A 144,179-nucleotide genomic window follows, 5' to 3' on the forward strand; every position below is an offset into this window, starting at 1 on the left:
TTTAAGTGAAGCTTCTCAAAACAATATGAGAACAAGATGTGGCAGTCTGCTCAGTAAAGACTTAGAGCCTTGGAAACCCTATGGGGGCAGTTCTACTATGTCCTGAAGGGTTACTATGAGTCAGAATTGACTTGACAACAATGTTTTTTTTTGTTTGTTTTCTCAAAAAGAAAAATAAAACATCTTCTAGAAGAGGGAATATCCACATATATTATCTGGAATTCTTTTATGAAGATTTGTCTCTTCTCCATTTATTTATTTATTCAACCATTTATTTGTAGTATGGACTCATGTATACTTATTTTATGCTTTGGGTTATACTCCAATACTATGCTATTTATTTTGTTGCTCAGATTGTTCCACCTTTGGCCATTGGGAGCTGTGTGAGGCTGGCACTTGTGTTCCTTTAACACGCCCACATCCTTTTACTTTTTGAGCACTTTCTAACTTTCTGGCAGTACAAATGCTACAGGCTCATCTTGTATATTTCCTGCCCCAGATTTGAATCAGTAATTTCTCCAAGGACATTGATCTATTAAGTTCACCGGTTCTTTCCTTTATCATTATCAGCATAACAAACTATCCTATAACTTAGCTGCTTAAATTAACAGTAAACATTTGTCATCTCGCAGTTTCTGTGAGCCAGGAATTTTTAAGTAGCTTAGTCAGTTTTGGTTCAAGGGTTTTAGTCAATTCTGGTTCGAGGCCTGTTATGAAGCTATAGGCAAGATGTCGACTGGAACTGCAGTCATCTGAAGGCTTGACGGGGTAGAGGATCTACTTCCCAGGTGGCTAGATTACATGCTTGGCAAGTTGATGTTGCTTGTTGATAGGGACCTTAGTTTATTGCCACATGTGCTTTTTTATAAGACTGCATGAGTGTCATCATGACATGGCAGCTGACTTCCCTCAGAGCCAGTGATCCAAGAGACAGCAAAGTGGAAGTCATAATGTTTTTATTTAACCTAGCCACACGTTGGCATTTCCTCAATATCCTGCTGGTAGCACAGATTGGCTCTATTCAGTGTGAAAGAGGAGTACACAAGGTCATGATTACCAGGAAGTGGGGTCGTTTGGGTCCATCTTAGAAGCTGTCTACCACAATCTCTATTCTAATTTCAGATATTGTACTTTACAGTTATTAAAATTTCCACTTGGTCCTTTTTTTTGTTGTTGTTTCTGTTTGTCCACTGAGATTTCCTATGTCTTCATTAAGTTCATTCTTCATGGAGCATAGCTCTATTAACTGCTTTAAAACTTATCTGATATCCCCAACATTTGAGTTATCTTGAGGTTGCCACCTGTTGATTTTCTCTTCTCTTGATATTTTGTCACACTTTTTAGGTTTTTGATAAATTGAGTAATTTTGGATTATATCCTGGACTTTCTGAATATTATGTTGTGTAGACTCTGAGTCTTGTTGTATTCTTCCTCATTTGGTATTGGCACTATTTTTTAAATTTATCTGTTCTAATAAGTGTGTAGTAATATCTCAATGTGGTCTTAATTTTCTTTTTTTTTTTAATGGCTAGTGATATTTAGCATCTTTTCATGAGATTATTTGCTATCTATGTATCCTCTTCAGTGAAATGTCTCTTCACATCTTTTGCTCATTTTGTATTTGGATTGTTTGTTTATTTACTGTTGAGTTTTGAGAGCTCTTTATATATTATGGAGCCCTGGTGGCACAGTGGTTAAGAGCTTGGCTGCTAACCAAAAGATTGGCAGTGTCAATCCACCATCTGCTCCTTGGAAACTCTATGGGGCAGTTCTTCCCTGTCCTAGAGGTTCACTATGAGTCGGAATCTACTCGACAGCAACAGGTTACAGGTTGTATATTCTAGCCATGAATCCTTTGTCAGATATATGATTTGTAAATATTGTTTCCAAGTTTGTAGCTTGTCTTTTTATCCTCTTAAAAGAGCCTTTTGCAGAACAAAAGCTTTTAATTTTGATTAAGTCCAATTTATTGCTTTTTCATTTATGGGTCATGCTTGTGATGTTGTGTCTAAAAACTGTTCACCAAGCTCTGGGTCCCAAAGAGTTGCTGCTATGTTATCTTATAAAACTTTCATAGCTTTACATTTTACATTTAAATCTGTGACCCATTTTGAACTATTTTTTTGTATAAGGTATGAGATTTAGTTGTTCTTTTTTTTGGCTTGTGGATATCTTATTGCTCCAGCACCATTTGTTGCAAAGATTATGCTTCCTCTATTGAATTTCTTTTGTCAACAGTCAGTTGGCTATACTTGTGTGGTGCTATTTATAGGCCTTCTATTCTGTTCTGTTGAGATATATGTTTTTCAAGACCTGCTCTCAGAATTCTTTGTTTTTTGGTTTCGGAAAGCTAGATTATGATATGTCTTGGTGAGTTTCTTTTGGGGTATGTCCTTTATGGGCTTCATTGAGCTTCTTGGTTGGAAACCTTCTCACCTTTCATGATACTTGGGAAGTTTTCTGCCAATATATCATCAACGATTCTCTCTGGATTTTTTTTCTCTTCCTCTTCTGGAATTCCTATTATGCATAAATTATTCTTCTTGATGATGTCCCACATAACTCTTAGGCTTTCTTCATTCTTTTTTCTGATTGTTCCTCAAACAGATTAGTAGCCAGTGATTTGTCCTCTATTTCACTGGTTCTTTCTTCCATTGTTTCAATTCTACTTCTATACCCTTCCATTGAGTTATCCATTTCTGATATTTTATGGTTAATCTTCTGGATTTCTAGTCTGTTGTCATTGCTGTTGAGCTGACTGCAACTCGTAGTGACTCTATACAACAGAGTAGAACTGCCTTATAGAGTTTCCAAGAAGCACCTGGTGGGTTCGAGCTGCTAACCTTTTTGGTTAGCACATGTAGCTCTTAACCAGTATGCCACCAGGGTTTTCTTTGGATTTTTAGTTGTTGTTTTTTTATGGTTCCTAATTGTCTATTTTTCCTTGTACTGTATATCCGAATTCTAGGATTTTTTTTTTTCTTTATCTCTTTGCGGAACCTGAATATAACCCAGCATGAACCTGAATATATGTTTTTTAAATTCCTTATAAGGTAGTTCTATGAGCATTTCTTCCTCAGGAAGGTTTTCTATCCCTTCCTTTTGTTCATTTGTTGAGCCATCTTCTCCTGTTTCTTCACATCATTTGTTATTGTCTGTGGCCTCTGAGCCATTAAGGTGTTGATTAGTTAAATTTTTTGATTACATTTATTTTGTCCTGATTTTTTTGTTTTGGTTTGTTTTGATATGTCAGGAGCTTTTTTTCTCCCCTTTCTGTTTAGAATGTCTTTCTTCCCTTGTATGATTTTAACTGTTGTTTTGTGGTACTGGTCTATGTGTGACTTTGGTGGTGTCAGTTGACTGGGTGTGATTTCTTCACACTAGTGGGTATAGTGGTCACACCCATGTGTCTTCTGTGATTAGGCTCATATGTCTTCCCTTACAGGATTGAGTGGATGTGGGAGAGCAGGTCCTTTCCCTGATATTAGGTGGCAAGTGTTGAGAGGTCAGGATCCCTCCACAGCCCTTGTGGAGTCCTTCCAAGTTGGTACTAGAAGTTAGTGCATCCTCTGGAGGTCAGAGCAGGATGTCTCCATAGCTGCAATGAGGGAGTGCTACCCAAATGGATGAGATAGGCCCCCTGCACATGCACAAATTGGTGTCTTCATAGATGGTGGGGTTTCACTTCATGTGCAGTCAGCCTGCCAGAATTGTCTGGGTGTGGGATGTGTGATGTGACAGGTTTGCAAATGTTGGATGAAGGCTCCAGAATCTCCTTTTCATCATTTGGCAGAGGTGCAGATGGTGCCTGTCAGGAAGTGACAGGTGTTGCTGATGAGGTGATGTGCCTGTCTGGCTAGTCATCAGGCATAGGTGCAGGAAATAGTCTCACCAGTTGCTTCACTTCAGATTTGTCTACAGTGTTTCTCTGTTTCATACTGGGAATTCAGTGAATTTGCCTGCCTGTGTTTCTCACCTGGAAATGATGTTTGCCTTGTCTTAAGATGGCCACGCTGTGCTGGGCCAACTGGCAGGGTGGCTAAGATCCATAAATCTCCTCTTTTGTTGTTTTCATTCAGTTTCTCCTTTTCCATTCAGTGTTTGGTCTAATTCTTCATCCTTCCATTTGCTGCTTAGTGTTCCAGGATTGTCATCTATATCAGTTTCACATGGTTTCTCGAGTGTTAGCTGGTGTGTCCAACTAAGCTGCCATCTTGGTCCATCTCCTCTCCATTTATTGTATATGTATCTACTCCTCTGCCACTACCACGCTATCTTGATTACCACAGCCATGTATTAAGTCGTGAAATTGGGAGTGTGATTTCTCCCACTTTATTCTTTTTTGCAATTGTTTTGGCTATTCTAGTTCTTTTGCTTTTCAATATAAATTTTTGAATAATTCTATAAAAATCTTTGCAGGAGTTTTGATAGGGATTGAGTTAAACCTGTATATCATTTTGGGGAGAATTGTCATCTTCACTATGTTGAGTCTGATCCTTGAGCATGATATATCTATTCACTGAGTTTTTCTTTCATCAGCATTTGGTAGTTTTCTGCATACATGTCTTGTACTTTTTATTAGATTTGCACCTAATTATTTCATTTTCTGAGCATTTGTAAAAGGTATTGTATTTTTAATTTTTTCCACATATTCATTGCTAATATATAGAAATAAAAATTTTTAAAGCATATTGACTGCATCCTGAGACCTTGCTGAACAGACTTATTAGTTCCAGGAGTTTTTTGGTAGATTTCTTGGGATTTCTACATAGACTGTCATCTCTTCTGATGCCCTGTGACATTTGGTTCATACACATTTAGTGTTGTTATAGCAAATTTCTTCCTTTCCAGTTGGCATGTCTTTTATTTCCTTTTTCTTCTTATTTCAATTATTAGAACTTACAGTACTATTTTGAATAGCAGTGGTGACAATGAACATCCTTGTCTTGGTCCTGTTCGTTGATGGTATTATTCTATATCCCTGCTGATTTACTGTCTAGTTGTTCTATCAGTTGTTTAGAGATGACTTTTGAAGTGTTCAGCTGTAATTTTGGATTTGTCTATTTGTCCCTTTAGGTCTATTGGCTTTGGTGTTTTGTTGCTTGAGCCATACACGTTTAGGATTGCTTTGTCTTCTTGGTGGATTTACCCTTTTTATACTATGTAATGTCACTCTCTGTCCCTGTTAACTTTCTTTTTTTTTTTTTTGGCTTTGCTTTGATGTTTACCTCAAATGATATTAACATAGTCACCCGTGTTTTCTTTTCATTAATATTTCCATGGCATATTTTTCCATCATTTTACTTTTAGTCTACCTATATCATTATTTTAGGAGTGAGTTTCTCTTGGAGACAGCAGAGAGTTGGATCTTTTTTTTTTTTTAAATCTACTCCACCAATCTCTTTTAATTGTTGTATTTAGATCATGTATACTTAATATGATTATTGATATGTTAGGGCTTGCCCTGGTGGCTCAGTGGTTAAGCTCTTGGCTGCTAACCAAAAGATGAGAAGTTCTAACCCACCAGCTGCTCCTTGGAATCGCTACGGAGCAGGCCTACTCCGTTCCATATGGTCATTGATGACAATGAGCTTTTTTTTTTTTTTTTAAGTATGCCGATATATATATATTCTGTTTCCTTTTCCCTGCATTCCTGTGGGTCACTTAAAACATTTTTTAGAATTCTATTTTGATTTTTCTATACTTGATTGCAATGGTTTCTTTCTTTTTATACTGTTTTTGAGTGTAGCCCTTTGTATACATTTTTTTCAGTGTCTCAAAATACTATGGAGAATAGAGAAATATTTTAGAAAGAAAATCTAGCAGTGGTAAAGAGCAAAAGAAAAGATAGAGTTGAAAATATCATAAGTTTATTTACATACAAATATTAATGTATTTTTTAATTCTCTTCCCTTCTTTCTTCTACTCTCCCCTCTCCTGATAAGTCTTTATTCTTCATTTCTGGAGTTCGTCTGATGAGGTACATAACTTTTCATTTCTCAAGCATTTCCCTGTTGAGATTCTAAACGTTATAAGAAAAGGTATAAATATTAGGGAAATTCTGTGATCTACTGAAGGAATATTTTTCCATTTTTCAATTATAAGTATTTTCACTTAATAGAATTTTATTTTTCATGATGAAGATCTTTTGACATTTTACAAATTTTAGAATGAAGAATCACAGTTCTCACAGTAAATACTGTATTGTCAAAAATAAATCGTTTCAGCCAGCCTAGAAGAAGATCTTGCGTATCACATATCTCATGCTGTACTATATAAATAAAGTGACAAGTTACCTGGTCTTAACTAACAGGTTTAGAAATAGCCTCTAAAAGCTGTGAGTGGCAAATATAAGACATTATCACTGAGTATAAAATGTAAACTAAATCTTAGATGATTTAATTTTTATATATGATAAGTTTCTGGATTCATTCTCAAATAAGCCACCAAGACACCAGTAATTATACTTTACTTTTTTTCCCACTGGGAAATTCTACAATACATTTGAAATAGTTCAATTCATAAATGATACATCAGTAGGGTTTATAATATGGTAAATTCATCTTTTATAATATATATTATAATATAGGATATACTCGTCTTAAGAAGCAGTCTTACGTCAAGAACTGAAATGATTATTGTTTTTCTTCTTTCCTTTCTTCCTCCCTCCCTCCCTCCCTCTTCTTCTTCCTTCTTTTTTTTTTTTTTTTTTTACTGTTTATACTTTACCAGCACTGCACGGGGCACTGTACTGTTCAATGGTGAGTTCATCTGAAGCACAAAAAGGATGGATATGATGAAGAAGGAGTGAAGACATTCAGCAATAGGCACCTGAGCGTTAATTATCAATCGTGTAAATTAAGTAAGAAAGTAGTGCTCTGACATACAAAGCAGAGCTATGGAGCCAATAGAAATGACTTACTTCTTCTATACTAAGCCATTTAAGATTGGGGGAAGGGGACCAAGGGGGAAAATTGGGCCTAGGTATAGAATTGAGGGACAGGTTACACAGATGATGTGCATATATGTCTAGCTATAGGACTCCATGTAGCCTTGTTTCTCAGTTTCATTTTTATCTCATTGCAGTTGTACCTTCCTCTCTAAACTGTTCTTTGATGCTAGAAGAAAATCAGTTTTAACACTACCAACATGCTATACTGTACTGGCATATAAGATCATAAGTTTCTAGTTCAAAGTCATGAGTAAAAGGAAGAATTTCCTGATATACTACAAAGTTTTTCAAGTTTTATGAGATTATCCAAAACAAACAGTGGCTGCAACAATGGGCTCAGACATGGCAATGATTGTGCGGATGGTGCAGGACCAGGCAATGTTTCATTCTGTTATACATAGGGTGGCTATGAGTCAGAATTGACTTGATGGCATCTAACAACAATAACAATCCAAAAGCACTAAGTCAAAAGTAAATAACATTCTAGGTTTCATATCACGCATCAGTGCCAAGATGTCTTTTAGTTATTGTTACTCTTCATATCTTTTCGGAATCATTCAACCCATACCAAACAATTTTATAGGGGAATTTATATAGAACATTGCCTATTGCTTTATTATCAATTTGTAACAATGGTTTTAGGAACCATTTAGGAGATAGATGACAGCCTAATATATAAGAATATGATTATTTGGTGACCATAAACTAACATTTTCTAAGAATATGATTATTCGGTGACCATAAACTAACATTTTCTTCCAATGAAATGTTGTGGAGTTTTTTGAGAAGGTGGCCCTTTAACTCAGTTGGTCGTTTGTTCCCTTATAAAACTCAGCATGGGTGAATCTCACTCACCTGTCTCATAATAATCATAGGCCTTGATTTTAGCTGGTTTTAAATTCTTTACTTTGATATTTTGTTCTACTGAGAAGGAGAAACTCAGGTTTTGACTGGTTAGCTGAAGAGACAGGAAAATTGAATTAGAATAAAAGGTTAACTTAGTTCTAGTTACCATCCTCTCACATTAAAATATTACAAAGCCCTGCCATTTTGAGACTTACATAACACACTCACTGACAGGTAAAATAAAGACAAAAGAACTAAGGACAAAAGGGACAACTGTATGAACAGTCCAATGTGGTAAACTGAGCCTTGTTGACCAGTGCAGGCCTAATTTCCCTCTGTGGCCATTTTCTCCACCCTTAATTATACATATGAAAAGTCCTGTTTCTTATCTGGATTGAAATTTAGTCTCTAGTAGTTCTTCCTGATTTAGCACAGGTCACAGAGACTCTTACCTCTTCAAAGTAAATCAGGACATGGTTGGTGCTCACTTCAGTCCTTTGAATCTCAGGCCTTTCTTGGAGCTGTTGACCAAGAACATAAGCCAGAAATATGGGATGAGGAAATTTTAGGCTGAGAACAGTTTTCAAGTATTTATAATCTAAATGTGCTCAGAAGCATCCAAACTGCTAATACTAACTTCTTTAGGAATAATAGTAATATGATAAGGATGATGATGATATTTATTGAATGCTTACTATGTCCTAGTTGCAATTTTAATTGATTTTACATGTATTAAATCATATAATCTTCATAACAACACTAGGAGGTAGGAACTGTAATTATCTCCTTTTTCAGATGAGAAAATGAGTGCAAAGAGATTAATTCATCCATTGTTAAAATTTTTTTTTTTTTTTAATAAATGGCAAAGCTGATTTGTCTCATATAAGTCTGACTTCAGAGCCTGCTTAACCGCTAAGATTTCAAATTTGATTAACCACTAGAAATTTGAAATTTCACTAACATTCTTTTAAATACCACAAAGTAGACAATTTTTAGCTTTCCCAATATATATATAGTTGTTATATTTGATCACTGGGTGGAAAAAAGTGCTTTTTCATTTAACTGCTCAAAGGGACTTAGAGTGTAAATAAATCGTACCATTTGTGTTGGCCTTGGCTGGAACAATTATTTGTGTGGTAATGTGTGAGGGCCTGTCTAAAAAAGAGGTTCAAAAGACTGAATTCCAAAAAGAAAAAGGGATTTAGAATTATATTTTAAGGAGGAATCTGAACTAGGAAAAATAATTATTATATGTACTCGTCATTTGTCATGGGCTACAAATGTAATTCACATTTCATTTTTAAGCTCATTTTACATCACATTTCACTTTTAAGCTCAATTTACCTTTGTTTAAATAGGTTAGTAGTTGAACATTTAATTGTGTCACCCAGGGACTCCAAATAACCACGATAAACCAATAAAAACCAAACCTGTTGCCGTCAAGTCAATGCCGACTCATAGTGACCCTATAGGACAGAGTAGAACTGCCCAATAGATGGGTTTCCAAGGAGCGACTGGTGGATTTGAACTGCCAACCTTTTGGTTAGCAGCTGTAGCTCTTAACCACTATGCCACCAGGGTTTCCATAACTGTGATACCCACTATTAAAATGATGGAAACACACTATTTAAAGATACATGTTTGGGGAAGTAAATCTCTTGAAAACCACATCAATAAAATAAAATTGACAGCCATAAATGTGAGCATTAGTCATGACTTATCTGTAAGGGATTCAGAGTTTACCTTTTTCACTGATGGTTTCACAGGTATGAAGCCTGATAACATCTTCACATCAACAATAGCCATGTTGGAACTGGATCTTTCCCCAGTGTAACTAGGAAGTCAAGGCATAGGTATTAGGCACTCAAACAAAATCCACTGGAATTTGTTCAAGACAGCAATCTCCCCTTTTCCTTTACTTCTAGTGTTCCCTGTCCCTAACTACCACTCCGTTCTTATATATATGCTATTTGCTTCCATTATGGTTGTTTGGAAAAACCATTATTTTTTACTCATTCTCTGGATGTATGGCAACATCCTTTTCTCATTGTTAAGTTTTTTCAATAAGAGTGAAGAAAAGTTTCTTTTAATAAATACTTCAGGTGTTCCACATTCATTATGTGTGACTTTGGACAGTGGAGTTTCCCCACACAAAAAAATCAATTTCCCAGCTTTATACAAATGGCCTGGTAGTGATGAAGGATTTACCTAATGTTGACGTGAATCTGGAATTTCTTGTGAGCAGCTACTCCATCACAGTTCTTGGGGAGAGTATCAACCTTCAGGGTGAAGGGAGCTTTCTGTTCTTTCTTGGGCAGGATGTTATATCTCAGGGATGTCTAAAATGAATTGAAAAAGAAATCGTTTATCTTTGCATTCAAATAGTCTCACAGTCTCTTCCAGGTGATTCATACTTCCTCTTAGCACCCATTTCTCTTTCTATTTTGAAATTCACATTTCACTCTGAGACTTTCTCTTCCATTTTCAAAATTCCTCAAGCCCTGGCAGTCTCACCTGGAGGTACACACATCCTGTCCCTGTCACATTTGTGAGGTACTCCCCTGGAATCTCTGGAAGCTGGACCTCCTGCAGCAATAGGCGGTTGGCATCATCTACTTGGAATTCTTTAGAGAAGGCCCCTGAAGACTTGACTGTGACTGTAGTTGCTTTCTCACTTTTAGTAAAAGTTTCTGCTCCATATTTGGAGAGAGCTTGGAGAGCTACCACTGTATCCTGAAAAAAGATGGGTGCGGAAATCACAGAAGAGTAAGCTATCAATATTAAACTGGATGCAAACTATGTTAATACTATTCTCTCTCAGACATATTCAGTCAAAATCATAGCCCTTAAACTGAATTTCAGTTCAGTTCAGATCACGGTTATTAACCATGAACTATTCTAGGTACTTTGTGGGGTCGAAGCAAAAGTTTCCTCATTCAAACATCTTAGAATATGCATAGAGAGATTAGGCTCAAATATTTGACACAAGCAGAGGCTATTTTAATAATTTATACATTTATGCAACAATGTCTTTTGTAAAAATTCAGAGAAGGGAGAAGAAAATATGTCATAGAATAGTTAAGAGAGGACTGTGAAGAAGGTGAGAAATAAGATTATCTCTGAATGATGGGAAAGATTTATATGAACAGAAAAGAGGTATATGGGAGACCAGGGTGAGGGATGTTTTAAAAGAAGACATGAAAATGGCAGCGAGACAATTCCAGGAAAAAATGAAAGAATCAGCCTAACTAGATAAGAGTGTTCATGTTTACTGGAGAAAGGAAATATTTTGGTCAAAATATTAGCTAATTCTAGACCTTGGAGGCAAAAAGATGTATTCTATCAGGGAAGTTATCTTTATGAAAACACTGCTTTAGGAAAATTACTCTACCTGTACTATTGGGGGTCTACTAAGAAGAGAAGATATGAGAGTGTAAAGGGAACAAGGCAGTGATCCATATATGAAATTTATAAGACTGGGACTTGGCTGGTGAGGGAGGAATGGAGAAAGTGTGTATTAGAAACACCAACTACTCAACTATTCAGCTGCTAAAATATGTTGTCTCTGCCTATGTGCTAGTATATTTATTTTCCTCCTAGAGTCACTGCACAGACCTGGGTGGATGAGAAGCCTCCCTGGGGATTTTGTTGCTTGGTGATCCATTTCACAATGCGTGATGCCACAGACAGGTCTGCTGAAGATGGGGCAGGCTGGACAGTAAGATAGGTAAGGAGTATGTAGGACGTCATCTCCACTTCAATGGAAGGAGCCCGGGGTTGATAATAGACAGCATTAGCTTCTTGAAGCTTCCCAGGTCGTTTCCAGTGGATTGAATCCTCTTTGAAATGGAAAAGAGTAGCATCTTTAGCTTAGAGAATGGTATACAGACCAAAGTTTATTAGTGGTTACCAGGAGTGAGTGGGAGGGAAGAGTAAAGGAGGACTCAATGCTTTGGGGACATTGAGATTTGGTTAAAGGTGATGGTAAAATTTGGGAACAGAAAAAGGTAATGACTGAACAACATAATGAATGTAATGCCACAGAACTGTGTATGTGAAGATTTTTGAAATGTCAAATGTTTTGTTACATATAAAAAAAAAGTAACTCATGAATGATCATTATAATTGGAGTTCAATGGATTGACATAAATCAAATGAAAGCATTAAATAATCACCAATCAAGCAAATAGTTGCCAAGAAGGTAAATTAAGGTTCCAGTTAGTCACACAATGTCTTTGTGTCTGCTACATACCTGTGTGAAAAGTTGATCAGTATAGGGTCTATAATGTGTGAATTAATAAAATGGTCCATGTTACTTAAGAGAATTTAAGTACTAGATAAAAAATTATTCTTACTATCGTTATGATTAAGGTAGCATGATAGCTACTCAATAGGTCTTCTTTCCTTTTTTGATCACTGGTGATTGTTGAAGGTAAATTTTTCTATGGCAGCTCTTACCTTCTTTTACAGCCTCTCTGTCTAGTGATTTAAGCAGCTCATGTCTCATGGCCTGGTTTCCTGCTAGTGCAAAGGCATAGGCCAATAAAGCCTTTGTGTAGACAAAACTCCCTTGGGCCTCTGAGATGGATCTCCAGGCTGTTTCCAGACAGAATAGAGCATTTCGGACAACTAAGTGCTATGAGGAAGATGAAAGGAGATCCTAAGACAACAGAACCGGGCTAATGAACAGTCCCCAGGCAAATCTTAGATTAAAAGCCACAGTGTGCCTGTGTAATATCACAGTTCTGACCAGATAATAGTTTCCCCTGGAGTTTCTGAAAGAACCTAGTTCTTTAAGTTCCAGTGAAGTATACCTTGTCGTGGATTGACTTGTGTCCCCCTAAAGTATCTGTCAACTTGCTTAGGCCATAATTCCCAGTGTTGTGTGGTTGTCCTCCATTTTGTGATTGTAATCTTACGTTAAAGAGGATTAAGGTGGGACTGCAACACCCTTACTAAGGTCACATCCCTGATCCAATGTAAAGGGAGTCTCCCTGGGGTGTGGCCTACACCACCTTTTATGCCTGAGCACATTGTTGCAGATGGCTAAAACAATACCAAAATTAAACATCATGAAACCTGGAACCCATTTTCCTCAGAGATTCATAGTTTCATACTTTTTATTTCATTTGCCAGGAAGGTACAGGGAATGTGCTAGTACATACACTGACGGGCAGTGGCATCTCCAGTAGAGCGATGGTGATGTAGGCAGAGAGTGTCAGTTCATCATCTACTCCACCCTGTAAGGATCAGAGGTAGAGACACTCAGACACATCACTAATTTTTAACCAAAGTTCGTCAACTTTGCTTTTCCTCTTGGACAGCTTCTATTGTTGTTACTTGCTGTAGAGTTGGCTCCATCTCATGGAGACCTTCTGTACAACAGAATGAAGCATTCACTAGACAATTTCTTTTCTTGCGTTGTATTGTTGATTTTCTTCTTCACCCTAAAATTCTTGAATCTGTCTCAAATCACCTTCTCTCACTTGTAATGGTATATTGGTATTTTTTTCACACCACTTCACCCAATAAAAAACTATTAGTTTATTGCTAGGTTTTGGAGCTTTAGAGTGCACCATTTGCCCTCAAATATATGCTACCAGGATCTGAGGACCTACAGGAACATCATTCCCTCCTGTATATCCCTATCTTTAGCGACCAGAAAAATATTGCAGAAGGCATCACCTTAATAGCATTGTTTAGCAGTGATCCAGAGCGTTGGAAACAACCATTTTCCTTTTGTCTCTGTGAGAGCCACGTGAGGGCATTCATGATGTGTGAGGTCTCCACAAAGATGTACGACTGGGCTTGAGCAAAGGACTTGAGCACAAATGCAGTGAGCCTGTCCAGCAAAGAAGAGACAGAGGCATGAGGACTACCTCCCTTGTAAACTCACTTTGTACACTGCCTAGAGACATTGATCTTCACATTTCAGTAGGAGGGATATCAGTGAGGGGGATTAGAAGGGAAAAAGATACTTGAAAGCTGAATATTCTCTAGTCCAGCAAACATTTTAATCTCTGTGTTTTTATTTCAACTCTATTGGTTTCTGCAGAGTAGATGCTTTTTTACTTTTTTCCTATGAAACCCCTGTAAAAGTCTCCAAGCTTCCCTACCACCAACACTGCCATTTCCTGAATGTTTTTTCCCAAATATTACATCACTGTCTCTTCCTCCCCTTTCCCTCCTCTTCTCCCTTAATGCAGAGTATAGAAGCTTCTTCCTCTATTATTTCACATAAGAACACATTCTGCCTTCTATTTCCATTTTGGAGGTACCTATTTCACCCTATGAGCTATGCTATCAGGGCAGGTGAGCTTTCAGAGATGAAATGGTGAGATCATCCAGTTGGGATGATACACATGTGGGTTATTAAAGGCTAACTTTTTTCCATAATGGAACTCCAGGTATTCGAGAGTAGCCATATTTACAGAATGCTGAAATATCATGGGTCTACAGATAAAAAAAAAAAAAAAATGGAAATAATTATCTTACCATGTGTTTCCCTGAGTTCGACCATCATGATCCCCAAAGGTGCTGTATGAACCATCATTGTGCTTATAATTCAACTGTCTTTGATACCCTGTAGAGGAATTTTTCATACACTTATGAAGTAGCAGAAGCATTGGAGGATTAATCAGTCTTTTCTTCAATGCTTGTTGAGCGACCATAGGGCAACTACTGTTTTACTGAAATGTTTTCAAGCCTTGATGATACCATTGAATTTTATGGTTGTATGTTGTTGTTGTGTGCTGTTGAGTCAATTCTGACTCATAGTGACCTCATAGGACAGAGTATAACTGCCCTCATAGGGTTCCCTAGGCTGAAATCTTTGCGGCAGCAGATTGCCAGGTCTTTTCTCCCTTGGAGCAGCAGGTGGGTTCAAACCTCCAACCTTTCGGTTAGCAGCCAAGCACTCAACCATTGTGCTACCAGGACTCCTTTATGGCTGTATAGTGGGACATTTTATTGGGTACTACAGCAACTGTGACTAACAAATCTTAACCAAAGGGATGTTGCTTGAGTTTACTGATGAATATATTTAGGGAAATCAATTAAGAGTTTTCCATATGGGTTAATCTCTCACCACTGACGAGATGGCTGATGGCTTTGGACTTGATTTTCTCTGTTAGCTGTCGTGTCTCGCGCAGATAGTTCAGGACATAGATGTTAGGGACAAAAAGGACCATATTCTGTTCTCCACAACCATAGGGCATCTGGACAAGATTCTGAAGGTTTTGCATTGCAGAGCCCAGTATATCTCCTGGGGATTAAAAGATGTTAAAACAAACAAACAAACAAACAAACAGAGGAACTCAGAGATCATTTGTATTGGGATAGGAAAATAGATTATTTACCTGAGAGGCTAAACCTTTTATGGATGGAGAAGACCAGAAAGCACAGGAGGTAAAGAAACAAGAAAGAGAAAGGAAAGTGAAAGGCAGAAAAATAAAGTAGATTGTTCAAGGACGGAGAAAGTAGGGAAGAAACTGCAAGACAGAAAATACACCTTTTCTGATGGGTCACCTGTCTGGTAAAACTGAACTACCAATTATTTTCAAGTCTACTAGGTATCATCATCACCTAGTCAATCTCTTGAAGATGAGGGCACAGAGAGGTGACCCTGCTTATTTTTAAAGAGTCTGTCAAGTCATAATAGAGGCCCCGTACCCATTGCCATCAAGTTGATCCATAACAACCAGCCCCATAGGGTTTCCAAGGAGCACGCAGTAGATTTGAGCTGCCGACCTTTTGGCTAGCCGCCGTAGCTCTTAACCAGGGTTTCCATAATAGGGGTAGCATGACATTTATTGGATCTTGTTTCTGAGTAATAAACTGTGTTATCCTAGGCTAAGTGCTCTTTCTCTCATATTAATGACTAGTGTCAGGGACTTCTTTAACCATAGATGGTGAGACCCTATGCACTAGAATTATAGAGATGGACAGCAGCTTCCTTTGGAGCTAGGAGACTTACCCACAACTGTGTATGTCGCCCTAGTAGATCCTTCAACCACATCTGAAGGAACTTTTAGAGACAACTTTTCAGGAACTCCAGTATCTAATGAAAAAAAAAAATGTATACAAGGGAGTTAAGATGTAAATTTAGTGATCTCCAGTGCATAGTTGTTTATAAAGCTACATGACTAGATAAGATCACCAAGCGGTACTTAAGGAGAGAAGAGGTCTGCAGACTGAGCACTGTCCTCAAGATGATTCTAGATGGTACAGAGTTGAATTTTCTTAATACTAATTTTTTATATTATTATATTAGTGGACGTTGGTAAAATATTGGTTTTCTATATATGTTGGTGACCTGGAGTTTCTTTTCAAAATAATAGTAAGAGACAAAACAAAACAAAACAAAAAACCATTGCTGTCAAGTTGATTTTGACACATAGCAACCATATAGGACAGAGTAGAACTGCCCCATAGGGTTTCCAAAGAGCAGCGGTGGATTCAAACTGCTGACCCTTTGCTAGCAGCTGAGCTCTTGACCACTGTGCTACCAAGGCTCCAGAAAGTGGCTTAACATGAGAATTTTATCTATTTTTGACACCTACCTGATGCACAGAGCAGTGTGTTGAAAGTTTCCTCCTTTTCTATTCCTTCAGGCTTTGTAGCGGAAAAAGAAAAAAAGTAAGGTGATACTGAGGGTTCAGGAGGAAAAGCAATTACTTTGAAGTAGAGGAGAAAGTGATAGTAAAAAAAATTTCCTTGTAGATACATCCATATTCTTAGAATGAGATGTCACTGTCACATAAATATTTTTAGTTGCCGTGAGGTCAATTCCGACTCATGGTGACCCCATGTGTGCAGAGTAGAACTGTGCTCCCTAAGGTTTTCAAGACTGTGAACTTTTGGAAGCAGATTGCCAGAACTCTCTTCTGAGGTGTCTCTGGGTGGGTTTGAACCATGAACCTTTCAGCTAATAGTTGAACTCTTAGTTATTTGCATCACCCAGAGCTCCCACATAAATATGAGGTAATATTGTATTACAAAATAAGGCCCCCAAGACTCAGGGAAAGTATACTGATCACATACCTCAACTAACAAGGGCTTCACTATGGTATCCTTCTGTCCTGATATCTGGATTTTAGGTTTCTCTTTGTCGCACAATTCCTGAGACTGTAGGGCTTCTGCAGATGCTGTGAAATTCACCTTTCCTATGAGAAGGAAACGGTTAAATAGTGATTTTTTTAATATCAAATAGTTTCTCCTTTTAAAGTTTCCTCAATATGTCTAGTGGTTTTCGAACAATAAACTCATTCTTAAAGGAGGAGAAAAAGCATGAATCCGGGTCAGAGTGAAAAGCAAATCGTCAGAATGTACGAGGTGAAACATGTCAACAACTTTATCACTCACCCAGTGACTTTGGTGTCACAGTCCAGTGCATGGTTTTCCTTCCATTTTCACAGATGCAGTGGGATTCTGCATTCTTCTCTACTGGGATGGCCAGGAAGGCAGAAGAGTCTTCGAGCTGCATTCTGACCTGTCCCCCACACCCATGAGCATGTTTGAGAACACAGGCAGGTAATAGGGTCAATCCTAGGAAAAGAAGCTTAGGGAGGCAATGCATACTAGTCTAGAAGCCTGTTGCCACCGCCTCATTGACTCACGATGACCCCATGTGTGACAGATTAGAACTGCTCCACAGGGTTTTCTTAGCTGTGATCTTTACAGAGGCAGCTCACCAGGTCTTTCTTCTGTGGCTCTGCTGGGTAGGTTTGAAATGCCAGCCTTTAGGTTAGTAGCCGATTGCAAATGGCTTGTGCCACCCAGGGACCTATAAGGCTTTAAGAAATTATGCAAACAAGCTAAATCCTATCAACTACTTTGTAGTTTAGGTTTTTGCAATAAAGGAATTGAAAAGCTGACAATTAGAATACGGAATGTGCACAATTCAAGGCTTGCGTTAACGCAAGGAAGACACATTCCTTTAGTAGGTGTGAAAAAGTGAAATAATCCGGTGGAAATAATGTCTGAATTTAGGACTACGCAGATATTTAAAAATATAACCTTACCACCTTGAATCAGGTAGCTTTGCTCTTACTACCTATTTCATCCCAATATTAGGATACATTGTATTTGGTTATGATTTACCCTTGAGACTAGAGACATAGGTAATGAGTGGTGATCATATTCCTTCCTTCTACTTTCACTCGCTTTTAGAGAAGTGCCCTTACCCAAATGCAATGGGACAAATAGTTGAGCACAGTGGCTTTGAGTGTGAAGGCTTCTCCTCGCACCACAGAGTAGGGGAGGGTGAGTTCTAGGAAGAAAGGCTGGAAGACTTGAAGAGAGACGATGGGGGAGAGGCCAAGTCCTCTTGTTCCAGACAAGCAGAATGCACTGGCCTTCCATTCCGTGATGGTGTCCGGGACTTTCATGGTCACCTCACTTCCACCCGATGAACTAGTGAAGGGAAAAATAAGAGCGAATGAATCCCTTGTTTAGTGAGAACCATAGTTGACCCTAAGAGCATAATGATTAAGTAGTCTAGAATGGTAAAAGGAGCCCTGGTGGTGCAGTGGTTAAACACGTGACTGCTAACCGAAAGGTTGGTGGTTTGAACACACCAGCCACTCTCTGGGAGAAAGATCTGGCGATCTGCTCCCATAAAGATTACACCCTTGGAAACTCTGTGGGGCAGTTCTACTCTGTCCTACATGGTTACTATGAGTTGGAATCAACTCAACAGCAACAGGTTTGGTTTTTAAGTACAGTAAATGTTAAATTTGACTTTGACATAAGGTTTGGCACCCCTAGTGAGGTCTCTGAGGGTTTGGTTTCTTTTTTTGGGGGGGGTGGGGTGGGAAATGCAAGGCTTCCTGCTTTCTATTACTTTAGGTATCTCAGGAACCGAGGTCCAACAAATTTACATTATTTAGCTATGAAATAGATGAACTGTGAACCTAAATATTTACTAGAAAAGAATGGAGAAGAACTGAAAGGAACTGGAACCAAGGATAACACCAGAATATAGGGAAGTATGCAAATCCTCTCCTAAACCTAATTCGAGGCAATACACAACTTACTTGAGTGCCACCAAGTCCCAGATCCAGGTCTCCGGGAAATACTTCCGGACTATCTCATTTACTTGAACATTCTGTACATTTTCTCTCATTATCATTGGATAAGCAATTCTGGAAGGAGCAGGTGACCCAGGTACACCTAGACCTGCCCCCATTGCTATGAGGAAAAAGACACAGTGCTCAGCATGAGCCTCATTTTTATTGTTAATTTCTAATAATTGCCTATTTATCAGGTAATTTATCAGGTAGGCTAAGATCATTAGCTCAGGGAATGTTTATTGCTGGAACAATTTAACCTACCAACTTATTATTTTGCTTACTTATCTATTTGTCCAAATAGAGTCTAGAGGTAATTGTATGTTCTCTGGGGATAAAATTAAAGGCTGATCTCCCTAAACTGAAATAAAAAGGATTATTCATCTGGTGAAGGGGAGGATAAAGCGTAATTGAATATGCCAAATACTGTCTTTACACTGAGATGGGATCACATGTCCTCCAGGTCAGTGAGAATCAAACAAGAGGAACAGATAACAGCTGAAGCAAGAGGAATTCAGGAATGACTTTTTAAACCAGTGAATGAGATACAGAGACATGAACAATAAACAATAAGAGACAGTATAGCATGTGTTATAGGTTGTGGGGACTCAGGAAAGAAAAGAGAATGAATTTTAGTTTGACCAAAAAGGACTTTTACCTAGATCAAAAAACAAAACAACACAAAACCCATTGCTGTTGAGTCAATTCCAACTCATGGTACCCCATGTGTTACAGAATACGGTTTTTTGGCTGCAATCTTTAAGGAAGCAGATCACCAGGTCTTTCTTCCATGCTTAGTATAGTCATACTACCAACCTTTAGGTTAGTAGTCAAGTGCAAAGTATTCATTTGCACCACCCAGGGACCTACTTTTACCAAAGTGGAACTTAAGATGATCATTAAAGGATGGGAAGCAGAGGAGAATGGGGAGGGCATTCCAGGGAAAGGGATATGCAAAGGATACGAAAGACTCAGAGGTGGGAAAGGATGCTTCACAGGGGCAGTGAAAATCTTACCTCTCTGGAGTAGAATGTTTATAAGAGATGTGTGTTTTACATGGTACAGTAAGTAGTGGATGTAATTATATAAAAAACACAAAGAAGATTGTCATTGTTATTAGGTGCCATCTAGTTGGTTCCAACTCATAGTGACCCATGTATAACAGAACGAAACGCTATTGAGCCCGTTGTTGCAGCCACTGTGTCACTCCATCTCATTTAAGATCTTCCTCTTTTTCACTGACCCTCTACTTTACCAAGCACGATGTCCTTCTCCAGGAACTGATCCCTCCTAATAACATGTCCAAAGTATGTAAGACCAAGTCTTGCCATCCTTGCCTCTAAGGACCATTCCGGCTGTACTTCTTCCAAGACAGTCCATAGTATATTCAATGCTCCTCACCAACACCATGATTCAAAGGCATCAATTCTTCTTCAGTCTTCCTTATTCATTGCCCAGCTTTTGCATGCATACAAGGCAATTGAAAGCACCATGGCTTGGGTCAGGCACACCTCAGTCCTTAAAGTGGCATCTTTGCTTTTTAATACTTTAAAGATTTCTTTTGCAGCAGATTTGCCCAATGCAACGCATTGTTTGATTTCTTGACTGCTGCTTTGATGGGTGTCAATTGTGGATCCAAGTAAAATGAAATTCTTGACAACTTCAATCTTTTCTCTGTTTATCACGATGTTGCTTGTTGGTCTAGTTGTTAGGATTTTTTTTTTTTTTTTTTTAATGTGGAGGTGTAATCCATATTGAAGGCTGTGGCCTTTGATCTTCATCAGTAAGTGTTTCAAGTCCTCTTCACTTTCGCAAACAGGGTTGTGTCATCTGCATATCGCAAGTTGTTAACGGACCTTCCTCCAACTGATGCCTCGTTCTTCTTTATATAGTCCATCTTCTCAAATTATTTGCTCAGCATACAAATTGAATAGGTATGGGGAAAGAATACAACCCTGACTCACACCTTTCCTGATTTTAAACCACGCAGTATCCCCTTGTTCTGTTTGAATGACTGCTTCCTGGTCTAACTACAGGTTCCTCAAGTGCACACTTAAGTGTTCTGAAATTCCCATTCTTTACAATGTTATACATAATTTGTTATGATCCACACAGTTGAATGCCTTTGCATAGTCAATAACACACAGGTAACATCTTTCTGGCATTCTCTGCTTTCAGCCAGGATCCATCTGACATCAGCAATGATATCCTTTGCTCCATGTCCTCTTCTGAATCCAGTTTGAATTTCTGGCAGTTCCCTGTTGATGGGCTGCTGCAACTGCTTTTGAATGATCTTCAGCAAAATGTTTCTTTACCATACCCATTGCTGTCTAGTTGATTCCAAATCATAGCGACTCTATAGGACAGAGTAGAATGTCCCATAGCATTTCCAAGGAGTGTCTGGTGGATTCGAACTGCTGGCCTTTTTGTTAGCCACTGAAGCTCTTAACCACTATACCAGCAGGTTTCAAATTTTACTTTAGTGTCATATTAACGATATTGTTTGATAATTTCCACACTCTGTTGGATCAGCTTTCTTTGGAATAGGTGCAAATAAGGATCTCTTCCAGTCAGTTGGGCAGGTAGCTGTCTTCCAGATTTCTTGTCATAGACCAGTGAGCCCTTCCAGCACCGCATCCATTTACTGAAACATCTCAATTGGTATCCATCAATTCCCGAAGTCTTGTTTTTTGCCAGTGTCATCGGGGCAGCTTGGACCTCTTCCTTCAGTGTCATTGATTCTTGATCATATCCCGAAATGGTTGAAAGTCAACCAATTCTTTTTGGTACAGTGTCTCTGTATTCCTTCCATCTTCTTCTGATGCTTTCTGCGTCATTTAATATTTTTTCGTAGAATCCTTCAATATTGCAAATGGAGGCTTGAATTTTTCTTCAGTTCTTTCAAATTGAGAAAGGCCAAGTATGTTCTTCCCTTTTGTTTTTCTATCTCCAGGTCTTTGCACATTTCATTATAATATTTTACTTTGTTTTCTTGAGACAAAGTTTAGGGCAAATAAATTAGATCTGTTAAAGTAAGGGTAAGCTTGATTAAAAAAAAAAATAGAGTGATAGTCCAGAAATCAGAAGATATAGATCCCATATTTGTGCCTTAGGTGTAAAATAGAGTTAGATACGCTTTTTTAAAACCTTAACTACAATAGTTCTGTGAATTCTGGAGGCAATAAGTGTACATGAGAAATAAGTGACATGATAAAATCAATGTTAAAGGGCAATTAGTAATTCACAGTACGCAAGATTGAAGTGGAGAGTCAAGAAGGTATATTGAGAGGTTTTTCAGTAATTTGGTTATGAGATAATGAAGGACAGGATTAAGGTGGTGTAACTGAAAATGAAGAGGGAAGAATGGATGAAAAATTAATACAGAATATTATAGAATATTGGGGATAAAATCTTAACAATGGTATCCCGAGTTTTCAGGTCTTCTAGATCATTGTATTGACATTTCTTTCTCCTTAGATTTAGAAAGAAAATGCATACTTCCGAGTGACATGAAAATAAGGCAATAGTGGTTTTCAGATTTTTTTTTGACAAAATACATGCTTTCACATGGACTCATTGTTTAGATTTTTTTAAAGAATTTTATTCTCAAAACAACACCTTGGTGAATTTGGTGTTGCCATTTTTGACTTCAGACATGAAGAAATTGAGCCTCCAAAAGGTTAAGTGAGTCTGTGAATATTTAAAATTGCATAAGTCATAGCAGATACAGGTGTAATGGGAACTCTCCTCTCTGTTCTTATCACAGTGCTCTTTTTCCACTATACTAGGTTGTCTTTCTGTTTAAGAAAGTGTTTTCAACTAGAAGTTTACTCACTGTCTTCCCAGGCAAATGGTTTCAACTGTATTAAAATATGTGTTCATGCTTATTAAAAAAGAAAGAAAGGACTTTGTCCCACTACCCTAATTTTTACCGGGAAGCAGGACTAGTAGACATTCCATCAGGTAGATAGAAAATTATCTAGATCTGATAGCAGTAGAAAAGAATATTCGAAGTTAGAATCTTTTAAACTTTTCCCCTTTCCCGGTGTACTTGAAAGGCACAAAGAGATTAGCAGTATATCTGATTAGTTGAATCATTCAATTTTGTCCAGTACTTCGAAATTATTTTGATTTCCATAAGAGGATTGTGACAGAGACATTTAATATCTATGTTATCCTTCACATTTCTCAGCTTTCCTTGATCTGTGGTTAGGAATTATGTGAGAATTTCTGGCCAGTGGGATATGGGCAGAAATGATGTATGCTACTTCCATTCTTGACCCTAAAAGTCATGTGCAACCTTCCTCCTCCTCCCCCATAGCAGTGATCTTGAACTAACAATTGAAGATAGGGGAGTCACAAGATGGAAGCAGACTGGAAGCAGGCTGGATATCCCTGACTCTCTTCTGGAAAGCTGCAGGGCTCACAAGGAGGTTTGGTGTGAGCAAAAAATAAACTACTATATGCTAATTCACTGAGATGTGGGAGCTTGTTTGTTACTGCAGTATAATCTCTCTTGTTGTTGTTGTTAGGTGCCATTGAGTTGGTACCTACTCATAGTGACCCTAAGTACAACAGAATGAAACACTGCCCAGTCCTGCGCCATCCTCACAATCATTATGCTTCAGCCTATTGTTGCAGCCATTGTGTCAATCCATCTCATTGAGGGTCTTTCTCTTTTTCGTTTACCCTCTATTTTACCAAGCATGATGTCCTTCTTCAGGGGCTGATCCATCCTGATAACATGTTCAAAATATGTGAGATGTAGTCTCAGCATTCTTGCTTCTAAGGAGCATTCTGGTTCTACTTCTTCCAAGACAGATTTGTTTGTTCTTCTGGTCTGGCAGTCCATTGCATATTTGATATTCTTCACCAACACCACAATTCAAAGGCGTCAATTCTTCTTCAGTCTGCCTCACTTATTGTCCAGCTTTCGCATGCATATGAGGTAATTGAAAACACCATGGCTTGGGTCAGGCGTACTTTAGTCTTCAAGGTGACATCTTTGCTTTTTAATACTATAAAGAGGTCTTTTGAAGCAGATTTGCCAATGCAATGCATTGTTTGATTTCTTGACTGCTGCTTCCATGAACATTGGTTGTGGATCCAAGTAAAATGAAATCCTTGACAACTTCAGTCTTTTCTCATTTGTCATGATGTTGCTTATTGGTCCAGTTGTGAGGATTTTTATTTTCTTTATGTTGAGGTGCAATCCATACTGAAGGCTGTGGTCTTTGATCCTCCTATCCTGTTGCCCCATTCTTCTTCATATAGTCCAGCTTCTCGGATTACTTGCTCAGCATACAGACTGAATAGGTGTGGTGAAACGATACAACCCTGACATACACCTTTCCTGACTTTAAACCATGCATTATCCTCGTGTTCTGTTCTGACTAAAGACAATTGAGGTAGGCTAAGAATATTTTTTGGAGGCAGTGGTGGTTCAGTGGTAGAATTCTTGCCTTCCATGGGGAAGACTCAGGTTCAATTCTCGGCCAATGCACCTTGTGAGCAGCCACCACCATCTGTTAGTGGAGACTTGTGTGTTGCTATGATGTTGAACAGGTTTCAGTGGAGTTTCTAGATCAAGTCAGACTAGGAAAAAAGACCTACCGATTTGCTTCCAAAAATCAGCCAATGAAGACCCTATGAATCATAATGGTTCCAACCCATTGTGTGTGGGGTTGCCATGAGTCAGGGGCCAATTCAACGGCAGCCGGCAGCAACACCCTGACACATTAATGTATTGAATTCATAGGAAACAGGGAAGATCTGAAGTAGCAAGATTGCTGAAGGCTATGTGATTTTGATGTCAGACAGAGAGAATAACAATGATTGGTTAAAAATATTTTTGTTGGGAAAAATGTTATTTGATAATAATTTACCAAGAGTCATCTGGCCCAATGCTTAGAAAAATAGCTTTCTACTCCAACCCAACCCAGTAAGACATCCTATTTTCTTCTATTATTCTAGAAAACAAACAGATCACACCCTTACCTCCTCCGTAGCCTATAGGAACTGGGTACACTTGAGGCAGCAGACAAAAATGTGGCTTACGGGTTTTTGAGTTGGTAAAAATATTTAATCCTACAGACTGGAAAAATATTCATGGTTAAAGCATATTTTTGAGACTGGAATTAACTTCTTAAACTTGTATTACACTTGCACTAATAACATACACATAGCTTGTAGGATCAGATGATAATTCCATGCAATAGTGAGGTGAGCAATTTTATAAATGTGAAAACCGAGGCACAGAAAATCAAGTTCATTCAGTTAGCGAATGTTAGAATTGGAATCAGAACACACTTTCTGATTCTTATTTTGGAATTCTGTCTCCTGTATCCTGATGGGAGCCCTGGTGGCAGAGTGGCTAAGCACACAGCTGCTAACCAAAAGGTCAGCAGTTCAAATCCACCTGCCACTCCTTGGAAACCCTATGGGGGCAGTTCTACTCCGTCCTATAGGGTCACTATGAGTTGGAATTGGCTCAGTGGCAATGAGTATATTCTGATGGGAGCCCTAGTGGTGCAGTGGTTAAAATACTTGGCTGCCAACCAAAAGGTTTTGAACCTACCAGCTGCTTTGTGGGAGAGAAATGTGGCAGTCTGCTTCGGTAAAGCTCTATAGCTTTGGAAATATTCTGATGCCACTTTAATTATATTTTGCACCCAGGAAACTAAGTATTTAGTCCTGGGTGCTTTTTTCCTTTCTTCCCCCCCAAACAAAAATCTGTATCTCTATATATCTATCCATATTCATATCTATACATATAATCGATGACTTTATCATAGAGTAACTTTTTTAATTGTAATGTTGGATATAGTTTTTATGCAACATGTCGCATATTTTTCTCCACAGTCTTATCAAAGTTTGCTTTATTTATGTTTCATTGGAAGATATGCCTTTTCCTGAGTACCTACGCTCAAATCATCATTTGTCTTTCCCCTTTTCTTTCTCACAGTTTCTTTTAACTGTCTTTGACCTCTTTATTCAAAACACACACACAGATACCCACAGCAGCCTAGTTCCTAGAAGTTCTATGTTCCCAAATTTATGTTCCTTCAATGGTAGCCATAGGTAAATACTACTAGCTGTCTTATCTCAGAGTACATGGGGCACTCTGGACTCTGGGTCACAGTTGTCAGCAGCGGTAGTGGTGTGGGATGGCGAGAAAAAGGTCAGAATATAAAAGTTTAAAGATTAAATAGCTAATTAATAAAGCTAAAGGGTCCTCATTCCATTTATCCCCCCTCCCCCCCAGCAACTGATTTATGACTCTCTCTAGAGATACAAGAAGAGAGAGTTAACCTGCTCTCAGCTAAGCCACCAATGTGTGTTAGAAGAATGAAATATGTTTTCCTCAAGGTATTGTAAGAATTTTTAGTCTTTTTTGGTAGGTATAAGATTAATCTCACAATGTGGATAAATTACCCTTTCATAATCCTGCCTAGTTATAGTTAATCCTGAAAATACACATTATCAAACCTTTTTCAATGAAGAGCTACTTCCTGGTTTACTGAAATTTTACCGAACTAAAAGTGAGGACTAAAGTACTGTACTTTGTGTATTAAATCATTCAACAACTATTTATTGTGCAAGTGACTAATATAACGGCTGCCAACAAGTACTTACCCTTGTAAAGATGCCAGAAAGGCTGTGGAACGTTTTTTGTTTTTCTCACATGTTATGTGTGATATGAGAGAGGTAACTAGCTTTGGGGTCAATTTGATTAAGGTTTTGAACCTTAAAAGTAAACATTTACTATTTAAGGCATCAGAGAAATTTATTATGTTTGAATATCTGTATGTATACAAAATTCTCTATGCTTCTGAGGTTCCAGTATTTTTCTGTTAATCCTCGCTTGACTGGGGGAGGGGAGCAGATCCTAGATCTTAGGAGCCCATTTCTTCTCCAGCTTAACAAGGTCTGAGGAATGAACTTTGGTTACGTTTTTAGGAAAAAGAACTACCTTGAAGATACTATAGACATCATCTTCATCCAGGACCAGCTTTGGTGTGTAAACGATTCCATCCATAGTTATGTCTTCTGCATTAGTGCAGCTTTCACCATCTTCATTCATAACCCCTCCATGCATAACACTTGGGACCTCCTTTACTGGTAGCAAATTATAGACCTGCAAAATCGAGAGAAGGAATCCCTGAGTGGTGCAATAGTTAAGCGCTGGACTAGTGAACAAAAGGTTGGCCGTTCAAACCCACCCAGAGGGGCCTTGAAAGATAGGCTTAGTGACCTGCTTCCAAAAAGTCACAGCCTTGAAAACCCTATGGAGCAGTTTTACCCTGAACGTATGGAGGAGCCATAAGTTGGAATGAACTTGGAGGCACCTAACATCAACAAAAGCAAGAGAACAAAGGAAAAACTGCTTCTTGTGCTTTTTTAAAAAATTTTATTTTACATTGAATAATATTCAATACAGAATTTAAGAGATCAAGATGTTTATTTTACATCCCCAAGCTTACGTTATGGAAAACAACACTGAAACTCATGGAGAGATATTAAAGGTCGTGGATCTTAAGCCTCTTGCACAAAAGAAGTAATATACATAGAAATTGAATGAATCTATCAAAGTCTCAGAGTCTCTTCTGGCTGCCAAAAAACCCGAACCAAACCCATTGCTGTGGGGTCCATTCTGACTCACAGGGACCCTTTAGGACAAAGTAGAACTGCCCCATACGGTTTCTAAGGCTGTAAATCTTTAGGAAGCAGACTGCCATATCTTTCTGCCCGAAGTGGCTGGTGAGTTCTAACTGCTGATCTTTCAGTAAGCAGCTGAACACTTAACCACTGTGCCATCAGGGCTAGAATAAAACACAAGTCTCCCATCTCCCAGCCCAAATAGTTATCGCTAAAAGGAAGCACAGCATGTAAACAGTGCAGAAAAGTGTAATGAGAATAAAATAATTCCACCCCACTCATAACCCCATCACCTAGAAATAGCCTCTGTGAACACTTGATTCATTTCCTTTTCTCCTTTTATATGATTATACTTTTACCCAGTTTCTTTTTAGTTTGCTATTCTTAGGATCAAAGGAGCTCTGGTGGCTCAATAGTTAAGCACTTGGCTGCTAATTGGAAAGATGGCAGTTTGAACTTACCCAGCTGCTCCATGGGAGAAAGACCTGGTGAACTGCTGCCGTACAGACTACAGCCAAGAAAACCCTATGGGGCAGTTCTACTCCATTACATGGGGCTGCTATGAGTTGAAATTGATTTGATAGCACCTAGCACCACAACGGAAACCCTGGTTGCGTAGTGGTTAAGTGCTATGGCTGCTAACCAAAGGGCCGGCAGTTCAAATCTGCCAGGCGCTCCTCGGAAACTCTATGGAGCGGTTCTACTCTGTCCTATAGGGTTGCTATGAGTCGGAATCGACTCTGCAGCACTGGGTTTTTTTTTGGTTTAGCACAGCAACATTTTAGGATCAAGTTTAGCTTGAGCGAAAACTAGGTGCAGGGATAAGCTAGAAGTAAATCAATCCCAGTTCATTTTTTTACTCAGAGCCTAGTAGCGTAAGGGCATTTTCTCAGCTACGTAGCGTTCAGGCCTTGAAACACTCACTGGACTCCATGCAGACCTCCCACTTTGGCCACTTTCATCTGTAACCTGAACTACTACAGTAATCTCCTAACTGGTTCCATGTTTTCACTTCATTCTTGCCTCCCTACTTTTATCAGCAAACATGACCTTCTTAATAGAGGAATTTAAATGGTACTCTCTTAAAAAAAAAAAAAAAGAAAATTTTTTTTTTTCTCTTAAAATGTTGAGTGATTTACTATTGCATTTACAGTCAACTCCAAACTCCACATTAGGCATACAAGACTGTGTATGATTCTCCTTGCTTACTGTTCCACCTGCAGCCTTTACAACCCTTCCCTCTCACCACCAAGGATTAGGTCATTCCCTTCTGCTTCCTAGAATGCTCCAAACTTGTCCTGACCTCAACACCTTTGGGTATGCAGCTTCCATTCTTTGTAATGCCCACCCCTTGCCCCTCTACTCAGCTTTAGGCATCACTAGCTGTACCCTCCATCATAAAACTCCCATAATCACTATATTAAAATGATTCAAACTCGCTTTAGTATTCTTTATTTCGCCACCTTGTATATTCCTTTCATGGTACTTACCAAAATCAGGAATTATTGCATGTTTATATGTTTTTGTTGCTTGTTTGTGTTAATACCTCACAATAGCATATATCTAAAAAGTCAGAGACCACATCTGGATGGCTTACTATTAAAACCTGTGTTCCCAGCACAGTAGCCATCCTGTAGTCAAGATGCAGTGGATACTTGTTAAACAAGTAAATGAACCATGAGGGCTATAATCTATAGGCCTTTTTTGAAAGTGCTTCATTATAGGAGACATCTTTAAAACAGAAATTTGAATGGAAACTCTTTTGTTTTGTTCATAGTTAAAACCAGCGAGTAAGTGCCTGGATTTCAGTGAAAGCTAAAAATCTGGCATTTCACATAATACCTTGAAATGTGGTGAGTTAAGAAGTGGTCCTGAAAGAAATTCAGTTCAAATTCCACCTCTAAAATATATTTTTGGTGTGCTCTTTCTACACTTATTCAATCTAGCCTAGCTGTGTTTTCTTCATTCATAAAATTAGGGTAATAATGCCCCCTCGAAGAATTATTATCTATTTATTCATTCACTAAAATGTAATGAGTACCTGTTACACACAAGATACTGTGGTAGGGCTGGGAAACATAGTGGTGAGCACGATTGCTCCCTCACTGAGCATATATTATAATGAAATGAGACAATACGTGTAAAGAAGCTTGTGCAATCGCTGTGATCGAACTGAACTGAATTCCAACTCGTAAATAACTTACTACATTATGCCTGACATTTTGAAGAGCTTGTCCTTTGTAGTCACAATTTACAACTTCCAAAAATGGTCTTATCAGGTGTGCATTTTCTGATAGCCAAGACTGAAATGGGACTCACTGATTGAGGTGAGAGCTCAGCTTCAGGTTTCATTAGCAGCACACTCTGGTCCACGGCACGGAGGGCACAGAGGGAGAGGGGTGTGGCTGTGATCTTCAGGTGGGTGTCTGAAGCTGGCAAGCTCTGGGCCGAGGAGAAGCTCAAATCTACCTGCAAAGAGAAAATGATTATAGCAGCAGCTTTTATAATTATTGCAATTTCAAAACTCTCTTCTACCCCAGGATAGCACTAGTCCTTTCTACACTTCCTTTCTATTCGTCCATCTAAAAGTAAGCTTAATAAGCATTTCTGGAATAAATCGGAAATGTGGCTGCAGCTAACTCAGGTTTCCCACATGTAACTCCTTACCTAAGCAGTAAAATATAGATTGGCTTTTTATCACATTGAAATAGATGGAAATCCTTGAATGGAAATGAAAACACATATACTAACAAAAACACAGAACTTGGTATAGCTGACCTATTTCCGTGCGGTGTTGTTGTGATGAAAGTGTGTGGTCTGCATGATGCTATGAAAAAGTCACATTCTATCCTTAAGTCTTGAAATTCTAAACACCTGAAATTCTAAAACAGTGTTTATCAGTATCAGAGATTTATTGCGTTGCATTTTTATTAAGCTCTTTAATATGCATCCCAGGAGTTGATTGGTTCAAAAAATTGACAAAGAGCTGTGAATAAAGAACAAGATCTACAAATTAATGGAAAACATTTTTGCAGAGTCTTTTCAGAGATTTGATTCTGCTTTGGCCAGTAGAAATTCATTGGTTAGTGAATCTATTGATTTATGAAAACATTTTTTTAGTAGATTTATGAAAACATTTTTTGAGTAGATAATTCTCAAGCATGTTAAAGATTTGCAACAAAATAAAACAGAGTTTAGTTTCTGTAATAACAGCAGGTAAGTTTCTAGATTCTTGAACTGGAAGCTGAATTGGATTGAAATAAAAAATCAGTATGTTCAGCTAAATAATATTTGACTTGTGTTGCTTAACCAATATAGCAGTTTGGAATCATGTATCTAAAGATATATATGAGAAATGAATCAATTTATTTATCTCATGAGGAGTATGCTTCTTAGTTCAATTAGATACATGAGACTAAATGGGCAACTCCTGTCCAGAGGCAGAATGAGAAGGCAGGAAGGGACAGAAACTGGCTAAATGGACACCAGAAACCTGGGGTGGAAAGGGAGAGTGTGCTGCTACATTGAAGGGATCGCAGCTAATGTCACATAACAATATGTGTATAAATTTTTGTGTGAGAAATTAACCGAAGTGGTAAACTTTCACCTAAAGCACAATTAAAAAAAAAATTGACATGTTAGAAAATGCAAAATATTCTACTGCTATGAAAAACAAAACAAAACAAAACAAAAACCCCTTTAAGACATTTTTAAAGAGTCTGAATCTATCTGGATCAATGTTATCCTTAATGACCAATTACATCCAGTTAAGAATGACAAACACATAATATTAAGTGTTAATGATATAAAATGCTTAGTGTGTACACTAAATCTGTTATGTTCAAACTAAGAAAGAAGTGCATAAATTTTGAATACAAAACAGTTTTTCTCTGTCCCAACAAAATTAAGATTGAATTATTTAAGTTTTATCATTTTGAAGGGACCTATGTCTGAATCTGAGCTGCGTCTCCTCACATTCTCAGTCCACACTTTACTTTGTTTATTCAACATCTTGTAGGATGTCTAACTTCTATGGTTCCTAAATTCTCACTTTAATAGACTTTCTAACTTTTTGTGGTAAATCTAAAATAATCAGCTCTCTTCTAAGTACTGCATGAATTATCTTCCATACTACTTATTTTTTTCATAGCTTATCTCCACCTGTGATCTATAATAAATAAGTTAAAAAGTATTTGATGTGACGTGATTGAATATGATGTCCTTTGGCCTTTGCTTCTATGGGGAAGTTTTGTGATGTTACACAGGTATTGTATGGGGAAGTTTTACGGTGTTACACAGGTATTGTAATATATGTTTTTATAATCAGATGCATTTTTCACATTGGGCTCCAAGAAGAAAATACTATTCTAGCAAATATGTTCTAAAATACTTCTCTCATTTTTACAGTGTGAAGAGAAAACTGACCCACCAGAGAGAGATCATTGCTGGAAAGAGTAACGTTAGAGAGAAAGGGAGCTATGGCATAATATGGCCATTCCAAGCAGAAATCTCTTCTCAGGTGTTGTAAAACACAGAAGATCCAAGAGATTAGAAACAATGCTCTTGGCTACATTCGTCCAGGTTTAATAGTGTTCTTTAGTAAAATGGAGTTGAAAATTTATGTAAGTCCACTGTGTGCTTTTCTTAGATCATTGTATATAAAAATAAAAGATAATCTGAATATAGCTCTCATTACAGAAATTTTCACTTGCTATAATAAACATACGTATTTTTAAATTTCCATAAATTTCCTGTTAAAAAGCGCTGCTAGTTAAAAAAGGTATATGAACTAGGCTTTTTCTACCTGATTGCTAATGTTAAGATCGTGCTGCCAGAGTAGTAAAAAATCAGATAAGTAGAAAAAATTCTGTTGGGATAAAGCATATTTCTATCTCATTGGACTTCACATTGCAGCTATATATTCTTTGAGAATAAAAAAGATCTAATTTTCATTCAGCTATGCTGGATTTTTATGCTATAATCATTATTGGATTGTTGGAGTTATCTCAAATGGGGTTCAGACGTACTCCTCTTCTATAGTATCTGTATTACCAAACTGAATTTAATCTCATAATAACATATTGGTTTCTGCAGTGGTACATGGAAGTGTGTCAGGAGGCATGATGGGATAAAATTGACACATGTGTATAAGCATCATTTTCAATGGAAAATTTGAGAAACAAAACATTTTAAGATTAAAATTATTAATTAAAATTAAAGTTTTATAATAGAATAGATTTTGGAATTCACACAAATCTTAAGCTAAAACAAGAGGCTTTAAGAAAATTGTGCTCATGACCACCTGCCTTGGACTATCTGCTAGACCCCTTGGGGTATGGCATGTTTCTCCTTGTTTTTAGAGGGACTTAGGAGAAAAGTTTTAGGAAGACTGTACGACAATCTTTTAATGTACACAATTTCCTTATTTCTACACTTAACAAAGATGACAAGAATGAAAGGACTGGGCTGGACCAAAACACCCACCTTGTTGGCAAAACAATTTTCAATCTCAAGTTTCTCCACATCTGCAACAACTTCTCCATTGGGTAAAATAATATAGACGAGCAACTGAGCAGTGGGAGCAATGTCTGATTCCACTTGAAAGGAGAAGGAAAATACCCCTTTTGCTGGAGAATAAAAAGAGTGCAAGATAATAGGTAAGGAACATAAGGAACAAGGCTCTCAACCCTATAAAGAGATTCTCAGATTCTTAACTTCTCACATTTAGTACATAGGGAAACAAGAAAAGACTTGCATTCATATCACTGTGCATGTAGCAGTGTTCAATAAGCATAGATTGAACTAACGGCATTTTCCCTTAAAGATATAGGTTTCATTGTTCATTTCCTCTGCCTAAGTAGGGAAAAGAAAATCAAACATTTAGTGCATGTCTCTGTAAATTAAAAAAAAAAAAAAATTAGAAAAGGAGTTGAGAGAGAAACAAGGAGAAAATTTCTGGACATTTTTAGTTATCTCAAAGATTTGAATCAGCACAATTCTTGTCATGCATGTGAGGGCAATACAAAGAATGCAAGATAGTTTCTATCTTCAGGAAGTTTACCATACAGCAGAGAGGATGAGATACAGGTAAAAATAATCACATACAAAGCATTGTGCTTCCGTGATTTTTATAAAAGAATTTCATGTATTTACCTTAGTGGTTGCCTTCTGTGTGAATTACATAAATTTTATAGAATGTAACCTGCTTAATTTTCTCTAAAATGTTCTAGGCTTGATATTTGTAGTATAAAATTCTTCTTTTCTGTAACATTGGAAGTGGGGCCAAGATGGCAAAGTAGCCAGATGCTTCTGGTGATCCCTCTTACAACAAAGACCCAACAGAACAAGTGAAACAATTATGTTTATGACAAGCTAGGAGCCCTGAACATCAAAAAAACAGACGGAGCAGCAGGGGGAGGGAGAGATGGTTCAGAAGCAGAGAGGAGTTGCCGGACCTGAATTGCCAGGATCTCCCAGGCGCCATTCCTGGAGTGGCTGTGGCAGGCTGGTAGTAGCATTTGGCTGCAGTTTCCTCAGGGAGAAACAGCCAGCTGCACAGCCTACTCACACCTCTGGAACCAGAGAAGAACAGCATTCTTGCCAAAAGCTAAGTACTTGCATATATTTTACCATGCCCCTCCTACCCGCTCCTAAGCCAGCTTCAGTGGCTGTCTATTTCCTCGGGCCAGAGATACGTTCTGCAGAGCGCTCTGAGCCATTCTCCTCACCTTAGAGAAGGAATAAATTCACAATTGGGGGAAAAGATAACTTGCCAGCTCCACTAACCTGGGGAGCTCAGGACAGAAGTGTATGACTGATAGATCCTCTCAGCCACTTAAGCTATGCTTAAAAAAAAAAAAAAAGGAAACGATTATTCAGGAAAGGTCCATGGAGAAGTTACTTGTTTAATGGAGTGAATCCTTGTGATACACAGGAGATCCAAAAGGTTCTTGAGAATTTTATTCCAACAGAAACACTGTCGACTTGGGCCAAAAGGAACAAAGAGAGTATAAAATGAAAGAAATTCTACAGTCAGGAAACAAGCTGATAAAACTACTCAGCTTCAATCATATGCTGTTCTTATTGTTGTGTGCCACCTAGCTGGTTTTGACTCATAGCAACCCTCTAGGACACAGTAGAGCTGCCTCACCACTTATCTATCACTTTGTCCTATTGTGGTGGTTTGTGCATTGCTGTGATGCTGGAAGCTATGGTGCCAGTATTTCAAATACCAGCAGGGTCACCTATGGTGGACAGGTTTCAGTGGAGCTTCTGGACTAAAAGACTAAGAAGAAAGAACTGATGGACTACCTTGAAAAAATTGGCCAGTGAAAACCCTATGAATAGCAGTGGAATTTAGTGCCTGAAGATGAGCCCCTCAGGTTGGAAGGCACTCAAAATACAACTGGGGAAGAGCTGTCAAACTTAGTGGATGGAATGAAGCTTTCAGGACCTTCCTTTGCTGATGTAGCATGACTCAAAGTGAGAAGAAACAGCTGCAAATATCCGTTAGTACCTGGAACATGGAATATACGATGTATGAATCTAGGAAAATTGGAAGTCATCAAAAATGAAATGGAACGCATAAAGATTGAAAACCTAGGCATTGTTGTTAGGTGCTGTTGAGTTGGTTCTGACTTATAGTGACCCTATGTACAACAGAATGAAACACTGCTGGAGTTCTGCGCCATCCTCACAATCGCTGTTATGCTTGAGCCCATTGTTGCAACCACTGTATCAAGCCATCTTGTTGAGAGTCTTCCTCTCTTTCACTGACCCTCTACTTTACCAAGCATGACATCTCTCCCCCGGGGCTGGTCCCCCCTGATAACATGTCCAAAGTATGTGAGACAAAGTCTTGCCATCCTTGCCTCTGAGAAGCATTCTGGCTGTACTTCTTCCAAGACAGGTTTGTTCGTTCTTTTGGCCATCCATGGTATATTCAGTATTCTTTTCCAATGCCATAATTCAAAGGAGTCAATTCTTCTTCAGTCTTCCTTATTCATTGTCAAGCTTTTGCGTGCACATGAGGTGATTAAAAACACCATGACTTGGGTCAGGTGCACCGTAGTCCTTAAAGTGACATCTCTGCTTTTTAACAGTTTGAAGAGGTCTTTTGCACCAGATTTTCCAATGCAATACGTAATTTGATTTCTTGACTACTGCATCCATGGGCATTGATAGTAGATCCAAGAAAAACAAAATTCTTTACAATTTCAATATTTTTCTCTGTAAGTCAGATTTGACAGTGGGAACTGCACTAAGTGAATTAAGACATCTAACTACAATGGAGCTGATCAGACCCTATGATACCCACTAACCCACTGCCATCAAGTCGATTAAGGGCAAAATGGTGGCACTCAATTGACAAAGACAAGGTGGGTGTGGTTACTGTAATGGACAATAGAGCGAAAGCAGTAATCAGAATAATTTGACTTGTATGAGTTTTTCGGTGTTGGCTACTTAGTCATGGTGTCCCTAGAAGTAAAATAGATAGGAAATCTACGAGTGGAAGAATTCTAGGGCAAGTGAATAGTAGTCTAACTCAAATTACCAGAATAGAGTCACAGCCCTTCAAACAATCCCCAGACTTGAGTGAGTTTAAAGACCCACACCCGCTTGAATGAAAAGGAGGCTGAGTTCCCTTGAGGAAGGACTCCAATACACTGCCCAAAACTTATACTATTAATTTTTCTGCTAGTCTTCCCCAAAGGGAACTATAGCATTTTACGAGATTGACTGTTTATTGGGGAAAAGGAAATAATCAGACTTTTTGGGGATTACTGGATACTGGCTCTGAACTGATGCTAATTCCAGAAGACCCAAAATGTTACTGTGGCCCACCAGTCAGAGTGGGGGCATACAGAGGTCAGGTTATTAATGGAGTCTTAGCTCATGTCCACCTCACAATAGGTCCAGTGGACCCCTTAACCCATCCTGTAGTGATTTCCCCAATTCCAGGATGTATAATTGGAATAGATATACTTAGCAACTGGCAGAACCAATACATTGGATCCTTGACAAATGGAGTAAGGGCTACTATGGTAGGAAAAGCCAAGTGGAAGCCACCAGAACTGCCCCTACCTAGGAAAATAGTAAACTAAAAGTAATACTGCATTCCTGGAAGAATTGTGGAGATTACTGCCACCGTTAAGGACTTGAAGGGTGAAGGAGTGGTGATTCCTATCATATCCCCATTCAACTCACCTATTTGACCTGTGCAAAAACGTTGATCTTGGAGAATGACAGTGGATTACTAAAAACTTAACCAGGTGGTGATTCCAATTGTTGCTGCTGTTTCGGGTGTAGTTTCATTGCTTGAGCAAATTAATACATCTCCTGGCACCTGGCATGCAGCTATTGATCTGGCTAATGACTTTTTCTCCATACCTGTTGTGAAGAACCACAAGAAGCAGTTTGCCTTTAGCTGGCAAGGCCAGCAATACACCTTCAGTTGCCTACCTCAGAGCTACATCGACTTTGCAGCCCTATGTCATAATTTAATCTACAAGGACCTTACTCACATTTCCCTTCAACAAGGTATCACACTGTTCCATTATATTGATGCCATTATGCCGAGTGGACTAGTAAGGAAGAGGTGACAATGATTCTGGACTTATTGGTAAAACATTTGTGTGCTGAAAAAAAAAATTGCTGCCGAGTCAATTCCAACTCATAGTGACCCTATAGGACAGAGTAGAACTTCTCCATAGAGTTTCCAAGGAGCACCTGGTGTACTCAAACTGCCAACCTTTTGGTTAGCAGCTGTAGCACTTAACCACTACACCGCCAGGGTTAAATCAATTCCACAAAAATTCAGGTGCCTTCCACTTAGTGACATTTTTAAAGGTCCAGTGGTATGGGGTGTTTTGAGATATCCCTTCTAAAGTGAGGAATAAGTTATAGCATCTGGGCCCTCTCACAATTGAAAAGGAGGCACGATGCCTAATGGGCCTCTTTGGATTTTGGAGGCAGCATCTTCCTCGTTTGGATGTGCTACTCTGGCCTATTTATCAAGCAACTTGAAAAGCTGCTCGTTTAGAATGTGGCCTAGAACAAGAGAAGACTCTGCAGCAGGTTCAGGCTGTCTTGCAGCTTCTCTGCCATTTGGGCCATGTGATCTGGCTGATCCAATAGTGCTTGAAGTGTCCATGGCAGATAGAGATGTTGTTTGGAGTCTTTGGCAGGCTCCTATTGGTGAATCACAGCACAGACCCTTAGAATATTGGAGCAATACCCTGCCATCCTCTGCAGATAACTACTCTCCTTTAGAGAAATAGCTTTTGGCTTGTTATTGAGCCTTAGTAGAGACTGAATGCTTAACCATGGGACACCAAGTCACCATGCAGTTGGAGCTGTCCATCATGAACTGGGTGTTGTGTGACCCACAGAGCCATAAAGTTGGATGTGCACAGCAGCACTGCATCATTAAATGGAAGTGGTATATATGAGATTGGGCCCGAGCAGGACCTGAAGGCACAAGTTGCATGAGGAAGTGGCCCAAATGCTCATAGTGTCCACTTTTGTGACATTACCGTCCATCTATGGCCTCATGGGGACTTCATATGACCAAGAAAATAGAGCCAGGAGCATGCCTCCTTTGGATCTGGGGTCCTTGCACTGAGAAGCTCCTAGAGCAGGGGAAGATTTATGACAAGGACCTTCTCCCAGAGCCAACAGAGACAGAAAGGCTTCCCCTAGAGTTGGCATCCTGAATTCTGACTAGACTGTGAGAGAATAACTTCTCTTTGTTAAAGCCATCCACTTGTGGTATTTCTGTTATAGCAGCACTAGATAACGAAGCTAAAATGAACTGGAATAAGTCATTTTGAATCACACAATCATGGTCTACTATGCTGGGAATGACAAATTGAAGAGGAACAGTGTCACATTCCTCATCAAAAAGAACATTTCAGGATCTATCCTGAAGTACAACACTATCCATGAAAGGATAATATCCATATGCCTACGAGGAAGACCAGTTAATATGCTATTATTCAAATTAACACACCAACCACTAATGCCAAAGTTGAAGAAGTTAAGATTTTTACCAATTTCTGAAGACTGAAATTGGTCAAACATGCAATCAAGATGCATTGATAATCACCAGTGATTGGAATGCAAATGTTGGAAACACAGAAGAAGGATCAGGAGTTGGAAAATATGGCGTTGGTGATAGAAGTGACCCTGGAGATTGCATGATAGAATTTTGCAAGGCCAACAATTTATTCATTGAAAATACTTCTTTTCAGCAACATATATGGGCACTACATACATGGACCTTGATGAATGGAATATACAGGGATCAAATTGACTACATCTGTGGAAAAAGACAATGGAAAAACTCAATATCATCAGTCAGAACAAAGCCAGGGGCCAGCTGGTGAAGAGACCATCAGTTTCTCACAGAGAAGTTCAAGGTGGTGAAAATTAAAACAAGTTCACGAGAGCCAAAGTACAACCTTGAGTATATCCCAGATGAACTGTGAGATCATCTGAAGAATACGACACATTGAACACTAATGAGAGATGACCAGATGAGTTATGGGATGACATCATACATAAAGAAAGCAAACAGTCATGAAAAAGACAGGAAAGAAAGTTAAGACCAAAGTGGATGTCAGAGGAGATTTTGAAACTTGCTGTTGAATATAGAATAGCTAAAGCAAATGGAAGAAATGATGAAGCAAAAGAGCCAAACAGATTTCAAAGGGTGGCTCAAGGAGACAAAGTAAAGTATTATAATGAAATGTGCAGAGACCTGGAGTTAGAAAACCAAAAGGGAAGAACATACTCAGTATTTCTCAAGCTGAAAGAACTGAAGAGCACTGAAGGCACTGGTGAAAACAAAGCTCCAGGAATTGACAAAATACCAACTGAGATGTTTTAACAAATGGATGCAATGCTGGAAGCACTTACTCATTGATGTCAAGAAATTTGGAAGGCAGCAACCTGTCCAACCGACTGGAAGAGATCCATATTTGTGCCCATTCCAAAGAAAGGTGATCCAACAGAATGTGGAAGTTATCAAACAACATCATTACTATCACACACAAGTAAAATTTTACTGAAGATAATTAAAAAATGGTTGCTGCAATACACCAACAGGGAACTGCCAAAAATTCAAGCCAAATTCAGAAGAGAACGTGCAACGAGGGATATCATTACTGATGTCAGATGAATCTTGGCTGAAAGCAGAGAATACCAGAAAGATGTTTACCTGTGTTTTATTGACTATGCAAAGGCATTCAACTGTGTGGATCACAACAAATTAAGGATAATATTTCAAAGAGTGGGAATTCTGGAGCACTTAATTGTGCTCATAAAGAACCTGTACGTAGGCCAAGAGGCAGTCATTCAAACAGAACAAGGGTGTTGTGTGTTTTAAAATCAGGAAAGGTGTTTGTCATGGTTGTATTCTCTCACCATACTTATTCAATCTGTATGCTGAGCAAATAATCCAAGAAGCTGGACTATACGTAGCATCAGAATTGGAGGAAGATTCATTAACAGACCTGCAATATGCAGATAACAAAACGTTCCTTGCTGAAAGTGAAGAGGACCTGATGCATGTACTGAGGAAGATCAAAGACTATATCCCTCAGTATGAATTACACCTCAATATAAAGTAAACAAAAATCCTCACAACTGGACCAACAAGCAACATCATGATAAACAGAGAAAAGATTGAAGTTGTCAAGGATTTCATTTTACCTGGATACACAATCAATAGCTATGGAAGCAGCAGTCAAGAAATCAAATGACGTAGTTCATTGGGCAAACCTGCTGCAAAAGACCTCTTTAAAGTATTAAAAAGCAAAGATCCCACCTTGAGGACTAAGGTGCACCTGACCCAAGCCATGGCGTTTTCAATTGCCTCATATGCATGTGAAACCTGGGCAATGAATAAGGAAGAATATTGAATATACCAAAGACTGCCAAAAGGACGAACGAATTGGTCTTGGAAGAAGTACAGCCAGAATGCCCCTTGGAGGCAAGGATGGCAAGACTTTGTTTCACATACTTTGCACATGCTATCAGGAGGGACCAGTCCCTGGGTAAGCACAATGCATGGATTGAATTGTGTCCCCTAAAAATATGTGTCAATTTGGCTAGGCTATGATTTCCAGTATTGTTTGATTGTCCACCATTGTTCATCTGATGTGATTTTCCTATGTGTTGTAAATCCTACCTCTATGATGCTAATGAGGCAGGATTAGAGGCAGTAATGTTAACAAGCCAAGATTCAATCTACAAGATTAGGTTGTGTCTTAAGCCAATCCCTTCTGAGACCTAAAAGAGAGAAGCAAGCGGAGAGACAGGGGGGCCTCATACCACCAAGAAACAAGAGCCAGAAGAATATCGGGTCCTTTGAATTCAGGGCCCCTGCACTGAGAATCTCCTCAACCGGGGAAGCTTGAGGTCAAGGACCTTCCTCTAGAGCCGACACAGAGAGAAAATCTTCCCCTGGAGCTGATGCCCTGAATTTGGATTTCTAGCCTACTAGCCTGTGAGAGAATAAATTTCTCTTTGTTAAAGCTATCCGTTTGTGGTATTTCTGTTATGGCAGCACTAGGTAACTAAGACAGACATCATACTTGGTAACGTAGAGAGTCACTGAAAAAGAGGAAGACCTTCAATGCCATGTATTGACACAGTGGCTGCAACAATGGGCTTAAACATAGCAACAATTGTGAGGATGACACAGAACTGGGTAGTGTTTTGTTCTGTTGGACATAAGGTCACTAGTAGTTGGAAACAACTCAGTGACACCTAATAACAACAACCGACATGCACCATAGGGTTTGCTAGGCTGCTGTCTTTATGGAGTACATTGCCAGGTATTTTATTCTGTGGAACTGCTGGTGGGTTTGAATCTCCAACCTTACAGCTAGCAGATGAGCATTTAACTATTGGGCCATCAGACCCCCTTAATCAATTAATAAGTTGTTGATCTTGTAAAATTCTATGATTTGATGTCCAGTGTCATTTCTTTCACCAAGGCTGTGTTCTCTAAGTACTGATCCTTCTTCTGTGTTTCCAACTTTCACCTCCAATCAGCAGTAATTCTCAATGCATCTAGATTGCATATTTGATCAATTTCAGACTACAGAAGTTGGTAAAATTCTTCAATTTCTTCATCTTTGGCATTAGAGGATAGTGGATAAATTTTAATAATATTTGGATTGTATGCATATTTCCTATCACTGAGAGGGCTGTATGAGAGGATAGATCTTGAAATGTTTTTTTTGAAAATGAATGTCATATTGTTCCTCTTCAATTTGTTATTCCTAGCAGTGTAGACAATATGATTGATTCAAAATGGCCAATACCAGCCCCTCTCAGCTTATTAATGCTTAGCATATTGATTTTAAGTGTTCCATTTCCTTTCTTTTTTTAATTTTTATTGTGCTTTAAGTGAAAGTTTACAAATCAAGTTGGACTAGCATACAAAAATTTATAAACACCTTACTATATACTCCTAATTGCTCTCCCCCTAATGAGACAGCACACTCCTTCTCTCCACTATCTCTTTTCGTGTCCATTCAGCCAGCTTCTGACCCCCTCTCCCCTCTCATCTCTCCTTCAGACAGGAGATGCCAACATGGTCTCATGTGTCTACATGATCCAAGAAGCTCAAATTTCCCCAGTATCATTTTCTATCCCATAGTCCAGTCCAATCCCTGCCTGAAGAGTTTGCTTTGGGAATGGTTCTTATCTTGGGCTAACAGAAGGTCTGGGGACCATGACCTTCGGGGTCCTCCTAGTCTCAGTCAGACCATTAAGTCTGGTCTTCATATTAGAATTTGGGGTCTGCATCCCACTGCTCTCCGCCTGCCTCAGGGTTTCTCTGTTGTGTTCCCTGTCGGGGCAGTCATCGGTTGCGGCCAGGCACCATCTAGTTCTTCTAGTCTCAGACTAATGTAGACTCTGTTTTATGTGGCCCTTTCTGCCTCTTGGGCTCATAATTACCTTGTGCCTTTGGTGTTCTTCATTCTCCTTTGCTCCAGGTCAGTTGAGACCAATTGATGCATTTTAGATGGCCACTTGCTAGTGGTTAAGACCCCAACACCACTCTCCAAAGTGGGATGTCCCTGCTATGCTGGCCTTCGAAGTGTTCAGTTTATTCCAGAAACTTCTTTGTTTTTGGTTTAGTCTAGTTGTGCTGGCCTCTCCTGTATTGTCTGTTGTTTTCCCTTCACCTAAAATAGTTCTTGTCTACTCTCTAATTAGTGAAAACCCTCTCCCTCCATCCTTCCCTTCCTCCTTCCTTTCATAACTATAAAAGAATATCTCTTCTCTGTTTAAACTATTTCTTGCGTTCTTATAATAGTGGTCTTATACAATATTTGTCTTTTTGCATCTGACTAATTTCACTCAGCACAATGCCTTCCAGATTTCTCCACGTTATGAAATGTTTCACGGATTCATCATTGTTCTTTATCGATGTGTAGCATTCCATTGTGTGAAGATACCATAATTTATTTATCCATTCATGCACTGATGGGCAACTTGGTTGCTTCTGTCTTTTTGCTATTTTAGACAGTGCTGCAGCAAACATGGGTGTGCATTTATCAGTTCTTGTAAAGTCTCTTATTTCTCTAGGATATATTCCCAGGAATGAGATTGCTGGATTGTATGGTAGTTTTATTTCTAGCTTTTTAAAGAAGCGCCATATCGATTTCCAAAGTGGTTGTACCATTTTACATTCCCACCAGCAGTGTATAAGTGTTCCAGTCTCTCCACAAGGTCTCTAACATTTATTATTTTGTGTTTTTTGGATTAAATGCCAGCCTTATTGGAGTGAGATGGAATCTCATTGTAGTTTCGATTTGCATTTCTCTAATGGCTAATGATTGTGCGCATTTTCTCAAGTATCCGTTAGCTACCTCAATGTCTTCTTTAGTGGTCTGTTCATATTCTTTACCCATTTTTAATTGGGTTATTTGTCTTTTTGTAGTTGAGTTTTTACAGTATCATGTAGATTTTAGAGATCAGATGCTGATCGGAAATGTCATAGCTAAAAACTTTTTTGCCAGTCTGTAGGTAATCTTTTTACTCTTTTGGTGAAGTCTTTGGATAAGCATAGGTGTTTGATTTTTAGGAGCTCCCAGTTATCTAATTTCTTTTCTACACTGTTAGTAATGTTTTATGTACTGTTTATGCAGTGTATTAGGGTTCCTAGCATTGTCCCTATTTTTTCTTCCATGATCTTTATCATTTTGAGTTTTATATTTAAGCCTTTGATCCATTTTGAGTTAGTTTTTGTGCATGCTGTGAGGTATGGGTCTTGTTTCATTTTTTTGCAGATGGATATCCAGTTATGCCAGCACCATTTGTTCAAAAGACTGTCTTTTCCCCATTTAAATGACTTTGGCCCTTTGTCAAATATCAACTGCTCTCCTAGGAAGAAGGACCCAACAGTCTAATTATGAAAATCATTAGCCAGTGAAAACCTTATGAATAGCAGCAGAACATTGTCTGATATAGTGCTGGAAGATGAGCCCCCCAGGTTGGAAGAAACCCAAAAGATGACTGGGGAAGAGCTGACTCCTCAAAGTAGAGCCGACCTTAATGATGTGGCTTCAGTAAAGCTTTTGGGACCTTCATTTGCTGATGTGGCACAACTCAAAATGAGAAGCAACGGCTACAAACATCCTTTAATAATCAGAACCTGGAATGTACAAAATATGAATCTAGGAACATTGGAAATCATAAAAAATGAAATGGAACACATAAACATTGATATCCTAGGCATTAGTGAGCTGAAATGGACTGGTATTGGCCATTGTGAATCAGACAATCATATAGTCTACTACGCTAGGAATGACGACTCGAAGAGGAATGGTGTTGCATTCATTGTCAAAAAGAACATTTTAAGATCTATCCTGAAGTACAACGCTGTCAGTGATAGGATAACATCCATATGCCTACAAGGAAGACCAGTTAATATGACTATTATTCAAATTTACACTCCAAACACTAGGGCCAAAGATGAAGAAATAGAAGATTTTTATCAGCTGCTGCAGTCTGAAATTGATCGAACATACAATCAAGGTGCATTGATAATTACTGGCGATTGGAATGCAAAAGTTGGAAACAAAGAAGAAGGATCGGTAGTTGGAAAATATGGCCTTGGTGATAGAAACAATGCTGGAAATCGAATGATAGGATTTTCCAAGACCAGCGACTTCTTCACTGCCAATACCTTCTTTCATCAACATAAATGGTGACTATACACATGGATCTCGCCAGATGGAACACACAGAAATCAAATTGACTACATCTGTGGAAAGAGATGATGGAAAAACTCAATATCATCAGTCAGAACAAGGCCAGGGGATGACTGTGGAACAGATCATCAATTGCTCATATGCAAGTTCAAGCTGAAACTGAAGAAAATCAGAGCAAGTCCACGAGAGCTAAAATATGACCTTGAGTACATCCCACCTGAATTTAGAGACCATCTCAAGAATAGATTTGACACATTGAACACTAGTGACTGAAGACCAGACAAGTTGTGGAATGACATCAAGGACATCATCCATGAAGAAAGCAAGAGGTCACTGAAAAGACAGGAAAGAAAGAAAAGACCAAGATGGATGTCAGAGGAGACTCTGAAACTTGCTCTTGAGTGTCGAGCAGCTAAAGCAAAAGGAAGAATTGATGAAGTAAAAGAACTGAACAGAAGATTTCAAAGGGCCTCTCGAGAAGACAAAGTAAAGTATTATAATGACGTGTGCAAAGAGCTGGAGATGGAAAACCAAAAGGGAAGAACACACTCAGGTTTCTGAAGCTGAAAGAACTGAAGAAAAAATTCAAGCCTCGAGTTGCAATACTGAAGGATTCTACGGGGAAAATCTTAAATGACGCAGGAAGCGTCAAAAGAAGATGGAAGGAATACACAGAGTCATTATACCAAAAAGAATTAGTTGATGTTCAACCATTTCAAGAGGTGGCATATGATCAGGAACCGATGGTACTGAAGGGAGAAGTCCAAGCTGCTCTGAAGGCATTGGCGAAAAACAAGGCTTCAGGAATTGACGGAATATCAATTGAGATGTTCCAACAAATGGATGCAGCACTGGAGGTGCTCACTCGTTTATGCCAAGAAATATGGAAGACAGCTTCCTGGCCAACTGACCGGAAGAGATCCATATTTATGCCTATTCCCATGAAAGGTGATCCAACCGAATGTGGAAATTATAGAACAATATCATTAATATCACACGCAAGCAAAATTCTGCTAAAGATCATTCAAAAATGGCTGCAGCAGTATATTGACAGGGAACTGCTAGAAACTCAAACTGGTTTCAGAAGAGGATGTGGAACCAGGGATATCATTGCTGATGTCAGATGGATCCTGGCTGAAAGCAGAGAATACCGGAAGGATGCTTCCCTGTGTTTTATTGACTATGCAAAGGCATTCGACTGTGTGGATAACAAACTATGGATAACATTGCAAAGAATGGGAATTCCAGAACACTTAATTGTGCTCATGAGGAACCTGTACATAGATCAAGAGGCAGTCGTTTGAACAGAACAAGGGGATACTGTGCGGTTTAAAGTCAGGAAAGATGTGCATCAGGGTTGTATTCTTTCACCATACCTATTTAATCTGTATGCTGAACAAATAATCCGAGAAGCTGGACTATATGAAGAAGAATGGGGCATCAGGATTGGAGGAAGACTCATTAACAACCTGCGTTATGCAGATGTTATAACCTTGCTTGCTGAAAGTGAAGAGGACTTGAAGCACTTACTAATGAAGATCAAGGACCACAGCCTTCAGTATGGACTACACCTCAACATAAAGAAAACAAAAATCCTCACAACTGGACCAAAGAGCAGCATCATGATAAATGGAGAAAAGATTGACGTTGTCAAGGATTTCATTTTACTTGGATCCACAATCAACACCCATGGAAGCAGGAGTCAAGAAATCAAAAGGCATTGCATTGGGTAAATGTGCTGCAAAGAATCTCTTTAGAGTGTTGAAGAGCAAAGATGTCACCCTGAAGACTAAGGTGCACCTGACCCAAGCCATGGTATTTTCAATTGCATCATATGCATATGAAAGCTGGACAATGAATAAGGAAAACTGAAAAGAGTTGACGTCTTTGAATTGTGGTGTTGGGGAAGAGTATTGAATATACCATGGACTGCCAAAAAAACAAACAAATCTGTCTTGGAAGAAGTGCGGCCAGAATGCTCATTAGAGGCAAGGATGGCGAGACTGGGTCTTACATACTTTGGACATGTTGTGAGAACGGATCAATCCGTGGAGAAGGACATCATGCTTGGCAGAGTACAGGGTCAGCGGAAAAGAGGAAGACCCTCAATGAGGTGGATTGACACAGTGGCTGCAACAATGAGGTGAAGCATAACAAGGATTTTAAGGATGGGGCAGGGCCACGCACTGTATCGTTCTGTTGTGCATAGGGTCGCTATGAGTTGGAACCAACTCGACGGGACCTAACGACAACATATGTGGATGAATTTATGTCTGGATTCTCAATTCTGTTCCATTGGTCTATGTATCTGTTGTTGTACCAATACCAGGCTGTTTTAACTACTGTTGTGGTATTGAAAAAAAAAAAACTGTTGTAGTATAATAGTTTGTAAAATCAAGTAGAGTAAGGCCTCCCACTTTGTTCTTCTTTTTCAGTAATGCTTTACTTTTCTGGGGCCTCTTTCCCTTCCATATGAAGTTGGTGGTTTGTTTCTCCATCTCATTAAAAAATGTCAGTGGAATTTGGATCAGAATTGCATAGTATCTGTAGATGGCTTTTAGTAGAATAGACATTTTTACAATGTTAAGTCTTCCTATCCCTGAGCAATGTATGATTTTTCACTTATGTAGGTCTCTTTTGGTTTCTTGCAGTAGTGTCTTGTAGTTTTCTAGGTATAGGTCTTTTACATCTCTGGTAAGATTTATTCCTAAGTATTTTATCTTCTTGGGCACTGCTGTAAAGGGTATTGATTTGGTGATTTCCTCCATGATGTTTTTTTTGTGGGTGTAGAGGAATCCAACGGATTTTTGTATGTTTATCTTGTTTCCTGATACTCTGCTGAACTCTTCTATTAGTTTCAGCAGTTTTGTTGAGGATTCCTTAGGTTTTTCTGTGTATAAGATCATGTCTTCTGCAAATAGAGATACTTTTACTTCTTCCTTACCACTCTGAATGTCCTTTATTTCTTTATCTAGCCTAGTTGCTCTGGCTAGGACCTCCAGCACAATGTTGAATAAGAGTGGTGATAAAGGGCATCCTTGTCTGGTTCCCAGTCTCAGGGGGAATGCTTTCGGACTCTCTCCACCTAGGATGATGTTGGCTGTTGGCTTTGTATAAATGCCCTTTATTATGTTGAGGGATTTTCCTTCTATTTTGCTGAGAGTTTTTTTCATGAAGAGGTGTTGAACTTTGTCAAATACCTTTTCTGCATCAATTGATAAAATCATGTGTTTCTTGTCTTTGTTTTATTTATATGATGGATTACATTGTTTTTCTAATGTTGAACTATCCCTGCATATCAGGTATGAATCCCACTTGGTCATGTTGAATTATTTTTTTGATATGTTGTTGAATTCTATTGGCTAGAATTTTGTTGAGGATTTTTTCCATCTAAGTTCATGAATGATATAGGTCTGTAATTTTCCTCTTTTTTTTTTTTTTTGTGATGTCTTTATCTGCTTTTGGTATCAGGGATATTTCAGCTTCATAGAATGAGTTTGGTAGTATTCCTTCCTTTTCTATGCTCTGAAATACCTTTAGTAGTAGTGGTGTTAACTCTTCTCTGAAAGTTTGGTAGAACTCTGCAGTGAAGCGATCCAGGCCAGGGATTTTTTTGTTGTTGTTGTTGGGAGGTTTTTGTTTACCTTTTTCAATATCTTCTTTTGTTATGGGTCTATTTAGTTGTTCTACCTCTGTTTGTGTTAGTTTAGGAAGGTAGTGTGTTTCTAGGAATTCATCCATTTCTTTTAGGTTTTCAATTTTGTTAGAGTACAATTTTTCACAGTAATCTGATATGATTCTTTTAATTTCAGTTGGGCCTATTGTAATATCACCCATCTCATTTCTTATTCAGGTTATTTGCTTCCTCTCCTGCTTTTCTTTTGTGAATTTGGCCAATGGTTTATCAATTTCATTAATTTTTTCAAAGAACCAGCTTTTGGTGCCGTTAATTCTTTCAATTGTTTTTCTGTTTTCCATTTCTTTTAGTTCTGTTCTAATTTTTATTATTTCCTTTCTTCTGGTGCCTCAGGGTTTCTTTTGTTGCTCTCTCTCTATTTGTTCAAGTTGCAGAGATAATTCTTGGATTTTGGCCCTTTTTTGTTTTTGTATATGTGCATTTATTGGTATAAATTGACCTCTGAGCACTGCTTTCACTGTGTCCCAAAGGTTATGATAGGAATTGTTTTCATTCTCATTGTATTCTATGAATTTCTTTATTCCATCCTTAATGTTTTCTATAACCCGGTCTTTTTTTTTTTTTTTTGAGCAGAGTATTGTTCAGTTTCCAAGTATTTGATTTCTTTTCCCTGCTTTTTCTATTATTGATTTCTACTTTTTTGTCCTTATGTTCAGAGAACATGCTTTGTAATATTTCAATGTTTTGGATTCTGCTAAGGCTTGCTTTATGACCTAATATGTGGTCTATTCTAGAGAATGTTCCATGTGCACTAGAAAGGAAAATATACTTGACTTCTGTTCGGTGGTGTGTTTTGTATACGTCTATATAGGGTCGCTATGAGTCGGAATTGACTCGACGGCAGTGGGTTTTTGGGTATAAGGTCAAGTTGGTTGATTGTGGCATTTAGATCTTCCATGTCTTTTTTGAGCTTCTTTCTGGATGCCCTGTCCTTCACCAAAAGTGGTGTGTTAAAGCCTCCTACTGTAATTGTGGAGCTGTCTATCTCACTTTTCAATGCTGTTAGAGTTTGTTTTATGTATCTTGCAGCCCTGCCATTGGGTGCATAAATATTACTATGGTTATATCCACCTGGTATATTTTCCCTTTAATCATTGGATAGTGTCCTTTCTTATCGTTTGTGGTGGGTTTAACTTTAAAGCCTATTTTATCAGAAATTAATATTGCCACTCCTGCTCTTTTTTGATTGTTGTTTGCTTGATATATTTTTTTCCATCCTTTGAGTTTTAGTTTGTTTGTGTCTCTAAGTCTAAGATGTGTCTCTTGTGGACAGCATATAGACGGATTGTGTTTTTTAAAATCCATTTAGCCACTCTCTGTCTCTTTATCGGTGCATTTAGTCCATTTACATTCAGTGTAATTATGGATAGGTATGAGTTTTTTTTTTTTTTATGAGTTTAGTGTTGTCATTTCAATGTCTTTTTTTTGTGTCTTGTTGACAGCTTCTTTTTCCCACTTAATTTTTTGTGCTGAGTAGTTTATCTTCTTATATTGTCTTTTCCTCTTATTCATTGTTGTTGATTTTGTTTCTTAGTCTCTATTTTTTTCTTGTATTTTATTTTGATGAGTAGGATGGTTAGTCTCCTTTGTGGTTGCTTTAATATTTACCCCTATATTTCTAAGTTTAAACCTAAATTTTATTTCTTTATATCGCCTTGTTTTCCTCTCCATATGAAAGATCTATGACTACATTTCTTAATTCCTCTTTATTGTTTTAATGTTGTCTTCTTTTACATAATGACATCATTGTTTCCCTGTTTTGAGTGTTTTTTAATCTTGAATTATTTTTGTGGTTTTCCTGTCTGGGTTAACATCTGATTGCTCTTTCCGGTGTTCTAGTCTTGGGTTGATACCTGGTATTATTGATTTTCTAACCAAAGAACTCCCTTTAGTATTTGTTGTAGTTTTGGTTTGGTTTTTACAAATTCCCTAAACTTCTGTTTATCTGGAAATGTCCCAATTTCACCTTCATATTTGAGAGACAGTTTTGTTGGATGTCTGATTCTTGGCTGGCAATTTTTTTCCTTCAGTGCTTTATATAAGTCAGAAACCCTGGTGGCATAGTGGTTAAGTGCTACGGCTGCTAACCAAAAGGTACGCAGTTCGAATCCACCAGGCGCTCCTTGGAAACTCTATGGGGCAGTTCTACTCTGTCCCATAGGGTCACTGTGAGTCAGAATCAACTCCGTGGCAGTGGGCTTTTGGGTTTTATATAAGTCATCCCATTGGCTTCTTGCCTGCATTGTTTCTACCAAGTAGTCTGAGCTTATTCGTATTGACTCTCCTTTGTAGGTGACTTTTTGTTTATCCCTAGCTGCTCTTAAAATTCTCTCTTTATCTTTGGTTTTGGCAAGTTTGATCATAATATGTCTTGGTGACTTTGTTTCAAAATCTACCTTATGTGGAGCTCAACGAGCATCTTAGATAGATATCTTCTTATCTTTCATGATATCAGGGAAGTTTTGTGCCAACAAATCTTCACCAATTCTCTCAGTGTTTTCTGTTACCCCTCCCTGCTCTGGTACTCCGATTGCTCATAGTTTATTTCTCTTGATAGGATCCCACGTGATTCTTAAGGTTTTTTCATTTTTTTAAAAATTCTTTTATCTGATTTTTCTTCAAATATATTGGTGCCAAGTGTTTTATCTTCAGAGTCACTAATTCGGCCTTCCACTTGCTTGATTCTGCTCCTCTGACTTTCTATTGGGTTGTCTACTTCTGTAATTTTATTGTTAACCTTCTGAATTTCTGATTTCTGTCTCTCTATGGATTCTTGCAGCTTATTAAATTTTTCCTTATGTTCTTGAATAACCTTTTTAGCTTCTTCAACTGTTTTATCTGTGTGTTCCTTGGCTCGTTCTGCATATTGCCTGATCTCCTTTCTGATGTCCTGAAGAGTTTTGTATATTAACCTTTTGTATTCTGCATCCAGTAATTCAAGAAGGCACCTTCATCCAGAAGATCCTTTTGTTCTCTGTGTTGAGAGCTTTTTGAAGTGATCATGGTCTGTTTCTTTATGTGGTTTGATATTGACTGTTGTCTCTGAGTATTAGTTTATTTTATGTTTCCTTACTGTATCTGAGCTTCTTGTTTTGTTTTGTTTTGATATGCCCAGGTGGGTTGCTTGAATGAGCTAGCTTGATTATTTTCACCTTTGGAGCTCTGACATCCTGTCACCAGATGGCTACAGCTGTTATGAGGTATATAAGCTTATGAGTTCATTCACTTTCCTTGAGTGGGTTCAGCTCAGGTGTCCAGGTATTTGGTCATCAAGTGTGTGATATAGTCTCTGTCTTATAGAAGCCTTAGAGGGTCAGGGGTGTTGGTGTAGGTACCGGAATCTGATTGCGGCAGGGGTTCATACTTTTAACAAGGCAGGGGGCTGAGAATTTTCCCCCGAGTGTCTCTGAGGAAATTGTGCTCCTGTTCCCTAGAGTGTACAGGTGGGTGGGTTCTGCAGATGGAACATGGGCACCCAATGCTTGTAGTTCAAAGGGATGGGAGGTACTAGTTATCCTTGGACCCCTGTCTCTGGTGGCTGGGTGACCTGAGTGGAGCCACCAGTCCTTAGGCCCCTGATGTGGGTAGGTGAGGATCCTGTTTAATAGGCAAAGTGGTGTCAAACATCAAACGCCCAACCCTCCACCACACAACTTAAACTGTTGCAGTCTGCCAACAAGGGTCTATTCTCCTGAAATAGGCCCTCACAGGCCTATGCAGGGTAAAAGGTAGTCAAAGTCCACGGACTGTTTATGCCTGGACAGAAGCCACTTCTGTCTTGAGCTCCCCTGGTTAGTGGAGCTGGCAAATTATCTTTTCCCCCTGATGGAAATTTATTCCTTTTCCAAGTTCTGGAGCATGGCTCAGGGTGCTCAAATGGGCCTATTTCAGGCCCAGGGAAATCAACAGCCACTGAAGCCAGCTTAGGGATGGGGGGTGTGGTAAAATATACTCACGTACTTAGGTTTTTCCGAGAGTACTGTTCTTCTCTGGTTCCGGAGGTGTGAGTAGGCTGTGCAGCTGGCTGCTTCTCCCTGAGGAAACTGTGGCTGAATGGTATTACCGGCCCACTGCAGCTGCTCCCGGGAATGCTGCCTGAGGGATCCCAGCGAGTCAGGTCTGGCAACTCCTCTCTGGTTCTGAACTGCCTCTCTCTCCTCCTGCTGCTCAGTCCATTTTTCTAACTTTGCCTTTGATGCTCAGGGCTCCTAGCTTGTCATAAATATCATTGTTTCACTTGATTTTTTTTTGGTCTTTGTTGTAAGAGGGATCGCTGGAAGTATCTGGCTGTTCTGTCATCTTGGGGCTGCCTCTCCATTTCATTTTTGACAACTTCCAGTTTTTCTTGATTCTTACTTCATACTTTCCACTTTCCAATTACTAATGGATGTTTGCAGCTGTTTCTTCTCATTTTGAGTAGTGCCACATCAGCAAATGAAGACCCCGAAAGCTTTACTCCATCCACACCATTAAGGTTGACTCTACTTTGAGGAGACAACTCTTCCTCAGTGGTATTTTTAGCGCCTTCTATCCCAAACCCAAGGAATGCAGGCAGTTGCTAGAAGCTGGGAAAGGCAATGAAACAGATTCTCCCTTAGCACTCCACAAGGAATGCAGTCCTGCTAACACCTGTATTTTATCCCAGTGAGACTTCTGACTTACAGAGCTGTAAGCTAATATATATTATATATATATATAATATATACGTTTATATTTAACCAGCAACCAGTAACATGATATATTTTATATATGTATATATTTAACCAGTTTTGGATATTTAACCAGTAAGTTTGTGGTAATCTTTTATAGCTATGATAAAAAAACTAATACAAAAAGATAAAAAGTAAAATTTTTCTTTGGTAATTTTCTACATTTTAAAATTATTTTCTTCATTTTAAATTACTTAATTTTAAGATGACTATGTTTTGTTTAGGAATTAAATTTAAAATGTAGAAATGCTACAAAAATAAGAAATTTGAAGTAGACTGAAATGAATTCAGTATGCCATTCGATTTTATCAGCTTCTCCATCTTTGCTGGTGGAAGTTTGGTGACCGCTTTCTCTAATTTGAAAATAGCTCTATCATGCTAAATTGTTCAGGATTCAAAGGAGTGAGAGAAGTAATAGGAAATCCTGAAAATACTTACTCTGTCCTTGTTCAGTGGACAATGTACCAATTCCTGAGTGGAAGATAGTTCCTCTTGCTTTGATCTTAAGACAGAAATACACTCATTATTGTTTTAAAGTAAACATAGTAAACCTACTGAAACGCATTCAAAATATGAAAATAAATGGTAATCTCTATTCCAACTGACAAGTTATTTTCATCACATAAATTTTCAGCATTTTTCTGTATGTATATTTATATACGTAAAGTAACATAATTTTTCAATTTGTTTTACTATTTCACTTAATATTTATTTCTCTTGAATATTAATATTTCAACTTTACATATTACTCTTTCAACAAATATTTTAAGCATCCACTATAAGCAAAACAAAATACAGTGTAGACAGATATAAAATATGCATAAGTATCCTTGATTGTTGCCCCTATTAAAAATAAGTAGCTACAGCTGTAAACCAAAAGGTTGGCAGTTTGAGTTTACCAGCTACTCCTTGGAAATCCTATGGGCCAGTAGGGTCACTAAATTATTGAGTGCTCTGTATGTACCAAGCACTGAACTAAATTCTGTAGTTTTAAGGTTGTACTTAATTTGCACAGTAACTCCATGAAGTAGGTATTAATATTATGTCCAGTATTCAGGTAACTGATATTTTTCTTTATAGATGAGATCAGATAAATTGTTCAAGTAATTACTTTTTCATAGAATGTTTTAAAAAATGTTGTTTATAGTTAATGTTCCTATACAGAATTTCCTTCATAATACTTTTTCTTCCTAAAATGATTTACTTGGGTAACTAGTAGCTTTGGATGTTTCATTTTGAGGAGGAATTATTAGTCTTGAAATTTTCGTGCTGTGGTGAAATGAGTTCCTTTATGTGGCATTTTGCCTCAGTTCTTTGGAAAAAACAGTTTGAGAGATTATTCCCCTAAGCCCTGTGCAGTTTCCTTTGACCTAGTTTTCTACCTCAGAGGGTTTGTCAGTTTTGTCTAGGTTGTTTGACATTTCCTGGGTAAGCTGTAAACAACTTGTGGTTTGATACTTTTTGTCTGGGTCTGTGCTGCAGCCTGCCCTATGATTAGTATGCACCTTTCAGGGATTGGTCAATAGACTAGGCAAATAAAGTGTTTGTGGCCTACCAAGAGGGTATTGGTCAGTTAATGGCCCTGGTGGGAGTGCCATGTATTGAATTTAATAAGGAGCAGTATATATAGGCAGCCAACCCCAGAGAGATTTTTCAGACAGAAAGAAGCAAGAAGAGAAGCAGCAAGAAGAAGAAGAAGGAAGAAAGAAGAGAGAAGAGAGAAGCAGCAGAGAGAGGGAAAAGGCAAGGAATCTCCTAAAAAAGCAGTAACACAGGTCAAAGGCTGTAACACTGAAGTCAGTGAGAGGCCCAGAAGGAGTCCAGTGGCAGAGTTGGTGGTGACAGATGGCAGGGCCAAGAGGAGCCTGTTCAGGGGGTGCCAAGAGGACCTTGCCCTGAGGGGGCTGAGAGAAGCTATGCTCAGGGGGCTGAGAGGAGCCCTGCATAGTAGAGAGGAGCTGAGAGAGCTGTACTGCACTGAAGAAGGGAGACCTTGCTTACATGCTTCCTGATTCTGATCCTGAGTTGTAGCCTGTTCCTTAATAAATCACTTAACTGTGAGTATGCTCTATGAGTTTCGTGTGGCCATTGCAAAGGATTATCAAACCCAGAAGTGAAGTAGAGAGTGCTGTGGGAGGGAAGGCTGATGTCAGAATTGGTAAAAAGGTTGAAGAGTGGTGGCGTGTTTGACCTCCATTTCATATGAATCAGCCTTGGGCTGGCCGTGATTCGCATTATCCCCCTGAAGTTAGTCAGGTTCTGACACTGATCCTACCACTACCACCGTTTTACGTGTGCCCATTTGTAATATGCCTATCAGTGTACTTTTCTCCTGTAATTACACCACTCATGAGGTTTATAAATTATTTAGAAGCTTTATAGCTGTAAAAGAAGCCCTCGTGGGGCAGTGGATAAGTGCTGCACTGCTAACTGAAAGGTAGGTGGTGGTTCAAATTTACTACCTGCTCCTCATGAGAAAGATGTGGCAATCTGCTTCTGTAAAGATTATACCTTTGGGGCAGTTCTACTCTGTCCTATAGGGTCTCTATGAATCAAAATTGACTAGACAACAATAAAGTTTTTGTTTTTGGTTTTACAGGTGTAAAATGTCTTATTGTTTTAGTTTTCATTTCTTCAATTAATGTCAGAGTTGAATATTTTTCCAGAGAGTTGTTTATCATTTTTATTTCCTTTTAAGTAAATTCTTGGTCCCTGTCCTTTGATTATTTACCTTCTGAGTTCTAAGAAAATCATTCTTTTTGACTAATAAAGCTTTTGCTTTAGACTCTGTCATAGATTGAATTGTGTGCCCCCAAAATATGTGTATCAGTTTGGCTGGGTCATGATTCCCAGTATTGTGTGATTATCCACCATTTTGTCTTTTGGTATGATTTTCCTGCATGTTGTAAATCCTGTCTCTATGATGTTGATGAGATGGGGTTAGCAGCAGTTATGTTAACGAGGGAGGATTCAATCTACAAGAGTGGATTGTGTCTTCAGCCAATCTCTTTTTAAGATACAAAAAAGAAGTGAGCAGAGAGACAGGGAGACCTCATGATACCAAGAAAGCAGTGTGGGAGAAGGGCACAGCCTTTGGACCTGGGGTTCCTGGTCGGAGAATCTCCTAGAGAAGGAAGACTGATGACAAGGACCTTCCCCTAGAATCAACAGAGAAAAAAAGCCTTCTCATAGAGCTGGCACTCTGAATTTGGACTTCTAGCCCCTTTAACTATGAAAGAATAAATTTCTCTTTGTTAAAGCCACCCACTTGTGGTATTTCTGTTATAGCAGCATTAGATGACTGAGACAGGCTCTTTCCTCTTCCACTCATAATTTGCCATTTGAACTCAGCAAGAAAAATACCTATAAGTTTACTGGACATCAGAATACAAATGAGAAAGCAAAGCATTAGTAATTTTGTTAGGAAATAACTCCTCTTTGAGCATAAAAACACAGAAATATCAATATTGACATGATTTCTCACAAGGGGCATTACTTAGGAATTCCACGTCTTTGGAGTCTACACAACTAGAAAGAGCTATAGTGGCTTTTATTCTTACCAAAAAATAGAAAGTTAACTCTTTTTGGTTCTTCAGGATCTGTTCATTCAGGATATAGTGTGTCCTAATCTCCTGGGTTTGTCCACAGGTCAAAGTACCAGCAGCAGGTTCAATGTGAATGTAACTCTTACTTGGTGAGAAAATATGCCTTGCAGTGTGATGTGCTTCTATATGAGATTCTTCAAGCCACCAGTTATCAAAACAGTAGTTAGTTGGTTTAAAAGTGACCTAGCAGAAGAAATGACGGTCTTAAATAGGCAATTTGTTATTAATACTTATAAAATATATAGGAACCATGTAATAAGTCTTCTTTCCCAAATAAAACAATCTATAAACACCTTCTCCTTAAAGTCATATAAGTTTGTGCTATACCAATCAGTAGATATTATTCACTTGCATCAAGATCAACATTTTTATTAACACTCTTATGGCTGTAAATTCCATAAGAACATTTGAATATTCAACACAGAACAAAAATAGTGATATACCAAAGAAATCGAGCAAAACCTAACATGTCTTAAAATTATAAAGATGTTGGCATTTTCAAGGAATACCAAGATGATCTATTCAATGTCTCCTTATACTAGCTCATGTTGTAAACAGAGTTTACCTAAACTAAAAGTTTTCTGACAGAGAATGTTTTGTTTCTTATAATTTAGGTCTCCGAATTGCTCAATTCCTATTTCACTCTTTATCCTCTTTTGTTTTATCCCTAGAGTTCAAATGACTCCCATATATCCTTGAATGACATGGCCCCAATGATCTTTACTTTTTCATTTCCAATGCTCCTTTCTACTTACTTGAACTGTAATGAAAGAAGATGTAAAGTTGGTGGTATCAATAAAAATCTTCGCCAAACCATTCTCATTAGTAGTAAAGCTGTATTGGTATTTACCTCCATCCACGTTGGCAATTATGGTTTTATTGGGGATTGGTTGATCCTTCTCATCAACTAGAAGAACCTAGAAATATGAAAGTGATAGCTGGTTCCAAGTGTCATATAGCAATAACATATCCCACTCTGTAGTATTCATTTCTTGACCAACTGGTCACTTCCTGTCATTTCCTGAAGATCTTAGCATTTGGCAACAAAACATGTTTTCTCAATTTTAAATTATTATTTTTTCTATCTGACATTTTTTGCATGTGAAAGCTGGACAATGTATAAGGAAGTGCGAAGAAGAATTGACGCCTTTGAATTGTGGTGTTGGCGAAGAATATTGAATATACCATAGACTGCCAAAAGAACAAACAAACCTGTCTTGGAGAAAGTACAGCCAGAATGCTCCTTAGAAGACATTTCTATTTCTATTTGGATAACCCACAGGCAAAAGTGGACTCATGATGCTACATTCCCAAATCTTCTTCCCTGGTGTTCTCTACTCAGTAAATGGTCTTTCTATCATTAGTTGATACATGAATACTGGGACCATTCTTGGTTGTTTTTCACTGTCTGTATCCACCCATTGCCAAGTGCTGTCTCTTCCGTTTTTTAAACATATTTGTCAAACATCCTGTCTACTTCTCCTCAAATAATCCACTGCTAGCATCCTAGTCCAAATCATAATATTTTTTTCCCATTTGGTTTCCAGTGGCCCTCTACTTACTTTTTTGCAATCCTCCCTCTTGCAGCATTATCCTTACTCCAAACTATTTTCTATACAGTTTCAGCACATCTGATCATGTTTCTCTACTTATTAAAACCTTCAGTCATTTCTCAATTCCCTAGGATAAGGTTCAAAATTTTAAACATATTCTAGAATGCTATGTCTTCTATGCCAGCTACAGAAATACTTTTGTTGTCGTTGTTCTGACTCACAGCAACTCTATGTGCAACAGCATGAAACAAACACTGCCCACTCACAATCTTTGCTGCCTTTGAGCCCATTGTTGCAGACACTGTGTCAATATATCTCTCCGAGGGTCTTCCTCTTTTTTGCTGACCCTCTACCTTTACAAGCATGGTGTCCTTCTCCAGGGACTTGTTCCTCCTGGTAACAAGTCCAAAGTGTGTGAGATAAAGTCTCACCAACCTCATTTCCAAGGAGCACTCTGGCTGTACTTCTTCCAAGACAGATTTGTTTGTTCTTCTGGCACTCCACGGCATATTCAGTATTCTTCGCCAGCACCACAATTCAAAGACATTCTTTTTCAGCATATGTAGTGATTGAAAATATCATGACTTGGGTAAGGTGCACCTTAGTCCTTAAACTGACATCTTTGGTTTTTAACACTTTAAAGAGGTCTTTTGTAGCAGTTTTGCCCAAAGCAATATGTCATTTTACTTATTTATTATAATTTTTATTATGCTTTAAGTGAAAGTTTACAAATCAAGTCAGTCTCTCTCACAAAAACTTATATACACCTTGCTACACACTCCCAGTTACTCTCCCCCTAATGAGACAGCCTGCTCTCTCCCTCCACTCTCTCTTTTTGTGTCTATTTCACCAGCTTCTAACCCCCTCTACCCTCTCATCTCCCCTCCAGGCAGGAGATACCAACATAGTCTCAAGTGTCCACCTGATCCAAGAAGCTCACTCCTCACTAGCATCCCTCTCCAACCCATTGTCCAGTCCAATCCATGTCTGAAGAGTTGGCTTTGGGAATGGTTCCTGTCCTTGGCCAAGAGAAGGTCTGGGGGCCATGACCACCAGGGCCCTTCTAGTCCCAGTCAGACCATTAAGTCTGGTCTTTTTATGAGAATTTGGGGCCTGCATCCCACTGCCCTCCTGCTCCCTCAGGGGTTCTCTGTTGTGTTCCCTGTCAGGGCAGTTATCGGTTGTAGCCAGGCACCATCTAGTTCTTCTGGTCTCAGGATGATGTAGTCTCTCGTTCATGTCGCCCTTCCTGTCTCTTGGGCTCCTAATTACCTTGTGTCCTTGGTGTTCTTCATTCTCCTTTGATCCAGGTGGGTTGACACCAATTGATGTATCTTAGACGGCTGCTTGCTAACGTTTAAGACCTCAGACACCACTCTTCAAAGTGGGATGCAGAATGTTTTCTTAATAGATTTTATTATGCCAATTGACTTAGATGTCCCCTGAAATCATGGTCCCCAAACCCCTGCCCCTGCTACACTGGCCTTTGAAGCATTCAGTTTATTCAGGAAACTTCTTTGCTTTTGGTTTAGTCCAGTTGTCCTGACCTCCCCTGTATTGTGTGTTGTCTTTCCCTTCATCTAAAGTAGTTCTTATCTACCGTCTAATTAGTGAATGCCCCCTCCCCCTCCTTTCGTAACCACAAAAGAATGTTTTCTTCTCAGTTTAAATTATTTCTCAAGTTCTCATAATAGTGGTCTTGTACAATATTTGTCCTTTTGCAACTGACAATTTCACTCAGCAATAATGCCTTCCAGGTTCCTCCATGTTATGAAATGTTTCACAGATTCCTCACTCTTCTTTATCGATGTGTAGTATTCCATTGTGTGAATATACCATAATTTATTTATCCATTCATCCATTGATGGTCACCTTGGTTGCTTCCATCTTTTTGCTACTGTAAACAGTGCTGCAATAAACATAGGTGTGCATATATCTTTTCTCGTGAATGCTCTTATTTCTCTAGGATATATTCTGAGGAGTGGGATTGCTGGATCATATGGTAGTTCTATTTCTAACTTTTTAAAAAAGTGCCAAATCAATTTCCAAAGTGGTTGTACCATTTGACATTCCCGCCAGCAGGTATAAGTGTTCCAATCTCTCTACAGCCTCTCCAACATTTATTAATTTGTGTTTTTTGGGTTAATGCCAGCCTTGTTGGAGTGAGGTGAAACCTCATTGTAGTTTTGATCTGCATTTCTCTAATGGCTAATGATCATGAACATTTCCTCATGTATCTGTTAGCTACCTGAATGTCTTCTTTAGTGAAGTGTCTGTTCATATCTTTTGCCCATTTTTAAATAGGGTTATTTGTCTTTTTGTAGTTGAGTTTTTGCAGTTTCATGTAGATTTTAGAGATCAGAGCCTGACCAGAAATGTCATAGCTAAAAACTTTTTCCCAGTCTGTAGGTAGTATTTTTACTCTTTTGATGAAGTCTTTGGATGAGCATAGGTGTTTGATTTTTAGGAGCTCCCAGTTGTTTAGTTTTTCTTCTGCATTCTTAATAATGTTTTGTATACTGTTTATGCCATGTATTAGGGCTCCTAATGTCATCCCTATTTTTTCTTCCATGATCTTTATCGTTTTAGATTTTATATTTAGGTCTTTGATCCATTTTGAGCTCGTTTTTGTGCATGGAGTGAGGTATGGGTCTTGTTTCATTTTTTTTGCAGGTGGATATCCAGTTATGCCAGCACCAGTTATTAAAAAGACTGTCTTTTCCCCATTTAACTGTTTTGGGGCCTTTGTCAAATATCAACTGCTCATATGTGGATGGATTTATGTCTGGATTCTCAATTCTGTTCCATTGGTCCATGTATCTGTTGTTGTACCAGTACCAGGCTGTTTTGACTACTGTGGCGGTATAATCGGTTCTAAAATCAGGTAAAGTAAGGCCTCCCACTTGTTCTTCTTTTTCAGGAATGCCTTATTTATCTGGGGCCTCTTTCCCTTCCATATGAAGTTGGCGACTTGTTTCTCCATCTCATTAAAGAATGTCGTTGGGATTTGGATCAGAATTGCATTAAATATATAGATCGCTTTTGGTAGAATAGACATTTTTATAATGTTAAGCCTTCCTATCCACGAACAAGGTACGTTTTTCCACTTATGTAAGTCTCTTTTGGTTTCTTGCAGAAGTGTACTGTAGTTTTCTTTGTAGAAGTCTTTTACATCTCTGGTAAGATTTATTTCTAAGTATTTTATCTTCTTGGGGGCTAATATAAATGGCATTGATTTGGTGATTTCCTCTTCGATGTTCTTTTTGTTGGTGTAGAGGAATCCAAAAAGAACAAAGGAATCCAGGAAACCCTGGTGGCATAGTGGTTAAGTGTTACAGTTGCTAACCAAAGAGTCAGCAGTTCGAATCCGCCGGGTGCTCCTTGGAAACTCTATGGGGCAGTTCTATTCTGTCCCACAGGGTCTCTACGAGGACTCAATGGCACTGGGTTTGGTTTTTTGGTTAGAGGAATCCAACTGATTTTTGTATGTTTATCTTGTATCCCAGTACTCTGCTGAACTCTTCTATTAGTTTCAGTAGTTTTCTGGAGGATTCCTTAGGGTTTTCTGTGTATAAGATCATGTTATCTGCAAACAGAGATACTTTTACTTCTTCCTTGCCAATCTGAATGCCTTTATTTCTTTATCTAGCCTAACTGCTCTGCTAAGACCTCCAACACAATGTTGAATAAGAGCGGTGATAAAGGGCATCCTTGACTGGTTCTGGATCTCAAGGGGGATGCTTTCAGGCTATCTCCATTTAGGATTATGTTGGCTGTCGGCTTTGTATAAGTTCCCTTTATTATGTTGAGGAATTTTCCTTCTATTTCTATTTTGCTGAGAGTTTTTTTTTTTTTTTATCATGAATGGGTGTTGAACTTTGTCAAATGCCTTTTATACATCAATTGATAAAATCATGTGATTCTTGTCTTTTGTTTTATTTATGTGGTGGATTACATTAATTGTTTTTCTAATGTTGAACCATCCCTGTATACCTGATATGAATCCCACTTGGTCGTGGAGAATTATTTTTTTGATATGTTGTTGAATTCTATTGGCTAGAATTTTGTTGAGGATTTTTGCATCTACGTTCATGAGGGATATAGGTCTATAATTTTCTTTTCTTGTGGTGTCTTTACCTGGTTTTGGTATCAGGGATATGGTGGCTTCAAAGAATGAGCTTGATAGTATTTTATCCTTTTCTTGGGTAAATTATCTTCTCATCTTTCGTGATATCAGGGAAGTTTTCTGCCAACAAATCTTTAACAATTTTCTCTGTATTTTCTGTTATCCCTCCCTGTTCTGGTACTCCAATCACTCATAGGTTATTTCTCTTGATGGAGTCCCACATGAGTCTTAAGTTTTCTTTATTTTTTAAAATTCTTTTATCTGATTTTTCTTCAGATATATTAGTGCCAAGTGATTTATCTTTGAGTTCCAAAATTCTAGCTTCTACTTGCTCAATTCTGCTCCTCTGACTTTCTATTGGGTTGTCTACTTCTGTAATTGTATTGTTAATCTTCTGAATTTCTGATTGCTGCCTGTCTATGGATTTTTCCAGTTTATGAAACTTTTCATTATGTTCCTGAATAATCTTTCTAATTTCTTCAATTGCTTTATCTGTGTGTTCCTTGGCTTGTTCTGCATATTGTCCCATTTCCTTCCTGATGTCTTGAAGGATTCTGTATATTAAAGTTTTGTATTCTGCCTCTGGTAATTCAGGAATGCACTTTCATCTAGAAGATCTCTGGATTCTTTGTTTTGAGAGCCTGTTGGGGTGATCATGGTCTGTTTCTTTATGTGACTTCATATTGACTGTTGTCTCCAAGCCAAATAAGTTATTGTATTAATTTATGCTTGCTTACTGTGTCGTAGCTTCTTGCTTTGTTTTATTTTGGTATACCCGTAAGGATTGCTTGAGTGAGCTAGCTTGATTATTTTCGCCTTTGAAGCTCTGACGTCCTGTCCCCAGATGGCAAGAGCTGTTATCAGGTATATGAGTCTAGGAGTCCATTCAGTTTTCTTGTATGAATTCAGCTCATGTTTCCAGGTAGCTGACCATGAAGTGTGTGGTACAGGCTCTGTCCTATAGTCTTAGGGGGGCAGTGGTGATTGGCATATATACCGGTATCTGATTGCAGTAGGGGGTCATGCTCTGAACAAGGCAGGGGGCTGAGAACTGGCCCTCGAGTGTCTCTGAGGAAAGCATGTCCCTGTTCCCTAGAGCATGCAGGTGGGTTGGTTCTGCAAAGGGACCATGGGCACCCAAAGATTTTGGTTGTAAGGACTGGGAGGTACCAGTTATCTTTGGACCCCTGTCAGTGGTGGCTGGATGACCTGAGTGGAGCTACCAGTCCTTAGGTCCCTGATGTGGGTAGGTGGGGACCTTGTTTAATAGGCAAAACAATGTCAAATATCAATCACCCACCTCTCCACCACATAGCTGAAATGGTTGGAGTCTGCCAACAAGTGCCTATTCTCCTGAAATAGGCCCACACAAGTCCATGCAGAAGGGAAAGGTGCTCAAAGTCCACGGAGGGTTTATGCCTGGACAGGAGCCAATTCTGTCCTGAACTCCCCCGGTTAGTGGAGCTAGCAAGTTATCTTTTCCCCCAAATGCAAATTTTTTCCTTCCCCAAGGCCGGGAGGATGGCTCTAGGTGCTCAACGGTGCCTATCTTGGGCCCAGGGGTTTCAGCCACTGAAGCCGGTTTGCGGGTGGTGGGGGGGGGGGGCGCGTAAAAATATATGCAAGTGCTTAGCTTTTGCCAAGAGCGCCGTTCTCCTCAGGTTCTGGAGGTGTGAGTGGGCTGTGTGGCTGGCTGCTTCTCCCTGAGGAAACTGTGGCCGAACTCTAGTAGCAGCCCACCACCACCACTGCCGCTGCTGCTCCAGGCATGATGCCTGAGGGCTCCCAACGATTCAGGTCCAGTAACTCCTCCACTTCTGAATAGTCTCTTCCTCCCCCTGCCCCTCAGTTTGTTCTCTAAGCTTGCCTTTGATGCTCAGGGCTCCCAGCTTGTCACAAACATACTCATTTCACTTGTTTTTTCGGGTCTTTGTTGTAAAGAGGGCTCACCAGAAGAGTCTGTCTACTCCGCCATCTTGGCTCCACCTCCTCGTTTTATTTCTTGACTCCTGCATCCATGGGTGTTGATTGTGGATCCACGTAAAATGAAATCCTTGAGAATTTCAGTCAGTTCTCTGTTTATCATGACATTGTTTATTGGTCCAGTTGTGAGGATTTTTGTTTTCTTTATGTTGTGGAGAAATTCATACTGAAGGCTGTAGTCTTTGATCTTCATCAGTAAGTGTTTCAAGTCCTCTTTACTTTCAGCAAGGAAGATTGTTTCACCTGCATATCACAGATTGTTGATGAGTCTTCCTCCAATCCTGATGCCATGTTCTTCTTCACATAGTTCAGCTTCCGGATTATTTGCTCGGCATACAGATTGGATAAGTACGGCCAAAATATACAGCCCTGACGCACACCTTCCCTGACTTTAAACTACTCAGTATTGCCTTGTCCTGTTTCAATACCTGCCTTTGTGTATGTACAGGTTCCTCATGAGCACATTTAAGTGATTAAGTGTTCTGGAATTCCCATTCTTTGCAATGTTGTCCATGATTTGTTTGATCCACACAGTTGAATGACTTTGCATAGTCAATACACACAGGTAAACATGTAGAAACAGTCACCACCATTTAGTTCTTTGTTCTTGAAAAGTTGTTTCACACCTAGGGCCTTGGCCATTCTCTCACCTAGCTTAAATTTCTGGTTAATTCATACTCATATTTCAAGTCCTCAGTTTTCTTATGATCTCCTCTTAGCCTAAAATGGTCTTGCCCAATCATATCTATACATTTATTAATTTCTTGCTGATATGATATGAAATAATAGAATCATGAAGAAAGTATAAAATTCATCACATGCTGCTGAAATGAGGCAATTGCACATAAACTGTCAATTCAAAGATTAAAAACCCATTGCTGTTGAGTCAATTTTGACTCATAGCAATCCTATAGAGCAGAGTAGAACTACTGATAGGGGTTTCAAGGTTGTAATCTTTTAAGGAAGCAGATTGCCATGGGAGAGGCTAGTGAGCCGGCCTTTGGGTTAGCAGTCAAACCCTTAACCACTGTGCCACCAGAGCTCCATTCAAAGATTATCTATTACAAAAGAAAATTAGAAGTGCGTAGAAATCTTGCATTTCTTATATGAAATAAAATTGATATTTTCCTAAAAGTCCTAAAACTTACCAATATTGAGATTTGCATCTGAAAGGAACTTTTCTAAACCATTAGTAATTTTAAAAAATCAACCATTTTTTATTGTTTCTATGAAAAATGATGTTACAAAATAATTATCTATAAACAATCACAGAGTATGCAGACAAACTATATAGAAAGATGTGTTATAGAGATGCGATGTGTTAAGAAGTTAATAAATAAAAATGTTTTTTTCTGATATCTTATTTTTGAATTTGTAATTTGCTATGATTTCTTTTCTTATTCTAAATAAATATTGATTTTTGCAATAAATTTTGATTTTGAGATTTTCCAAAAATTCATTTCATTACAAAGCCTCACACTTTAAATTACGATTAGGTTGAAAAGATATTTTACCTGCCCAAAGAAAGGGAGCCCACGTCTGTAATGTGAATCCACTTTTATAAAACTCAGCTTGCTCAAGGTATTTGTGATTTCACATGATTCATGCCCAGTTATTTCCAACCCTGAGAAAGAAATAAGGAAAGTGGAATTGTTCTATGTATCCAAGACACACCTGGTACCTGTACTCCAGTTTCACTTCATCATGACAAAGTACCATCCATATTCTTTTATGTTATTCTTTCAGGAATTTTTTCACATTTAGAAGACAGAAGGTATTTGACAACAACTCCGTCAGCTTCAGCTTCAGCTTCATATCAAAATGTACTGATATCTATAATTTCCCAATCTCTGTGGTTTCACAAGTATCTCTCCTTGTCCCACATATGTTCTTGATGAGTTTCTTCTCATCTCTTCCATGATTTTATTCCATCTTTGTTTCTACCTCTCTCACTTCCCTGCTCCCCACCTATAACTTTCTGCATAGGAGATTCCTAAAATTTGCTTAAATTTGTCACAAAACACCTTCTCAGCAAGATCTTTCTTTTCATTTATAATCTAGCCAAAGTATAGTCAACACCTGGTGATTTTCTCTTCAATGAAGTGTGATCTGTATCCTCGTCATCTAAAATACCACTCTATCGAATTCTAAATGATCCCTTAACTGCCCCCAATAAAGTATTCTTGTTTAAGACTTCATCATATATGAACTCTTAGCAGAGCTTCATACATATAAGCACTATCAAAACTATTCCTTCCAGTGACTTCTAAGAAATTGTTCCATCTTATTTTCCACCTATCTCTAGGATTTCTATTTTATTATGCTGACTTATTTGATACTGGCTGCCCCCTACACATAGTTGTTTCTGTTCTTGTACCCCTTTTTGTCTTGTTTCTATCTTAAATTTAGCAGTGTGAAATGAACTTTCTTTCTATTGCATTATAGGAAGATGTGATCACAGTGGGAATGACTCCCAGATATAAATCTTGGGTTGGGATTTTTCTCCCTCTCTTTTTAAACTATCAGCTCCATAAATCCCCTTCCATTTTGATATTCCAAATTATTTCTAACTACTTTTGACTTATTTTTGTCACAATAGTTATATCTCAACCATTCCTTATTTTCGTTAATGGTATTTCCATTTCCCATACCCCAAATTTGGAATCTTTGAATTCACTGTATCTTTTTCTTTCATATCAGATCTTTCAACAAGATCAATTGATTTTACCTTCAAAATACCAATAAATTTTATTCCTTATTTTTATATATTTGTAATTCTCCTAGTGCAGGGTGATATCATCTTTCACCTGGGTTGTTGCAGTAATCTCCTGATGTTTCACAGCAGAACATATTTTTCATCTAGCCTGTCCTCATGGCTGCTAGAATTGTTTTTTACAAATATATCAACTCAGGTTTTTTCTCCTCCTCAAATATATCTGAAGTTATGCAAAGGTCTTCAGAATAAATTCTAAACTCCTCATCATATGATTGACTTTCCTCCGCAATCTAGTACCAGCGTACCTCTTCAGACTCTTTCCAGACTAAATATATTTGTTCTCAGCTTATCGTCCTTTCCCCAGCCATCACTATTTATCAAAATATTACCCTTTCTATAAGAATCAGCTCAAATGGTACTTTATCTATAACACTTTTTTTTTCTGGCTCTCCTTCTATTAATTATCTCTTTCTTCATATTCGTTTGATCCTTAGTTTTCTCTTTTCATGTGGAAATTTTATGATGGTTATATGTGCATAAAGATAATTCCATATAACCATCAACAACTTGCTCATGTGCAAGTTCAAGTTGAAGTTGAAGAAAATTAGAACAAGCCCGCCAGAGCCAAAGTAGGATCTTGAGTGTACCCCACCTGAATTTAGAGACTGTCTCAAGAATAGATTTGACATATTGAACACTAATGATGAAAGACCAGATGAGCTTTCAAATGACATCAAAGATATCATACATAAAGCAAGATGTCAAAAAAAGTGAAAGAAAGAAAAGACCAAACGGATGTCAGAAGAGATTTTGAAACTTGCTCTTGAACATCGAATGGCTGACACAAATGGAAGAAATGATGAAGTTAAAGAGCTGAATGGAGATTTCAAAAAGCAGCTGGAAAGACAGTAAAGTATTACAGTGACATGCGCAGAGACCTGGAATTGAAAAACTGAAAGTAAAGAACTCACTCAGCGTTTGTTAACCTGAAAAGACTGAAGAAAAAACTTAAGCCTTAAGTTGCAATAGTGAAGGATTCTATGGACAAAATACTGAATGACAGAGGAAGCATCAAAAGAAGATGGAAAGAATATGCAGAGTCACTCTACCAAAAATAATTGGTTGATGTTCATTCGTTTCAGGAGGTAGCATATAGCAAAGAACTAATAGTACTGAAGGAAGAGGGCCAAGCTGCACTGAAGACCTTGACAGAAGACAAGGCTCCAGGAATTAATGAAATACCAACTGAGATGATTCAACAAAGGGATACAACGCTGAAAGTGCTCACTCGTCTATGCCAAGAAATTTGGAAGACAGCTACCTGGTCAACAGACTGGAAGAGATTCACATTTATGCCTATTGCAAAGAAAGGATATCCAACAGAATGCAGAAATTATCGAACACTATTATTAATATCACACGCAAGTAAAATTTTGTTGAAGATCATTCAAAACAGGTTGCAGCATTAGATCAACAGGGAACTTCCAGAAATTCAAGCCGGAATCAGAAGAGGATGTGGAATGAGGGATATCATTGCTGATCTCAGATGGACCTGGCTGAAAGCAGAGAATATCGGAAAGATGTTTACTTGCGCTTTATCGACTATGCAAAGGCATTTGCCTGTGTGGATCATAACAAATTATGAATAACATTGTGAAAAATGAGAATTCCAGAAAACTTAATTCTGCTCATGAGAAACCTGTACCTAGATCAAGAGGCAGTCATTTGAACAGAACAAGGGGATACTGTGTTGTTTAAAGCCAAGAAAAGTGTGAGTCAGGGTTGTATCCTTTCACCATACTTTTTCAATCTGTGTGCTGAGCAAATTGTCCGAGAAGCTGGACTATATGAAATAAAACAGGGCAGCAGGATTGGAGGAAGACTTGTTAACAACCTGTGTTATTCAGATGACACAACATTGCTTGCTGAAAGTGAAGAGGACTTGAAGCACTTATTGATGGAGATCAAAGACTGTAACCTTCATTATGGATTACACCTCAACATAAAGAAAACAAAAATCCTCACAACTGGACCAATAAACAACATCATGATAAATGGGGAAGAGATTGAAGTTGTCAAGGATTTCATTTTACCTGGATCTACAATCAACACCCCAGGAAGCAGCAGTGAAGAAATCAAATGACTCATTGTGTCGGGCAAATCTGCTGCAAAAGATCTCTTTAAAGTGTTGAAAAGCAAAGATGTCACTTTGTGGACTAAGGTGGGCCTGACCCAAGCCATGGTGTTTTCAATTGCTTCATATGTATGCAGAAGGTGGGCAATGAAAAAGGAAGGTTGAAGAAGAATTGATGCCTTTGAATTATGGTGTTAGTGTCCATCTTGGAAGACATACAGTCAGAATGTTCTTTAGAAGTGAAGATAGTGAGATGTTGTCTCACATACTTTGGGATGTTATCAGGAAGGACTAATCCCTGGAGAAGGACATCGTGCTTGGCAAAGTAGAGGGTCAGCAAAAAAGAGGAAAACTTCAACTAGATGGATTGACACAGTGGCTGCCAACAATGGCTTCAAGCATAGCAACGGTTGTGAGGATAGTGCAGAACTGGACTGTGTTTCCTTCTGTTGCACTCAGGATTGCTCTGAGTCAAAACCAACTGGATGGCACCTAACAACAACATAAACCTGAAAAAACCCGTTGCCGTCGAAGTCGATTCCGACTCATAGTGATCCTATAGGACAGAGTAGAACTGCCCTGTAGAGTTTCCAAGGAGTGCCTGGCAGATTTGAACTGCTGGCCCTTTGGTTTGCAGCTGTAGCACTTAACCACTACACCACCAGGGTTTCCAACAACAAAACAATATATAATTCCATTTTTAGATTTTTAATTCCTTTAAAGCAGCTACTATGTCATTTTCATAATCTCCAGCAGATATAAAATTTTACATAGAATGGAAGTTTTATAAAGGTGTATCAAATTAATACATATTTTTAAATAATACAAACCTGTTCCCTCCTCTTTGATCTTGCCTTCCACTTCTAGTGACATGTCATATCCTCTTTGTCTCAGCTGAAACATTTTAGTGTTTACAAGTTGTGTGAAACAGCCTTTACTGTCTGCCTGAAGGGAAAAGAAAAAAAACCCTCTGATTTGCTATCCTCAGATTTATCAGAAAGTCAGTAGTCAATCTAAGAAACATTGTTAATGGTCATAGAAAGAGATTTTACATTCTAATCTTCCTTTTGGCGCTTATCCTTCCCAAATCCAATAATTACATGAAGTTTCTTCTTTACTAATTGAGGTATTCACGGCCAATCTTTGCCTTTCTCTCCTCTCTTCTGAAAACCTACTCCAAGTTTCCACCTTATTAAACTTCCTAGAGTTCCCAAATGTGCCACAGCATTTTGTAATTCCATCTCTTTGTATATGTTGTTCCTCAGACAAGAACTTTCTCCCATTCTTACCTTGGCCAACACTTAAATCAAAAAAATTAATAAAATCAAATAAAACTAGTTGTTGTGAAATTGAGTTTAACTTATAGAGACCACATGTGCATCAGATCATAACTGCACAGATTTTTTGGAAGTAGATTGCCAGGCCTTTTTTCCAAGGTGCCTCTGGGTGAACACAAATTTCCAACCTTTCGGTTAGCAGCTGAGGAATTAACTATTTGCACCGCCCAGGGACTTGGCCATCACTTACTGCTTTTCAAAACTCAACTCAGACTAACATCTTCTAAGAGGCCTTTTGTAATTATCTACATCTAAATATTGGTTAGGGGTGGTATTTTGTTAACTGTATTTTTCCAATGCCTAGGACATTAATAAGAACTTATATTTCCAAACTAAATACTAGGTTCCATGTTTTAATTTATTTGGTTTATTAATGTTTATCTTGGTAGCCCATTCAGCACCCTGGCCTCTTATTTATTTGCTGTCTGCAGCTTTGATAACTCTTTTTTACCCCCATATTCCTACAGTACTTGGTCACAGTGCCACACCCTGGACTTTTAAGTACTCTTCTTCTGAAATCACTAATTTATGCATTCCATTTTTTACTATAACATATTCTACTTTTGGTTGTTTCCCTTAATTATTCTTATTACACCTCTTCTTTGGTATAACTGTGGCCTCCAGGCCATTGTCCCTCCCTCCATGTCTCCCTCCTCCTCAACTCACTGCTGGTTTAATATTGTTCCTTACGCGGTTTAGATTTTCCAACTAACCAGGTTCTTAACACCTGCCGTGTTCCTTCTGTCATCTGTCTGACAGAAGTCAACTTGAGACACACCCTTTTATCCCCCTACGCCTATAGTGTTGACTGCTGCTGAATGGAAGTTACAAAATTGGCCAAATTAAAGCCAGTATAATTCAAACTCCCTACCCTGAAGCACACCCCTAACACTGCCAGCCAATCTTACAATGTTTCCCTTACTCCACAATTTTCTACACTGACAATTTCAAACACTCTTCACTGTTGTATTCACTATTGTAATCCAAAAGAAAACAAGATTTGGTATTAGCGCCTTGGAGAGAGTGGTTTCTATATACCTGTTGGCTGAACTCATCACAGATACTTTGTGGATATTTGCCAAGGCAGGAGGAACGGTGTCGTGAATATTTTCTGCATACAGTAATTGTCACCAGACCAGGGACAGGTTTTCCATATGTGTAACTATAACAATAACAATAGAGCAGTCTTACAAAAACAGATATTTAATATAAATAACACAGACATTCCTTTGCCTTATTTGATCCATTCATATGTCCATCTTATTCAGCTAAAGAATTGTAGTAAAGACTATCTAGAGAGTGCATATCTAAGTCCTCCTTAGCTCATGTATTTTAAGAGAATAAATGAGAAGTCAGATAGAAAAGCAGCAGCTACAAAGAAAAACGCTATATATGAACAACATGAGTCGGTTTGATTTGCCACACAGGATGGAAGAATATGATGCAAAGTTGAACTTGACGTATTGATGTCTGTTTTATGGATCACCTACACTGAAAAAGTTGAAGACCCTCAACAAGATGGAGTCACATGGTGGCTGCAACTATGGGCTTAAGCATAACAGTGATCATGAGGATGGCACAGGACGGGATGATGCTTCCTTCTGTTGTACATAGGGTTGCTATGAATCAGAATGGACTCAATGGCACCTAACAACAACACTGAAATTACCTGGGGTACATGTTGTGACGCAGGTTCTTGAGTCTTTCCTCAGATTTTATGTTTAGAATCTTTGGAGGCGGGACCAGAGACCTACATTTTAACTGAGCACTCCCTGAGAATCTTATGCCCATTCCAGTTTGAAACCTATTGCTTTAGTCCAAACTGTAAAGTAGATGAGGTTTGTTTCCAGCTCCCCAAGCTTCCTGTTTTTATAGTTTCCCCCCTCAAATTCCTGTAATCCTGGTAAGTAATAAATCATTAAGTAAACTTAAATCTGAATCAAAAGGCTTTCCCTCTGGTGAAAAAATTTAAAACATCCAGGGGGGTAGAGGATGAAAACATGTTTTTCATGCTGTTTTCAAAAGCATGAGGGAAAGTTTCTCTTCTCTGTGGGTATGGAAGATGCTCTATAACACACTGAAAGGTATCCAGGAAAGAAATCACCATGATATTTATTTTTTAATTCTACCATATATATATGAAGGCAATGGCGGTCCAGTGGTAGAGTTCTCGCCTTTGGAGTGGGAGACCATGGTTAGAACTCCAGCCTCAGATACAGCCACCGTCATCTGTCAGTGGATGTTGGTGTGTTGCTGTAGTGCTGAACAGGTTACAGAGGAGCTTTCAGACTAAGATGGACTAGGAAGAAAGCCCTGGCAATCTACTTCCAAAACATCTGCCAGTGAAAACCCTGTGAATCATAAGGGTCTGACCCCGTAGTGCATGGAGTTGCCATGGGTTGGGGGCAGACTCATTGGCAGCTAACGACAACAATAGCCACGCATATCTAGCATCTAAAGTAAAGTATATGCTTAACTTCTCCCCCACTACTTTTCATGTTTCTCCTTAGTTTAAGAAATTGGGAGCCATAAAGAAAATGGTGACAGTAGGGTGCAGCATAGCATAGCAGTTATGATCATGAGCTTCAGAGCTAGAAGGCCTGTGTTCAGTTTTCCTTTTCATAAATCAGACAATAATAGTGTTGTCAGGAATGAGAAAAAATTCTATGGAGAGCACTTAGCACAGTGTCCAGGATATATAAATGTGTTTCATATGATTAGATTTATTAATTAATTTTTTTAGTTATGGAGACTATCTAGAAAAGTGATGAAGAGTTCAAGGTCTGCAGCCAGACTGCTAAATTCCAGTTCTACCATTTATTACTGATAGGAACTTAAGCTTTTTTTTTTTTTAATTCTCTATGTGTTAGAGCTTCCTTATTTGTAAAGTGAGGATAATAATTATCCTCATACATCAGGGTTACTGTGGGAATAAAATATGTTAATAAGTGCAAGGCACTTATAACATTATCTGACAGTGTTTAAAAATGATTTTTTATTAGTAGTAGAAGCATCAGAGTTCCTGGGTGGTGCAACCTGTTGAGCACTCGGCTGCTAACTGAAAAGTAGGAGGTTCAAATCCACCCAGAGGTACCTCTGAAGAAAGGCATGGCATTCTACTTCAGAAAAATCAGCCACTAAAAACCCAATGGAGCACAGTTCCACCCTGCCACACATGGGGTCCCTATGAGTCATAGTCAACTTGACAGCAACTGAAAAAAAGTAGAAGTGTCATATGCTACCATCCCTGCTTCCTAGTGTGGGCTGAGGCAAGCTGGAGAGAGAGCTATTCCTTCTTTAATTAACACACTTCAAGGTCCAGTCACTATTACTTGTAATAAATTTACTGGGGAAATAGAAATGAGATGAAAAAAAATGCAACTTACAGGCCGCAGACAGATACTGCAAATCCTTCATCCAGGAAACCAATTGTCTTAGGAATTTTCACTTGGATCTCAAATTTGGGCAAAACTGTTTTCAATTGAAGAGAAAAAGAGGTGAGAGTGGCAGGAGATCTTGTAAGTATTAGTAACGGGGTCTATCGCAGAATCTGTTAGCATGTAATCACATGAAATGATTTCAACTGCAATAAGGAGCATTTAAGGCCACTACTGACAAAACAGGTGCCACCCATTACCACGGCAGTTTGTATTATGTCAGCTTGGTTTAGGTGGTCTTACGTTTTCCAGAATTTCCTTCTGTGAATTGGTGCAAGGTTTGGAAGGTGGAAGAGAAGCAGCACCAGTAGTCTCTTAAGATCGTCATCGATGAGGTAACAGATATAGGGGAACCAGGAGGCTCCAGTTTATCCTTAATCTTTACCTCTTTATGTCCAGTTTTTTTTCCCACAACAGCCAGTCCTGCTGACTAACAGAGGTTACATGCCCACCACCAGACACTGGGCTCTGGAGCCACTGAAGCAGTAGCTATGCAGGAGTAACAGGGTTTCATGTATTCTTCCATCAGCTCCCCTTTGTGGTCCACACTGGCAGCTAAATGTGCTCTATTTCTTTCTCATATCCCTTGAAAACTTTGATTTATCCATCTGCATCAATGGCTGAGAATCCCTGGGTGGTGCAAATGGTTAACATGCTTGGCTGCTAACCCAGAGGCACCTCGGAAAAAAGGTCTGGAGATCTACTTCTGAAAAACCAGCCATTAAAAACCCCTTGCAGAACAGTTCTAGTTTGACACACATGAGATGGCCATGAGTTGGAATCAACTCGATAGCAACTAGCTTGGTTTTGGTTTACCAGTGGTTCGGATTTGTCAACTCCCTCTGCTGGACGCTTACTTTTCCAGCTTCTCCCACAGTTGTGTTACTCCTATTGTAAATTCTTATTTCATAGTTCTCATGACAGTTCTGGTGAGTCTGAGGAATCACACTTTTGTGATAAGATTCCGCAGCCATAGCACAAAAGATTTATTTTACGTTGTCAACTCCACATGACTGATAACTAATAAGATGACTTTAATGTGTCTGATTATTGTGATTGGAGTAGTGTCAGTGTATGTCACAGGCACTTATGACTATAATCTTGGGAATACCTTCAGCTACAAAATATAGACCAACAAACAGTGTGTGTAGATCACACAATTAACAGCTTATGTTTGAATAGCATTAAATGGACATATTCAATGTCTCTTCCCTTTTATTGGCTCTGTGATTTTGGTAAGAAACTAACTTTTCTAGTATTGATTTGCTCACTAATAAAATGGGGATAACTACGGTATTTGCCTCAGAGGACTGTTGTAAGGATTAAATGAGATAATGCATGAAAAGTACTTAGCAAATATGGAGGTGAATAAAAAAGCTTGTTAACATTATATATTAGGCTTTTTCTAGCCACCTATATGTAAAAAGGAGCCCTGGTGGTGAAGTCGTTAAGAGCTCAGGCTGCTGGTGGACACTTGAGACTATGTTGGCATCTCCTCCCTGGAGGGGAGATGAGAGAGTAGAGGGGGTTAGAAGCTGGCGAAATGGACACGAAAAGAGAGAGTGGAGGGAGAGAGTGGGCTGCCTCATTAGGAGGAGAGCGATTGGGAGTATGTAGCAAGGTGTATATAAGTTTTTGTGTGAGAGAGTTTGACTTGATTTGTAAACTTGCACTTAAAGCACAATAATAAAAAAAAAAAGAGCTCAGGCTGCTAACCAAAAGGTTGGCAGTTCAAATCCACTGGCCAGTCCTTGGAAACCCCATGGGGCAGTTCTATTCCATCCTATAGAGTTGCTATGAGTCGGAATTGATTCGAAGCAATCAGTTTTTGGTTTTATATGTAAAAGCCATTAAGTCTTAATTACTGTAATGTCACACATTCCTTGCACATGTAGAATTCTTACCATATTCTTTCACCTCGAAGGGGTGCTCTATTTTTTTCCCTGAATCCTTCTGCAGGATGACCTTGTAGGAACCCAGACTGGGCTCCACTGAGAGTGGGAAAGAGAGCTGGGTGAGCCCTCCTTGCAGTTTGAGGCTTTGCCATTGGAAAATTCTGTTCTTCTTGGGATTCTATAGGTGAAAATATTATGAGTTCTTATAAAAATTGAAATACAGTTGAAATATATGTATTTATTCTGAGTGGCAGGGCAACTTTTTAGGTAAGAATGACATTGGGTGTTACAAAATAGATGGTTGGTAAATTGCACCAAAAAGATATTAGCAAAGTTTCCTAAGAATTCTAGACTGAGAATAAGGCAATAAGTTTACCAGATGTGAGATATTACAGATAATATTTCACACTGGGCCCATTTTTTTGAAATTATGCTTATCCATTTTGGTCAGAAATACTTGAAGAGTCACTAAACTGTGTCATCTTAGGGGATTTTGCTTCTTCATTAACATCTTATTGATTTCATCACAGGATTTAAGACAGACAAGGAGAATAGTTTTTGTTTAGTTTCGGTGAAATGGTATGGCAGGGAAGGAAGGGGAAAGAGGCAATTTAAAGTAACCTGTAAATTGTCATTCCAACTGAGACACACCTACCTTAGTATATACTACCTACCTCAATATAAACCACTGGGAACTGAAAAGAAAGAACAAAATGGCATGTGTGAGATACAATTTAGAAAGAGAAAACCAGACAGCCGCAGTGACAAAGTATCTGGACCAGAGGAAGTGATGTCTTCATTTCTTGTTTAGACAAGGAAATGTCCACTTGTTTGGTTCACAGCATTTCATATGTTTAGTTTGGTAGGTACATGTCAAGAAGTCATGACTTCCTTTTCATGATGTAATGTATGATTGAGGAAACATAACTAGATTAAGAGGTTCAATATTTTGCAGACAATTATTTGAGAGAAATCCAATGTATTTTTCTTTTGTTCAATAAAATTAACTGGGATCTTTAAGTGGACTAGTCATATTTTAAGCAACTTCAACTGAATATTTAATTTATTTTAAGAATGAGTTGATGAACTGTTTTGATCCTGACCTCCCTTAGCCCTCCAGCATAACTGTGGTAGATTTAAGTATCTCTTTTTTTTTTTTATATCAGTCTCAAGTTCTCATTATTGACCATTTCCCCCACTCATCCACTGTTATGAGACTCACCATTTCATTCAAAGGTTTCATCCAAATATTCACAGAGACAATGCGGAATCTCACTGAAATACAGAGATTTTTCTTATGAGACCTTCCATTGGGAACCCAGGGTAATAACACAGGTAACAACACACCAGGATTTCAGTGACTATAGCATAAAGCCATAAAAGGCCCACTCCCCTTAAAGTTGCTCTAGCTCATTAGGTTTTCTATACCTGTTTGTCCTGGTTTGTAGATGGGTTTGTCTGTTTGAACAAAGACTAGGCTCTCTGCTTTTGTTATGTGCACTGAGCTCCTCTTTGTGAAGTGCTGGGTTGGCCCCTTCACCTGCACAGTAATATATGCCAAGGAGGATGGAAACTCTGGAAGCTGTAAAACAGAATGAGCTGAAGAATCTGCCCAGACCCACTTCAGAATGATGTCTCAGTCTTTACGATTTTCTCAGTTAACCTGGTTAGTTCCATGAGAATTAGTAAGGAACAAGGCCAAGGACATGTCCTCTGTTTTTTAAATAGATTATTATGATTGTGTAACACAACAGCAACAATTAGATGATTTAATTAAAGAGAAAAAACATCATTTCGATCAAATGAATTTATTTTTCAATCCAGCCTTGTCAGTGAAGGAAATACCATGCTTGCAATTTCATAGCAGTGATGATGGTATTATAATAAATATTAAACTTTATTTTCCATTGGCCAACAACAAAATAATATGTTGTTATTGGTAGTAAACCCATGTGATTAAACATTTAATACTCTAAGTAATGAAAGGTTACAAGGACAGTGCATCCACCTTCAAGCATCTGTGAGGTCTTAGATAAGTTATTAACTTAATGTATCTCAGAGTTTTTATCTGTAAAATGGGAATAATTGCACAAACATTACTTAAGTCAGAAGTTTAAGATCAGGCAAAACCCTTCCTATAACTTCTACTTTCATCTATTGCACAAGATTGGTTTGTAAATATTATAGGAACATATTCAGTAGAACTTTTATAGGGTTGTTATTAATTGGAATCATCTTGACAGTGATGGGTTTGGTTTTTTTATTGTTAGAATCTAATTTGAAATTGACTCTATAATCCTCATTTTCTCTTCATTGTGCTTTTTTATTGTGATGGTTAGAAAATAAAGCATCAACTCTACCTATCTCCACCATACCAAAAAATGATACTCACGGTGAAGGAATGGCAGAAGGAGATGCCCTTCTCTGCCACCTTGTTGGTGAGGAGGTTCCAGTTTTGCACTCCAAAATCCAGAGTTATGCTCACTGTCACCGTCTCATTCAGGTAACTCAGTATGACGCATGCCTTCTCAGGGACTCCAGTATAGAGCTCTGATGGGACCAGCACCACGTACTGTCTGTGGAGGGAAGAGGAGTCTCAATCAGCCATGGAGGGTGACAAAAGATATTATTGTTAGGGCTGTTTCCTAGACAATCCTCACTATTGCCGCTGTTATGGATTGAATTGTGTGTCATCTTGTCTAGGTCATGATTCCCAGTATTGTGTGGTTGTCCTCCATTTTGTGATCTGGTATAATTACCTATGTGTTGTAAATTCTAATCTCTATGATGTTAATGAGGCAGGATTAGAGGCAGTTATACTAATGAGACAGGACACAACCTATGGATTAGGTTGTATTTTGAGTCAATCTCTTTTGAGATATAAAAGAGAGAAGCAAGCAGAGAGGAGAGGGAATTAATTACCATCGAGCAAGAAGAGCCAGGAGTGGGGTGTGTCCTTTGGACCCAGGGTCCTAGTGCTGAGAAGCTCCTGGACTAGGGAAAGATTGATGATAAGGGCCTTCCCCCAGAGCAGACAGAGAGAGAAGGACTTCCTTTGGAACTGGCACCCTGAATTTGGACTTCTAGTCTCCTAAACTGTGAGAGAATAAACTTCTGTTTGTTAAAGCCATCCACTTGTGGTATTTCTGATATATAGCAGCACTAGATAACTAAGACAGAATTTCATACCAAGAGTGGGGTGCTGCTCTAATAGATACCTAAAATGTGCAAGTGGTTTTGGAATTGGGTAATGGCAAGAGGCTAGAGGAGTTTTAAAGTGCCTAACAGTAAAAGTCTAGATTGCCTTGAAAAGACTTTTGGTGGAATTATGGACATCAAAGGCAATTATGGCGAGGGCTCAGAAGGAGAGCTGTAACATTGGAGACAGCCCAAACAGTGTGAAGTAGCAACAGAGAAATGGCAGCAGCAAAACCTAGGAGATTGGCTCAAGACAGTGTGGGAACCAACCTACGGAGTGAGAGAGCTGAGTGCCCTCAGGCAGGAGGCTTCCTAGCAGTGTGGGGTGCCTCTGGGCACTTATCGGTAGGGCTAAAAAGGTCTGTTATACTTGCCCAAGGAGGGCAGAAGCTGTGCTGGCCCAAGGGGCCTGAAAGACTGAGAGGCTAAGGAACCAAGAAACAGAAACTGAAGAGACAAGAAGCACAGGAAGTAGAACTGCCTTGGTCTCAAAGGGTATGGCCACCATCTCTCAGGTCTCAAAGGGTTGGGCCATGGCCTCTGGGGTTTCAAAGGGTGTGGCACAGACTCCTAGGTTTCAAAAAGTCAGATGTTCACCAGATCGGTTCTGGAGTGTGAAGCTGCCATTCACAAGTGGTGGGAGATGGGGTTGGATCTGCCGCCCAAAGGAGAGGGGCAGGGCTGACTTGCCCAAGGGACAGAAGAAGGGGACCTGCCAAGACCAAGAAGGTGAGGTCACCACTCATTTGAATTCAGAGGATGAGTCCACCCAAAGCTGAAGGAACAGAGTTGCCATTCCAGTGGGCCTGGAAAGTAGAGCTGAAGTCCAAGGCCTAGGGGACCTCCTACCACCAAGAAAGAAGAGCTGGGAGTGGAGTACATTCTTTGGACCCGGGATCCCTGTGCTAAGAAAATCCTCAATCCAGGGGAAGATTGATGCTGAGACTCGTGGAGATCTCCAAGGAATGTTAGGCCCACAGACGTTGAAAGGAGACAAGGAACTTCCCCCAGAACTGACACAGAGAGGAAGCTTTCCCTTAGAGTTGGTGCCCTGAATTTGGACTTCTAGTCTCCTAAACTGAGAAAGAATAAACTGTTTGTTAAAGCCATCCATTTGTGGTGTTTCTATTATAGCAGCACTAGATAACTAAGATAGTTACCAAACATAAGGAGATATTAACAAGTAGATCCAAGCTTCAGCAGGAGTGTAGAGGGGTATATTCTTCAAAGCCCAACCTCGAAGACCTCAGGAACTGCAAAATCCCCAAGAAATTAAACATCGATATGCATTTTTTATGTTGTGGGAATAGTCATTTCGTAATATTAGAAAGCCTATTTATAGCCATGGGCAATCTGTGAGTTATTACATATTTTGGATGGAAATAATTTTCAAATTCCAAGTAGCAACAACAAAATGTGAATTAATGAATTAATCACCATGGAAAGCAGTAAGAACCAGTCTGTATGTGGTCTCTGGTTTCACATGGGTGATAACATGAATGCTTTGGTCCAGAAAGTGCTAGAGAGATAATATTTAATACATGGGAAGGAGTTCAATTGCTTTTCACTACTGTTTCAGAAGCAACCTTAACTTTTTTCTTTCTTTCACTATTTGGTGATGGAGGTCCAGCCAAGGGAAGCTAGGCTAATCACCAGGCATTTTACCATATAAGCCCAGAATAAAATGCAGCTCTGCTGTGTCTCCGCGTGGTGGAAACAGTTTGGGATCAACTACTAACCTAAAGATTGACAGTTCAAATCTACTCAGCAATGCCACTGAAAAAAAGGCCTGTCAATCTGTTTCTGCAAAGATTACAGCCAAGGCAGCCCTATGGAGTAGTTCTACTCCGTAACGCAAGAGGTCTTATGAGTCAGAAATGACTTGACAACAATGGGTGTGGTTTTTTCATTCTCTTCGGTAAATATTTGCCCTTAACTTTACCTGTTGCCATCAAAATTCCAACATGTAGCGACCCTATAGGACAGAATAGAACTGCCCCATAGGGTTCCCAAGGATGTAAATCTTTATGGAAGTAGACTGCCACATCTTTCTCCTGTGGAGTGGCTGGTGAGTTCGAACAGCCAGGCTTTTGGTTAGCAGTCAAGTGCTTTAACCACTGTGCCACCAAGGCTCCTGCCCTTAACTTACAATCCCCAAATACGCTGCATTTTGAGATGCTGTATTTTCTTATGTGATTTTGCTCTCTTTCTGAAGTGGCTTCGTCCATCTAGAAAATGTCTATGTATTTACTCCTTAAGACAGCTCAAAACCAACTTTCTCTGTGTGGACTTTGTTGACCCCTTCCTTTATATCGGAAGCCCTGGTGGCATAGTGGGTAAGAGCTACAGCTGCTAACCAAAAGTGACAGTTCGAGTCCACTAGGCGGTCCTTGGAAACTCTTTGGGGCAGTTCTACTCTGTCCTGTGGTGTTGCTATGAGTTGGAATTGACTTGATGACAACGGGTTTGTTTTTTTTTTTTTCCTCTTTATATCAAGTTCCAGGAAGAGTTAGTTTCTGTTTTGTGAGTATTCTTGCAGAGTCCTGCAAATGCCTGCTTCTGTTTTCAGGTTGTGTCTCATTCCCCACGCACTAGCTCTCTAATTTACTATACTGGCAAGTATTGAGAGGAGAGTCTGCATTTTCTTAATCTGCATATTCTCAAAATTAAATGCTTTAAAGGGTTGCTGAAGCAAGGAGTAAATTAGCACATGAAACCTGGCTTGTCTGTAGGGCATGTGTTCATATCAGCAATCTCTGCTTTGAGGAAAATGGAGACACTAAGTCACTTTACAATGGCCAAAGACACTGCAGCCCATTTTATGAGCCAATAGAAAATTTATCTTTTATGTAGCCGTTCCATATTCTTATTTGGTGAATGTTCACAAATGTTATTGTCCTATGTCTGAATTTTCTAGAACTTGAGTGCTCTGAAAAACAAAGTCCTGGTGATCTACTTCGTAAAAGCCAGCCATTGAAAACTCTTTGGAGCACAGCTCTACTCTGACACACATGGAGTCACCATGAGTCAGAATCAGCAACCGATTTTCGTTTTCTTTCAACATGGGCATTAACAAGTTACTGATTATCTTAAGCCCTTTAGATGACAGGTAATTTCATAGGAAATCAGAAAATAAATACAAGGGCAGGGATCAAGAAGCAGATAATACAATAGGAAAGAAGGAGGACAATAGAACTTTCTGGAACTGTCGCTTACGGTTTTGCTGTATCTGCAGCATTTCTGGGAAGGAGCACAAAAAGTAGAATCAAGACTACTCCAGGCAGTTGATTTTCCCTCATGGTGTGGAGAGGAATAGGAAAGAATGAGAATCTATGCCGTTTATTCCTTGAACTCTGTTCTTGCTCCAGACTCACTGGTTTTTATTTTGCCTGATCCACAGTGAAAGTAAACTGCCAACCATTAATTTTTGTAACATATTAACTACTTCCAGTATTAAAAAATCAATTCCAGGTCATTTCCACAACAGTCAGATTCTTTCATCCACTTTATCAACTTGTTCAAATGCTTGAAGAATTGTACTTGGAAGCTACTGTTGGCTAGGATTATTAATCAGAATTTTAAATGTTTTTAAGTAAAAACAAAATAAATGATATGGTTTGGTGAAGTCAATCAGTATTCTTGACTTTATTTTTAAGGATTAGTAAAGTAAAGACAATATACCCCAAATCTTTTCTTGGCCATCCCAGGAATATCACCTATATTCAACAGGCTTCATCCTAAATGGCTCTTTAATGAAACAAGGCTATGAAATTTATCACAGAATTTAAAACAAAATAAGTTCAAGGGCAATTTTCCCATTGCTTAAAAGCTTAATTTTGGTTGCTTATAGCTATCTTTTTATTTGTTTATTAAAAAGAAAATGATAGTTTATTCGGATATAATAACCCATGTAATATATATTTATTGTTCCTTCTTTCAGCTTCTGGTACACAAAACTAATGAATTTATTTTTATTCTGTAAGTAAGTGACTGCTATATGATGAACATTTTTATTTAGTTTTGCCTTCAGCAATATAAAAAAATATTTTATCCATAGTCATTCATCACCCTATTTGCCTTCCAAAGCAGATCGTTAGAATCTATTTTGTGCATATTTGAAAATATGAAACAGTCACACTTATAAGTGGGTTCCCACATAGTTGAAGTATGTATGTTTTGACTAGAAAATCGGTTTAAAATATGAAATAAGTTATAAACAGAAACTGGCACTTCTGTAGATGGGAATGTTTTATTGGGATCACCTGTGAACTGAGGCAGGGTAGGTCTTGCTTACTGAAAATGTAGGGATCTTGAACCACTTACTGATGTAGATCAAAGACTACAGCTTTCAGTATGGACTGCACCTTAACATAAAGAAAACAAAAAGCCTCACAACTGGACCAATAAGCAACATCATGGTAAACAGAGAAAAGATTGAACTTGTCAAGGATTTCATTTTACTTGAATCCACAATCAATGCCTATGGAAGCAGCAGTCAAGAAATTGAGCAAACCTGCTGCAAAAGAGCTCTTTAAAGCGTTAAAAAGCAAAGATGTCACGTTGAGGACAAAAGTGCGCCTGACCCAAGGGATAGTATTTTTAATAGCCTCATAGTTACCTATGCATGTGAAAGCTGGACAATGAATAAGGATGATGAAAGAAGAATTGGTGCCTTTGAATTATGGTGTTGGTGAAGAATATTGATTATACCATGGACTACCAGAAGAATGAACAAATCTGTCTTGGAAGAAGTACAGCCAGAATGTTCCTTAGGATGGCGAAACTTCATCTCACGTACTTTCAACATGTTGCCTGGAGGGACCAGTCCCTGGAGAAGGACACCATGCTTGGTAAAGTAGAGGGTCAGAAAAAGACGAAGACCCTCAACCAGATGTATTGACACAGTGGCTGCAACAATAGGCTCAAATATAGCAATGATTTTGAGGATGGCTCAGGACTGTGCAGTGTTTCGTTCTGTTGTACATAGGGCCACTATGAGTTGGAACCGATTGAATGGCACCAAACAACAATAAAAGGTTTTGACATGTATTTTTTAAAATGATCTAAGTGACTGAGAAGCAGAAATAATGTACATGACAACCTTGGTGGACTGTAAAACTACAGATATGTAAGATATTAAAATTACGATGATGACAATAAACTATGGGTGATAAATGCCAAGTCAAATGGGATAAACTGTAATAATTCATTGTGCTAGCCCTTAAAAAAAAAAGCCCTTAGTAGTTGAAAAATGCTTGCTCGATGAATGTAAACTCTTCTATTTCCTTTTCTTTTTGTGTGAGAATATACACAGCATGAGACACACCATTGCAGCAAATTTTACATGTACAATTCAGTGACATTGTTTACATCCTTCAAGTTGTGTAACCGTTCTCACTGTCCTTTTCCAAGTTATTCCCCCACGATTAGCATAAATTCACTGCCCCCTAAGCTTCTTATCTAACCTTCTGTGATGCTGTTGTGAATTTGATCCCGCATCAATAATTCTTTAAAAGAATACAATTCTCAAGGTGGACATATTTACTAATTAACCGTTTGGTTCAAAGCAGACTTCAGGGGATAGTTTTGGTTTGAGGTTTAAGGTTTAAAGACTATCTCAGGGCAATAGTTTCAGGGGTTCATCTAACCTCAGTGGCTCTAGAAGACCAGGATTCCATTAAGAATTTAAAGTTATCTTCTGCTTTTTTGGCCTTTTGATCAGGATTTTTCTATAGAATCTTAATTTCAGTTGGGTCTCTTGTGATGTGGCCCATCTCGTTTCTTATTCGGGTTATTTGTTTCCTTTCCTACATTTCTTTAGTCAGTCTGGCCAACGGTTTATCAATTTTGTTAATTTTTTCAAAGAACCAGCTTTTGGCTTTGTTAATTCTTTCAATTGTTTTTCTGTTCTCTAATTCATTTAATTCATTTAGTTCAGCTCTAATTTTTATTATTTGTTTTCTTCTGGTGCCTGATGGATTCTTTTGTTGCTCACTTTCTATTTGTTCAAGTTGTAGGGACAGTTCTCTGATTTTGGCTCTTTCTTCTTTTAGTATGTGTGCATTTATCGATATAAATTGACCTCTGAGCACTGCTTTTGCTGTGTCCCAGAGGTTTTGATAGGAAGTGTTTTCATTCTCGTTGCATTCTATGAATTTCTTTATTCCCTCCTTAATGTCTTCTATAACCCAGTCTTTTTTCAGCAGGGTATTGTTGAGTTTCCAAGTATTTGATTTCTTTTCCCTAATTTTTCTGTTATTGATTTCCACTTTTATGGCCTTGCGGTCTGAGAAGATGCTTTGTTATATTTTGATGTTTTAGATTCTACAAAGGTTTGTTTTATGACCTAATATGTGGTCTATTCTGGAGAATGTTCCATGTGCACTAGAAAAAAAAGTATACTTTGCAGCAGTTGGGTGGAATGTTCTGTATAAGTCAATGAGGTCAAGTTGGTTGATTGTAGCAATTAGGTCTTCCGTGTCTCTATTGAGCTTCTTACTAGATGTCCTGTCCTTCTCCGAAAGTCGTGTGTTGAAGTCTCCTACTATAATCGTGGAGGTGTCTATCTCACTTTTCAGTTCTGTTAAAGTTTGTTTTATGTATCTTGCAGCCCCGTCATTGGGTGCATAAATATTTAATATGGTTATATCTTCCTGGTCAATTGTCCCTTTTATCATTATGTAGTGTCCTTCTTTATCCTTTGTGGTGGATTTAACTTTAAAGTCTATTTTGTCAGAAATTAATATTGCTACTCCTGCTCTTTTTTGCTTATTGTTTGCTTGATATATTTTTTTCCATCCTTTGAGTTTTAGTTTGTTTGTTTCTCTAAGTCTAAGGTGTGTCTCTTGTAGGCAGCATATAGACAGATCGTGTTTCTTTATCCAGTCTGAGACTCTCTGTCTCTTTATTGGTGCGTTTAGTCCATTTACATTCAGCGTAATTAAAGATAAGTATGTGTTTAGTGCTGTCATTTTGATGCCTTTTTATGTGTGTTGTTGACAATTTCATTTTTCCACTTATTTTTTTGTGCTGAGACGTTTTTCTTTGTAAATCGTGTGTTCCTCATTTTCATAGTATTTGACTTTATGTTTGCTGAGTCGTTATGTTTTTCTTGGTTTTTATTTTGAGTTGTTATACCTCTTTGTGGTTACCTTAATATTTACCCCTATTTTTCTAAGTAAAAACCTAACTTGTAATGTCCTATATCGCCTTGTATCCCTCTCCATATAGCAGTTCTATGCCACCTGTATTTAGTCCCTCTTTTTGATTATTGTGATCTTTTACATATTGACTTCAATGATTCCCTGTTTTGAGTGGGTTTTTTTTTTTAATTAATCAATTTGTTTTTGTGATTTCCCTATTTGAGTTGATATCAGGATGTTCTGTTTTGTGACCTTGTGTTGTGCTGGTATCTGATATTATTGGTTTTCTGACCAAACAATATCCTTTAGTATTTCTTGTAGCTTTGGTTTGGTTTTTGCAAATTCTCTAAACTTGTGTTTATCTGTAAATACCTTAATTTCACCTTCATATTTCAGAGAGAGTTTTGCTGGGTATATGATCCTTGGCTGGCAGTTTTTCTCCTTCAGTGCTCTATATATGTCATCCTATTGCCTTCTTGGCTGCATGGTTTCTGCTGAGTATTCTGAACTTATTGTTATTGATTCTCCTTTGTAGGAGACCTTTCTTTTATCCCTGGCTGCTTTTAAAATTTTCTCTTTATCTTTGGTTTTGGCAAGTTTGATGATAATATGTCTTAGTGATTTTCTTTTTGGATCAATCTTAAATGGGGTTCGATGAGCATCTTGGATAGATATCCTTTTGTCTTTCATGATGTCAGGGAAGTTTTCTGCCCACAGATCTTCAAGTATTCTCTCTGTGTTTTCTGTTATCCCTCCCTGTTCTGGGACTCCAATCACACCCAAGTTATTCTTTTTGATAGAGTCCCACATGATTCTTAGGGTTTCTTCATTTTTTAAAATTCTTTTATCTGATTTTTTTTCCAGCTATATTGGTGTCTATTCCCTGGTCCTCCAGATTTCCCACTCTGCATTCTAATTGCTTGAGTCTGCTCCTCTGACTTCCTATTGCATTGTCTAATTCTGTAATTTTATTGTTAATCTTTTGGATTTCTGAATGCTGTCTCTCTATGGATTCTTGCAACCTATTAATTTTCCCACTATGTTCTTGAATAATCTTTTTGAGTTCTTCAACTGCTTTTTCAGTGTGTTCCTTGGCTTTTTCTGTAGATTGCCTTATTTCATTTCTGAGGTCATCCCTGATGTCTTGAAGCATTCTGTAAATTAATTTTTTATATTCTGTATCTGGCAATTCCAGGATTGTATCTTCATTTGGGAAAGATTTTGATTCTTTAGTTTGGGGAGTTGTAGAAGCAATCATGGTCTGCTTCTTTATGTGGTTTAATATCGACTGCTGTCTCCAAGCCGTCACTAAGATATTGTAGAGATTTATTCTATATTTGCTCACTGAGTCTTATCTTGTTTTGTTTTCTTTCAATATACGTAGATGGGCTACTAGATTGTGCTGTCTTGATTGTTGTAGCCCTTGACTCACTTATGTCCTATTACCAGCTGGTTTGGGCTGTTACCAGATATATAAGCCTGAGTCCATTCACTATTCTTGAGTAGAATCTGATTTTGGGTCATCAAGTGTGTGGTGCAGACTGTCACCTATCCACCTAGAGAAGTAGCGGTGATAGTTGTGTGCACCAGATTCTAGTAGCAGCAGGGGAGCACACTCCAGGGGGGGCAGGATGCTGACAGGCTTCCCCCAAGTGCCAGTGAGGTAGGTGTGTCTCTATTCCTAAAGCACTTTGGTGGGTGGGCTCTGCAGCTGTACCTTAGGCCCCCAATGCAAGTACCTCTACAGATTGGTAGGTGTCACCCTCCTTAGACCCCTAAAGCAGGAGGCTAGGTGGTCTTGGGGGAGCTTCAGCCCTCAGTTCCCTGTTGTGGGTCAGTGAGGGCTCTGTTGAATACGCAGAGATATCAGACCTGGGAAACTTGTCTTTCCAGTGATCTGCTAAAACAATTACAGTCAGATCCCTATCAGGAATGCCTTTGCATTATGATAGCCCCCTTGTTCCCTGTAGGGATGAAAGCCCAAGACTGTGGATCACATATGCTTGGCTGGAGCTGGTTCTGTGTTTTTAGTACAATTAGGGAAGGACTTTTGGTCTCTGAGTTTTTTGTAGCTGCTTCTCTCCGGCCAGGAGAATGGGTTAGGAAAAGACCAAAAAAAAAAAAAAGGAAAAGAAAGAAAAACTGCAGAGCAGTTCACTCTCTGGCTCAGGAAATTCCAATGTTAATGAAGCCGCCTGGGAAGGGGAGGGGAGGGTTCAGCTAAATAGGAGAGAGTAGCACCCCAGAATATAGACAAAATTACTTATCTTGCTTGGGATGACTGTTTTATCTGAGATTCCTGAGGGGGCGCGTCGACTGTGTGCGCTGGCTGGGTAGAGAATGCCCCCGAGGGTCAGGCCCACGTCCCGTGCTTGCGCTTAGCAGTTAGTTCCTCCGCTCCCAGTCCAAAGACCAGTGCCAAGGTTCCCCGACTGGGACGCTGCATTCCCAGCTCCAAAACCAGTTGCCACCTCCCGGTGACTCCTCCTCCTGTCAGCTGCATCGCTGCACTGCCTGCGTGCACTGGCTGGGCTTCCCCCGAGGTCAGTTCAGGGGGCTGGGGCTGCGCCCCATGTTTGTGCCATCTCAGGATGCCATGCTCAGCTCCCCTGCGCCCAGTCCAAAGCCCGGTGCCAAGGTTTCCTGACTGGGACGCTGGCTCCAGGCTCCAAAAACAGTCACTGCTTCACCGTGGTTGTTCGTTCTCAGTCTCTGTCACTCAGGTCAACTCTTTCGATCTGTGTTTGATGGTCAGGGTTCGTAGATTGTCATGTATGTGATCGATTCACTTGTTTTTCCGAGTCTTTGTTGCAAGAGGGATCCAAGGTAGCCTCTACCTAGTCAGCCATCTTGGCCCCGCCTCTCTCTTTGTGACAGGAGACTTTTGCTATATAAAACTGGACTAAATCAATCCTTGGTTTTGAGCACTAAGCATAGCTGACTCAGTCAAGAATTCCCTCACAAAGAGTAAGATTGCACAGTGTAAACTGTTCACTAAAGCAAAAATTAGTATTAGTAAAGCTTTGAAATAAGTAGGATGTCTAATAATTAAGAAACATGTTGCACATTCCCTTGGTAGGAAATTATGTTGTGCCATCTGGTCGATTCTGACTCATCAAAAATGATAAACATAAAGACTTCATCACAATATCAGAAGCTTAAAAAAATTGCTGTTAAGTGAAAAAAACAGCAGAAAAGCTAAGTTATGACTATATTTATAGCATTAGGTATTTACATAAACAAGTGGAGAAAACAAGAAGAATTGACTTTGTAACTGCTAATAATGTTGACGTAATGCTGATTTTGTAATATAAGCCTTTTAAACTCTCCAGCTTTTTAAAAATCCTATGAAAAACATCATCACCTTTGGACATATTTCTAAGCCAACTTTATTTCCAAAGAGAAGTTTGTTTACAGAACATTGAGCAACTGTGAGTGGGTTGAGAATGAAAGTGTCCTTGCCACCGCAGTGTACATTGGGGGAAGTGGAGCAGAATCACTAGCATATGTAGAATGAAAATTGAAGCTCATATTAACATGTAGGAGATATGCAATACCTGTAATGAGTGATAGAAGCAGGAATCTTAATTGTGGTGATGTATCTACTGTGATAATTTACTGATTAATCCTGTATGTTTTCTCTCCTTGTGAATACTTAGCCTGGCAGAGAGCAGGCTGGAAAACTCAGAATTACAGAATATGTTTCCATCCTTCAATTTATTTCCCTGCACGGATTCTGAGAGTTAGGACTAGCAATAGAAAGAATATAAGGAAAGCACTGTTTTTTGTCAGCGATACCATTACTTTTCCTTATTAGAAAGACTTAGGTTTAACATTGTCATGTTATTCAGAGACCAGGCTGGTAGCACAGACAACTGAGCTGTAATCCTCCCTGACACCTGCTTTATTCAGGACGGAAGTAGAATTTTCTTCAATACACATTACAAGCTGCCACAGTGACCAAATACTGTTCCACCCAGCCCAGTCTTCTTCCTCCAACTGAGTCATTAGTGGAAATTTTGCCCGGGAGAATGGCATTTTCCATGACTGCACACAGCCACTTCCTACCCCCAGGCCCACTGCCTGCCTGACTTCTCTCCACCCTCTGCTCTGCTATACTGAACTACTTGCTTTCCTCCAGCACTTGGGAACCTTTCTACCTTAAAGTCCTCGTGCTGGTTGCTCCCGTCTCTTGTAACGCTCTTCTCACAGTTGTCCATATAACTAACTCCCTCACCTCCTTAAGCTTTTGCTCACCTATCACCTTCTGAATGAAATCTACCTTAACTTCAATATTTACAATTGCAAGGTCTACCTCCTCATCTGTGGCACCCCTAACGTCCCTTGCTCTGCCTTTTTTCTTTTTCGTAAAACTTGTCAATTTCTCACGTAATGTATAAGTACTTCTTATGTTTATTGTTTAGTCCCCTCTTCCCCCACCCCTTGGAATATAAGGCAGAGATTTTGTCTTGTTGTTCACTGTTTCTTGTTATTGAGAACTATGTCCAGTGATAACAACCATTCAATAATTATTTGTTGAGTGTACAAATGAACGAATCATGTACCCATGAAATGTGACACTTGCTTTTTCTTCCTTAAAAATGTTTATAGAAAAGACAGATGAAGAAATTGGCTTGTATGCAGATATTTGATATTCAACAATAACATTTCGGGGAAAATGTGTTATAATTTACCTAAGGTAGCCCCGGTGACACAGTGGTTAAGCGCTTGGTTGGCAGTTCAAAACCGCCAGCCACTCTGTGGAAGAAAAGACCTGGCGATCCACTCCAGTAAAGATTACAGTCTAGGAAACCCTATGGGACAGTTCCATTCTGTCTTATAGGGTTGCCATCAGTTGGAATTGCCTTGATGGTAATGGGTTTTTTCTTCTTTTTTGGTTAACGTTTTGCCAGTTTTTCTGCAGGTAGTCATATACCAGATTTAATTCCATGGTTTTAGCAGCAGATCAAAGGATTTTCTTCCCGTTTACTAATGTCTTGAGTGAAGATATGTATCCTGTGTATCTAAATATATTTTCAAATCATTGAACTATTAGCTAAGTGTAAACAAGACAGAAATCCAGTTCTGTTTTACACTTTCCCAGTTGATTATTTCTAGTGGGAGAATATCTCTACATTGACTTATTTTTGAGGTAGTATTAAAAAGAAAGATGTTGTAAGATCATCAAAATCTATTTTGAATCCATGCAGCTTATTTCATAGCCAGCTTATGACCAGAGAGCCACAGGCCAATGAAAGGTCAATCAGAGTTACAAACAACTTCATGTTTTCATGGCGGATCTTGCAATAAAATGACAGTGTATAGCAATGCTTAATAGTAACAGTGAATTTTGAGGCATGCCTGTTCATCAAATAAAAATATGGGTTTGAGAGATATTAATGTGCAATTTCCTAAGGAGAAAATAAGCATTCATTTTTAAGGAGCCACTTAGAAAAACGAGAAGTCTATAATTATGAGGGAAGCCCTGGTGGTGTAGTGGCTAAGTGCTATGCCTGCTAATCAAAAGACTGGCAGTTCGAATCCACCAGGTGCTCCTTGGAAACTTTATGGGGGCAGTTCTATTCTGTCCTATAGGGCCACTATGAGTCAGAAGTGACTCAAGGTCAGCGGGTTTGGGTCTTTTTTTGTTTTGTTTTTAAATAATTTTGAGAGAATCGCAACCTTTCTTGAAAATCTATAAGGGACCCTTCAGTTCCTCAGATGATATTAAAGAGTGCCAAGCTAGAGGACAGAGTGAGGGGGAAAAAAAAAGATTTTGGGACAAAAAGAAATTAGACATCATCATATGTGCTTTTCTCAATCAATGGAGTAGAGCCAAATGGTAAAAGTTACTCTACGGTAAGTGCCCATCCAAAAGAAATTGTTACCTAACTTATTGTCTAAGATTTTGAGAGTGGCAATCCTGACAAAGCTCTTTATGGAGGAGGCAAGGACAAGACAAGAGAGACAGTAGCTCCAATACGGGACTGAAGACCACCCCAGCACATCCCCCTTCCCCTATGCTTATGTATTAGGCTTCTTTTCAGCTCCCAAGTTGTGTAAAGGGTCTCCAGATTTCTCACAGGTTCTTGTGAAATTTTGCTATAATCAAGATTTTGATGCAACAAAAATGTTGCAACGTTTTAAGTATTTAAATACTTAAGGTAAATATCAGAAGAGCCTCTTATGTACTTCATTTCATACCTTTCCCTGAGTTCTCAGTTCAGCACTTATTAGACATCTGATAAATCAGAAGCAGAAAGAATGAGTTTTACATTGGCCAAAAACACAGACTAATGGAAATAGGTTCATTCTCCTAATTATCTGTAAGCAAATCAATTGGCCAATTTATTACAAGAATCATGGGAGAGCAATTCTCCAGAGGCTGTTGGATGTGAGCTGGTCACCACTCACGAATTACATTTAAGGTTTCTCTGTAAATTGTAACTTCTCTCTCTTATTGTGTAGCAATATCTCTTTAGGATGTAATCAATACTAAGTGATTATATATACTATGTTTTTTATTGCTTATTTGTTCTCTTAGATGAAGGGACTATATATGTGGTTAGAAAAATAGCACTATAGTTGCAGCCAATGTGAGATTATTGATGGTGGTGGTGAGGGGAGTTGGGCTGTATTGACGGTGGTAAGATTGGGCTGTAAATCTTTAGAATTGCACGTTTACAACCCTTAACATTGGGATTTGGAACTGGGAGTCTACAGGTGAAATAACAGGGAGGCTAGTAAGAGAATTAGTAGAAATTTTTCGAGGATAACTCTGAGAAAATTTGAGGAGCTGAAACAATTGTATCTCTTAGAATAATGCTTTCTAAAGCAAAATATAGATGGCTCCATAGAAAGATAAAAGTAAAAAAATATGGTTAAAATAGTGTAATAAGGTAATAAAACAATAGGCGAGGTAAAAATTAAACCTTAACAAAAATAACTCAATAAATTTAAGCTAAGGGGAAAAAGTCAAATATGAAAAATGAGATAAAGTAGCGAAAAGCTGAAAAAAGCAAAACAAACCAATAGAATACAAAAGGAAAAAAGGGAGATAAGAGATAAAATGGCTACAATGATACAAAAGATGGATAAATACTAACTAAAATAAAATAGATACTTCCAAATGTCAACAGACTATAAATATTACAGTAGTTTTTGCCAGTTTCCTACTAAAATACCTAAGATGAAACAAAGTTGAAGAAAAATAGTTAAATGCAAAGAGCGATGGTTAAGTCAGTGTGTCCTGTTACAATGGAGGCAGGGCTGTTGGTGGTGTTTTGCAAACAAATGCAGCAGCTCCATCTACATGCAAGAAGGCTGAAAGACACTTCATTCTTGCCCTGTTTTCTGCTCCAGTGTTCAGAGACACAGGATCATAGTGAACCATGAAACTGAGCAGTCATCCCTGCACTGTCTCTGCTGGCCCTTTGGAGAAAGAACGAGATTCTTCGAACCATCTTTCAACTTTATTATTCCATTTAAAAGCAGTCTTCATAAAGGCCAGGGCTGGAAGGAGTTGGGGAGAGATGTTTTAAGATATCAAAGAAAGCTTTTTGTTGTTGTTGTTTGCGTCTTGGTGTGTAACAAAATAACTGCATTTGAAGGTGAGTTTGGGTTTTGTTATGATCCAGTATTTCACAGGATTTCAGAAAAAGACAATGGGCTAGGAGTTGAGCCAAATTTAGCACAGCAGTATCAATCAAGATCAGGGCTCTTCAAGCATTTTTGAGGATGACCACAGTAAGAAATACATTTTACATACACATACAGTATATGCATAGACAACTGGAAAAAAACCATAGCCAAACAATTGTTGCTATTGTTAGCTGCCATCAAGTGTGCCTCCAACTCAGGGGACCCCATGCATTCAGTCTGTCTTAGTCTGGAAGCTTTGCTGAAACCTGTTCAGCATTATAGCAATACACAAGCCACATGATGGCTCTGCATGAGGTGTGTGGGTTGGGAACCCACTGAGAATCAAACTCAGGTCTCCAACATGGAAAGTGAGAATTCTGTCACTGAACCACCACTGCCATATATTTCTATGTAATATTTCTTATGAACCAATTCAGTGTTTTTAACATTAAATATTATCTTGTATGTAGTTGATAGCATAGGTCCTAATTTCTTTCAGTACATTTTCCAAGTTCCTTTTTGCTTCGACCATTCCTTCACTTTTGACCTTTTATTAACATTTTATTTTAAATATGTTTATTATAAATTGCATAAAGTTGAGTGTTTATTTTTAACCCAATCTGGTAGTCTGAGTTTCAGTGAGAAAATTCAGTCGTCTTAAGTTTGATGTAATAACTGATGTATTTGATATCATTTCCAGTTTGTTATTGTTGTTAGTGACCACTGAGTTGATTCCAACTTGACACAAACAGTTAAGAACTTAGCAACTAACCAAAAGATTGGTGGTTCAAACTCACCCAGAGCCATCTCAGAAGATAGCCCTGGTGATGTGCTTTTGAAAGGTCATAGCCTTGAAAACCCTATGGAGCAGTTCTACTCTACACAAGTGGGTCACCATGACTTCTGGTTTATTTCATGTAAGTTATTTTCTTTGATGCAGAAGCATTATAGTGTAGTAAAAACACCCAAGTACCTTGGCTCAAATTTCAGCTCTACCGCTTGCAAAGTGGGCTCTTTATTTTACATCTCTTCCTTCACTTTTCTCATCTGTAAAATGTGTAGTATCTACCTCTTGGCAATAGGGAATGTATATCCGCTTAATTTATTTGTTTTCTCCCCTTGAGTATTTCCAGAACTGAAAGAAGTCCACGTGATCAGAGAGGGGAAGTGAAAAAAAAAAAAAAAAAAGGAACTGGAGAGGTAGGCAGGGGCTGCTTCATGAGATATCTTGTACATCAGAGTAAAACATGGATTTGCTATATGAAGTGTAACGGGAAGCACTGAAGAAGTCGAAGCAAATGAGAAATTTAAAAAATATATACTCTCTGTTCACAATATATATTTCGGAGATTGAAATGACATCTTACTGATGGATGTAAGAAGTATGAGTAAGGGAGAAATAAAGAATATTACACAGGTCTCAGGCCCACATCAAAGCACCTGGTGGGTGTTGGTACCATTACTTAGATCTGGGCTCCTGGGTGAGGACTGAGATTGATTTTGTGAATGTTGCAGGGGAGGTTAGGAATCATGAGTGACACCTGAAAGTGTTCGTGAGCTATTACGTTAGTTTTCTATTGCTGCTGTAACAATTTACCCTAAACTCAAAAAACCAAAAAACCCAAACTCACTGCTGTCTAGTTGATTTTGACTCATAGCAACCCTATAGGGCAGAGTAGGACTGCCCCATAGGGTTTCCAAGGAGCACCTGGTGGATTTGAACTGCTGACCTTTTGGTTAACAGCCAAAGTCTTAACTACTACGTCACCAGGGTTTATCTTAAGTTACATTCAAGTAAACACCTTAGGAATATATTTGAAAATAGTTTTCTAATGTTTCCAAGGAAAATAAACATGTTTACATTTAAATATTGTAAAAGTTCTATTTTTCCATGGTTTCCTCCAAAGAAATTATTTAAAAAAAAATACCACAACTAAATTATCAACACATTAAAATAATCCGTATCTAATAAAACATATTCTGTAGTTAGTCAGTGATTGACGTAATAGGTTGTCTTTGCTTGGATTGCCCTGAAAGCAGAATCTAAGGCAAGGACTTGTGTGCAGATAATTTATTTCTGAGATGATCCCGGGACACAGGAGTGAGGGAGAAGGGAGATTGTGACAGGGAAGGAAAAAAGTTAATTCAAGGGTTTGTTATTGAAGCTGCCTCCATGGGCAACAGGGAGCTTAATTTCAAGGAGCTTCATGAGAAGTATTTGGAATGCCTCCCAGAGTTCTCCGTTGAAAGGCAGAAGGCAGGTTTCTGTTCCCCATTTTGGTTGACTTTTACTCCTGGAGGCATCAAACCTGCATTTCCCTGCTGCATTTGCACACAGGACAAGCCAGCTGCCTGGGCTCCAGGGAAAGCCCTAGGGCAGAAAGCAAGAAGTCCTTGGCTGTGCACCTGATGGGAGATGATGCCTGTGGGAGATGAACTTGAATATCTACTACATAGGAAGATTCTGGATGCTTTTCTTTGGTTGAAACAGTGGACATGTTCACTCAATGTACAGCTCTGTTCCCAGGTGTCTTCTTTTCCATCTCATTACCCTTATCCTTGAACTAGGAGCTTTCGAAAACTATCTGATCGCATGGTGTGTTGTATTCTGTGAGTGCATATTCATCTGGAAGAAAGTAATTGTTATTAGAAACAATCTCACAACATTGTTCAAGGGAAATCATCTTTACCTCTTCTGTTCAGAAACAAAAACCCCTAGGTCTATGCTACTACAACAGTGTCTTTGCTCAACATCTTTCACATATATTTTTATTCCTCTGAATTATATCGCATTTCATACATACATACATGATCATTCTTATAGGTTTCAGGTATGACATTTTGTATATAATACCTATTAAAACCTGGCAGAGGTTAACACTTCAGCATCTAGGGTAGAGAGTCCATATTATCACAAGAGCTGGACGGACAGTAAAAACTGTTTCATCATCTAGGTCTTTGGAAACAGGTAAAGATGTACTTACTGAATGCTTGAGCACCCAAAGTTTGTAAATCACTATTTAGTGGATAAACACCTACTCATCTGGCTGAGGTACTTACAATCTAATGCATATAAAATAGACTGCTTTTTTTTTTTTAACCTAAAACTCTAAGTCATTTATTGGCTTAGATAATCTGACTCGAAATAATTAATTTGCCACTTTCATATTTTGATAGTTGTTAGATCTATATCTCAATTTCTTAATATACATAATATTTTTATATAAGAAAAGCAGAGTGTTATACTCCAGGTAATTCTTGAGGTCAAGTAAAAACACCCAATTTATAGCCCTGGCTCTGTTACTTATTGGCTTTGAGATATCAGTAAGAACTTAACTTTCCTGACCGTTGGTTAAAACAACAACACCAACGACACAATAAAAATGTGGTTAAACAAAAACAAAACAGAAACCCCAAACTACCTGACAAAATAGCTCTGATTCTAAACATAAGTTTTATTTAAAAATTTCACTGTATCAGACAAGATGTGGATCGATAGATGATGGATGTAGATAGATAGATAAATAGATAGATGCCTGAACTTGTCTGTTGAAGGATGAGAGGCCAGAAAAAGTCAACTCAGCTAACACCAAGCTAGCTTCCAACCAAGAGCCTGCCAACCATCAGGTATTTGAATGTGGTGGCCCTAGAGCATCCAGCCAGTCAGCTACCAGTTGACTGCAGACACAGGAGCAATCTGAGCAGAAATTAGCCAAGCCAGCCCAGATCAGCCAGCGTGGCTGATCCATAGAATTGTGAGGAATAATAAATGGTTGTGGCTTAAAAAAAATACTTTTGTGAAAATATTTTTACCAAGATATCGCTATCATCACTAACAGCATATTTTTTTTTTCTCTATTCAAATAAACACATGGTTTCTGCACCCTCTACTCCACACCATTGTTGTTTTTAGCTCCCATACAGTCAGCCCCAGACTCACCGGTACCTCAGGCACAAGGGGATTGTTGTGAATCTATGTTTTCGTTGGCTGATTTTTTAAAAAATAGATTGCCAAGCCTTTCTCCCTAGTCTGTCTTAGTCTGGAAGCTCCACTGAAACATGTTCAGCATCATAGCAACACATAAGCCTCTTCTGACACATGGGTGATGGCTGCACCTGAGATGCCTTGCTCGGAAATAGAACTGGGTCTCCCCAAGAAATGCAAGAATTCTACCACTGGACCACCACCCCCCCCCAATCCTTACTAATGCATAAATAAACTGCATGTCAACATTCACAGCCACTATCTTTGGTTTGCCTGAATCTACAATTTCTGCAGTAATTTAAGTGAATATTTTAGTGAAAAGACTGTTTAAGAAAAATCATGCCACAAAGTGTGTTTGCTACTGAAACTTTGAAACAGTTTGTATTAGGTGGCACTAAAAGTTACAAGACACCAAGTGAGGGAAAGTAATTCCAAAAATGGCAACTGTAACACCAGCAGAGAAAAACAAGAATTGGTTTATGTTATTTAACATAGGAAATAAATGGAACATTAAAACACAAAATCCCTACCAGTTTCGTAGTAATCATAGAGCTGAATGGATGCTGGCTTGATGTTTGATACAAGTGCATCTTGTTCAACGGAGAATGAAAATTGAATTCCCTCTTGAGTTACCTGGGAATAAATCAATAATGTTAGGCATACCGGAATTTATTTCCCCAATTTCTCATTTCAAATATTCAGAATTATTTTAACAATGCTAGTTTTGTACTTGAGTACTTAAGAAAATTAAAAAAAATCAAAAAGCACAATGCTGATTTTTAAATCTTAGAGAAATGCATTGTGCAGGTGGCTGTGTAAAAACACCAACACACAGACTGAATAGCGACAGTAAACTTACACTCTCCAGATAGAAAAAGACATGGGAGGTTTTGGTTTCTACGCGTTGTATTTTGCCATCTCTCTGAAGCTAAAAGGAGGAGAAAAAAATGTGCTGAAAATTCAGAGAAGAGTAACAAATGTCTGGTTATTCAAAAAGACAAAAATATTCATTTTCAATTTGGTGGTTTTCCTGCACCTTTATAAATATCTGCAATATTCCCCTATAACCTCAGCAACAAATATTAACCTTTGAGATTCATTCATTCGTTCAACATTTTTTGAGAAATCTGTCTGTACGATATTAGTTTCTAAATTTTCAATAAGTAGAATATTGAATAAATTGAATAGACTAGAATAATAACTCAGTATCAACTCATCTATCTGCTTTGTTTTTTCACCATTTCTTCTCTTGACAATATAAAATATAAATAAATTTGAGAATCTCAAGCAATATTGTACTACTAGAGACAAAAGAGATTTAAATTTCATTTGTTGAGAATAGAAAATGCGTTCTTTTTTTCTTTTTTTGTCGACGTGTAGCCCAGATAGAGCAAAGACTAGCTGAGCCAGCCCACGTATTATTCACAAGGCTTAACACATTATAGATGCCTCCAAAGTTATTTTAATTAAAAACATTTAATTCTTTACCTTCTCAAGAGACGATTTATCAGGTACAAAGCCTGAAAGCATCTTCACATCGATGATTGCCATGTTGGAAGAGTTCCGCTTTCCATAATAACTATTTTTAGAAAAAGCACACAATTTAAAATATGGATAAATTTTGGTCATTATTTACAGAAAAAAAAATTACCAATAGAAATGTATTCACAGGCAAAGCTGTTTAGTTAGAGGACAAACTTGAACAGCGTTTTGCATTCAGCCATATTCCTGAAGCTAAAATTGAACAAACGGGTTCAGTATAATTAAATATTGTTTGAAAATATAACATGCAGAAAATCCAAGATGTGCTTTAACTTTTATTTCTCTCTCAAGTTTTCATGTGAAAAGTGAAGCTCTCATTCAGTAATTCTGTTTATAGGATTTTTAAGAAAAGATTATTTTTACTGAACTGGACAATTTGGTGGCATTTTTTTTTTATAGGTAAATGTGGGTAAGCATATAATTCTTGGACTGAAGCACAGAGAAAACTCAATTGTGTTAGTTATTTATGAATGTCCATTTTATCATAACCTTTGTGTTGTTTATTGTTCTGAGATTGGAATAGCCTTGTAATAAACTGAATTAATGATGTTACAATATGAAGCGACATAAAATTCAACCTATTCCTAAGTGGACCCAAAGAGTTGAACCTGACTGAGATTCCTGTGTTGGAACTTTGGGTTGCAGAATGAAGGGACTGCACTATGTTGATTCACAAATAGGAAATGCAGGAAAATATATTTCTTATGAAGGAATTTGTAAAACTTTTTTTTTTCCTACAACTTCCTTCTTTCCTTTCTATTCCATAATTCTCAAGTCACTTTTTTTTGTTTGTTTGTTTTTTTCTCCCCACCTAGTATCCAGCCAGAGGTACCCTGAAAGAAAGAACTGGTGATTTATTTCCAAAAAACCAGCCATTGAAATCTCTATGGAGCACAGCTCTACTCTGATGCACACGGGGTTGCCATGGGCTGGAGTGGACTCAATGGCTAGTGGTGAAGGTGTTGGATCATTTTATACAGTTTAGGCAATTTAAACAAGATAAAATATATTCCCTCAGGGAATCAAGACAGGTCAACCTCTTACACAAAACGATTGGGATATGATTTCATATGGAGGCAGAGACATTACGTTACCTGCATTAGAGGTAGGGACATGACTAAATTTACCAAAAAAAAAAAAAAAAAACAGAAAGAAAGAAAAGGCAGAAAAGTTATTACCTGGCTGAAACAATTAGGTCAAACTTTTTATCAAATGATCCTCTGCAGACAGCATTGGCTGTTGTCACAGAAAGAAAAAACCCGGATGACTTCTTGGGGAGCAGAATGTTATATTTCAGGGTTGTCTAGAATAAATATAGAATATACTGCTTATTAACCAAAAGATTACTTTTAAATTTATTACCTTAACATTTTCACTTAAATTAAGTCCATTTTTACCTCAGTGCTTCCTATTTTCTATACCAATAGTAACAATAGAGACAATAGGTAATGTTTATTGAAAACATACTTTTAAGTGCTTTTTAAGTTATAACTTATTTTATCTTTCCAACAACCCTGTGAAGTGATACGTTTAGACCCCATTTTACAGATGAGGGAATCTAGATAAAGAAAGGTAGGTCACTCATCAGAGTAACGTAACTTATTGAAAGTTATACAGCTAATAAGTAGCAGAGTTGGAACACATCGATATTGTCTCTTGGATAATAGGAAAAATGATATGATTTCTACCTTAAGGAACTGATAAAATTATAGCAAATAATGTCAGAACTGCAGGAATCAAGGTGAGTACCAGGATTACAATGAATGAAAAAGAGGGAAATTTAAATCCAGAACAGTATGACTTGGAAATAGGCTTACTTAAAGACTTGACCTAATACTTCCATTTTGAAGATACACCAGTCCAAGTATAAAATAATATGTGCACAGCATTATTCATTACAGCACTACATGTAATAGCCAAAGAAGGGAAATAACTCAAGTGCCCATCAATATTTGACTTATTATATATACTTTGGTATATCCATACGGTGTGCAAATAGTGTATGTTAAATACTTACAGAGAATGCTACCGTAAGTCTATAAATGTATGAAAATAAGAATATAGCACACATACTAGCTTACATTAAAAAAAACAAAAAACAGTGGAAGGACAAACTAGAAACTCATAAATATGGTTATCTAGAAGAAGTGGAAGAGAGTAGGAGGTGACTTTAGGCTATAGCAATGGAAGTAAGATTTGTCTGAATATAACTTTTTATGTAGTTTTAACTTTAAACTATGTGTATATTTTACATATTCAACAAAATTAAATTAAACCTAAATAAAAAAAACAAAGCTAAAATGGGAGAAAAAATGAACTTGAAGCTAACTATCAAATTGGTAGCCTAATCACACAGAAAAAAACTAGAACACAGTTCTTTGACTATATATATTTAGTGGTAAATATTCTAAAAGCAAATACAGTATTTAGAAGAGGCTGAAACTTCATTCAGTAATTCAATTTACAAGTACTATTCCTTTGTTATTTTAAAACTATTTTCTCTATATTTTTAGGACTAATATATGTGTAAATGTTATTAAAGTGTGTCAATGATATTAAAATGAAGAAAAACAGTGTTTGAGAAAATAGATTCAAGTGCATAATCAAATACGTGAACACATATTAATAAAAAAAAATTTAATAGATAGTATTAAATGTGAGTAGGAATATTAATAGGGACTCATGGTTTTTAAAACTATGTTCTCTAGCTCTCTCCATTGCAACAGGCTGAATGCGAAAGCATCTCAGTAGTGTTAAGGACCACCAGTATAAAGGCTTAAATTAAAAATACCATATTCCACTGAAAAGATTAATACTTCTTGGTGAAATCACTGGGGTAGGTAAAGTGCAAAATAAAATTAGCCTCCTCCCCTCCTCTTTTTTTTTTTTTTTAAAGAAACCAAGAAAACATCCAAAGACTAATGCAGTGATGATGAAAGATCACAGGAGACAGCCTGAAGGGGGTTGAAACAGTTCAACTATGAGAATAAGCAATGTCTGTCATTGATTTAATATAACACATTCACAATTCTTCAAAAGGAAAAAGTCATAAACAAGCACAAAATTCATTTGTTATCACTGGATGTGATTATCATACTGACTATTTTTCGTAGACTGGCAGTTAAGGGAAAGGATGGAGCAGGGATTCTACCCTTTCAGAAGGGCAATTCAACACCCCCAGCTCCTGGATAGGAGCTCTTCTTTGTAGAAGAATCAAACCAAAAAACCAAACCCGTGCCATCAAGTCGATTCTGACTCATAGCAACTCTATGGGACAGAGTAGAACTGCTCAAAGGATTTCCAAGGAGTGGCTGGTAGATTTGAACTGCTGACCTTTTGGTTAGCAACCAAATGCTTAACCACAGCACTACCAGGGCTCCTGTAGAAGAATGCCAGCTAATAAAAGGAGAAGGTATGATAGATTTAGAAAATGATTACTACGCAGTTCTTAATGAAATAGTTGACTCAGGCAAAGATCATCAACGTACGTTCTAAATTTTAGGTGAAAACTGATGTGGAAGTAGATATTTACACAGTTCCAATGCATCACTTTATATATTGTTAGTTGTAAAGGAGAAAGAACAGCAGCTCTGATTGAGAAATATGGCTGTTACCACCTCAATCCAATGATCACACTTAACATCCCTAACAGTGGTGGGCCTCCTGATCCAGAATGAAAAACATTCAAGACGATGGGCCTGATCGCTTCAGAAGTTAATGGCACGACAAATAGAAAATATTGATAGAACTGTTAAGTTAAAAGAGACCTAAAAAACATAATAGCCAATTGCCATACATGGTCTTGATTGAATTCTGGTTTGAAAAACAAAACAAAACAAAACAAAAAACTATAAAGTGTATTTTGGGACAGAGGTTTGATAATTACATTGTATTATAAAACTACTGTTAATTTTGTTAGTTGTGATAATGGCATTGCACTTGTAAGATAGGGAATACCCTTATTTTTTTGGAGACCCACTATGACATACGTAGGAGTGTCATGATGTCTCTCATTTACCTTAAAATTAAAAAAAAAATAATAATAAAGCAAATGCAGCAAAATGTGAAAATGGTTGAATCTAGGTATTCATTATACTCTTGTAATTTTACGTATGTTTGAAAATTTTCATAAGTTAGAAAATAAAAGTCCTAATTTACCTGTACATATACACAACCGTTGCCACTCACTTCTACCGTGTAGTTCCTGTTAGTGGCTGGCAGTGGAATTTGTTGAAGCAGCAAACGGTTCTTATCATTCACTTGGAAGCCCTTGTGGAAATCTTGGTCAGAATAAATCACCACTGAATTTCGTCTATTTTTAGAGAAAGTGAGCCTTTGGAATAGGGTCAGAGCCTGAAGAGCCACAACGGTATCCTAAAATAATAACATTGTACATTGTATTAGAGCATAGTATGAGATTTAGAAATCTTAAAGCTAAGCTAAATAGAGCTGTGAATCATTTAAAAACAATTTACAACGCAATAGTCATTTTTCTGCAAACTGTGTTTTAGCCACTGTATAATGAAATGAAAATAAATGAAATTAACGGCAACATTTCTGTCTTTAAGTTCAACCTCTAAACTAATACAGACAAAAATACCATTTAATAGAATAAAAATGTGAGAAGAGCCAAGGAAATTTTAGAAGTGCCTAATGGGTTAGGATCTGTCCTATCAGATATTAAAACATATAACAAAGCCAAAAAACCACTGGAAAATAATAGAAAGCCTAAGAAAACCCCACCAACATATACAGAACTTTATTATACAGTAAGTCAGCATTTCAAATCATTGGAGGAAATTAATTATTAAGTAAATGACATTGGGAAAACTGGCTGGACATTAAAAAAGGAAGTTATATCTCTATTACACACTATAAATCAAAATATATCCTAGAGAGTTTAATAATTAAAATTTAATAAATTAATCTATAACAGTACAAGAAAGCATGGATATATATTTTTTCAGTAGTCTTTGTGTTGAGAGCATCTTGCAGCACAGCATTAACACAGAAACTTAGAGTGATTATACTAAGTAAAAGTGAAAAGAAAATAATCTGTGTATTTAAAGCATGACAAAAGTGAAAATGAAAGCTTTGCAAGAGTACATTGTATGTATAATATCTTTACTGTTATTTTAAAGTCTTATAATTAATCAAGAGAAAGATTAATACTCCTATCGGTAAATGTCCAAATGACATGACCAGGCAATTGAAAATACATAACATAAAACAGGACTTTTTAAAATGAAAGCACATTCTACCTAAACAGTGGAGATTTATTTTTACATACAGTGAGTAACAATTTTTATTGCATCAGATCAAAAAGATTTTTACAAATGAAGTTATATAGTGAAAGGTACTCACACATCACTGATGACAATGCAAACTGGTCAACTGCCTGATAAAAAGCTTACCAATATGTATCTTAACTTTTAATTTTGAGTGTCCTTTCAATTTTTTTTTCATATACCAACTTTAAGATGGTTTTTAAACTCCCATTTTAAAAATTAAAAGAAAATTAGCTTTTGAATAAACACTTAGAGATAGTTACTATATAAAATATTATATTCTTCAGAAAACTTAAAAGCAAATTTTTAAAAAGACAGCAAGTACAACAAACCCATTTAATTGGATAAATATAATATATAAATTCAAAAATCAATACCACCAATACAAAGCAGTTGCTCAATTTTCTCGTCATTAGAGATTTGAAAAAGGTAGTTACCTTTGTGGAGGAGAAACCTCCATAGGCATTTTGTTGCTTTGCCACCCACTGTACAATCTGAGAAGCATAGGAGAGCTCTTCTGAGGTCAGCTGTGGCTTGGAGAGAATGGCCAACAGCCCATAAGAGGTCATCTCTATCTCAGCAGAGGAAGCCCAAGGGTAGGTGAAGGAGGATGATCCTGCTGTAGAGTGCTGCTTTTCTAGTTCCCAGTACACTAAGCCACCTGACAAAAAAAGTGCAAGGAATTCAGTAGTGTCCGTGTCATAGCGTGGGATATGTATATGGCCAGATGAGGCATATTTGAGGAGTATAAATCTGATGATGGAAAATAAAAATGAGGGTAATATTACTTAGTCATAAAGAGAAATGAAGACCTGACACATGCTACCACATGGATAAACCTTGAAAATATTATGCTGAGCAAAATAAGCCAGTCTCCAAAGGACAAATATTATATGATCTCCCTTATATGAAATATCTAGAATAGGCAAGTACACAGAGACCTAAGTTCATTTTTGGTTACCAGGGGCTGGCAGGAGGAAGTGGGGAAAGAGGGAGTCATTGTTCATGGGTGATGGAAAAATTTGGAAATATATAGTGGGGATGGTTGAACGACACGATGAACACAATGAATGTCGCTGAATTGTACATGTAAAAAATGTTGAAATGCCAATGTTTTGGTATAAATATATTGGCGGTAAGAAATAAATGAAACACAACAGTATGATAAGTACACCACTGCTAAACATTCCACTAACTCAAGATGTGACTTGTTACTAGGAAATGTCCAGTGCACTCACCGACTTTCTTTGCTTTTTCTTTCAGCTTGTTGATAAAGAATTCCCTTTTGCTTTCAGAGCCCACTAAAGTGAAAGTGTAGGCCAGGAGAGCCTCCTCATAGGTAGTAGTGGCACGCTCCCTAGATGCAGCTTCTAGGCACTGGAGACCATTTTGAATTGCCACAAACTGCAAAGGAAAGAAAAGAAAAAATCATTTGTGCACACAAACACGTACGTGCAAAGACAGATGTAGGTGTGTTCATCACTGGAAGCAAATCAGGAACGAATCTTGCCTGTGTTGAAATGTTCAAAGGGCAAATGCCACACACACATTTTAATTTCTACGTAGTTTCACAGGCAAGGTGTGATTTGATTATTAAGAAGGATATTAATTCAGCAGTACTTTGTGGTAGCTACAAACATAGTCCTTGTTCCTACTAATGCACTGTTGGCATGAAAGGTTTTGGGTGCTTAAGAAGCAAGCTACGTACCGAGGTTGGGTGACCGGCTTCAATCAGTGCGTTAACAACATACGCTGTGACAGAAATCCTGTCATCTTCTTCTCCCTGAATAAAACGTAGGGGCAACACATCAGTCTCATGGAATTCAGCGGGAGGGATGCATTTCTTTGTTTATGTATTATATTTTGAAAACCTCAGATTGGTTGCTTTCTCTCTGCATTTTTGGTAGGGGGGACAGGTAAGTTTTTTTTTTTTTTACTTCTTCAAAAGTAGCTGCTTATAAAATCGGAAAATAGTGAGTAAATACCCAGAGAATTCATAGGAAGAGGAATATCACTTTTAAAAATAACTTAGGGACCTAAGGAGGTATTTGGAATCAAAGGAGGCATAGAGTACTCTGCAAGCTTCTATCTCAACACTTGCCCTCCTCCTTACCCTAGAAATAATACAGAAAATTGCATGGAAAATGCATGCTATTTTAAAGTATATATGGAAACCCTGGTGGCGTAGTGATTAAGTGCTCCGGCTGCTAACCAAAGGGTTGGCAGTTCGAATCCGCCAGGCACTCCTTGGAAACTCTATGGGGCAGCTCTACTCTGCCCTATAGGGTCGCTATGAGTTGGAGTTGACTCGATGGCACTGGTTTTTTTTTTTTTTTTATGGTATACACACACAAAAAAAAAATTTGGGGGGGGTTATACAAGAAGGAAACCCTGGTAGTGTAGTGGTTAAGAGCTACAACTGCTAACCAGAAGGCTGGCAGTTCGAATCCCCCAGGCTCTCCCTGGAAACTCTATGGGGCAGTTCTACTCTGCCCTGTAGGGTTGCTATGAGCTGGAATTGACTCGACGGCAATGCATTTTATATACAAGAATAAAGGGTGTAGTGTAAAAGAAAAAGGTAGGCCAATGGAACAGAACAGGCAGACCCGAAAGAAATCCTAGAAAGTGTGGAAAACAGCATAACAAAGTTGATTGAAAAATCAGTTGGGGTGTTCATTGACAAAGATATGTTAAGTGGCGACCTATTTAGAATATAGGGATAGAGCATATAGAGATTATACAATACACTGAAATAACTTCAAGCAGGTTAATAATATTAGTTATGAAGAAAATAAAACTAACCCAAACAGATTAATGGGTAATTACTAAGCACACGGGAAGTACTTGTCATCAGAACCAATTGACCTGTAAACAAAAATAGACATGAAGCACCCAATATTTTTTGCTCCTACACTTGTGAAGATTTTTGTTTTTAATACTTATATTCTTCAATGCTAGCAATAGTGCTATAAATCAGGTAGACACACTGTTTGTGACAGGAGTGTAAATTGGCATAACTACTAGAAAATAATTTGGTGACATTACTTCAGAACCTTTAAAAAATTCCATTTCCAGGTATATATCCTAAGTTAATTATCACTAGGGACAAATATTTATATGTAAGACTGTTTATACAACATTATTGAACAAGAGTAATAAGTTATGGTTTGTCCATATGTTAAGAGTTTTATAAAGCTACTAAATTTATGTTCCTAAATCATTTTAATGACTTGGCAAAGTCATTACATAGAATGTTAGGTTTCAAAAAAAGAAGACTAAAAAGTAAGAGATGATAATCCCAATTATGGAAAAACATATTTATACATCATTGAAAAAAAAGACTGAAGGAAAGAAAATATGCCAAAATATTCATGGTGGTTATTGCTGAATTGTTGACATATGAATGATATTTTTATACATTCCTTAAATTAAACTCTCTAAGCTACTTTCAGTAAATATTATCAGAATAATTAGGAAGAAAATATAAGTTTAGGAAAAACTCAAAAATAAAAGGCAAATTCATTCATCAACACCTTGGGGATATTAATGAGTAAAAGCTAAACAAATTGCGTTCAAATAATTAAAGTATTTTAACAAAGAATTCCTTAAATGATAAAGCATTAAAATACTAGTGATTATCCTGGTTCTGTTAATATTCTTAATTCCACCCATACTTTTACCAATAATCCTGCCACTGCCACTATCCCACTCCCTCCACCATCACCACAATTACTGTTAGAAAAACCTAAATTTTTAGAGCTTTTAGTCTGACAAAACCAAAACAAACCAAACCCAGTGCCGTCGAGTCCATTCCGACTCATAGTGACCCTGTAGGACAGAGAGGAACTGCCCCATAGAGTTTTCAAGGAGCGCCTAGGTGGATTTGAACTGCCGCCCCTTTGGTTAGCAGCCATAGCCCTTAACCACTGCGCCACCAAGGTTTCCTTAGTCTGAAAGGAGGAAAGAAAATGTTGGATTTGTTAGGAAGAAATGCTTTATAGGTTTTTCAAGGTAATTAATTTATGCTGGTAGAAATCCTAGGTCAATGATTCCTACCAAATTTTGCAGTGATGTTTTGGGATTCACTGAATGATCATGATGAAAGAACAGAAACTTGTAAGACAGAAGAATTTCACCAGTACCTTCAAAGCATTGTTGAAGACTTTGCCATAATTTGAGAAACAGCCATCTGATTTCTGATTAGTTGCAAGCCAAATAAGGGTCTGGGACTGAACTTTGTCATCAATATAAATGTAGCGTTTAGCTTGTGCAAATGACTTGTAAACAAATGCAGTGAGCCTGGAAAAAACAATACACAGTGAATTATGTACAGCAAATGTGGACAGACAGAGGGGAGGTTCCTTTAGGTGTGTGGCTTGCTACAATCGGATTTTTGAGTCTCACATTCTGAAAATCCCTTCCCCAAATCCTGGCATCGTGTGTCAATTCACTCGTTCCTTTTAAAACCCCTCCATCCATTTGGATTATGTGCTTCCTTTTCCACCTTCTGTCTATTCCACCTTCTGTCATTCACGTCCTAGGTGAAGTGTTACCTTGCCTGTAATGTCTTCTCAGTTTCTTTTCTCTTCACCTCAAGCACAATTCCTGCATTTATCCTTTCCTAACATCTAAGAGTTTATCAGGAGGGACTAGTCCCTGGAGGAGGACATCATGCTTGCTAAGATAGAAAAAATAGGGTCAGTGAAAAAGAGGAAGACCCTTCCTTGACCAGATGGATTGACATGGTAGCTGCAACAATGGGCTCAAACATAGCAACAATTGTGAGGATAGGACAGGAGCAGACAGTGTTTTCGTTCTTTTGTAAATAGGGTCACTATGTCGGGACCAACTTGATGGCACCTAACAACAACAAGAGTTTATTGAGGAATTACAGTATGGTGTAAATAGAAAAATATCCCTGGGTAGTGTAAACAGTTTGTACTCGACTACTAACCTAAAGGTTGACCGTTCAAACCCACTCAGCAGTACTGTGAGTAAAACAAACAAACAAACAAAAAAAAAAAAACAAGAAAAACTCACTGCCATTAAGTTGATTCTGACTCAATATTCTTCCATTAAGATTATAGCCAGGAGAATCCTATGGACCAGTTCTACTATGTAACACATGGGGTTGCCATGAGTCAGAATTGACTTGAGAGCCATCGGTTACAGTAACTAGAAAAATATCTTATAGGTCAAGATGAGGCATTTATGCCTCATTTTCACAAATACTCTGAGGTCCAGAGGGTTTAAATGGCTCCGTCAATCATGATAAACCAGGGTTACTTTTATGCATGTACTTTTTTTCCCTGTAGATTGGCATTATTTGCAGGGAAGCACCAAGTTATATTTATCAACACATGTAAGCTGCCTTGCATTTAATTCAAACATCTCATCATACAGTTTCAGGGAAAGTTATCCTTCCTACAAGCTTCTATAGAATCACGTGCATATGTTTACTACATCTTTTATCATATTGCATTTAACATTTTTTCTTACTCTAAACTTCCTGATGTCAAGGTCCTTGTATTATTGAGAGGCAAAATCTTGTAGCGGGGGAAACCCCAGGTTTTTGGGAGAGACATTCCCGCTCCGTCACGTAACTAGCAGTGTGATCTTGGACAGATTACTCAACCTTCCTGTGTCTATTTCTCCATCTTAAAATTGGTGTTGTAGTGCTACCTACCTCATGGGGCTGTTATGGGGATTAATTATACTCAATTATCAAAGTAATGATAATGATTATTATAATTAGTATTTGTCTTTTTGTATCTCAAGAACTTTTTACTGTTCCCAGGACATAGTAGTCAGGTGTATAAATAAATGTTAGGAATATAAGGGATAATTTTTAAAGCCTGTATTTCACTAATCATCCTATCTTTTCGACTTACAATCATAACACAATCTATGCTTCATTTAATTTGTTTTTAGTACTTACTTCACTATTTGCAGCAAATACCATTGTGCTCAACTATGGGTTTTTAATATGTCATCAAGAAAGTGCAGATCTGTACAGCACTATTTCTGAGTAGCACTGCCAGTGAGCCTAAGTGATGTTGAAGTTACCTTTGCAGCTGATTTGGGATACTATTAATGCTTTTGTTGGAATAATATTCTTGTATCTTAAACTAGGTTTCACATTCCTTATCCTTACCTATTGAGTTACTTTCTTTTTGCCTAATGATTTGTTTCTTTAGCTTGTATTTGTCATAAGTAAAAGATAGAGATAAACCCATCTATCATGAGTTTTTAACCCGAAAGCCCAAGAATCATATTAAATTGAATTCGTGTATATGTGTGTGGAGGCTTGTATAAAAAAATTTGGAGGAAGAAGGTCCATACTTTTTATAAAATTCCCAAATAGCTACTTGGTAAAAAAAAAAAAAGAAATGTTAAAGAACTTCTAATTAAATTTATATAAACTATAAAGCAATTCAAACCATGTGTTTCCTTGTTGATCTTTATATCCAAAGGTACTATATGATCCATCTGAGTGTTTATAAGACAGTTGCTTCTGGTATCCTAGAACAAGAAAGGAAATATAAATTTTTCAGTTTAAAAGTAATATCCAGCAGGATAATTGGATAAACTGATGATTCATGTTAGCTGTAAGTGGATATATACATAAATACAAACACATTCAATGCACTTAACAAGTGAACAGAGCTGGGATTCAGGAAATTAACTGAGATAAATAAAAAAGACTTTTAAATGCTTTACCCGCAGTCAGGTATCCAATAGCCTTGGATTTTATTTCTTCTGTCAGTTGTTGAGTCTGATTCAGATAATCCAAGAGGTAAATATTGGGAGCGAATAGAGCCATATTCTGCTCTCCACAACCAAAAGGTATTCGGAGAAGATTCTGTAAGTTTTGCAGAGCAGAACCAAGAAGGTCTCCTGAAAAGCCAATCAAATCAATAGGAAATACTTTATCAAAAGTGATAAGAAAAATAATATTAGCTTGTGTTCAAGGCTTCTATGGTACAGATATCCAAAATAATTATTTTTCTATATTATCTGAATCTTCCTCCCTTTCTTACTTGTTGGGCCCACACTGTAGAATTAGCAAGACACGTTAGACCTTGCTTCCAGAGCTAAGGTGGGGATATGTTTCCCAGAGCAGCCAAGAGTAGGAGACCCGTGAAATTTGTGAAATCAAAATTTCAAGGACAAAGCAAGAGAACTCAAGGTCAATTATCAATTTGAAAGGACTGGACTAGGGCCCCAAATAAACCTTTATGAAATGCTTACCATGTACTGGATACCGTTTTGAGCACTTACATTAATTCATCCAATCCTTGTGACAATAATGTGAATAGATACTATTTACTATTATTTCCACTTTATATATGAGAAAACTAAGGCATGGAGAGGCAAGTACATATCTTAACATCACTCAAAACAGATGTGGCAGAGTCAAGAATGAGCAGAGACAATATGGCTTCAGAGTACCTGGGCTTAACAACTTCCCTACACACTCTTTACTGATGCTTGAAACTTACATAGAACCCACTACCTATGTGGAAGTGGTGTAAGCATCTCAGTTCCTTTAATTTTTATAACAACCCTATGAAATACATATTATCTTCCTTTAGCAGATGAGGAAATAAGGCACAGAGAGGTTAAGTAACTTACCCAAAGTGATACAGCAAGCGGTGAATCTGGGATTCAGACTTTGGCAGCCTGGCATAGAGCCAGCTTTCTTATCTACTATGCTTAACCCTTGTGGTGCAGTGGTTGATCACCCAGCTGCTAATTGAAAGGTTGATGGTTGGAACCTACCAGTGTCTCCACAGCAGAAAAGACATGGTTATCTGCTCCTGTAAAGATTATAGCCTAAGAAACCCTTCTGGGGCAATTCTACCCTCTCCTACAGGGTTGCTATGAGTCAGAATTGACTCACCACACGCAACGACAACAATATGCTTAGCTACTCTAAGGAATCTCTATGGTCTGGATGGAAATGGAATCATTTGGAAATAAGATCACAAGAAAATAAGAAGGGCTTAGGATGATTGTCATAAATATGACTGTGTAGTGTCTGTGACTTATATTTGTTGGACATCATTTTGATGATGCATAGATGCAACCGATTTACTAAAAAGCTCAGCTTAAACTAGATGTTCTTTGTTCTTTCCTGATCCCAAGGGGTGCTCTTGATATGAGTTTTTTTTTTATTTTAAATGAACGTTTGTCTGAGTCACGTTTTCCTACTGCAACAAGTTGACTATAATCCTACATGTAGTGCAGAATCCCTTCCGCTACAGTCTTTACAACTCCATCTTAAATCTTTACCCTGGACTGTATGTAGCTGGTAGGTAGGGGCTCAACAGTCAAGAATCTAAGAAAAAAAAAAGGATAGAAGTGAATCGTGGAAGTAACTATTTTTTAATATTGAGTAGGCTAAGAAAGCACTTCTCTGGTTTTCAGCAGGGGAACAATGATAGGTACAAATTGTCTTTAATTTTGGTGTATATTTTATGTTCCATTCTATGCCAGAAAGTAACTTGTATTTGTTCCTGATTAACCTTAAACTCTTCCAGTTGTTGGCAGGTCACTGAGGCTCTGGGTTTATAAAAAAACTGCAAATTAAGATTAAGAAGCTTGCCTTGTTCTGGTCATTGGCCACAGGGACAATTACCTTTGTGCAAAGTGTTGTTTGCACCTACCTGAATGTCATGACTCCAAGTCCAAAAAAGTAAAATTTGGATGTTAACCTATTGATACCACACTCTAAAAATCACTAGTTTGTGAGAAATATCAGAACTTTAGAGAGGTGTTCTGAATGAGGTAGCAGCCAGCAGGGGTAATTATGGAACTTAATCTTTATGGACCAGAGCTAGAATGGCCTTTAGGAAAAAAAAAAAAAATAGAATCAGAAAACCTTGGAGGCTCTAATGCTTAATGTCTTAGTGTACTGGCATCACTACACTAATGAGATGCACCAACCTCAATCATTAAATTGTAAAGATGGAAATGGAACCTAAAACATGACAAAACCAACAAACAGGACTGTGGCAGAAATAGATACAGTTTTTCTTTTTTCTCTAAGCCTGTATATATGTCGTTCTTGTATGCTGTCAAGTCGATTCCAACTCATAGTGACTCTATAGGACAGGACAGAACTGCTCCATAGGGTTTCCAAGGCTGTAATGTTTACAGAGGCAGGCTGCCACATCTTTGTCCCGCAGAACGGCTGGTGTGTTTGAACAGCTGACCTTTTGGTTAAACCTTTCGGTTAGCAGCTGTGCACTTAACCACTGAGCCACCAGGGCTCCTAAGCCTATATAACTCCCTTATAATGTACTATATTCCATACTTACCAAGAACAGACCAATAAGCTCTAGATGAATCTTTCACAAGATTTTCTGGTGATGTTAGCACCACTGATTGAGACACTGTGGACCCTAGAAAACAGCAGAGTGAATTTATTAATTTGGAATTCACATTGATTTTAAAATCGGAGTTTGAAATGACATATGTTAAATAGTTAGAGACAATTATTCTTCGGTTAACATCTTTTGATGGAATTTTTATAATCATATTAACTAACTTTTGTGAATAGTACTGCAATGAACATTGGTGTACAAGTCTCTGTTTGAGTCTCTGCTTTCAAGTCTTTGGGTGTATACCTAGGAGTGGAATTGTAGTTCTGGAAGCCCTGGTGGCGCAGTGGTTAAGAACTACGGCTGTTAACCAAAAGGCCAGCAGTTCGAAACCACCAGGCACTCCTTGGAAACTCTGTGGGGCAGTTCTACTCTGTCCTATAGGGTCACTATGAGTTGGAATCAACTAGATGGTAGTGGGTTTGGTTTTTGGTTTTATGGTAGTTCTATTTTAATTTTGAGCAACTGCTACACTATTTTTCACAACTGCTGTATCATTTTGCATTCCCACCAGCAATGGATAAGGGTTCCAATTTCCTCATATCCTTGCCAACATTTGTTATTTTCTGTTTTTTTTTTTTTTTTAAAATCTTATCCATCCTAGCGGGAGTGAAATTGTATCTCACTGTGGTTTTGATTCACATCTCCCAGATGGCTAATGATGAGCATCTTTTCATGTGTTTGGTGGCTATTCTTATGCCCTCTTTTGTGAAATGTCTACTCGAGTCTTTTGCCCATTTTTATGACTGGATTGTCTTTTTCTTAAGTTGTTGAAGTTTTATATATATTTTGGTTAGTAGATTTTTATCAGATACATGGTTTCCAAAGATACTCTCCCAGTCAGTAGTTTGTCTTTTCACTTTTTTGGTTGTCTTCTTATTTATTTATGTATTTTGAATATTATACTGTGTTTAAGGTGACAGTTTACATAGTAAATTAGATTCCCATTCAACAATCCATACATAAATTGTCCTGTAACATTGGTTATAGTCCCTGCAATGTGCCAGCACTCTCACCATTTCCACTCCACCAGCCCTGTTTCCGTCCATCCAGTTTTCCTATCCCTCTTTGCCTTCTCATCTTTCCTTTTGGGTAAACATTGACCATTTAGTCTTGTACAGTTGATTGTTTAAAGGACCATATTCTATTATTTATTTTGTAGGCCAATTTATTACTTGGCTGAAAGGTGACCTCCGGGATCATAATAATTAACTTTTAATGAAGAAATCAAGGACTGGATGGGGAGAAGCTAAGGGGCAGAGATAAGGCTTGAGTGAAAGTAAAAGACACTTGCATTCTGAATGGGGGAGTAGATTTTAAAGAGAACCTTACAGTTTTTAATTTGCTTTTGCTTATGGCACAGTTAAATTGTATTACTTGAAAGTAATTTAATCTTTCCCAATAGCCATATTTTGGAGAAGATCAATAATAAAACAGTTAATTCCAAAACAAAGATAAACAGAGGTTTCATTCCATGTTGCTGTGTTAGCAAGACCATGTAAAGGTGTCTACTTACCACTTGTGCAAATAAGTGAGCCCTGTGTCATCTCCTTTTCAATACCTTCTGGCTAATTGTTGGAAGAAGGAAAGAGGGGAGTCATAATCAAATTCATATCTTATGTAAATTCACAAATCAGCAATAAAGTTTAAAAAGAACAAATCATCCTCAAAAAATTATCTGAGATAATGAGTATATGAACTTCTAAGCCCAAGATAGTAGAGATGTGAAGTATTTGATTTTGCATGTTATAGAATAAGCTAAGTGTTTCTAAAATTAAAAGCGAGGATTTTCTGAAAAATCCTTCAAGCTTCAAAATGATATCTCCTTCTTTCAAGAATATTACATATTTGACTGTAAATATTCTCTGCAGACTGAATGTCTCAGAATGAAATGTCTGTCCCTGGTCTTTCTTCCCAAGTATTTGATCGCAATATTGTGCTGTCTTTTTAAATAAGTGCTCATTCCAACTATATCTGTGAGATCTGGAAGGGATACTTACACTTCCTAATGAAGAAAAACATTTTGAAATACAGACAGATATTCCCTCAAAGCCCACAGGTTTCATTTTGAGGCCATACCTCTACCAGCAATGGTTTGATCAGCGTATCCCTCCAGCCAGTGTTCAGAGCGTTGGGAGACTCATTTTCACAGCCACTGTTCTCCACGGTTTCAGCAACGACAGTGAGGTTGATAGTACCTTAAATGGTAGGAAATGTAAATGGAAGAATTACAATGGGCTAATTCTGATGAAGGAGATTCAAGGAGGCAGAGATCATTCTGGACTCTAACTTGCAGTACATCATAAATAAAATTGAAATTTTACAGAAAAGGGAGAAAAGTATTACATGGAAAATGTGAGCTCTTCAAGTCAGGACTGGATTCCAACTCCCTACTACTGTTCCCATGCAAACTGGTCCTTGGTTGTAAAAGAAAAGAGGGCAGCGGTGTTCAGCTGTAGAATTCTTGCTTTCCATGCAGGACACCAGGCTTAGATTCCTGGCCATTGCACCCGATAGGCAGCCACCGCCCATCTCTCATTGGAGGCTTGTACATTGCTACGATGCTGAACGGGCTTCAGGAGAGCTTCTGGACTAAGACACATGAGGAAGAAAGGCCTGGGGATCTGCTTCTGAAAATCAGTCAATGATAATCCTATGGACTGCAATGGTCTGATCTGCAACCCATCATGGGCTGGAAGAGGACCAGGCAGTGTTTCCTTCCATTGTGCATGGGGTCGCCATGAGTTGGGTGCTGACTTGACGGCAGCTAACAACAACAGGAATAGAAAAATGGACAAGTGGTGGTATCAAGCAATGAGTAAACTGGCTACAATAGAGAAATAGCCTAACATACGTTTTAGGAGGATTTACAAATGAATGGAAAAACATATAGAACTGAAAAGCTTACCTAGTGTTTGGGGAGTAACCAGCCAAGCATAGGATTTTCTCTCATTGCCACATGTGCAAACATTTTCATCTTCAGTTGGGAGAAGTCTGGCTTGGTAAGCACTAGATACTTGCAGTACGGTGCTAATCTGTTAGGGCCAGGTAAGAAAAGAAAGACTGAGCTCTTTCCATACATTTATATAATACAGCTGTGAATGTCTAAAAGATTAGAAAAGAAATTCCCTACCTTTCCTATTTTCTGCTGTGGTAAGAATGGCTTCCAAGCTCAGAGGAAACCTTATTACACAATTATTACAATCTGCCTTTTGACACTTACTGACTTTTGGCTAATTATTTTGAATAAAGTGGTACTTAGGTCTTATACAACAATGCACTACTTTGGTGAGCTTCATCAAAATAAGCAGGTGTTTTGGTCAATATGGGTTGATCAAGTTCCCAAAAAGTCTTATGAGCCTCAATTTCCTTTTTCTTATCTATAATTGAGGCCATTGTCATCTACTGCTCACAGTTGATGTGTATATCAAATAAAATATAAAATATCTAGAATAGTGCATTCCATCTCAGGCTTACAAAAAACAACTTGATTATCGAGAAAAACTTTCTTTAATGTGAAAAATTGTTTTATTCCCCTAAAAAATACCTGCTACTGAATGCCGCATGCTGATAAACTGAGTAGGTTTTGCATACTTGATTTCTTTCAGTAAACTGTATTGTTTAAACAATAAATACCTTGGGCAGGTATTTTACTTGGCATTTTGGATGTGTCAATTTGTAACTACTGTTTACTGAAGATCAAATACTTGGATATAAAACCATATTGAAGCAAAAGATGATAAAGGCCATAGAATTACTATAGATAGTACTGAAATCTGTTATTTAGGTAAAGGCTAAAGACGGGGCAATTAACTCAATTGCCTATTATTTGCAATGTATTGTGCGAGGCTCATCATTTACATTATCTCATTCAGTTCTCACAAAACCCTGCCAAATATGTATTACTAACACCATTTTACACAGTGATAGAAGAGCAGTGGAGGAGCCCCGGTAGCACAGTAGTTTAAGTGCTCAGCTGCTAACCCAAAAGTTGGCAGTTTGAACCCACCAGTTGCTTTGGGGGTGAAAGATGTGGCAGTCTGCTTCTGTAAAGATTATAGCCTTGGAAACTTTATGGGACAGTTCTACTCTGTCCTATAGGATCACTATGAGTCGGTATCATCTCGATGGCAGTGGGTTTGTTTTTGGTTAGGGAGGTAAACTATCTTGTTCAAAACAACAGAGCTAGAAATAAACGTAATAAATTCTATGCTTTATCTGCTATGAAATTGCTGCTTTCCCACAGCTATTACCCAGCAGTCAAGAGCTCATGAAACCACTAAGCTATCATAAAAAAAAAAAAAAAAAAAGCTATCATATATTCTGCATATTCCCAGGGGATCCAAAGGTGAAAGACTAGCAGACTTGAAATCTAATTTATAACATCAAGCTTAATTATTTCATAAATCCTTTTTTTTTCAGGAGGATCTTGTGCATAAAAGACCTTCCTTGGAGATGTTGAAGAATTGAAGGTACTAGGCATTACTTCACCCAATCATTCATCCCCATACTCTGCCCCCCCACACAAAGGAAAAAGATAGCTTACTTACATCATAGAGTTTATATTCAGTACTTTTATGTTCAGCCAGTCACTCAGATATACTAATTTATATTTCTAAACCCTACACTGGCTGACTTGTAAAACTAGCTAATGTTTTCAAAACAAATTTAAGAAAGACAAAGAACTTAAAAAGTCCCATGTCATCATACACTTCAAATTTGAAGATAATTGCATGGAAAGAAATGGCTATTTACTAAGAAGACTCAAGGCAATACCTGAACACATCTATTCAGGTAGTTGAAGGCATTGGCTTTCAGAGTGAACGCTTCTCCTCGAACAACTGAATAGGGGAGAGTGAGATCCACAAAAAAGGGCTGAAAAGCTGTCAGGGAGATGGTTGGGGAGATGCCAAATCCAGCTTTATCATCTAGGCAGAATCCATTGGCCTTCCATTGTGTAATGGTATCAGGAACAGTAAGAGGAAGACTGGCTTTCCCTGTGGAGCTAAATGAGAAGGTTCAGATAACACTGAAGAGAGTTGTCACCATATATTATTCAATCATTGGATTTATTCAAAGCTTAATAGCTCTTCCTTTGACTGACACTCTTCTAAACTGTAGCAGTCATGCTCTCTTTCTTTGTCCCACTCTTCCTCTGTTTAGCTCCTTGTTATTCCTCATCTATGTTGTTGTTGTTAGGGGCCACTGAGTAATTTTGACTCTTAGTGACCTCATGTAACAGAGTAGAACAGCCTCATAGGGTTTTCTTGTCTGTGATCTTTATGGAAGCAGATTGCTACATCTTTCTTGCATGGAGCTGCTGGATGGGTTTGAACCACCAACCTTTCGGTTAGCAGCCAAGTATTTAACTGTTATGCCACCAGGGCTCCTTTTTACCTAATCCATAAAGAAACTCCTTTTCTCCGTATCTAAAAATGTGTCCAGTGTACTAGATTCCCTTACCTTAGACTTAACTTTAGCTTGTACTCTGGCTCTTAATTCTGAGCTCCTATCTTTTTACTCTACTTTAAATCTAATTGATGTTCCCATTTCTTATAATCCCTACCAAAGTACAAATTATCGAAACACTTGACATTAATCTCACACTTACTTATAAATACTCACAAATATACTTTTATCTGTATGTATTTCTCTTTCCTTACTGATAGACTGTGAGTGGTCATTAACCTCAAAGTGTTTAAAAATGTTGGAATAATCACGATAACTTGTTTAATTTACATGAGACACATAAAAGTTCTTGAGTAGGCCTGGGTGGTACAAATGGTTAATGAGCTCAGCTGCAAACTTAAAGGTTGGAGGTTCGAGTCCACCCAGAGGTGCCTTGGAAGACAGGCCTGGTGACCTACTTCTAAAAAATCAGCTGTTGAAAACCCCACGGAGCACAGTTCTGCTCTGACACACGTGGAGTCACCATGAGTTGGAGTCAACTCCATGGAAAGTGATAACTGGTAAATTTAATTTACTTATAAACTATTTTTGCCATATTTAGCTAACTTTACTGATAAGTTTAGAAACATGATTACTAGAATATAATTTTCAAGTTTAAAATGTTCACATTAGCCTTATACTTGAATTTGTTATGTTACCTACTTAGAAACTCATTTTTCCCAACTTCCCTTCCTCCCTCCCTTTTTTCCTACTTTTTATTATTTTTTACTTTTTTCTACTCTTCTGATTTCTCTACATTGCTTCCTCTCTTTCTTCCTTATATCCATATGTATTTATTATCGTGTTCATCATGTCACACAATAGAAAACAAAATTTCAGTCTGTTTCGTGGCCTCCCATACATTTCTTCCAAAAAAAATCAGATATTTATAAAAAACAAATGATAAAAAAATGACAGTAAGAAAAATAAATAAAGGGCAAATGAAAGAATGGAGATAGTGAAAGGAAGACAAGAGAGGAGTCAGTAGAAATTCATCAGAGATTTTGCAGATTTTTGACACACTCTCCTCATTTTTAGGCTTTTGGACACATTTAGTTTGAGGAAGCTGGCAAGTGTTCATGAATATCATACCTCACTTGCTTAGATAAAAAAGAAAAAAGTAATTAAATGCACTTATAAAAAAAAACTCACTCAGTTGTGATAAGAGTCCAAATCCAAGTTTCAGGAAATGATTTCCGCACAGTATTGACATACGATCCAGAAAACGGTAGAACCTCTTTAGTGAGAACTTCATTACCGCTCCCTTCTGAAGTTATTTCCATGGGAAGACGAAACACAACATCAAAAGTAAGCTATTCCATATCTTTAAAGTCAAATTTAACTTCTTAGCAAATAAACTATTTTGGGGACAAGGCTTAATAATAACTGTCATCTATCAAATTATTGCTACATCTAAGTCACAATCAGAAATGCTTTTTACATATTTTAGCTCATTTAATCCCCACAATAATCTTTAAGCAAATTTTAAGATCCTATTTCTAGTGAATAATCTATGAATATCTTACAAATGTTTATTAAAAAGTTAAGAGTAGTACTTATTCATCCCTGTAGTCATCGATCATTGATATTTTGATATATTGTATATATAAATGCGTGATGCAAGTAATATGGGAATGCATCACGACGGCACTGGGTTCTGGGTATAAAACAATTAAAACACTGAAAACAAAATCAAAGCTCCCCTTGACCACCACCACCAACCCCAATGTGTCACACCTCTACTGGTGTGTACTTTTCCACGTATCCATAGAAAATATAAGGCAATGTTTTGTATTCTCCTTTAATTTTGAAAATGGTAGTATATTTATTATTCAGCAACTTGGGCTTTTCCCCCTTAATATAGTATTTTTCAGCTATATTAATGTTGATACAAATATATCTATTTCATTATTTTTAATTTCTTTTTGGTAATCCTTCCTATTTTTATATGAAATTTTAGTTATTTATACCTCTCTTGGAAACCCTCCTGGCATAGTGGTTAAAGAGCTACATCAACTAACCAAAAGGGTCGGCAGTTGGAATCTACCAGGTTCTCCTTGGAAATCCTATGAGGCAGTTCTACTCTGTCCTTTAGGGTCTCTACGAGTCAGAATCAACTCAATGGCAATCGCTTTTTTTTTTTTTTTAATACCTCTCTAGAAGTCCTGGTGGTGCAGTGGTTAAGAGGTTGGCTGCTAAGCAAAAGGTCAGCTGTTCAAATCCACCAGCTGCTCCTTGGAAACCCAATGGGGCAGTCCTACTCTGTCCTATAGGATTGCCGAGAGTCAGAATCAGCTCAACAGCAATGGGTTCTTTTTGGGGGGGGGGTTTATATTTCCCTTGATGCGCAAATTTTCAGGTGTAATTACTGCCTAGTGGATGTTGTTGCTCATTTTTAAATTTTTTGTAGTGTGCCATTTTGATTCCCTTCTCATTTCCTTTTCTGTATAGTTTTTAGTTATTTTCTTAGTGGTAATCATTGGGGTTAAAATTAACATATTAAACTGATAACAATCTAGTTTGAATTAATACTAACTCATCTTCAAAAGTACGCAAAACCTCATTTTTATACAGCTTCATCCCTCCCTGTTTACATTCCTATTGTCACAAATTACTTCCTTATACATTGTGTGTCCATTAACATAGATTTATAATTATCGTTTTGTGCATTTGTCTTTTAAATCACATAAGAATACAAGAAGAGTTATAAACCAAAACCACAATACTACTGGCTCTTATATTTACCTCTGTGGTTATCTTTACTGGTGGGTGTTCTTTATTTTTTCATATGGTTTCGAGTTACTGTCTAGCGTCCTTTTATTTCATCCTGGCTCCCTTTAACCTTTCTTGAATGGAAAGTCGCAGAGACAAGCTCTCTCAGCTTTTAACTATCTTAATTGTGCCTTCATTTTTGGAGGACAGTTTTGCCTGATATAGAATTCTTTTTTGACTGTTTTTTTTTCCCTCCTAAATCAGCACTTTGAATATGCCATTCTACTGCCTTCTGTTCTCCAGGGTTTCTGATGAGAAGTTAGCCATTAATCTTAATGCAAATCCCTTGTACATGATGAGTTTCTTTGCTTTTGCTGCTTTCAAGAGCTTCTCTTTGTCTTTGTCCTTTGACACTTTGATTATAATATTCTTCTGTGTAGATATTGTCACATTTATCTTATTGGAATTCCTTGAGCTTCTCGGAGGTGTGGATTCATGTCCTTTATCAAAACTGGGAAGTTTTTGGCCATTATTTCTTCAAATATTCTTTCTGTCTCTCTCTTCTCTCCTTTTGGGACTTTGATTATATATATGTCAGTACACGTGATAGTATCCCATGGGTCTTTATATGCTGTGTTCATTTTTCTTCATTATTTTTGCTTTGTGCTTCTCTGGAAAATTACAATTACTCTGTATTCAAGTTTACTGACTCTTTCTTCTACCTGCTTAAATCTGCTGTTAAAATCCTTTAATGAATTTTTCATTTTAGTTGCTGTGCTTTTCAGCTTCAGATTTCTATTTGTTTCCTTCTAATAATTTTTACCTATTTATTGATATTCTCTATTTGTTGATACATCGTTCTCGTGGTTTCCTTTAGTTCTTTGTCCCTGGTTTCTTTTAGCAATTTGAGCATATTTAAGACAGTTAATTTAAAGTCTTTGTCTAATAAATCCAATGTCTGTACCCATATTTACTGTTTCTTTGCATGCCGCATAATTTCTTTTTTGAAAAATGGACATTTTGAATATTATAATGTGGTAACTCTGTAAATCAGATTCTTTCCATTCCGCAAGGTTTGTTGTTGTTGCTTGCTGTGGGTTGTAGTTGTTTATTTTTTTAGTGGCTTTTATAAACTATATTTAAAGACTATTTTTTTTCATACATGGTTTCTGAAGTCTGTTCTTTCAGCTTGTGGTCAGCTTGAGGTTTAACAGAGATTTTCTTAAAAAACCACATCTAATTTGTCCCTTTTCTTTTTTTTTTGGATTCAGCATGTGCTTGTCTGTTGTAAATCTTTGACTGTTTTCCAGAGTTCTGACAAAGCTGATTCTGATAATTTTTGGTCATTTTTTAGGTGTTTCTATGAAGGGATGGGTTTTGGAGTTCCCTATTCCACCATTTTTGGTGCTCCATTGTAATTCAAATCATTTAATTTAATTGATTTATTCTTTCCCCACTGATTCCTATGTCTCTCATATCATTTACCAAGATGTCATACATACAATAGGCTATTTCCGGGATTTCTATGTCATTCAAATGATCAATTTGTACCATCCTGCCCCGTTACTACACTCCTTAAATTTTTATAGTTTTATAATACATCTTGAAAGTCATTAGGTGCATCTTCACAATTTTTTCTTCTTTTTCAAAATAATCTTAGGTATTTTTGAAATTTTATAATTCCATATGCATTTTATAATGGGATTCCAAGTTCTATGTTTTTGATTAGCATTTCATTTGCCTATCTAGAAAATTTTGAGGGGAATGTTACATCTTTATCATGTTAGATCTCTCCATCCAGTACAAGGTATAACCCCAACCTAACCCATTGCCATCAAGTCAATTGTGACCCATAGTGACCCTATAGGACAGAGTAGAATTACCCTGTAGTGTTTCCAAGGCTGTAAATCTTTATGGAAACAGGCTGTACCTTTCTCTCATAGAGTGGCTGGTGGGTTCAAACTGCCAACCTTTTGGTTAGCATCCCAGAGCTTAACCACTGTGCCATCAGGGATCCTTGTACAAGGCATAAACCAAGAAAACCAAATCTGTTGCTGTTGACTTGATTCTGAGTCATAGTGACCCTGTAGGACAGAGTAGAACTGCCCCATAGAGTTTCTAAGGAGCACCTGGTGGATTTGAACTGCTGACCTTTTGGTTAGCAGCTATAGCTCTTAACCACTACACCATCAGGTTTCCATACAATATATATAGATCACCATTTATTCTTTATTTGTGTCCTTCAGTAAAGTCTTCTACTTATTTTTTCATAAAGTTTTTGCATAATTTTGGTTAGGCTCATCTTACACATTATTTTTGTTACTAGTGTGTGTAGGATATATTCTAATTACAATTTCTAGTCATTTAATTACTATTGGTGTGAAGGATAATTGTTGATTTTTTGTTTATCTTGTATTTTACACCCTTGATGAGTTATTAATAATAATAGGTTGTTAATTCTCTTATTTTCTATATAAGATCATTTTTAATAAAAATAATAAATTTATACATTTCTTTCCAATAAATTATATCTTTTATTACCATTTCTTGCTTCATTAGATTTCCTACAAATTCCGTTACAATTGTGAATATCACTTTGAATAGCGAACAGTTTTCTATTGTTCCTCACTTTAATAGGAATGCTATTAAAGTAATAAAGCCATGCTTGCTGGATATTTATTATACAGTTTTTGATTGCAAATCATTATAAAGTTAAGGAAATTTCTTTCTGTTACTAGGTTTCTAAAAGAAACTTGTTGAAGGCTTTCATATTTAAATTTTTTCAACATTGGTTGTTCTTTAGTTATAAATTAAACTATTTCTAATAACACCTACAGTGTATCAATTTGTATATTGAAGTAAAACAGGAATTTTAGCAACTTTTTAATTGCATACCCCTTCCACTTATCTCTGATATTGGCTTGAGCTAAAATCTTAGATTCAAACTGTTATTTTAAGTTGTATACAGACTATGATTTATACTGATTTCTCTTTCTCAATTTTAGTCTATGTATATTTATATTAGGAAACCCTGGCGGCCTAGTGGTTAAGCGCTAAGCCTGCTAACCAAAAGGTTGGCAGTTTGAATCCACCAGGTGCTCCTTGGAAACTCTATGGGGCAGTTCTACTCTGTCCTTACGGTTGCTATGAGTCAGAATTAACTCAATGGCAATGGGTTTAATTTTTTTTCGTTTTGTTTTAGTGAGGTTAAATATCTCTTCATATAGTTTTTACCTATTTGTTTCTCCTTCTTTGTATTATGTCTTCATAGCTTTTGCTTATTTTAAAGAAATTTTCCTAAAAATTTCTTTGTATAATTCTTGACATTTTTCGGGTTTTGGATCATTCAATCACCTCTTCATAGCATCCTCTTTTCCTTTATCTTGTTTTGTTTTCTTAATAGTAGTTCTTTGAGATTTAGTACAATATAATGATAAAAACATGGGTTTTGCACTCAGAATGTCTGGATTACCATCACATCCTTGCCATATACTATCAATTTCATTGGGCAAGTTACTTAACTTTTCTGTGCCTCACTTTCATCATCAGTAAATTGGAAGTAATAGTTTTTAATCTATAGGTTGTGAAGAATAAATGGGTTAATATACGTAAAGTGTACGGAACATTGCTTGGTACATACTAACCATTCAATAAATACTTTTACCAGAGTAGTTATCATCATCTGAAATCATGTTGTTTACATATTGTCTGCATTCCCACTTCAATATAAACCCCAGGAGTATAAAGATTCATTTGCCTTAACCTCTCTATATTTCTAACATTTGATATGACAGGCAATTAAAAAAAGAAATCTCTCCTATTTCTCCAAATGCCAAACTCACTTCATGAAGGATAAGAGATTACAAGTTGTTGTCCGATCCCTACATTATGCTAAGACTCACCTGAGTGAACTTGGAGACCATAGCCAGGATGCCAGGAATCCTTGCACAGTACAGGTTTCCGGTAATGAGAGTTGGTAAAAACCTTTAACCCCATTGCCTTTCAAGATAAAATCAGTTTTAGATCACACAATATTATAGAATATTTAGACAAACTTTTTGTTCTCTATATATTTTTTATTTGCTTCTCTTGTTTATTTCTCTATCTCTTAAATGTCACAAACCAAGAGGTACTTCTCTGCCATTTTCTAAATTCTCTGTTTTCAATTTCCCTTGTTTCTCTGATTTATTGACATTTTATTTTTCCTATTTAACAGCTGTTGATAAAAACCTTTGAGAAAGGCAAATAAAACCTCATATTATACTCCTCTATCCCTCAGCGGGATATATTAAAATTGGAACAATTTGATGAGTTGGAGTGGAAATGATGGCAACTTTTTTTTTTTTTTTAAATATATTTTCTAACTTGAATTTGACATTTTTTTGTTGGGCTAGGGAGAATATTCCACTTGTAAATACTTTAATATATATTTTAATACAGTCGAATTTCAACTTGGAAGTGAGTGAGTATAGGAGCAGGAGTCTGGAGATTTATATTAGACACCCAGCACATAATGCATACAGCATTATGTCAGGAAAACTGATAATTTTCTCAGATATTAGTTCTGTATTACAAACTAATACTCTGAGAATTCTTAGATAAAACACATGTATAAGACTGTATCTTTGTTATTTTCATTCCAATTATTTGTATTTTGTCACACATATTCACCACTTTAAAACATAGTAATCTTACCTTCATAAGGCCATAGGCATCTTCTCCAAAGCCAACCCATTCAGGTGCATAATAAATCCCATTATAAAGGATTTGTTCCTGTTTGAGACATGGCTCTTTAGGGCTATCCTCTAAGTTAAGTTCTTTGAAGTAATAGCCATATAGTTGCCTGTAATATAGCCTATCATATACCTAAGTGGTAGAAGAGAAGAAATTATGTATTTTTAGTGGAAAATAATTCACCTTCTTCCCACAAGCTATATATATGGAAAGCTTATGGAAAATTATCTTCATATCTATACCAAATAAAGAGTTACTAGTAAAGTGTAGGACCACAGAGCTCTAAACATTTTGAAATATTATTTAATCAGTTAAGTAATTATTGGCTTACTAACATTAAAACCAATATAGTTGAGACTTAATTGGATTTTAGTAACTCCTGGATAAAGGGGCTTCATAACATTCTGTCAAAGGATGCCCTTGGTTAATTTACTAAAGCTCCTTGAGCCAAAGATTATTCATTAGTCAAGATGGGAGTGCTATATTAATTCAATAGGGTTAATATGAAAATAAAATTCAATAACATAGATCAGAATATTCAGTTGAGTACCTGGCAAATTGTAGTCATTCAGTAAGTGTTACTTATTTTTAAAAGTATTGCTCACTTTTTTCACAACATAATTAGTGTAGTTAGAGTAAATAGAGTCCATTTTGCATAATGTCTAGCCTAATATATTTTTTATTCCATGTGGACTCTGGCCAATCTCTTTGTTCCCTAGTTTATATAAGGTTTTCCATTGCTATCTAAGGTAAAGACATAGAACTACACAGTTGTTGGTAAATAAAATTTGTTTTAATCACTCACACTTTGTGCTGATAGTGGATTATAATTCCCTAGTAACAACACACTTTCATCTATAGCCGAAAGGGCACAAAGAGAATTTGAAGCAGCTGAGACTTGAAGGCTGACATTGGATCCTGGTAAACTTTTTTCTTTAGAGAAATTTAAGTTGACCTGAAAAATGAAAATAGACAACAGGGCAAGGGGATGGCAAGTCACACAGGAAGAATTATTTTTCGCACCACACTAATTTTCTATAAACATACACACAATTTGGGAGCATTGTCTCAGTGATTTACCCTTTTAATGGCATTCATAACTTAGAAAAACAGGGACAATATCCTAAATGGATGCCATAATTCTGGCATTTTTTAAATCATCCAACCCATTAACTTTGCCATACTAAAAGAAAAAAAAAAAAATTTGCCATACTAGCTTTCTTTTATTTTGCATTCTTCAACTCTCAGGATAACGGGGAGTTTAACTAAACTCAGCATGCCTCTAAATTCTCCTTAACTTTTCAACAAGTTGAACAAATCTGAGAAAGAATTATTTTCCTTACTTCATTTTTAAAGCATTTCTCAATTTTGAAGTGGGTACTGTCGGCGACCATTTCTCCTCCAGGATGTAAGGTGTAGACAAGCATAACAGCAGAGGGAGCTAACTCAACGCTAACATCTATAGGAATGGAAAAAGTGCCCTTCATATCTGTGAAAAGAAAAGATCAAACTGAAAAAGTGCCTTCGTAAAATTGTTGACTCTGTCAGCTAGCAGAAATCTTCTACTGAAGGTTCTAGTCATCCTACCCACTGCCAGTGAACAAGACATCCCCTGACCCAATAAATTCAATTTATAAAGTATTTCTGAGAGAAGTTTATAACCTCCTCCATAAGCTATAAAAGGAAAGGATAGTTGTATACTCCTTAAGGCTTCAAACTTCAAAGCCTTATTTTGTTTCATTTTTAAATTCTTCCTGTTTGAACATAGATACTGTCTTTCTTAGAAGAGAAAGGGAAGGACTCATGACTGCACCTTATAGTAGTGCTTTGAATATAATCAACACTATAAATGTTTATTAATTAATAAATTTTTTATTTGGAATTATACCTTTTCATACAACTTTGCATACTCTCAAAGGGTAATTTGGGGCAGTAAACAACCCTAGAATGGGAGGGCTGTGACTTTTAAAGGAAAATGTAAAATATAACCTAATTACAACATTCTCTTTGCATTAAATTCTGTGCTAAAATTATGAGCCTCACCATCATCATTGATCTGGACTTTCTGTTGCCCGTGAAGAATGATCACACCTTTTGAAATCACCTAGAAGAATAAAAATATTATGATAAAGTTTAGGGAATTATAACCAAATTTCATTTAAGAATAAACTGTGATTGATCTCTTTTTGTGGTCTGAATAATAAAATTGAACATATTTGCCAGTGAACTCAAGACACCAGAAAATGAGTTTATAATCCTAATGATTATACTGAAGAAAATTTAGGAGTCATGAATAAATTTGCTGCAAAGCAATTCGGTGTTCCATATTCCAAAACAGACAGGTCCCTAGGACACAGTGAAAAAATTTTCACTCATTTTTGTGTTAAATTACTCCTAAATTTACTAACTTTAATTAAATAAAGCTACACGAAGGCATTATCAAGTATATCTCAGTGCTTGAAGATTTTTCTGGAAGATGAGCTTGTTTGATCAATAAGGTATATGGAAGGACTGCTCATTCATCATCACTGGGGGCTGGGTTTCCAGAAGACTGCTTTTTGTCATTTCACCTTTTTATCAGCAAACTTGTGCAAGTTTACATGATCATACTTGAATTATGCCTTTAAATTCAAGCAAAGACTGGAGACTTGGAATCTTTTAAGAAAATTATTGCATTTTATGTTAAAATTTCAGAATACTGTTAAAAGAGATGCTGAAACTTGGAGAAAATGAAAAACTTCCCTAAGATCGGACAGCCTGAAATTGCTGGAGCTGATAATCCTACTCTGGTCACTATTTTGGTGAACTCTAAAATCGCTTTAACTCTCCGGAGTGCCAAGTTTAGGTAATTAATTGATGCAAAAGAACTGAGCTTCTCCTAAAAACCGAAAATCAAAACAGTTACCATCGAGTCAGTACCAATTCGTAGTGACCCTATAGGACACAGTAGAGCTTGTTGCAAGATATTTGGTGCTAGAACAGTTCCAAAGAGACATAAGGCTCAATATTTAATGAGCCTTTCAGGCACTTTTCTGAGTATTGTTATGTGTACTAACTCCTTGAACTCTCAGAACAGTAAGGCAGGAATTATTACAACAGATGAGTAAACTGAAGAGGCACAAAGAGGTGGAGGTATTTGCCCAAGTTCATATAGCTGTGCTGCCTCTTAAAAGCTTAACAATCCAATTCATTCAGCCTCCATTTATTCATTCTAAAATATTGTATTGAAGGTTTCCTGTGTGGTATGCATCATGCTAGGTGAAGATATGCAATGGCAGACAAACCAAACACAGTATTCGACTTCATAAAGGTTACAGAATACTGGGGAGATAGGTGATTTTCAAACATTGACATAAATAAGGTCATAAGCACAGGCTTTGATAAGTATCATGAAGAGAAATAAAGGCCATTATGAAAGGATATGTAAGAGGACTTGGATTATCTGGGGAATCAAGGAAGGTTTTCTTAGAAAGTTTCCATTAAGGTAAGAGATGAATGATAAAGAAGAATCATCTAGGAAAATGGGGTGCAGGCAGTTGGAATAGTGGTGGTAATAGATGAGAAAAAAGATAATCATGGGAAGAAGGAAAACCATGTGGGAAGCTTGCAAAGCAGAAAAGAGCATGATTTGTCCAAGAAAATGAAAGGCCTCTGTGTCTGCTATAAAGTAGAATGATGTAAAATGAACTTAGCAAGCTTGCTGGGAGTCTTGCAGGCATGGGAAAGGAGTTTGGCTTTTATTTTAAGAGAAAAAATAAGACATTGCATGTATTTCAATTAAAGGAGTGGAAATTATCCTGTTGCTTTTTTGAAAAAAAAAAAAAATTCTAGATTCTATGTCCTCTTCTCTATAAAACCCCTGCAAACAGCAAAGAAAACAATTAAAAATTAAAAATGAAGGAAGGAAGGGAAAAAGGGAAGGAGGAAGGAAGGGAGGGAGCAAGGAAGGAGAGAAGAAAAGAAAGAAAGAAAAATTCCTGTTTAAAGTATATTAGGAATAATATGTAACCCTGATTCATCATTCAAAAGAGAAACATGGAAAATAATTGCAAAGATCTTACCAAAGCAGAGGAGGGTCAAGCCTAAGCTATTTCAAGAGGAATGAATTCTGATAACAAATGAACCAATTCACTCCAAAGATCTGCAAAATGGCTCAAAAGTAGGAGATACCAATACCAAGGTGGCCAGAAGAGAGGCAGGAGTTGCGGGGTGGGGGGTGGGAGGAAGCAAAAATCAGGAAGATGTTTAACTATTTTTATAAAGACTGGAGATCCAGCTTCTCACAAGGACACTTGATATTCCTCACATACCAGGATGGAAATATTGCTGTTAAATATTGAAGTAATTATGTTCTGGTTGGTAAAGAGCCACTATCCTGAGCTCCTCAGGGTCCCCTCCTCCCTTCGCTGGGACCACTTCCCATAGATGACACCCCCAAACTAAATAAGCAACTCCTAGTTATATATATATATATATATATATATATATATATATATATATATATATATATATATATATATATATATATATGAATCTATTCTGAAGAAGAACAGGGCATCAGGATTGGAGGGAGACTCATTAGCTATCTCTGTTATGCAGATGACACAACCTTGCTTGCTGAAAGTGAAGAGAACTTGAAGCACTTACTGATGAAGATCAAAGACCACAGCCTTCAGTAAGGATTACACCTCAAAATAAAGGAAAAGAAAAATCCTCACAACTGGATCACTAAACAACATCATGAAAAATGGAGAAAAGATTGAGGCTGTCAACGATTTCATTTTACTTGGATCCACAATCAACACCCATGGAAGCAGCAGTCAAGAAATCAAAACACGCATTGAATTGCATCGGGTAAACTGGCTGCAAAAGACCTCTTTAAAGTGTTGAAGAGCAAAGACATCATCTTAAGGACTAAGGTGCACCTGACCCAAGCCATGGTGTTTTCAATCGCCTCCTATGCACGTGAAAGCCGGACAATGAATAAGGAAGACTGAAGAAGAGTTGACGCCTTTGAATTGTGGTGTTGGTGAAGAATATTGAATATACCATGGACTGCCAAAAGAACAAATCTGTCTTGGAAGAAGTACAACCAGAGTACTGCTTAGCAGCAAGGATGGCAAGACTTCATCTCCCATACTTCAGACATGTTATCAGGAGGAGTCAGTCCCTGGAGAAGGACATCATGCTTGATAAAGTAGAGGGTCAGCGAAAAAGAGGAAGACCCTCAACAAGATGGACTGACACAGTGGCTGCAACAGTGGGTTCAAGCATAACAACTGTGAGGGTGGCACAGAATCGGGCAGTGTTTCATTCTGTTGTATGTAGGGTCGCTGTGAGTCGGAACTGACTCCACGGCACCTAACAACAACAACAATTCTGAATTTATGTGTGTGTATATAAACCTCCCATATACATAAATATATACAAGAATCTATTCAAAATATGTGTGTATATGTACGTATATACCTACCAAATCCTGCCTTTATATGTATATGTGTATATATAAATACATGTAAAGTCAGAGTTTGATGATTCTGTAAGAATGAAAGGTGTCAAAAGATTATTCCAGTATTCTAAGTTTAAAAAACAGGGTGGCTGTTATAATTCTGAAAAACAGAATTATATATTACTTTTACACTTCATATAGACATGCCCCAACCCTTGTAATTCCCAGAGCAACCATATACGTCTGACTTCTCAAACTAACCTAAATGTGCTTCTCGTATTCTCTATCAAATAGGAAAACTCCTATTTATACTACAAAACCCCGTCCAGGAAACTATTTTGGTTGTGGAAGGATATTTTCAGTGCATACCAAATAACTGAAGGGCGCCATGTAGGTTTTGTCTTCAAAGCCTTCCATATTGAGAATGTAGTGCACCGTCACCTGCTTTTGCTGGTTGCATCTCAGTTCTTCCCTCTCCGGGACAATCTTTAGGAAGCTATTAGTCCTGGAGTAAAATCGTTCTACAAAGTACTCCGATTGAGGGTAATAAGGCAACATCCAGCCATGAGACTTACAATATTCATCCTTCTTGTAGGTTGCCTACACAAAGAATCAAATTTATAGGCATTTTAGGGTAAACAGCAAGGAAAAATTAAAGAATATCTGATAAGATATTGTCATGCTGCCATATTTGCCATATCTCTCATATGCTGTCATATCTCTACATGAAAATTTCAGGGCTCTCTCCATTAAGTATAACCTAATTCCTATACTTTTTTAGTTATACTCTAGAGTGACCACTGTATGGTTTTTATAATTCATTTTCTATTTAAGATCTGGTTTAATAATATTACTCTAAAAATTTATTCCATTACTTTAAAAATATTCTAATTTGCTCTACAATTTTATTAGCAACACATGGGGTCATTATGAGTCAGAATCAACTCAACAGCAACTGACTTTTTTTTTAAGAGCAACTAGGTTTCTTTCTTTTTTTGGATTTATTGGTATATCTCTCTTACTATGATATGAGGAACGTATGAATGCAGGAAGGTCCCTGGGTGCTACAAATAGTTTATGCTCAACTACTAACCTAAAGATTGGCAGTTCTAACCCACCCAGCAGTGCCGCAAAAGAAAGGCCTGGCCATCTGCTGGATAAAGATTCCAAACGACCCACTGCCATCGAGTCGATTCCGACTCATAGCGATCCTGTAGGACAGAGTAGAACTGTCCCGTGGAGTTTCCAAGGAGCACCTGGTGGATTTGAACTGCCGACCTCTTGGTTAGCAGCTGTAGCACTTAACCACTACGCCACCAGGGTTTCCCCATAAAGATTACAGCCAAGAAAACCTTAGGGAGCAGTTCTACTCTGTAAGGCATGAGGTCACCATGAGTTGGAATCAGCTCAATCAACAGTTTTTATTTTATTTTTTAATGAATGTAGGATTTGCTTTTGCTACGAAATACATGCTATAGATGAAAGATGGTAAAGTTTTTAATGAAATATGACAAAGAAAGTACTCTAACCATGGGTGCTTGTCATTATCAACACAAATGTCTGAGGGAGTTTCTTGAAAATGTGTGGGAAGGACTATCTTTAATTATTACAAATAGTAAGTTACTTCTGTCTTGAACATATCCAGAAAAATTCTTTACATTATTTCATGGCAATAGGTTACAGGGTTTCCAAAATATTTCCTTCTATGAAAATGTAATTTTCTGTCTATTTCCATGATGAAAGTGAAGTGCTGCTTTATTTTCATTTAGATACTTTTCCTTCATACATGTAAATATGCATGTTTTCTTTTGCATGGATTCATAAAACAATTCTTTTTTTTATTTTTCATAGGATCTCTTTCCTTTATATTTAACTGTTTTGCAACACTCTTGCTTCACACCAAGATTTATATTTCCCTGTCTGTTTCATAAATATCATTTAACATAAACCTAAACTTTAGCTAGCCAATACATTATTTTTATCTTTACTTGCCTTTGGCTAACTTACTTTCAAAGTGATATTCGGGGATGTAATCTTAGACGTGTCCAAGGAAAATTGAGCAGTGCCATTTATATCTGTGGTATAGTTGCCCACAAGTTTGTCCTTCAGGTGCAAATGGACTATTTCATTTGGGATGGGAGTGTTGTCTGGATGAAGCAATTTAACCTGTATAAGCGGAAGAAAACAAATTTCTGAAAAATTAAGTGGATTTGGGAATCAATTTTGATGGGCACATCAAGGTTCTGTCATTGGTGCCACTCTTTCCTTGCTGTGCGTGCCGTTGCTGAGTAGTTTCACCTACTCCTTTCGAGTATATGAGAGATACAACCAAGATATTGATAACACTAAACTCTATTTCTCCTACCCATAAAAATCTTTTGAAACTCAGGCCCATATATTTCACTGTATCCTGAATATTTTTATGGTTAAAATACTACAGAAACCTCCAAAATGGAATTATTTGTTACTCTGCACAATCAACAGAAAACCAGATAAACAATATGTGGTACATACATACAATGGAATATGTATATTCAGCCGTAAAGAACAATGAAGTTCTGACAGATATCACCATAGTAAGAAATAAGTCAGATACAAAGGAACTAATATTGTATGATTTCACTTATACGAAATATCCAGAGTGGCAAAATTCATTAAGACAAAGGAAGATTAGTGGTCACCAGGGGCTGGACAGAAGGAATGGGGAGTTAGATAACGAAAGAAACAAACCAAAAAAAGAAAAGAAAGAAAGAAAATCACCCCTAGCTCACTGGCTGTACAAAAGCAGATCTCTGCCAGATTTTGCTTGTGGGCTGTAGTTTTCTGATCCCTAATAAAGAGTCATTAAATGGTCAGTATTTCACTGACATGGCACCTTTGACATCTATAGGTAAATAATTATTTGTGAAATTACTTGTTTCACGTTTATTTTCTCTGTCAGATTATCAATTCTGTGAGGGCAGGGATAGCACCTGTCTAGCTTACCAGTATGTCTCCAATTCTTATGGTGACTATATAATTTATTGTCCAAACTTCGATATTTGAGATTGAAAAGAGACCCTATTAATAATTACACTTTGACAAAAGGCATACACCTGGACAAACCTGTGAAAATTGACAGTGTTTCTACAATGCTTAGCAGACAGGTTCTCATGTAGTAACTTCCCAGGAAATAGCTACTGGATTGAATTAATGAAAGAACAAAGGTGAATGAATGAATGTGCTTGTAAAGAAATTGTTGCTTCTCTTACCTGGCCAAAATAAGGGATGCCCTGTTTGTAGGCTGTATCCATATTCTCAAATTGAATCCTCACCATCGCTGAATCTATACTTACGTACCGGGAGCCTGTAAGCTGCACACCTGCAGACAAAGAAGTGTTATCAGGAAAATAGCCAAATAGCCAAATAGAGTTACAGAAAAAAAAAAATCATAAAACAGCCATTCTTTCCAAAAGTTTTCCTTTCCTAAGAAGTTTTAATACATAGGTACTTCTTGAGGTGTGTTTTATGAAAGAAGATTAACTGGGATGGAAAAAAAATCCCAAAAGCTTGTCATTCTCAACTGGAGTTCTGTTTTTCATCACCTTGATATTTAGCTAATCCATTTAGCATTCTTTCTTGAAGGATTAGTCACTATGCTGATTCCTCATTATTCTCAAGTAATTGTTTATTGACAATATTTCTTCACTCTCTGCCTGGTTAAAACATATACTTAATTCATAGTAAGAATTGTAATGTATGTACACTATTACAAAATTGAAAAGTTCCCTCAAAGAAAAAAATACAAATTATCAAACATTAGATATCCCAAAGATAATGAAAATTAACACTTTAGATCATTTCCTATCATTCTTAGCCTATATATTTATATTAATATAGTTGGCATTGTGTGTGTGTGTGTTTGTGTGTATCAGTATACTATCAATCAATAAATTTACATTCTGGCTTCTGGTTTAGTTTCCTTTGAATTTATTGTTTAAATAAATTTTATTATTGTAAAAGTATTTTCCAATTCAACATTTTTCACATGTACAATTATATTCTATCGTCCATCAAATAAATTTTGGTTGGAGTAAGAAACACTCAGCTTTTAGATCTGAGGAACTGACGACATATCCCTGAAAACAGTGACTATATTAACATTGTGTAGCTAGTCACCAGCTAGCAATTCAAACTGAGCAGTGATACCCACTGGGATCTGCCTCCTTTGAGATCCTTACCTGTTCCACGTTCTGTGACAACAGCGTGCACTTCAAGGTAATTCTGGTATCCTTCCCGATATAACTCAAAAGCACTTGTGTTAACAGAATAGGAGATGCAACCGTCTTTCCCTAACTGAAAAGTTAATAAATATAACAATGAAAGAAAAGTTAAATTTTAAAAGGACAACAAGAAATAGAAGTTTTAGGGGAAAAGTGTAAAGTCCGTGAAGCAACTTTAAGAGCGCTATCTTACTCAAATTCAAATTTTATGACATAATCCATTGTGATTCTACAATTGAAATTTTAAGTTTATGTATTTACCTATAACTCCATTAGAATTTTCAGCAGGTAGCTACTGTTAAACAATGCTTTCAAAAAAAAAATTAAAAAAACCTCTTTATGGTGTGATTATTTTGTTAATCCATGAAATAATGAACAAATCTATCTCTAGTTACATTTATTGACAATAATATTTGCAGTTTTGTTAATTCCAATCATATCTTGTTCAGTTTTGAAACTGAGTTTCATATTTTAGTTACCGTGCTTTGGAAATTGGATAGTCATAGAAGTAGAATTACTTCAGAGTCAAACACCAGGATTTGAATCTTGGCTTTGCTACTTATTACATCATGCAAAATGGAGGTATTAATAAAGAGTTCATAGAGTTAGTATGAAATAAGATAATGACTAGAAAGTGTTTAGCTTAGTGCCTAGTACTTACTAAATATTTAATAAATAGTACCTATCATTATTATTTTCTTTTGAATTTCTCTTAACATCTGCTTGGTCAAGTTAAAATCTCTAAGTAAATTTTTTAAAACTTCACAATTAAAAAACAAAGTTAAACAGAGAGAATTGATAAATATGGCAAAGGGATCTAGTACAGCCATGAAATGTGTTCACAGATTCATAGACTATTCTTCTTGGGAAAAATTGAGCTCTTGTTCAACTCTTCTGTTTGTGGTAAGACAAGGAAACTGAGACCTAAGGACGTTGGGTGGCATGAAGTTCATATGGCCTCTTCAGAACATACCTGAAACCACACCAAGGCTTAGCACCATAGCCATGGGCTTCAAGATACAGAACCATTTTCACTAGATTTGAAGATGAATAATTGGAAGAATTATTTAGTCTATATTCCTGTTATACATGCAAATGTGTATTCTAAATTTATAGACCTCTCAAATCCCCTGAAAAGCACCTATATTTTATAACCTTCTTTGATAATCCATTCCAGGATCTAACTACCTTGTGTACTTAGCTTATATTGGTTCATATTTCCTCTAGAGTGTACACATCTTTTAAAGATAATGACTGTTCCATAAAATGCAAGCTCCATGAAGACAGGGGCCAAGTCTGTCTTGTTTGTGTTCAACATTGTAGCTCCTAAAAACAGTAATGCTTGCATATTGAAGGACCTCAATATTTATTTGTTGGATAAATAAATGGAGAAAAATTTGTATCCCTTGAAATGCCTAATGATACAATCCCACTAGTTATTTAAATATGTGATCTTGAGCAACATACTTAGCCTCTCCCTGCTTCAACCCACTAACCACTAAATGGTTAGAAAAAAAAAGCAAACAAAACTCATTGCCATCGAGTTGAGTCTGACTCATAGCAACCCTACAGACTAATTGATAAAGTGGTGATAATAGTATGTGACTCATAGGGTTGTTTAGAAAGTTAAATGTATATAAACTACTTTGCTCAGTTCCTGACACCTAATAAACATCCATCAAATATTAGCCATTGCTACCCTGGAGTCCTTGGGTGGTGCAAATGGTTAACGTGTATGGCTGCAACTTGAAAAGTTAGGGATTCGAGTCCACCCAGAGGCACCTTGGAAGAAAGACCTGGCAATCTGCTTCCAAAAATTAGCCATCAAATATCCTATGGCACACAGCTCTACTCTAATACATATGGGATCACCATAAGTCAAAATCGGTTCAATGGTAACTAGTTATTATTATCATGATTACTATTCTTTTTGGCATTCAAACAAAAATTTTAAATTTAAGAGCCAAAAATTTCATAATTATTTCTAATCGTATGTGTGTGTGTGTGTGTGTTGGTAAATGGTATCACACTGTTTGTAATGTGGTGGGTGGCAGCTGTATGACTGGCCAGTCAGATTTCAACATAATTGTGGCTGGAGCCCTTGCTACATTCTAGCCTACCCTTCTGTGTGTCCATTTTCTGATGTTCGTTCTCAAACCTTCCCACTGAGTCCTTTCAAGGAATTCCTTTCTTCTGTAAGTTTGAAAAAGTTCATTTCTCTTGCTAGTACTTAAGAACCCTAACTGATATATGTCCCTCCTGGAACACTATTCACATCTACTTTCAGTGAGAACAGACAGAGAAAAATAACTTAATAGCTCATTTAATAATCTTGAATGCTCATGAACATCTTCATATCTCCCCAACTCAAATCCACAAAGTACAAGGTAAACTGGAGGACATATGTTTCTAGTACTTAGGTGGTATGTAGATTTCAAACTGGAAACAAATTCACTTTTAATTGAGAATTGAATTTACAACAGGGATGTAGTGTGAAGGGGGAAACAAGGTGAAAGAAAAGTGGATAAAGGTGAGAATATTTGACTAATGCAAATTTCTTATATATTTGCAGATACACAACTTACCTGAGAGGTAAAATTTTTACAGAGTGAATTGAGAGGAAATCTGCAAGAACTATATATATAAGGATGCTTCCTGCATACGTTAAGCTGAACTTTCCCCTCCACAGGTTGGCCATAGGTATATCTAACAAAAAAAAAATGACATTGGTAAAATTACAAAGGTCAACATCATTAGTAACAGGCCTAGACTGTTTGAAAACTTTCTTTAGTGCCTGAAGCTATTACTGCAACTACATTTAAATAGCCATTTACCTTAAATTTAATTTCCTGAGGAAGTTTAAAACAACGGGACTAACTAAAAGGTGAATGCTTTAAGTAAAGATAGATTTTAATTAAAATGGTTGAAATAACTTGTAGAAGTCGTATATGTATGCCACTAAAACACAATGTAAGCAAAGGAAACAAACAAAATAAGGAAAGAGAATAATCACTGTTTAATTTCTTAAGATGATGTTTATTTTGCTTCTTATAGCTTTTCTATGTTTTTAAGTATGCTATAATGAGCGTATATTAATATTTATATTTTCTAATTTAAAATGTAAATTTTATTTATTTTTAATTACACAGAAGTACATGAATATATTTTCATTGTTAAAATAGTCAAACACTAGATAAAAAATTAAAATCCCCTTTGACTAACAGGCTAAATCTTTTTCCTTCCTGGAGGAATCTACTGTTATCCCTTACAGAGTTTTGTTCCTTGCATTTATAGATATATTTACATATACCTATAAATACATATACACATATATAGAAATACATATAAAATATACAAATATTTATGAATCTTTAATTTTATTCGTCTAGATAAATGGTATCCCACTGTAATGTGGTGGTGGAACTTGTATTTTTATGCAAATAATACACGTGTTTTCAAAAAAACATAGAATGATCACGTTAAATGTGTAAAAATATGGTATACTAGCAAGTTAGACTCTGCAATGATTGTGAATGGGGTCCGCCTTGTTATATCCTCATATCCTAGCTCAGGCTTTTTGAGACCATTTTCTGATGCTGGTTCTCAAGCTTCTCCAGTGAGTTCTTTCAGTCAATTCCTCTCTTCTGTAAGTTTGGAAAAGCTGATTTCTCTGGCTGACAGTTAAGAATTCCAATGGTTACATAGCTTTTCTGTAACTCCTATCTACATGCTTGTATTTTTCTTTCATACTGATTATTTTTTTTTCTTTTTGGGAGTCAGCCTATGAAATTTCTCAATTTCATCTTCCAAAATCACCAATCTCTCTTCAGCACAATTCTTCTAGTCAGCCCATCTATATAAAAATGTTAATAATCCATGTGCTAATTTTTTTTTTATTTTTGAGTAAGTGTTTTTACTTATTTCTTGTCCTTAGTTGCTCTTTAATACTTTGATTTCAAGTCTTTGGAGTCTTCAACAATATGGGGATTTATGCTTATGTGTTTGGGGTTCCGAGCTGGCCTGGCCTGAAGCGCCTTATCTGCTTATTGCAGTATTTCTCTGGTGACTATGCTACACGAATCAGCACAAAGCCAGACATGGTGTAGTAGTAACTGGCCTTTGGGGCTTCCCATTCCTCAAGGATATTTTCAGCTACCCTGGCAATTCTCTGCCTCTACAATGCAAGTAGCCAAAAAGTTCTTAATTATTTCTAATTGTGTGTGTGTGTGTGTGTGTTGGTAAATGGTATCATACTGTTTGTAATGTGATGGGTGGTAGCTGTATGACTGGACAGTCAGATTTCAACATAATTTTGACTGGAGCCCTTGCTACATTTTAGCCTACGCTTTTTTCTGTGTGTCTATTTTCTGATGCTGGTTCTCAAACCTTCCCAGTGAAACCTTTCAAGGAATTCCCCTCTTCTGTAAGTTTGAAAAAGTGGATTTGACTTTCCTATCCCTTACTTCTTTTGACTCTTGCCATTTTTATTCCAACCTTGGATGTGAATCTCAAGTAGTTAGCTGTGCCCTTTCTTTGCCATTACAAATTTGGAGGCTAAAGCAGATGCAAGCTAGGGGAAAGGCAAAGCTTTGATCTTGAAGCTCAGTTTGTAATTTTAATTAATGGAATAAGGCTCTTTATAACTAGAAGTTACCAGGGCACTTTTATGATAATTTTTATTTTTAGTTATCCAAAAATAAACGGAAAGCAGTGCAATACACATGAGATTTGATCTGCAGTCAGGGAAAGAATTAGTCTTCACATCAGGTCTGAGGAGACAATGCTTTATGTTTGCACTCTAGCTGTCATTGCTACTTACACAGCCTCCTTTAATGCTACTTAACTGAGTGAGGAGGGGAGGGAGAAGAGAGCTTGAACTTCCTGGCTAAAAAAAAAAAAACAAAAAAAAACTTTTTTCTTACACTCTTGCCATATACCAACTAAGCACTTCCTCATTTGCTACAGAGTCCCTGCCTGATCTTGATATCCTCCACCCAGTGTACCAGAATTACCCTGGAGTCACTTCCAACTGTTACGGCAGTTTTCTCTAGGGCATAGTTTGAGCTATGATTTTCTTCTTTAATCATGTAATATATGGGGGCTGAATCAAGAAGTCAGAGTAAGCACATGATACTGTCTAACAGAACTTTCTGGGGGTGATAAAGTGTCCTCTGGTCTCCAATTCAGTAGTCATTAGCCACATGCAGCCAGTGAGCACTTGACATGTGGTTAGTGCAAGTGAATTTTAAAATTTATTTAACTTTAATTAATTGAAATTTAAATAGCCTCATGTGGCTAGCAGCTACTATATTAAACTGTGCAAAACAGTGTGGTACAGTGGTTAAGAGCTGGGTTAGGGGCTGCTAACCAAAAGATTGGCAGTTCGATTCCACCAGCCCTCAGTGGGAGAAAGATGTAGCAGTCTGCTTCTGTAAAGATTACAGCTTTGGAAACCCCATAGGGCAGTTCTACTCATCCTTAGGGTAGCTATGAGTTGGAATCGACTCCATGGCAACAGTTTTTTTTTTTTTTTTTAAATCTAGTGATGTGCATCACAAGTCAATAGTCAATGTTCTTAAACTGTCCATAGTATTAATACTTCAATAGTCAGTAGACTTAAATTGTCACCTAAAATCATATGTTAACTAAAAACAGCTTACACTTACGAGGCACAGACGTTAACTTTGAGTTCAGGGTCCACAACTAAGACATTTTCTGGTGCATCCACAGTCATTTGAAATTTGGGTAACACTGTCAGTAAAAAGAAACAAAAATCTTACTGGGATGCATGCATTGATACAAAGCAACTGTGTTCCCTTTAACAAACCACATGTCTTTGCTTACATTTGCTGTTAATAAATAGTGTTAGGAGTACACTGCAGTACAGAAGAGCTAGATCTTGGAAATGGATAGAAGAATGCAGATTTGAATTCTAAATTCATAACTTCCCAGGTGTTGACCTTGAGAAAGTGTTTCTCAGTAACATCCTTAGAATGGGAATAATGCTGCCACAATAGAATGTTAATGAGAATTTTATGAGATAATATAAATGGAGCACCTCCTCACATAAATAATGGTAATTCCATGCCTTTTATAAAAAGTTTTTTGAAGCATAAATGTGGCATAAAGAGTTAACATCTCGGGAGCTATCATATAAACTGAATACCAAATGTCACAAAAGAAAGGTAGGCATAGGGATTCTAGATTAACAAGGAATTGCATAAGAATTGTGGGTTGAACTGGGGGATAACAATCAGAGTGGGTGGAGAATCTTGAAATAATAACAGAGATAAAGAGAGACGCAAGGAAGAGATACATATTTAACAATATATTGTTTAGTAATCGTGCCCTTGCAAAACTGGAGAGGTTTAATTATTTTTCTCACCAGTCATAGACAATATCTTCACAGCTATTATTTACCATATTCTTCCACAGAGAAGTACTCATATATTTTCTCTCCAGTGAGTGTCTCCACGTAGATATGATACCAGCCAAGTATAGGCTCCGAGATTAATGGGAAGGAGAGTTGCACGAGACCTCTAAAAGACTCCTCATTGTCCCACTGTTGTATTCTGTTGCCATGTGGATCCTGAGAATGAAGAAATTGTGTTTTTTTGCATGCTGATTTTTTTCATCTATCTGAAAATTTCAGCAAGGAGCTTCCCAGTTGTTGAGATTCTAACCTACTGGTTCAAACCTTGGGCGTGTCCTCTGATTCCCCAGGCAAAATTGATTTTTCTCCCATTTGGGTTCACATTGGTTGGATCCATATAGCCACATATTGTAGTACGTAGTATATTTTAGGGCAGTTATTTATTACCACTGTATTTTCTGTGCTAGCCCCTCGTTTCTTTAGGGTAAGCCATATTGTATACCGAATGCATAAAACAGTAACCTCACATTTGTGTGTAGTCAATAAACAAAAGTTAAATGGAATGAAATTGTACTTGTCTAATTGTCAGTTTTATTAACAAGAGAATGTTAATGTGAGTCATATAGGAAAAAAAAATGATTTCTAGCCTCTCGAGGATGACTACATGAAATAAATAATACTGTGACAATTTTCCTCTGTAAACTGAATTCTGATTTTGAGGTTGAGGAGATACCCAAAAGAAGAGAAAATAATACTTCAATTAGCAGTTATCTTACCTGAAGGGCAATCACTGGATACTGAAAGATAAAGAAAAATAATGTTAATCTATGAACTCAAGGTTTTCCTCTGAGTGAAGAGGTTAATTACAAATTTATTATTGCAAAAAAACCCCTAAAGAGATGGTTTTGGACAATCCAAAGAAATGTTGATTCTGACTGAAAGTCTGAATACCTATTGCTTATATGGAAAATTTTTGGCCTAGTTTTCAAGAACTTTCATTTACTTCTTACTCTTTCTTAACACACACCTGTAGGCTCAATAAGCAAGTGTCAGTTTGGTCCCTGAAAC

General features: G+C 37.5%; 3 protein-coding genes across 3 annotated transcripts in view; all 3 read right to left on the reverse strand.

Annotated features, from left to right (window-relative positions):
- Positions 1 to 5,999: 5,999 nt before the first annotated feature.
- LOC126075148 (pregnancy zone protein-like) lies at positions 6,000 to 82,448 on the reverse strand. The gene is made up of 36 exons (XM_049882400.1): positions 82,366 to 82,448; positions 78,340 to 78,527; positions 77,380 to 77,526; positions 77,174 to 77,226; positions 76,626 to 76,646; positions 75,961 to 76,129; positions 74,006 to 74,090; positions 71,658 to 71,781; positions 70,113 to 70,227; positions 65,947 to 66,056; positions 57,526 to 57,687; positions 56,726 to 56,953; positions 53,604 to 53,667; positions 33,010 to 33,152; positions 29,845 to 29,994; positions 26,840 to 27,004; positions 24,850 to 24,961; positions 18,835 to 18,988; positions 17,983 to 18,211; positions 17,162 to 17,288; positions 16,841 to 16,962; positions 16,360 to 16,411; positions 15,774 to 15,857; positions 14,886 to 15,062; positions 14,294 to 14,381; positions 13,484 to 13,640; positions 12,964 to 13,038; positions 12,257 to 12,434; positions 11,414 to 11,637; positions 10,313 to 10,531; positions 10,007 to 10,137; positions 9,542 to 9,632; positions 8,251 to 8,319; positions 7,808 to 7,910; positions 6,730 to 6,771; positions 6,000 to 6,022 (listed from the first exon to the last, which is right to left on the reverse strand). The coding sequence occupies exons 1-36, from the start codon at positions 82,446 to 82,448 to the stop codon at positions 6,000 to 6,002; spliced, it is 4,464 nt and encodes a 1,487-aa protein (XP_049738357.1).
- Positions 82,449 to 95,995: 13,547 nt separating this feature from the next.
- Positions 95,996 to 127,042, reverse strand: LOC126074683 (ovostatin-like). The gene is made up of 20 exons (XM_049881502.1): positions 126,989 to 127,042; positions 126,196 to 126,292; positions 120,734 to 120,848; positions 118,910 to 119,138; positions 117,042 to 117,168; positions 116,213 to 116,331; positions 115,650 to 115,701; positions 114,071 to 114,154; positions 111,468 to 111,644; positions 111,188 to 111,269; positions 108,890 to 109,046; positions 106,456 to 106,530; positions 105,986 to 106,151; positions 105,185 to 105,408; positions 103,618 to 103,833; positions 100,638 to 100,762; positions 99,406 to 99,496; positions 98,777 to 98,845; positions 98,448 to 98,550; positions 95,996 to 96,558 (listed from the first exon to the last, which is right to left on the reverse strand). Exons 1-20 carry the CDS (start codon positions 126,992 to 126,994, stop codon positions 96,497 to 96,499), a joined length of 2,376 nt encoding a protein of 791 aa, XP_049737459.1. The 5' UTR covers positions 126,995 to 127,042; the 3' UTR covers positions 95,996 to 96,496.
- A 49-nt stretch (positions 127,043 to 127,091) lies between these two features.
- Positions 127,092 to 144,179, reverse strand: part of LOC126076244 (ovostatin homolog 2-like) — a 31,638-nt gene continuing 14,550 nt past the window's right edge. Inside the window, exons 5-17 of the mRNA XM_049884820.1 lie at positions 143,888 to 143,908; positions 143,159 to 143,327; positions 142,405 to 142,489; positions 139,324 to 139,444; positions 136,697 to 136,811; positions 135,728 to 135,837; positions 134,484 to 134,642; positions 132,846 to 133,076; positions 129,071 to 129,131; positions 128,371 to 128,516; positions 127,833 to 127,982; positions 127,137 to 127,159; positions 127,092 to 127,098 (exon numbers count right to left, since the gene is read on the reverse strand). Coding sequence (XP_049740777.1) covers positions 127,092 to 127,098; positions 127,137 to 127,159; positions 127,833 to 127,982; positions 128,371 to 128,516; positions 129,071 to 129,131; positions 132,846 to 133,076; positions 134,484 to 134,642; positions 135,728 to 135,837; positions 136,697 to 136,811; positions 139,324 to 139,444; positions 142,405 to 142,489; positions 143,159 to 143,327; positions 143,888 to 143,908 — 1,398 coding nt within the window. The remainder of the gene's footprint in view (positions 127,099 to 127,136; positions 127,160 to 127,832; positions 127,983 to 128,370; positions 128,517 to 129,070; positions 129,132 to 132,845; positions 133,077 to 134,483; positions 134,643 to 135,727; positions 135,838 to 136,696; positions 136,812 to 139,323; positions 139,445 to 142,404; positions 142,490 to 143,158; positions 143,328 to 143,887; positions 143,909 to 144,179) is intronic.

This window comes from Elephas maximus, chromosome 4 (genome assembly GCF_024166365.1).
Source record: "Elephas maximus indicus isolate mEleMax1 chromosome 4, mEleMax1 primary haplotype, whole genome shotgun sequence".
In the NCBI taxonomy this organism is placed as follows: domain Eukaryota; kingdom Metazoa; phylum Chordata; class Mammalia; order Proboscidea; family Elephantidae; genus Elephas; species Elephas maximus.

What these genes read in the sequence shown, in the direction of transcription:
- LOC126075148 (XM_049882400.1), bottom strand. Translation starts at nt 82,448, where the DNA reads ATGAGGGAAAATCAACTGCCTGGAGTAGTCTTGATTCTACTTTTTGTG. An exon ending in AAAATTGTTTTGCCAACAAG is followed by an intron (nt 29,995 to 33,009) that starts GTGGGTGTTTTG and finishes TTCTCTTTGCAG; the next exon opens with GTAGATTTGAGCTTCTCCTC. An exon ending in TGGGACTTGGTGGCACTCAA is followed by an intron (nt 18,212 to 18,834) that starts GTAAGTTGTGTA and finishes TCCCTTCACTAG; the next exon opens with TTCATCGGGTGGAAGTGAGG.
- LOC126074683 (XM_049881502.1), bottom strand. An exon ending in ACCTGAATAGATGTGTTCAG is followed by an intron (nt 117,169 to 118,909) that starts GTATTGCCTTGA and finishes TGGCCCTAACAG; the next exon opens with ATTAGCACCGTACTGCAAGT. An exon ending in ATAAATCGTCTCTTGAGAAG is followed by an intron (nt 98,846 to 99,405) that starts GTAAAGAATTAA and finishes TCCTCCTTTTAG; the next exon opens with CTTCAGAGAGATGGCAAAAT.